This window comes from Mobula hypostoma, chromosome 11, assembly GCF_963921235.1.
Source record: "Mobula hypostoma chromosome 11, sMobHyp1.1, whole genome shotgun sequence".
Taxonomy (NCBI): Eukaryota; Metazoa; Chordata; class Chondrichthyes; order Myliobatiformes; family Myliobatidae; genus Mobula; species Mobula hypostoma.
Window position 1 is genome coordinate 113,310,597 of NC_086107.1, and position 137,505 is coordinate 113,448,101.

At 47.3% G+C, this 137,505-nt stretch overlaps 1 protein-coding gene across 1 annotated transcript; it reads right to left on the minus strand.

Moving 5' to 3' along the window:
- Nucleotides 1-19,950: 19,950 nt before the first annotated feature.
- Nucleotides 19,951-115,224, minus strand: LOC134354130 (transmembrane protease serine 6). Its single transcript, XM_063062930.1, has 18 exons — nucleotides 115,028-115,224; nucleotides 101,122-101,236; nucleotides 92,253-92,395; nucleotides 82,882-82,949; nucleotides 77,986-78,146; nucleotides 74,107-74,148; nucleotides 68,977-69,181; nucleotides 60,464-60,600; nucleotides 57,298-57,410; nucleotides 53,074-53,183; nucleotides 49,674-49,816; nucleotides 47,523-47,621; nucleotides 39,879-39,995; nucleotides 38,800-38,916; nucleotides 34,327-34,492; nucleotides 31,723-31,994; nucleotides 26,367-26,503; nucleotides 19,951-21,494 (listed from the first exon to the last, which is right to left on the minus strand). Exons 1-18 carry the CDS (start codon nucleotides 115,109-115,111, stop codon nucleotides 21,336-21,338), a joined length of 2,388 nt encoding a protein of 795 aa, XP_062919000.1. The 5' UTR covers nucleotides 115,112-115,224; the 3' UTR covers nucleotides 19,951-21,335.
- Nucleotides 115,225-137,505: the final 22,281 nt, after the last annotated feature.

Consider the following 137,505-nt stretch of genomic DNA (forward strand, 5'->3'; position numbering starts at 1 on the left):
TGAGGGATAGCAGTGTACTCCTAACTCCTTAAGAGACGCAGTTGGTAGACAGGGACGGACCAGTGTGTGAAAAATCCAGGATACACAGAAAGGACACCGTACATATTTCATTTGAAACAAGAAAAGGCAAACAGTGAGAGACAGAAAGTACTTTCAGATTCAAGGGTGCAGATTAATCCCTTCAGAACAATCTGAATCCTTGCCTGATATCTTGCCTTTGTCGTCTTTGATAAATGGGGACAAATGCTCTAAACAGTTGGTGTTTTTGGAAACAAAGTTTGCTAACCGCCACTGACATTGGGTAAACTGCAGTGTAAACACCGCTTGAAGGTTAGCAGGGTGGGAGAGGTTGTGTGTGTTCAGTCTACGAGGAGACTGAGAGAATTGCTAGGACGTCACCTCCTGCTCTTCCCTGGGTCTTCATCACCTTTGTTGACAGCAGCTGTGACCTTCAACGGTCTGAATTCCACAGAGCAAGGAATCAGGCCCTTCACCCATCAATTCCATGCAGCCGTTTATACTACACCATGGCAGTGTAGTGATTAGCATGGCACTATCACAGTTCAGCACGTCAGGGTTCAGAGTTCAATCCCAGCATCCTGTATAAGGAGTCTCTGTACGTTCTCCCCTGTGCAATGTGTGAGTTTCCTCCGGGTGCTCTGGTTTCCTCCCATGGACAAAGACGTACCGGTCGATAGGTTAACAGGTTATTGTAAACTATTTGGTGATTAGGTTTAGGGTAATCGGGTCTGTTGGAGTTTGCTGAAGGGCCTATTCCGCACAGTGTCGCTAAATAAAAAAAATAAATATTTTTATGCAACTGTCATGCCCTCCCCTTATCCTACACACAAACGATTCTGTAGAAATCTTGAGAAAGGCACACAAAATGTTGGAGGAACTCAGCAGGTCATGAGGGGAATAAACAGTCAACGTTACGGCACGATGTCCGTTCAGTTTTGATGAATCGTTTTGGCCTGTAACATTGACGGTTTATTCCTCTCAATATCTGCTGTCTGACCTGCTGCATTCCCCCTTCCCCCAGTGTTATGTGCGTGTTCCCGTTTACCTTCCTCTCCTCCAGGGAAAACAGAGCCAGTCTCCTTGGACTCTCCTGATTTCCTCCGCCCCAGGTAACATCATCTGTCCCATCACCAATACCATCCCTTCCTCTGGGGTGGTGACCAGAACTGTACAGAGTACTCCAGCTAAATTTATATGTGTTTAACACTTATAAACAATTTATAAGCGTTTTTGAACTTGACCAGTGTTCTTTAAGTTCAAGTTTAAGTTTATTGTTCTTCAACCGTACACGGCTGAAAGAGACAACATTCCTCCAAACCATGGTGCACAACACAGTACATATAACTCACACACATTAGATTAGATTAGATTAGATTATGAAGACACACAGTCCTCTTTTATTGTCATTTAGTAATGCATGCATTAAGAAATGATACAATATTTCCTCCGGTGTGATATCACAAAACACAGGACAGACCAAGACTGAAAAAAAACCACATAATTATAACATATAGTTACAACAGTGCAACAATACCATAACTTGATGAAGAAGTCCATGAGCACAGTAAAAAGTTCAAAGTCTCTCAAATGTCCCACATCTCACACAGACGGGAGAAGGAAGAAAAACTCTCCCCGCCATACCCGACCATGGTCCGACTCTGAGTCATCCGAAAACTTCGAGCCTCCGAATCAGCTCTCCGACACCGAGTACCGAGCACCATCTCTGTCTGAACGATTCAACCTCAATCTCGGTTGCCAACAGCAGGCAAAGCCGGGGATTTTGAGGCCTTCCCTCCGGAAGATTCCTGACCGCGCAGTAACGACAGCAGCGAACAGACATTTCAGAAATTTCTCCAGATGTTCCTCAGTGTTTTCACATCTGTCTCCATCAAATCAAAATTGTCCACGGCCCCTATTTAACGGATACGATATCATTTTTCACCGGAGGGCTGCGCACGCATGGCGCGCTGATCTCTCTCTCCTCCCACATAAACACATAAAGTAATATTACCACAAATAAATGAACAAATAAGGTGAATGTACGACGCAAGTTAAAAAGGAAACAGTATAACGCGAATGGCGCTGAAGTGTGATGAGACCTGGGTGGAGGCAGGGAATTCAGCAGTCTCACTGCCTGGGGGGAAGAAGCCGGTTTCCATCCTAACAGTCCTTGACCGGATGCTATGGTACCCTCCTGCTCTTGTGTACTGAAGCTCACCATTGCTGATTTTTTGGAAATTTGCTGTATGCTTCTTGGCTTTTGCTTTTCCACTTTAAAACAGTGGCTCAGATATGTGATTGGCTGTAAGGTGTTTTATCGATCCTGCTGAAAGTTCAAAGTTCTAAGTAAATTTTATTATCAAAGTACATATATGTCACCATATACAACCCTGAGATTCATTTTCCTGTGGGCATACTCAGCAAATCTATAGAATAGTAACTATAACAGGATCAATGAAAGATCAACCAGAGTGCAGAAGACAACACACTGTGCAAATGCAAATATAAATAAATAGCAATAAATAACGAGAACATGAGATAATGTGATAAAGAGTCCTTAAAGTGAGATCATTGGTTGTGGGAACATCTCAATGATACGGGGAGAGAGTGTAGTTATCCCCTTTTATTCAAGAGCCTGATGGTTGAGGGGAGTAACTGTTCATGAACCTGGTGGAGTGAGTACTGAGGGTCCTGTACCTTCTATGTGATGGCAACAGTGAGAAGAGAGCGTGACCTGGGTGGTGCGGATCTCTGAGGACGAACGCTGGTTTTCCGTGGCAAGTTTCATATAGATGTGCTCAATGGTGGGGAGGGCTTTACCCCTGATATACTGGGCTGAATCCACTAGCTTTTGTAGGATTTTCCACCCAAAGGCATTGGTGTTTCCATAGTCATAGTCATACTTTATTGATCCTGGGCGAAATTGGTTTTCGTTACAGTTGCACCATAAATAATTAAATAGTAATAAAACCATAAATAGTTAAATAGTAATACGTAGATTATGCCAGGAAGTAAGTCCAGGACCAGCCTATTGGCTCAGGGTGTCTGACCCTCCAAGGGAGGAGTTGTAAAGTTTGATGGCCACAGGCAGGAATGACTTCCTATGACGCTCTGTGCTGCATCTCGGTGGAATGAGTCTCAGTCTATACCAGGCTGTGATGCAGTCAATCAATACACTCGCTACCACACATCTATAGAAGTTTGTCAAAGTTTTAGATGTCACGCTGAATCTCTGTAGACTCCTAAGAAAGTAGATGCACAGTAAAATGAAGAAATAAAATAGAATCAATGAAAAACTACGTACAGAGACTGACAAACAATGTGCAAAAGAAGACGATTCTTGCAAGTACAAAAACAAAAAAATAAATAATACTGAGAACATGAGTTGTAGAGTGGTTGAAACTGAGTCCAGGGCTGGAGGAATCATTTCAATGTTGAGGTGAGTGAAGAGTTGATGAGGGTGGGAAAGGTGCTGTGGAAATGCAAAGCTTTTTGTTGTAAATTTCCCTGAAATGGTCGGAGGTAAGAAGATGATCTATACCCTTTGGGCTGTGAAGCTTTGGAGTTGGGTGACTCTCGGATGAGATTGGTTGATTTGTGATAAAAATGAAAGATTAGCTTTATTTGTCACGTGTACGCTGAGATACTGAATCATACAGTGAAAGGCTTCATTTTGCATCAAGTCAATCAGCCAGGTGTTGAGGCCTGCACAGGCAGGCGCCTCCCAGCCTCGGCCCAGCTAACAGGAGTCACCTGCCACTCATCACCTGCAGCCTATTGAAACCCAACTCTCATCCCCAGTCCGTGTTCACTCATCGAACCAGCCAGTCTCAACCAGCTGCTCTTAGCCTTCAGTTGCCTTGTTGTGTTAAGTATACATTCTCGCTCATTTTGTGGCCTCTCGTGGCGTGTTATTTTGTAGTTTATTATTGAAGTGATCGCTCACTGCTAAATCATCTCCAGCACTCTGCGTTCGAGTCAAGCCACCTCTACATTTCCTGACATGAGGGTTGTGCTGGGCAGTCCGCAAGTGTCACCTTGCTTCTGGCGTCAACATTGCATGCCCAAACCTCACTAGCCCGAACCCATATGTCTTTGGAATATGGGAGGAAGCATTCTCTGCATTCATTGTTCTACCAATTGAACACTTCCTCTTACAAATACTTGATGCTTATTAAGTTTTCTTCCTGAGGAAAGCACACTGCCTGGCATGGAAGCTCCAAAGCACAGGATCAAAAGACATCAGAATGGGGAAGAAATATGGTCCAAGTGACTTTGACTGTGGAATGACTGTTGGTGCCAGATGGGGTGGTTTGTGTATCTCAGGAACTGCTGACCTCTTAGGATTTTCAGGCTCAGTCTCTGGGGTTTACAGAGAAAAACAAAACAAAACAAAATCCAGTGAGCAGCAGTTCTGTGGGTGAAAACACCTTGTTATTGAGAGAGGTCAGAGGAGAATGGCCAAACTGGTTCAAGCTGAGAGGAAGGTGACAGTAACTCAAATAACCACACATTACAACAGTGGTGTGCAGAGAGCATCTCTGAACACACAACACATCGAACCTTGAAGTCAATGGGCTACAGCAGCAGAAGACCACGAACATACACTCAGTGGCCTCTTTGTTTACCTCCACAGGAGGTTCCTCATAAAGAGGCTGCTGAATGTAGATTCCTTCAAGGACATTGAGCCTGTGAGGCTGGTGAGATAAAAACAATCGGAAGACGCAGGAATGTGAGGCGATTCTACCAACCCATAAAACAAGGGGAAGGAATTCACATTCACATTCACATTCCTTCTCCTTGCAAATCATTGCAAAGATAAAGGACATTAAAGATAGAGTTTGGGCCTCAAACTTCATTCTTTTTCATAGGTGTTAGACTGCTTGAAGGATGGGTTTTACCTCCCTAGCCTGATGTCGCAAAATTCCACAAATTCAACGTACGAGGCTTACAGAGAAAGAAACATCAGGAAAGAAACATTTCTCAGATCCTCCCAGTCAATAAAGCAACTTTAAAGGGTAGTCGTCGTTGCAGAGTGTGGAAAACATACCTACGCACGGCAAGATCCCAAACATACCTACGCACAGCAAGATCCCAAAATCCAAATTATGTCACAGGACTCACAAAATGCAGGAGGAACTCAGCAGGTCAGGCAGCATCTGCGGAGGGAAGTGAACAGTGGGCATTTCGGACCGGTACACATCCTGATGAAGGTTCTCGGTCCAAAATATTGATTGCTCATTTCCCTCTCTAGATGCTGCCTGACCCAATGATTTCTTTCAGTATAAGACCACAAGGCATACAGACAGAATTAGGCCACTCAGCCCATTGAGTCTGCTCCACCGTTCCATCATGGCTGATTCATTATCCCTCTCAACCCCAATCTCCTGCTTTCTCCCCGTAACCTCTGATGTCCTGACTCATCAAGAACCTATCAAACACCACTTTAAATATACCCCATGACTTGGCCTCCACAGCCATCTGTGGCAATGAATTCCCACAATCCTCCACCTCAGGCTAAAGAAATTCCTCCTCATCTCTGTTCTAAAGGGTCGTCCTTGTCCTCTGGGGCTGTACCACCAGAATAGCCACCCATTGGAAATATCCTCTCCATTTCCACTCAATCTAGGCTATTCAATATTGGATATTTTATTTATTTATTTATCAATTTAAAGCACAAAATAGGCCCTTCCGGCCTTTCGAGTCGCACCACCCAGCAACCACCGATTTAACACCAGCCTAATCACGGGACAATTTACAATGACCAATTAACCTACCAACCGGTACATCTTTGGACTGTGGGAGGAAACTGGAGCACCTGGAGGAAACCCACACGGAGAACGAACGTTGTGGGGTGAACGTCCAACCCTCTTACCTACAGCAGCGGGAATCGAACCTGGGTCGCCGGTACTGTAGAGCGTTGTGCTAACCAGTACGCTACCACGCTGTATATTTCAGTGAAATCTCCCCTCACTCTTCTAAACCGATTTTGTTTTTTTTTTGTGTGAACGTTGATCAAGATTTGCAGCCACTGCAGAACCCCCCGTGTCGAAATTATGGTTTGGGCCTCGAACTTTATCCTTTTTCACAGGACAAGGAGAAATCCCTTCCCTTCAGCTAAAGGGTAGACGGAGCCTCAACACACCACATTCAGAGGATATCACCCTTGACAGGACGAGGCTCCCTCAGATTGCACTGGAGTTGCCCGCCTGGATTTAGAATCCGAGTCAGTATTTATTTATTGCTTCATTCATTCATTTATCTCACTACTGCATCCATTTATTTACTATTTATTTATTCATTTTCTTATTTACTTACTATTAATTTTCTCACTCACTTACTAAATAAAATACAATGTGGAATTGGCCCTTCCAGCTGGGCCGCCCAACAACCTCAATTTTACCCTAGCCGAATCGCAGGACAATTTACTATAACCAATTACCCTTCCCACCCTGTCACTTGTAAAAATGCCATCCCCTTCTCTCAATTCCTCCGTCTCTGCTGCATCTGCTCTCAGGATGAGGCTTTTCACTCCTGATGTCCTGCCTCTTCACAGAAAGGGGCTTCCCTTTCTCCGCCGTCAATGCTGCCCTCACCCGTGTCTCTTCCATTTCACGTGCATCTGCCCTCACCACATCCGTCCGCCACCCCACCAGGGATAGGGTTCCTCTTGTCCTCACCTACCACCCCACCAGCCTCCGGGTCCAGCACATAATTCTCCATAACTTCTGCCATCTCCAACCGGATCCCACCACCACATCTTTCCCTCCCACCCCCCACTTCCCACTTTCATCTTTCCACAGAGATTGCTTGCTACGCGACTCCCTTCTCCATTCGTCCCTCCCCACCGACTGCCCGCCTGGCACTTACCCTTGCAAGCGGAACAAGTGCTACCCCTGCTCCTACACCTCCTCCCTCACTACCATTTGGGGCCACAAATAGTCCTTCCAGGTGAGGCGACACTTCACCTGTGAGTCTACTGGGGCCATCTACTATGTGGCCCCTTGAATATTGGTGAGACCACTTCACCGAGCATCTACACTCTGTCCGCCTGAAATAACGTGATCTCCCGGTGGACCCTTTGTTCACTTCCATAGAAGCTGCCTGACCTGCTGAGTTCTTCCAGCATTTTGTGTGTGTTTCTCAGGATTTTCAGGACCTGCAGAATCTCTGGTGTTTATATTAAAATTATGCCCCCTTGTATTACCCATTTCTGTCCTGGGAAAAAGTCTCTAGCTGTCCACCCTGTTTAAATGTTTAACCATGTAGCGATGTGCTACACACAGCGCTAGAATAACCACATGGAGTCGGTGAGTTAAAGTTCCAATGAAAGAGATTTATTCAAACTTTGCGGCCCGCCTTAAAGCCTTCCCGTTCCCACCCTCCCTGGGCGGGATTGCTGTGGGGAATGCATATTCCCAGACCCTTTCTGCGCGCGGGATTTTCCCCCCGCTGGTGAAGATGGCCTGGCGCCCTTTTTGGGGCCGGCCCTCTGCCTGCGCGCGCTGTTGTGAGCCGGTTCGTGTGTGCCAGAAAGTGGGTCGCCACATACATTTAATATATAGAAGCATGTACTTACATATACTTATGATAATTCACAGCTTTTATTTTAATGTATGGCATTGTACTGCCACAAAGACAACAAATTCAATACATCCCATGCCCTCCACCTCTTCAATAACTTCCAATTCCCCGGTCCCAACTGCTTCATTTTTACTAAAAAGATGCTTCCTCTCCCCCACCCCTTTGTCTTTCAAATTACTGATCTTTCAACTGAACCTACAAGCATTCTTCAAATCCTTCCACCTCCTTCATTCTTCAGTCCTGACGAAGGGTTCTGGCCCGAAACGTCGACTCATTGTTTCCACGGATGCTGCCCGACCTGCTGAGTTCATCCAGCGTGCTGTGAATGTTACTCCAAATTCATGACATGTGCTGGTGATATTAAACCTCATTCTGATTTTGATTCTAATTATGCTTCTTGCCTTGTACATCTCCATCAAGTTACCTCTCATCCTTCTTCTCTCGAATTCAGCCCTTTACCTCTCCCACCCGCCGTCCACCTCACCTGGTCTTACCAGCTTGTCCTCCTTCCCCTCCCTCACCTTGTCATTCTGGCTTCTTCCCCGTCCCTTTTCAGTCCAGAAGAAGGGTCTCGGCCTGAACTGCTGACTGTTTATTTCCCTCCGACCGGCTCCTGAGTTCCTCCGGCACTATGTGTGTGTTGCTCAAGACACAATCGCCAGAAAACGCATATTACCAGGCTCTAGAGTTATAAAACTCCTGAATGGACCTTCATCACTTGGTCCATATCATCGTGGCCTCGGACTTATCTGTCGACCTGCTCTGTAACTATGATACTGCGGCGTAGCAGAGCGGAAGCCGTTACAGAACTACTGCTGTCTGTAAGGAGTTTGCATGTTCTCCCTGTGGCCGTGTCGTTCCCCCGCGTGCCCCAGTTTCCTCCCACATTCCAAAGACCTGCGGGTTAGGGTCAGCGAGTCATGGACACACTATGTTGGTGTTGAAGGCGTGGTGATACTTGCCTCCAGCAAATCCTTAGACTGCGTTAGCTCATTGGCTGTCTGTTCCGATTTGGCTGCTATTTCAATTAATATCCTAACACACGTTGAATTCATTTTTGTTAAACATTGTACAACTGCGCATTAAATTTTCCAGCAGAGAGCAGACATCAGTACCAGTGAGGCAGATGTCAAATCACTGGGTGTCAATCAGAGAAGAGATTATTCTTTCTGATAAAGAAGAAGAGGGAGTTGTATGAAATGTATAGGAAACAGGGGGTAAATCAGGTGCTTGAGGAGTATAAGAAGTGCAGGAAATAATTAAGAAGGAAATCAGGAGGGCTAAAAGAAGACATGAGGTTGCCTTGGCAGTCAAAGTGAAGGATAATCCAAAGAGCTTTTACAAGTATATTAAGAGCAAAAGGATTGTAAGGGATAAATTTGGTCCTCTTGAAGATCAGAGTGGTCGGCTTTGTGCGGAACCAAAGGAAATGGGGGAGATCTTAAATAGGTGTTTTGCGTCTGTATTTACTAAGGAAACTGGCATGAAATCAATGGAATTGAGGGAATCAAGTAGTGAGACCATGGAAACTGTACAGATTGAAAAGGAGGAGGTGCTTGCTGTCTTGAGAAAAATTAAAGTGGGTAAATCCCCGGGACCTGACAGAGTGTTCCCTTGGACCTTGAAGGAGACTAGTGTTGAAATTGCGGGGGCCCTGGCAGAAATATTTAAAATGTCGCTGTCTACGGGTGAGGTGCCGGAGGATTGGAGTGGCTCATGTTGTTCCGTTGTTTAAAAAAGGATTGAAAAGTAATCCCGGAAATTATAGGCCGGTGAGTTTAACGTCGGTAGTAGGTAAGTTATTGGAGGGAGTACTAAGAGACAGAATCTACAAGCATTTGGATAGACAGGGACTTATTAGGGAGAGTCAACATGGCTTTGTGCATGGTAGGTCATGTTTGACCAATCTATTGGAGTTTTTCGAGGAGGTTACCAGGAAAGTGGATGAAGGGAAGGCAGTGGATATTGTCTACATGGATTTCAGTAAGGCCTTTGACAAGGTCCCGCATGGGAGGTTAGTTAGGAAAATTCAGTTGCTAGGTATACATGGAGAGGTGGTAAATTGGATTAGACATTGGCTCAATGGAAGAAGCCAAAGAGTGGTGGTAGAGAATTGCTTCTCCGAGTGGAGGCCTGTGACTAGTAGTGTGCCACAGGGATCAGTGCTGGGTCCATTGTTATTTGTCATCTATATCAATGATCTGGATGATAATGTGGTAAATTGGATCAGCAAATTTGCTGATGATACAAAGATTGGAGGTGTAGTAGACAGTGAGGAAGGTTTTCAGAGCCTGCAGAGGGACTTGGACCAGCTGGAAAAATGGGCTGAAAAATGGCAGATGGAGTTTAATACTGACAAGTGTGAGGTTTTGCACGTTGGAAGGACAAACCAACGTAGAATATACAGGGTTAATGGTAAGGCACTGAGGAGTGCAGTGGAACAGGGGGATCTGGGAATACAGATACAAAATTCCCTAAAAGTGGCGTCACAAGTAGATAGGGTCGTAAAGAGAGCTTTTGGTACATTGGCCTTTATTAATCAAAGTATTGAGTATAAGAGCTGGAATGTTATGATGAGGTTGTATAAGGCATTGGTGAGGCCGAATCTGGAGTATTGTGTTCAGTTTTGGTCACCAAATTACAGGAAGGATATAAATAAGGTTGAAAGAGTGCAGAGAAGGTTTACAAGGATGTTGCCGGGACTTGAGAAACTCAGTTACAGAGAAAGGTTGAATAGGTTAGGACTTTATTCCCTGGAGCGTAGAAGAATGAGGGGAGATTTGATAGAGGTATATAAAATTATGATAGGTATAGATAGATTGAATGCAAGCAGGCTTTTTCCACTGAGGCAAGGGGAGAAAAAACCAGAGGACATGGGTTAAGGGTGAGGGGGGAAAAGTTTAAAGGGAACATTAGGGGGGGGGCTTCTTCACACAAGAGAATGGTGGGAGTATGGAATGAGCTGCCAGACGAGGTGGTAAATGCGGGTTCTTTTTTAACATTTAAGAATAAATTGGACAGATACATGGATGGGAGATGTATGGAGGGATATGGTCCGTGTGCAGGTCAGTGGGACTAGGCAGAAAATGGTTCGGCACAGCCAAGAAGGGCCAAAAGGCCTGTTTCTGTGCTGTAGTTTCTATGGTTTCTATTGTCGTCTTTTATTGAAGTCAAAGTCCAAGTTGAGTCTATTGTTGAATGTACAAGTACTATGAATGTGTGTGTGTGTTTGTGAGAGTGTGTGTGAGTTTGTACAACAGTGGGTATGAGTGCGTTTGTGAGGGTGTGTGTGAGTTTGTACGTGAGTGTGTGCGAATGTGCTTGTGAGTGTGTGTGTGTTTGTGTGATGAGTGTGATTGTGAGTATGTGTGTGTTTGTGATAATATACGAGTGTGATTGTGAGAGTGAGTAGAAGACACAATGCGTGTGTGAGTATGCCTGTACGTGTAAGAATATCTGAGATGGTGCTAAGATGTGAGTGAGTGTGCAAGTATGTATGACAAAGTGTGAGAGAGAGTGAGCGCACGTACATGTGTGTGAATGTGTATATGACCCTGTGTGAGTGTCTGTATATGACTGTGTGAGTACGTACATGTGTATATGACTGTGTGAGTGTGAATGTGTGTATGACTCTGTGTGAATAGTGTGTTTGTGCCTGTGTTTGTGTCTGAGTTTGCTTTGGGGACTGGACTGTGACACCATCTGGACTGAGGCAGTAAAAAAGCCACCATCACCTGTAAAATGAGTCTCCTGGTATGGGACAGTAAGAACAGAAGTCCCTCGGTGTTGATGGGACGTTGCCTTTCTCTCACCCACATGACACCAGATTACTTGGTACAGATCTGTTACTGGTCAGAACCAGAGGCCGCCACATTGCATTTCTGATTGTGGCCTCTAGTGACCCCTGGTGGTGCCTTTCTGCATTGAAGGCCGAGCCGACAGCACCTTGAACAATGAGAGAGCAGAGTTAAGGCTTATTTGTCAAGGACAAAGAAAACGTCCAGGATGATGAACATTTTCTCCATATTGTATGCAGCAAAACCTCCCAAGGACTTGTCTACATTTTGTATAGTGATGCATATTCTTTGAAAGAGCAATTGAGCCACTCTCCTGTGCTTTTTGTAGCATACAGTTAGCACAATGTTTTATAGTGCCAAGTTTTACCGACTGGGATTCAGTTCCTGCTGGTCTGTAAGGAGTTTGTATGTTCTCCTCATGACCACATGGGTTTCCTCCGGGTGCTCTGGTTTCCTCCCACAGTCCAAAGAGGTACAAGTTAGGGTTAGTAAGTTGTGGACATGCTAGGTTGGTGCTGGAAACATGGTGACACTTGCCCTCAGCATGTCCTCACCCCGTATAGGTCATTGACACCAACGACCCGTTTCTCTGTATGTTTCGACGTTTGAGTGTACATGTGACAAATAAAACTAATCTTCACTTTTTTTCCCACAGACCTAACCCCTCTCATCCCTTCTCTCTTTGTCTCTTTCTCTCTCTCTCTGTGTCTCATTCTGCCTGTTTTTAGCCAGAGGGTGGTGAATCTGTGGAATTCATTACTGCAGATGGGCATGGAGGCCAAGTCATTGGGTTTAATTCTGCTCCAATGTCTTATAGAACCATAGAACCATAGAAACTACAGCACAGAAACAGGCCTTTTGGCCCTTCTTGGCTGTGCCGAACCATTTTCTGCCTAGTTCCACTGACTTGCACACGGACCATATCCCTCCATACACCTCCCATCCATGTATCTGTCCAATTTATTCTTAAATGTTAAAAAAGAACCCGCATTTACCACCTCGTCTGGCAGCTCATTCCATACTCCCACCACTCTCTGTGTGAAGAAGCCCCTGCTAATGTTCCCTTTAAACTTTTCCCCCCTCACCCTTAACCCATGTCCTCTGGTTTTTTTCTCCCCTTGCCTCAGTGGAAAAGGCCTGCTTGCATTCACTCTATCTATACCCATCATAATTTTATATACCTCTATCAAATCTCACCTCATTCTTCTATGCTCCAGAGAATAAAGTCCTAACCTATTCAACCTTTCTCTGTAACTGAGTTTCTCAAGTCCCGGCAACATCCTTGTAAACCTTCTCTGCACTCTTTCAACCTTATTTATATCCTTCCTGTAATTTGGTGACCAAAACTGAACACAATACTCCAGATTCGGCCTCACCAATGCCTTATACAACCTCATCATAACATTCCAGCTCTTATACTCAATACTTTGATTAATAAAGGCCAATGTACCAAAAGCTCTCTTTATGACCCTATCTACTTGTGACGCCACTTTTAGGGAATTTTGTATCTGTATTCCCAGATCCCTCTGTTCCACTGCACTCCTCAGTGCCTTACCATTAACCCTGTATGTTCTACCTTGGTTTGTCCTTCCAACATGTAATACCTCACACTTGTCTGTATTAAACTCCATCTGCCTTATGGTCTAGTGATTCTGAATTAATTATGAGTAAACAGGAATTGCTGAATTGAAAAACAGGTCAGTAAACCTTCCCTGACAAGGTGTGACACAGACACAAGAGAGTCTACAGATGCCGGAAATCCAGAGCAACACACACAAAATGCTGGAGGAACTCAGCAGGCCAGGTGGAGAGGAATAAACAGTCGACGTTTACTGCCTTTCACAGATGCAGCTTGACCTGCTGAGTTCCTCCAAGGTTTTACACAGGGAGGGTCCTGCCTCGGAGTCGGGTGGTAAACCTGCTGCACACAGAGCATTTGGAGGAGGATGAAGCTGCAGCTTGTGGAGGGTTCAGGCGGGTAGCCTGGGGAGGAAGCTTTAGGAAAGGGGGTTGGGACGGTGCTTGTGGACAACCTGTGGGAGGTGGGCAGGTTCAGAGAAGCAATATCAGGAACACCTTCTGGTCCATAGTGATTAGCAATAAGACCATAAGCTGTCATCATCATGCGCTGTGTCGTATGACATCATCATTATGCGCCGTGTGACATGGGAGATCATGGTCTTTCCAAGACCATGATTGTCCTTGGCAAATTTTTCTGCAGAAGTGCTTTGCCATTGTTGCCTTCTGGGCAGTGTCTTTACAAGATGGGTGACCCCAGCCATTATCAATACTCTTCAGAGATTGTCTGCCTGGTATCAGCGATCGCATAACCAGGACTTGTGATATGCACCATCTGTTCATACGACCTGCTCCCATGGCTTCATGAAACCCTGATCCGGTGGGGACGGGCAGGGCTGCGGTTAAGCAGGTGCTACACCTTGCCCAAGGGTGACCTGCAGGCTAGTGGAGGGAAGGAACGCCTTACACCTCCTTTGGTAAAGATGTATCTCTATCAATAACCTATCTCTCAACGTCAGCAAGACGAAAGAATTGGTTGTTGACTTCAGAAGGAGTAGCGGGTCACACGACACAATTTACATCAGTGGTGCGCAAGTTGAAGAGGTCAAGAGCTTTAAGTTCCTCGGGGTCAATATCACAAATGATCTGACTTGGTCCAACCAAGCAGAGTTCACTGCCAAGAAGGCCCACCAGCGCCTTTAATTCCTGAGAAAGCTAAAGAAATTTGGCCTGTCCCCTAAAACCCTCACTAATTTTTATAGATGCACCGTAGAAAGCATTCTTCTGGGGTGCATCACAACCTGGTATGGAAGTTGTCCTGTCCAAGACCGGAAGAAGCTGCAGAAGATCGTGAACACGGCGCAGCACATCACACAAACCAACCTTCCCTCCGTGGGCTCACTTTACACCGCACGCTGTCGGAGCAGTGCTGCCAGGATACTCAAGGACATGACCCATCCAGCCAACAGGCTTTTCGTCCCTCTTCTCTCTGGGAGAAGGTTCAAGAGCTTGAAGACTCGTACAGCCAGATTTGGGAACAGCTTCTTTCCAACTGTGATAAGACTGCTGAACGGATCCTAACCCGGATCTGGGCCGTACCCTCCAAATATCCGGACCTGCCTCTCTGATTTTTTGCACTACCTTACTTCCCATTTTTCTATTTTCTATTTATGATTTATAATTTAAATTGTTAGTATTTACTAATTTTAACTATTTTAATATCTTTAATATTTAATATTTGTAATCCAGGGAGTGTGAAGCGCAGAATCAAATATTGCTGTGATGATTGTATGTTCTGGTACTAATTGTTTGGCAACTATAAAGTATCTCCACCCTGCCAACCGTAAGAAATAGAATGAGAATTAGGCTATTCAGCCCACTGAGTGCGCTCCACCATTCTATCATGGCTGATTTATTAATCCTCTCAATCTCACACTCCTACCTCCTCCTGGTAACCTTTGACGTCCTTATTAATTAAGACCTATCAACCTCTGCTTGAAACTTTCAGTTGGTGCTGCCTTCAGGTGGTCGTGTGGTAGCGCCCTCTGGTGGTTACCCAGTGCTGCTCGGTGGAAGAACAGGCTGGACCAGGACAATATATATATTTTTATCTTTGTGACTGTTTTTCTGAAATCATAACCATATGTGCTATTTGTGCTGTGTGCTGTTGGTAAAGTATTTTGCACCTTGACCCATGTGGAACTGTTTTGTTCGCCTATACTCATGTGGGGTTGAATGATAAGTAAACTTGAAATGAAATACATCCAATTAATCCACATCTGTCTGTGGCAATGAATTCCACAGATTCACCACCTTCTGGCTAAAGAAATTACTCCTCAACTCTGTTTGAAAGGGAAGTCTTTCTACTCTGAGGCTGTGCCCTCTGGTCCTAGACTCTCCCCCCTACAGGAAGCATCCTCTCCACATCCACTCTATCTCGGTCTTTCAATGTCCAATATATATCAATGAAATCCCCCCTCCTTCTTCTGAACAGTGAGTACAAGCCAGAGTCATGAAACACTCCTGAGATGTTAATGTCCACATAGTTGAAATGAATTAGCTGGTGGAATAGAAAGGGAGGCGGGTCATTCACTGTGCCTGGTTAAAGTGTCTTTCGTCCATAGGTATCCTGAGGCCTGACAGTGGCAATGATCTATTCCAGCATTTTCACTTTCTTGTAATCTCTAATCGGGGAATACATCTTAAAGTGAAGAGGCACAGTTAGTGTCTCACTGAACAGGATCAGAAAAAGTTGGGGACAGTTGTAAACTCAGCCAGCTCCATCATGGGCACCAGCTCCCTAACATCCAGGACACCTTAAAAGGCCATGTCTCATAAAAGACGGCATTCATCACTAAGGACCCCCATCACCCAGGACATTCTCTCTTCTGAGGAGGGAAAGGAGGAGGTACAGGAGCCTGAAGACACCCACTCAGTGATTCAGGAACAGCTTCTTCCCCTCTGCCGTCCGATTTCTGACTGGACGTTGAACCCATGATCACTACCTCACTGCTTTTCCTCTCCTTTTGCACTATTTAAAATTTTTTTTTATATACTTATTGTAATTTATAGATTTTATTATTATGTATTGCATTGTGTACCTGCTGCAAAACAACACATTTCACGACATGTGCTGGTGATACGAGACCTGATTGAGTGCCAGCCTTCAGTCTGGGAAAGTTTTCATTGCAGCCGCAGTACTGGCCCAGAATCCTCCAGGGGCCGCCTGTGCACACTCTAACTTTTGATTAAGTTGGCTGTTAGCCTGCAAGGCCAGGTCGTTTCCCCTTCCTCCTGCGTGCGGAATAAAGTCCCTGGTATTTCAAACTGTTATCCTGCTTCATAAGTATTGCTTCCTCTGGAAGCAGTGAAACAGATTAACGGCGCCGCTGAAGGGTTTTGGCCCGAAACATCAACTGTACTCTTCCATAGATGCTGCCTGGCCTGCTGAGTCCCTCCAGCATTTGTGTTGCTTGGATTTCCAGCAACTGCAGATTTTATCTTGTTTGAGATGAACGGTGCGGATTCCTTTTTCTGTTAAAGCTTGCAATGAATCAGAACCATTTAATATCGCGGGCATATGTCGTGAGATATGTTGTTTTGCAGCAGCAGTACAATGCAAAGCTACTGTCTTCCTGCATTCACTGTTGCACCTTATTCTTGAATTGTTAATGTGTCGGAGCGAGTCAGTTTAAGTGCACGCGTCTTCTTCCTCTGTGCTCTTGTTACTGAGGGCAATATCCCACCAGCCTTGTTGAATATGCAGGGTTCCTTTAAAAGATCTCCGAAGTACAAGAGGCCACATTACCTTGCATCTGAATCAGGTTTATTATCCTGGAAGTTTGTCATGAAATGTGTTGTTTTGTGGCAGCAGAACAGTGCAATACATCTGGTAGCGTAGTGGTTAGCACAACGCTTTAGTGTACTGGCGGCCGGGTTTCAATTCCCACCACTGCCTGTAAGGAGTTTGCACGTTCTTCCCGTGACCGCGTAGGGTTTCCACCCTCAGTCCAAAGGCCGACTGGTTGGAGTTTACACGTTCTTCCCGTGACCGCGTAGGGTTTCCACCCTCAGTCCAAAGACCTACTGGTTGGTAGGTGATTGGTCGGTTGCAAATTGTCCCATTATTAGGCTAGGGTTAAACTGGGTGATTGCTGGGTTGTGGGCCTACTCTGTATCTAATAATAAAATGAATACATAGTGCAAAGACAGCAAAATAATGAGTTATAAATACAAGACATTCTACAAATGTTGGAAATCCACACAAACACACACAGGCAGCATCTGTGGAGGGGAATGAACAGTCAATAGTTAGGTTCAAGAAGGCAGCTCGTCACCACCTTCTCAAAGACAACTAGGGATGGGCGATAAATGCTGGCTTAGCTGACAATGCCCACATCCTGTAAATAAATACATTTAAAAACACAAAAAATATACTTTAGGCCAAGATCTTTCTCCCAAAGCAAGGATTCATTTCCACAGATGCTTCCTGAGTTCCTCTGGCATTGTGTTTGTGTGTGTGTGGGTGTTGCTCTGCAGAACAGTGAGGTACTGTAGTGTTGATGACACCCTCTGCCTTCCTGTTAGATCCCACTATCTGCAGCCCTTTGGTAACCACGACGCCACCAGATGTATTGCATTGTACTGCTGCCACAAAACAGCACATTTCATGACAAACACCATCTCCCTCCATCCTTCTCCCACCTGGCTCGATCTGCCCACCAACCCCAACTCCCTACTGGATATGCCTCACCCCTCCCTTGTGTCTCTTTGCATTGGCTGTCTCCCCTCTCTGCTCTCAGGCCTAATCAGGGTCTCAACGCAAAACGTTGGTCAGTCATTCCCTTTCCTCCACAGGTGCTGCCTGACCCGCTCAGTTCCTCAGAGATTTTTGTTTGGCCCGCATGTTTCCTAATTAAAGTTTAATTATCATTCAACCAGACATGAATGTAGCCAAACAAAATGGCGTTCCTTCATGGCCAAGGTGCAAAACGCATTACCAACAGCAAACAGCACACTGCACATAATAAATAGCACGTATGGTTATGATTTTCAGAGAAAAGAAAAAAACTAGCTAACTGAAGTCCCTGAGTGGCATGACTGTAGATTGTTCTGGTCCAGCTTGTTCTTCCACTGAGCAAACACTGGAGGGCAGCATCGACAAGCAAGGCCAACCCCCAACCCCTACAGATTCCAGCACCCCCAGATGAGGCTCCTGGCAGTACTTCATTGCTGGGATCATATCCTGGGGCTTTGAAAGGTGCAGTAGAATTTCAAGTTGTTATCATGTCGCCGAACAGATTGGCAATGTTTCTTTTGGTCAGCCATACTCACCATAGCAATGTTCTATGGGCTGTCCATCTGCAGTTTGTACTAATACTCAGCCTTTGCTGTACCTGTCCTTGTAATGAGCTGTTTGGACTAGAGAGCATTGGGTTCCGAGGTCTCCAGAGCACTTGAATTTGTTCCTTGCTGCTTTAACGTGAGTTGTTATTTTGTTTAATGCAAGTCATTAATTCTGTGCTTTCTGTTTAACCTTGTTGAATTTATTTTGACTGGCAAGGGTTTTCCGCATTCTGTGATTATTTAAGCAGACACCCGATTGGCGCTTATCGCGGGGTCCGACCTTTGAGAAGGTTTCATCTCACCATGTCGCTCGGCCGAACCGCTGATGTTTTGTTGGAACTCTTATAAACAAACCCTTGTCGCCATCTCTACCTGGGCGTCTGTCTTGTGTTCTGTCATTGCCAGCGCACACTGTGAGCATGTCCCATTTAAATAAACCACCATCTGGGAACAACTTCAGTTAAAGTTTAACCAGAAGCGCGCTATGCTTTCAGAACAGCAAACAAGGATGCGGTAGTCATCCAGATAACGTTTGCCTCAGGGAATAGGTGGTTTGGTCTGGCAGGACAATCGAGAAATCTGTGTATTGTAATTGCACCCCGTCATTACCCCTGCGCTGATAGTGTGAGCAGGTCGTGAGATGTCTGGAATATTTGGTTCAGTGTCGTGTTACCTCACTGTATCAGTTTTTAAATTTAATTTTAGTTTAGTTAGAGATACAGCACAGCACCACGTTCTCCCGGCCCAACAAGCCTGCACCACCTAACTACACTCATGTGTCCAAATTAACCTCGGAACCCATACGTCTTTGGAACATGGCCAACCTGGTCCTCTTGATCAGGGCTGGTTATGGTGCCTGTGGCTCTGATGAGAGAAAGGATCTTTCTTTTGTTGAGGGGCTCAGCAAGCAATCATCTCGATGACGGCATTCCTCCGAAAACCTTCCGAGCAAAGCCAACTTCAGGCAAAGCACCCAACTTGCAAAAGTTCGGAAATATCAATGCAAGCAAAACAGATTCAACATCAAAATGTTCTTTTTGTTCATCTTAAACAGAGGGCCAAGAAAATTGCATTTTAACTCACTGTACTCTGTGCCAAAAAAAACTCTCCAACTTCTCTCAGGAAAATATCAGTGTACTCCTTCCTCTACTGACAATCCCTCACCCAGTGTTTCCTCCCTCCACTATTTCTTCTTTCCAGCTTCACCCTGTGCCCCCGTGGTAGCATTAACCACTTTCACAAAGAGTGCTTTCTGTCCCTGTAAACAGTGTAACTACAGAACAAAATTCCAGGGCTGTTTCAAATCATGTCTCTCAGAATAGCTCGAGATGATTCTGAACTTTCTCAGTACCATTTTGTTTTCGAACTTTTAAACCAATGTGGAGCTTTAGAGATCAGTGGAAGGATCTGAAATGCTGGGGCCTGTCCTCCTACGGTCCCCAGCATCAACGACCCTCACCATTATGGTCCCTTCTCACTGCTGCCATCAGGAAGAAGGTACATGAGTCTCACGGCCCACACCACCAAGTTCAGGAACAGTTATCACCCCTCAACCATCAGGCTCTTGAACCAGAGGAGGTAACTTCACTCACCCCATCACTGAACTACTCCCACAACCCACGGACTTACTCTCAAGGACTCTTCATCTTATGTTCTCGATAATTATTATTATAATAATTACTCATTATTATTATTATTATTTCTTTATTTTTGTATTTGCAGAGTTTGTTGTCTGAATCAACGCCCATATTGGTGCAGTCTTTCATTGATTGCATTTTGTTTCCCATATCTACTGTGAATGCCTGCAAGCATACGAATCACAGGGTTGTATATGGTGCGATCTTTGCACTTTAATATTAAATTTGCCTTGAACTTTGATTTAACGGAGATATAAAAGAGAATTGATTTATGACCTTCCAAAGGCAATATCAGATGGGACAAATTTAAAGTCAATTGACAAAAGATGCAGAGGAAAGATGGGAGAAGTTTCAGGCAGTGATCTGGGATAGCTGCTGAAAGGACTGTAGAAGTAGATTTAACAGGGACTTTCAAAGGGAGAGAGGTGGGGGGGTGGGGGTTTGAAACCTTTGGGTGTGTGGGGATAAATAGTGGATATTCCAAACTTCCAGTTTTGGTTCAATGGGAAGAATGGCCTCAGTTTCTACAGTTGGAATGAAAGGTGCCTCGGTGGCGACAGTCTACTTAGGGGTCAATATGCCGTGTCGTTAGAGGCCGCAGTTAAACTCCCTGAACCTCCCCGGGGGAACAGTGCAGGAAGTGCCTTTTACAGCCTCCTGATGTCCCGAAGCCCACTCAAGGCAAGGACACCCTTCTTGAAGAGGAGTAGTGAGCCATGGGGACAAAATGTTTCTGTGCACAGCAAGATCTCATACTGAGCACGCAATCCTGGTGGGGGTGGGGGTGGGGAGGGGGGCAATTTGAAAAATCCAACATTGATTGCAGTTGAATGTTGCTAGTGTGATGTGGGGGGTGTGTAGCAGGTAACAAAACAAAGCTGGGGAGAAACAAATTGGAAATGAGTCAGTCGGGATTGGATCAATGCCCCTAACCTTCCACTCTCCACCCTCCCAGTCTGTTTATGAGCAGGTGACAGAGATGGCGTCCAGTGCCCTGGGTATTGATGGGTCTAGGAAGTGGTGGTAACCAATTCTAACATTATCTTGGTTGGCTTTTGAATCCCTTGGTTCCTAAAATTCTTTACCCAGAACTGCACAAACCTCCCAAAAATACAGATGGAGAAATTTCTACAAAAGGTCCCAACTCCTGCCTTATCGGCCTGATAGAGTATTTACAAAAGTCACACTGGGCATCCCATGCTGATGTCATCAAAAGGTGCAGAGTACTGGCCTTCTTATGCTGACATCATCAAAAAAGGTCAGAAGCCTTGATCATCCTGTGCTGACATAATCAAAAAGGTGCTGAGCTTTGACCTTCTCATGCTGACATCGTCAAAAGCTGCTGAGTGTTGTGGTGCGTTCAAGATGGTCCCTGTGACATCACCACTGATGGTCAGCCTCCCACACCTGGTGCACGAGCGGTCTGCTTTGGTTACGAGGTGACGCTGCGGATCCAGGTGATCAATCTGGTGACGCGCGAGTAAACGCCGTAGTACTCCGGTCGGGCACAGCCATAACCAAAGCTCACAATTCCGGCCAGGAACCATCTGCCGCTCGACTCCGCGCACACCAGCGGTCCTCCAGAGTCGCCCTGTGGACCGAGAAGAGCATCAGGGTTATTGCCTGCCTACTGCTGGCGGGGCGGGGTGGGGTTGTAGGCGGCTGGGGTGGATGGCCTGTACGGAAGAACACAAGAACATAAGAAATGGGAGCAGGAGTCGGCCGTCTGGCCCGTCGAGCCTGCTCCACCATTCAACAAGATCATGGCTGATCTGGCCATGGACTCACCTCAACCTGCTGCCTTTCCCCCATAACCTTTAATTCCCCTACTATGCAAAAATCTGTCCAACCTTCTCTTGAATATATTTACTGAGGTGGCCTCCATTGCTTCATTGGGCAGAGAATTCCAGGTTCGCCACTCTCTGGGAAAAGCAGTTCCTCCTCATCTCTGTCCTAAATCTACTCCCCCAAATCTTGAGGCTATGTCCCCTAGTTCTAACCTACCAGTGGAAACAACTTCCCTGCCTCTATCTGTCCCTTCCATAATTTTATATGTTTCTATAAGATCTCCTTTCATTCTTCTGAATTCTGGCAGGTACAGTCCCAGGTGACTCAATCCCTCCTCATAGTCTGACCCCCCTCATCTCTGGAATCAGCCTGGTGAACCTCCTCTGCACCACCTCCAAAGCCAGTATATCCTTCCTCAAGTAAGGAGACCAGAACTGCACACAGTACTCCAGGTGCGACCTCACCAGTACCCTGTATAGTTGTAGTTGTGCTACTGCCTCTGGTACCTCACCATTCCCTCACCTTTTACCTTTCTATCACCTGGATGCACGAGGCTGGCGTGGCCCCGCAGCCTCATGAGCACTTGGAGAGCTCGCTGCCTTGATTGTGATATGGTGGCGTGGTCTCCGTCCCCTCCTGCACTCACTGACTCCAATCCCCCAACACAGACGCACAAGTCCAATGGAGAACTGAGGGAGCATCGCACCCCGCCCCCCACACCCCCACGCCTCACTGAGGGAGCAGCCTAGGCCCACACACCTGGCCCACTTACTGAGGAAAACTGCATTCTTTTGTCCCTTAAGGACAGTGATGGAGCATTTCACTGTGTACTTTAGCAAAGCCCGTGTCTCCCAGCCGCCCAGACAGCAGAACCTACAACCCGGCGCTCTGCTCGCCTGGGATCTTGCTGTGCACGCATCTGCATTCACGCCGCCCATGTTACAGTGACAGCCCCGCGGATGCAGCTCGCCGACCGCCCGCAGAGCGGGGTGGTCCCCTGAGGCCGTAGTCTCCACAGTAATAGAGGCAGGGTCTGCCCTTCCTGTAGCAGGTGGCCAACCCTGGCTGTACCTCCACATGTGGGCTCAGCCAAGGAGGACAGGACTTTCACCACAGGCCCCATCACCTGGTTGATGCCGTGACTCCAGAAAGGAGCCACAGTCCTCTCTACTCACAGTCCGCCATTCATTAATACACCAGGGCCCCTTGTCGGTCTGACTAAGTCAAAAGAAGCAGCCTTAGGAACTACTCTAGGGCAGGGTTCGCAATCATTTTTATGCCATGGACCCTTACCATTAATCGAGGGTCTGTCGTCCCCAGGTTGAGATTCTCTGCTCTAAAGTCGAACGGTGCCAGAGCACAGAAACAGGCTCTTTGGCCCATTTAGTTCGTGCCTGCCTGGCCTTCTGCCTATTCCCATCTACCTGTACCCACAGGCCTCCATCTCTCATCCATCCACCTACCCAACTTCTCCTAAACATCTGCAAATTTGCTGATCAGTGTCTCTAGAAGCAGGTGCAATGCCCAATTTATACTTCTACGTCAAATGCACACCGTAAGTCCCGCGTACCCTACGCCGCAGGGTGACGTGCACCTCCCCAAAAGTGTAACTCACGCATCGCGGCGAAGCAGACCACAACAACTGCGATTGGTCCGCTTGGTAGCATCGCATTTCTGGTTGCTTTTGTCCGCCATGTCTGTACACTGATGCGAAATGAATGGTTGGAGACAATGAACCAAATTGTCAAATCTACCTGCCTATATCTGAAAATATTTGAAATGCATTTCCTCGTCCATGTCTCTCACAAAGAAACTCAACACAGTGGCATAGAAACCCCACCACCAACTAGTGTTGTGGCGGTGAATTGCAGAGCAACGCAGACACAACAACGCATGCTTGCTACGGCGTAGGGCTACGCATTAGTATAAATCAGGCCTACGGCGTAGCCCGTACGCACAGGCTTAAGAGGGTTGTCGTTGTACCGTCAGAGGTTGGAGGAGTGAAGGGTGGGGGCAGGGCATCAGGCTGCACTGAACCGGTGACAAAAGAAAGACCGTCCACATCACCGAAACGGAAGGAAAATACAATATACAAAAGCCTGCAGAGGACAGAAACCTGAAATCAAGACAGAGATGTTGGAAACACTGATCAGACCGGGCAGCATCTGTGGGAGAGAATCAGAGTCCACATCTCAGTTTGTAGAGACTCGGAAAGATGGGGGGTGGGGGGTAGAAAGTTTTTCGAGCTTGGCCTGTACCTTTGGGTTCAAGGTCTCTGTGTCCTATAGGTCGTCCTATCTGAAGAAGCTTTAGGAAGCCACGGTGAATGGAAAAAGTATAAAACTGTTTGGGGTCTGATGCTCTTGTTTCTATGTGGGTGATGTTAGTTTTTGTGTATGAGAGAGGGCGTTGGGGGCTTGATGCTATTGTTGCTGTTCTTTTTCGCAAGGGAGGGGCGTTAGGGTTTGATGTTATTGTCGCTTTTATTGAGAGGGAGGGGGTTTGGGGTTTGATGTTCCAGTCACTGTTTTCCGTGTGGGCGACCTGTTAGTTTTTGTGTGAGGGAAGCGTTGGGGGGGGGGTGGGGGCGGGTTTGAGGTTTGATGTTCTAGCTGCCATTTTCCATGTGGGTTTGGGGTTTGCGAGTTTTGTTTCTTTTTCTTTTTCATGGGGGAGTTGATGATTTTTCTCTCAACAACCCCCATGGCTTTTCTGTATTTCACGGCTATCTGGAGAAGGCAAATATCAGGGTTGGATTGCACAGGCATACTTTGACAATGAAATGAACCTCTGGACCTTCAATCACCGCCAATTTGCTCTCATCGTCGGTGGCCCAGTGGGCAAAGTGCAGAGAAATCGGAGAGATGTGTTCAGATTCAGGACTGCGAGTTCTGTTCAAGTTCAGTCCTGGTACAGGAGACGAGAATGGGCAGTGGACACAGGTCATAACACTGGAGGCAGGGGTGGAACGGGTGAAGGTGCAGACTGGGGGATTCTGGAGAGGCTGAGAATGGCCAGAGGCTATTTATTTGCGAGGGAGGGGGTTCGGGCACAGAGCAGACCCTCTCACCCAATGATCCTTGTTGCCCTATTTAACCCTCCGAATCACAGGACAATTTACAATGACCAATTAACCTACTGTCTTTGGATTGTGGGAGGAAACCAGAGCACCTGGAGAAAACCCACACACACACGGGGAGAACATACAAAGTTTCTTACAGAGGGCGCCAGAATTGGAGTCTGAACTCCGACGCCCTGAGCTGTAATAGCTACGCTACCGCGGCGACCCATGATTACCGTGGTCATGGAGTTGGGGTTCTGAGCCATTGGCACAGAAGGGAGCAGGGTTGAGTAGCGTTGAGGGTGGGGTGAGATCAAGTTGGACGGGGAGGAGTTCAGAGAGATTATTGTGTCCTGGCGGGAAGAGGAGAGAACCAGCAGCACCTAGCCAAGGAGTCAAACCTCTTGAGAGGCAAACGGGGGGGGGGGATTGTAGGAGGTGGAGATGCAAAGAGGATGGAAATATAAGGGGGTAATAGGGGGCAGTCGGCTGCATCAGGTCAGAGGTCGGGAGGTCGCGGGTCGGCGGTTGCTTCCTACAGAAGGACAAAGTTCGAGTTGTTGCTTTCCACGATGCTGAGAAGAAAATTCCGAAATTCCGAGACCTATGTGATGATTGGTGTGGACGATACTTTATATTGGTCTCTTTCTGTGTTTTCTGTTTTGCTGCTGATCGGCGGGTGCGCGATACGTTACTTCTTTTGGGCAAGGGAGAGGTTGGGGATTTGGGGTCTGATATTCTTGTTCATGTCTGTCCATGTGAGTCATCTGTTAGTTTTTGTTGGGGGGGAAGAGGTTGAGAGTTTAAGGGTTTGATGTTTCAGCTGCTGTATCCATGTCTGGGTGGGAGATCTGTTAGTTTTTGTGTGAGGGAGAGGTTGGGAGGGGGAGTTGATTTAGGGGTTTGATGTTAACTGCCATGTCTGTGTCTGGGTGGGAGATCTGTTAGATCTTGTGTGCAAAGGTTGAATAGGTTAGGACTTTATCCCCTGGAGCGTAGAAGAATGAGGGGAGATTTGATAGAGGTATATAAAATTATGATGGGTATAGATAGAGTGAATGCAAGCAGGCTTTTTCCACTGAGGCAAGGGGAGAAAAGACCCAGAGGACATAGGTTAAGGGTGAAGGGGGAAAAGTTTAAAGGGAACATTGGGGGGGGGCTTCTTCACACAGAGATGGTGGGAGTATGGAATGAGCTGCCAGATGAAGTGGTAAATGCGGGCTCACTTTTAACATTTAAAAACTTGGACAGGTACATGGATGAGAGGTGTATGGAAGGATATGGTCCAGGTGCAGGTCAGTGGGACGAGGCAGAAAAATGGTTTGGCACAGCCAAGAAGGGCCAAAGGGCCTGTTTCTGTGCTGTGATGTTCTATGGTTCTACGAGGGATTGGGAGGGTGGAGTTTGCAAGCATTTTCTTTTTATTTTGTTTTTCTGTATTTCACAGCTACCTGGAGAAGATGAATTTCAGAGTTGTATTCTGCATACATAACTTTGATAATAAAATAGACCTTTGACCTTTTGAACAAGATGGGCTCTAGTCCAAGGCACACAGCCAGTGAGGAACCTTAGTTACATCGTCTTGGCAATTAGGATTCTGGATAAAGATTGTACCTGGCAGGAGTCCTTCTTGCCCTCTGGGTAACCAGCACATATCATCTGGGGCGTGATGGAGTAGGAGTACGCTTCATTACAAACTGACTGATCCACCAGTTTCACGTCCACTTTCTGAAGAACATCTTCTACTGGACCTGAAAGGAAAGAACCACTGGTTTCTCCTGGTTTCTTTGGCTTGTTTCATCCTGTGCAGCCTCCTGTGTCTCTGGGATGTGGCCAGAAACACAGGGCGGCCAGTCTCACTCACACACACACAGGTACAATCGCACGCAGAGTTACCAGGTCATTTCTACATCAACTGAACCTGAATCTACCCCTTTGTTGTTGGGTTTGGAGGCTTGTGTGCCTCAATGACCCGGAGAGCTACGTTCACTGGAGTCAGGGCTTTGTGCTTTGGCTCTTGGTAGGGTCATCCATGCCAAACCGGTCAAAGAGTAGAGGCCAGACTAAGAGTAGTTTACCGGTCCTCCGGGTTCGGGGGTTCAGCTCAGGGGTAACAACCCTGACTGGTAAAACAAGACAGTTATGGAGACAGCAATGAAGAATCCTTCTACATCTGAGTGTGACAGTATTCCTGAGTCTCCACCTGGGACTTGCATGAGTGACAGTAGTAAAAACTGAGAGGAAGCTACAGACACGGTGAAGAAAGCCCTGAACATCATGGGAGTTGGAGGACCTTCATTGCTGCCCTGTACACCAGCAGTGTAATGGCCAGTAAGTCACCACTTCCACTGGCAGCTCATTCCACACTCTCATGCCCCTCTGAGCAAAGAAGTTCCTCCTCATGTTCCCCTTAAATATTTCATCTTTCATCCTAAAACCATCTTAAAACATTCTAGTCTCACCCAACCTCAGAGGAAAAAGCTCCATGTATTTACTCGATCTACGTCCCTCTTAATGTTGCATACCTCTATAACATCTCCCCTCATTCTCTGACGCTCTAGGTAATAGTCCTAATCTATTCAACCTTTCTTTCAAGTCCCAGCAACACCCTTGTCAGTTTTTTCTGTACCCTTTCAAGCCCATTGATATCTTTCCTGTAGGTAGGTGACCAGAACTGTGTACAATACTCCAAATTATGGTGTATCATTGTCTTACACAACTTCAACATAACATCCCAACACCCATACTCTTCATCTCTCCACACTCTCTTAGTCTGGGTTCTTCGCCCTTCCTTTTCAGTCCTGATGAAGGGTCTCTGCCCTGAAATGTCGACTCTTTATTCACTTCCATAGATGCCGCCTGACGTACTGAGTTCGTCCAGCATTTTGTGTGTGTTACCTTTACTCAGCGCCCTGATTAATAAACTCCAACGTGCCAAAAGTTCTCTTTACAACCATGTCTCCTGTGATGCCACGTTGAAAACATTATTTCCTTCTCCGAAACTACTTCCCTTTCTCCCATTGTCCACTCTCCTCTCCAATCAGACTCCTTCTTCTTCAGCCCTTTATCCTTTTTCCACCAATCACCTCCCAGTTTCTCATGTCATCCTCACTTCCCCTACCCTCCTGGCTTCTCCAGTGTGTACACCTCCTCCTCCTCCCCCTCACCTCCTCCTTCCCCTCACCTCATCTCCTCCTCTGGCTTCTTCACCCTTCCTTTGAGGTCCCATTGGAGAGTCTCGGCCCACTCACCCTTCATTCCTCTCCCTAGAGGCTGCCTGACCTGCTGAGCTCCTCCGGCATTTTGTGGGTGTTGCTCCGGATTTCCAGAGGAATTGCAGATCTGTTTCCCAGATCCCTTTGTGGTACTACACATCCGTTGTCAGGGAGAAACGTGAAAACTCCACTGAGGCAGCATCAGAGGTCAGGACTGAACCTGGGTCACTGGTGCTGTGGGGTGTCACCCTTACCAGCACCGCCCCGCCGTGATGCGTCAGCTGGCAGCTCTCTCTCTCTACATATGTTCACTCCTTCTCTCTTTCCCTCTTTCCCCCTCTCTGTCTGGTAATCACACCTATGAGAGCAACACGCACAAAATGCTGGAGGAGCTCAGCAGGTCAGGCAGCACCAGTGGAAATGAATCAACAGTCAACGGTTCAGGCTGGGCTCTTCATCAGGACTGAAAAGAAAGGGGGTAGGTGGCAGAATGAAAAGGTGGGGAGCGGGGAAGAAGACAGGTGAAGTCAGGTGGTTGTGAAAGGCAAAGGGCTGGAGAGGAAGGCATATAATAGGCGAGGAGGAGAAAGGGAAGGAGGATGGGGCACCTGGGGAGGTGATAGGCAGATGAGGAGAAGAAGTAAGAGGCCAGAGTGGGGAATAGAAGAAGAGGGGAGGTGAAGAAAAAATTCGGAAGGAGAAGTCAATGTTCATGCCATCAGGTTGGAGGCTGCCCAGACAGAATATAAGGTGTTGCTCCTCCACCCTGAGAGAGGCTTCATTGTTGGACTGGGAATTGGCCCACAGGAAATTCACAGGGCATGTTTCTGCACTGTATGTTGCATGAAGGCCACTGAGTGTATGTTGGTCTTCTGCTGCCGTAGCCCATCCACTTTAAAATTCGACACGTTGTGTGTTAAAGGGCATCTCTAAGCACATGTCTGTTGTCACCTTCCTGTCATCTTCAACCAGTCTGGCCATTCTCCTCTGATCTCTCTCATTTACAAGGTGTTTCCACCCACAGAGCTGCCACTCACTGGATGTTTTTTGCTTTTTTTGCACCATTCTCTGTAAACCCTATAGAGACTGTTGTGCATGAAAACCCCAGGAGATCAGCAGTTTCTGAGATACTCTGACCACCCTATCTGGCACCAACAATCATTCCACGGTCAAAGCCACTTAAATCACATTTCTTCCCCATTCTGATGTTTGGCCTGAACAACAACTGAACCTCTTGATCATGTCTGCATATTTTTTGAGCATTAAGCCGCTGCCATGTGATTGGCTGATTAGATATTTGCATTAAGAAGGAGTGCAGGTGTACCTAATAAAGTGGCCACTGACTGTACAGTACTGTGCAAAAGTCTTAAGCATGTATATAAATGATATCGTATCTGTTAAATAGGGGCAGTGGATATTTCTGATTTGATGGAGAATAGACGAGAAAGCACAGAGGAACATCTGGAGAAATTTCTGAAACGCCTGTTCGCTGCTGTCGTTACTGTGTGGTTGGGAATCTTTCGGAGGGTAGGCCTCAAAATCCCCGGCCTTGCCTGCTATTGGCGACTGAGAAGGAGGTCGAATCGTTTGGACAGAGATGGCGTTCAGTATTCGGTGTCGGAGAGCTGATCAGAGCTCGAAGTTTTCGGATGACTCAGAGTCGGACTGTGGTCGGGTATGGCAGGGAGAGTTTTTCTTTCTTCTCCCGTCTGCGTCAGATGTGGGACATTTAAGAGACTTTGAACTTTACTGCTCTCATGGACTTCTTCATCAAATTATGGTATTGTTGCACTGTTGTAACTATATATTATAATTATGTGGCTTTGTCAGTTTTTCCAGTCTTGGTCTGTCCTGTGTTTTGTGATATCACACCGGAGGAAATAATGTATAATTTCTTAATGCATGTACTACTAAATGACAATAAAAGAGGACTACGTGTCTTCATAATCTAAATATAGCTAGGAGCTAAGAGTTTTACACAGTCCTGTAGTAATTTTATGTATTGTACTGTACTACTGCCACAAAAAAACAAATTTCCTGACATGTGAGTGATGATAAACCTGATTCTGATATGGATCTCTATTGTGGACAGAGAGTGGGAAGGGGCAGGGAGAGGGGAATCATGGTTGGGAAAAGGGGAAGGGAGAGGGGAGGGAGCGGGAAGCACCAGAGAGACATTTTGTGTTGATCAATAAACCAATTATTTGGAATCAAATGACCTTGCCCGGTGTCTCAGGGCTGGGGGTGTCTGCACCCACGCCACCCCCTGCCCCTGGCTCTCCTCCTCTGCCATCTGTCCCACATCTTCCCCACAGGGCTCTACCCTCACCATTCCCAACATCCTTTGCTCCCGCCAGATTAGCAAACTGGCTCTCCACCCTACGTTGACAAATACAGTAGTGTGCAAAGCTCGTAGACACTCTGGGATTAAGGCATCTGTTAGTCTTGCGAGACCATGGATCTGCGCCTGGAAAGTCTTCACTCTCCAGGGCGCAGGCCTGGGCAAGGTTGTATGGAAGACCAGCAACTGCCCATGCTGCAAGTCTCCCCTCTCCACGACACCGATGTTGTCCAAGGGAAGGGCATTAGGACCCAGACAGCTTGGCACCGGTGTCGTCGCAGAGCAATGTGTGATTAAGTGCCTTGCTCAAGGACACAACACATTCCCTCGGCTGGGGCTCGAACTCATGATCTTCAGGTTGCTAGTCCAATGCCTTAACCACTTGGCCACGTGCCCACACGCTATATCTCTAAGACTTTTGCACTGTACTGTACATAGGGCTTTCAACATTGCAAAATGGCTGAAGGTGTTTGACAGGCAAGTTACCAAACAAAAGGTGGCACCAAGCTATAAAAACAAACGGGTCAAAGTTCGAAAAGAGGTGTGTGTCAACGAGGAGGGAGTAGGGATGGGTAGGGAGGTAGGAAACCTTGAGGGTGGGAGGACTGGAGGAGGAATTCTTGCTGAAGAGATATGCAGACGAGCATTTGAATCATCAAGGCACTGGGCACTGGACCAAGAACCGGTGGATGTGACCATGTGGGCAGATACTTTGTGGTCTTAACGGATGTGCTGTTCCAAAGGGATTCTTCCCTAAACTCACTGGCTTTAGGAGCTTGTTGAGGAAATGTCAGAGATTAGCAACTGGTCAGCAGAATGTCGACTGCTGGCAGATTACACTCAGAGGGACAAAATGACATGACGTTTGGTGGAGTGGGGCCAAGGAAGGACCGGGAGCCATTAAATGACGCTGTAATGGCGTTGCCAGTGGCTGTGTAGCATGGTGTCCGTGCTCGGGTTGGGGGCTAGCCACTCCTGGCAGTGCTGCTCTCCGCTGTTCGACCGGTGGAATGACAGGCTGGATTGCCGGGAGCTGTACCATCAACCTCATGTCGCTCAGGGTCTGGGATTGTACACGAGTTCTCTTGCGTAACAATGTGTGTGCGCTTTTTTTAATCTCTCGCTGATGTGAATGTATGTTGTGCACCTTGGCCCCACAGGAACGCTGACTCATTTGACTGTATCCACGTATAGTCTGAATGATAACTAAACTTGACTTGGTTATGCTCGCCACTTGGCAAACGAGAAGGAAAATGGGGTAAACACGAGTGATAATCATGCCTCATCTCTGCAATCATTTCACATCTCATCTTTCACTCTCTTCCTGTGACACTGGAGACGCCGGCGTGGCCAATTTCAACAGCGTGCCCAGCACGGCCCTGTGCCAGCATGGCACGGGAACCACGTCACTCACCTTTTTCCTCGGTCGCTCCCCAGCCCGTGACCCAGCACAGCTGGCCTGCTTCGAAGACGTGCGTCGTGGCAGGGAGGCAGATCGGGCAGATGGTTGGCGCGAGGGGCACGGGCTGGTCTAACTTGAGGAGGGCCACGTCGTTGCTGGATGTTTCTCCATCATAGTAAGGGTGGACAATGATTCTCTGTACCTTGAAGCTGAGTTCGTTACTGCCCACGGTGCTTAACTTGAACTTGCCAAGATAGACCGTCCAAAACTCTGGTGGTGCATAACTGCAAGGGGAGGTGGAGGAGGAGTCTAGATCATAAAACACTTCAGCACAGTACAGGCCTTTGTTCCAATCACTTAATCTACTCCAAGATCAATCCAACTCTTTCTTCCATGGTCTTCTACCATCTCCTATCAGATTCCCCCTTCTCCAGCCCTTTATCTCTGTCACCAATCAACTTCCCAGCTCTTTACCTCACCCCTGGTTCCACCTATCACCTACCATCTCGTACTTCTTCCTCCCCCTCCTCCCATCTTCTTGCTCTGACTTCTCATCTTTGTTTTCCCAGCCCAGATGAAGGGCCTCAGCCCAAAACATTGATTCTTTACTCTTTTCCATAGATGCTGCCTGGCTGCTGAGTTCCTCCAGCACTTTCTGTGTGTTGTTCGGATTTCTTGTGTCTGCAGATTTTCTCGTTTCGATGTAATCCTTCCCTCCTTCATTGCCCTCCATTTTTCTTCCATCCACGTGCCAATCTAAAAGTTTCTTAAGTGTCCCTAATGTATCTGCCTCTACCACCACCCCTGGCAGTGCGTTCCACGCACTCACCATTCTCTGTGTAACAATACTACCTCTGACCTCCCCCCTATACTTTCCTGCAATCGTCTTATTACTATGGCCTCCTTGTATTAGCTATTTCCACCCTGGAAACCGTCTCTGGTTGTCAACTCTCTCTATGCCTGTTATCATCTTATTCACCTCTATCAAGTCACTTCTCATTCTCCTTCATTCTACAGAGAAAACCTTGAGCTCCATCAACCAATCTTCAAAAGACTTGCAACACACATCAAAGTTGCTGGTGAATGCAGCAGGCCGGGCAGCATCTCTAGGAAGAGGTACAGTCGACGTTTCAGGCCGAGACCCTTCGTCAGGACTAGTAAGGGTCTCGGCCTGAAACGTCGACTGTACCTCTTCCTAGAGATGCTGCCTGGCCTGCTGCGTTCACCAGCAACTTTGATGTGTGTTGCTTGAATTTCCAGCATCTGCAGAATTCCTGTTGTTTGCGTTCAAAAGACCTGTCTTCTAGTTCCGGCAGCATCCTGGTAAATCTCCTCTGCACCCTCTCTAAAGCTTCCACGTCCTTCCAATAATGAGATGACCAGAACTGAACACAATGCTCCAAGTGTGGTCTAACAAGAGTCTTACAGTCACAACATTACCTCATGGCTCTCAAGCTCAATCCCCTGTGATGGCAATCACCATTTGCATTCTTAATCCCTCTATCAACTTGCAAAGCATCTCTGAGGGATTAACGGATGTGGACCAGAAGACCCCCTGTTTCTGCTATGAATCCTTCCATTAACCCAGCACTTTGCCTTCAATCTTGACCTTTCAAATCCAATTGTAATCAGAGCCTGAAGATTCACTGGAATGATTCCGGGAATGAGAGGGTTAACATATGAGGAACGTTTGTCTGCTCTTGGACTGTATTCCTTGGAGTTTAGAAGAATGAGGGGAGACCTCATAGAAACATTTCGAATGTTGAAAGGCATGGACAGAGTGGATGTGGCAAAGTTGTTTCTCATGATGGGGGAGTCTAGTACGAGAGGGCATGACTTCAGGATTGAAGAGCGCCCATTCAGAACATAGATGCGAAGAAAATTTTTTTAGCCAGAGGGTGGTGAATCTATGGAATTTGTTGCCACGGGCGGCAGTGGAGGCCAAGTCATTGGGCGTATTTAAGGCAGAGATTAATAGGTATCTGAGTAGCCAGGGCATCAAAGGTTATGGTGAGAAGGCGGGGGAGTGGGACTAAATGGGAGAATGGATCAGCTCATGATAAAATGGCAGAGCAGACTCGATGGGCCGAATGGCTGACTTCTGCTCCTTTGTCTTATGGTCTTCATAGTGGTTTGATCCTGGACTGGACGCCAGGAGCCTCTGAGGGGGGAGCTGGAGGGTGTTGTAAGGGGGTAACACGAGGTGAGGTTGATAGAAGAGTTTGACGTTGATCAGTTCTGCACATCTATGCTCACATCAGTCTACTGATGCGCAGTAGAGAGTACCCTGACAGGTTGCATCACTGTATGGTATGGAAACTGCACGGCAGTGGACAGGAAGGTCCCACAGCAGGTAATGAAAACTGCCCAGTGTATCACTGGCACCAGCCTACCCCCAGTCAAGGACATATATACAGAAAGGTGCTGGAAAAGGGCCAGCAACGTCATGAAGGGTCCCACACACCCTGCTCACTGACTGTTTGTCCCACTCCCATCAGGGACGATGCTACGTAGCACCCACAGCAAGACCACCAGACGCACAAGCCGTTCCTTTCCCCAAGCAGTAAGGCCGATCAACACCAAATGACATGAAATAGTTTTGAATCTTGGATCTACCTGCCGGGGAAGCAGTGGGCTGCGGACAGCACCCAGTGTTCATTGATCAGCATCCCTCCGCAGACGTGCTGGCCGTAGATCTGCAGGCTCGCTTGCCAAGGCCACTCCCCCTCCGTTGAATTGGTCCCGCCAACAATTCGGCTCTTGCTCATCTGAAGGCCGCATTCTGAAGAACGAGGAAGCCACTTGTTAATTGGGATCAGAATCGGGTTTTTTGTCACTGATGCATGTCGTGAGATTTGTTGTTTTGCTGAAGCAGTACAGTGCAATACAAAGCTTCAATAAGAACCTGTTAACCAAAATCGTGCCAGTAGAGATCAAAACAGCAAGGCAGTGTTCATGGACCATTCAGAAACCAGGGCGTGTCCTCTTCTCATCACTACCATCAGGGAGAGAGTACAGCAGCCTAAAGACACACACTCAGGAACAGCTTCTGCCCCCCTGCCATCAGATTTGAATGGACAATGAACCCATGAACACTACCTCACTAATGTTTTATCCCTTTCTGTCAATACTAATTATTTAATTTCATTTTTATTTACATTGTTAGAGTGATTTTTGGGTTTACGACAGAAACTGACTTTGGTTACTGGTCTTCCCATCTGAAAGTGTATTGTGCATTTAATTTGGAGTGCAGCTCTGAACAACAGTTTGCTAAAAGCTGTGAATCCCGGTCCAGGCAATGCTGATTAAAATTCATTTGGATGTCTGTGGTGTGGCTGTGAAGGTTGTATGTAGTTTCAAAGAAAGCATTGTCCATACATTGTAAGTATGGAATTGTCCTTTGATGTTTGGCACATAAAATATGGAGCCCCATGATGGGTTAGCAGACCTTTCCATCAAAAGTGTCTCCATATGATACCTGCTGTACTTTGTTTCGTTGATTGAAAATACGGCTTTGTATCTACCAGTGAGAAAGCCTACAGGTGCTGGAAATCCAAAACGGCAAACACAACAAAATGCTGGAGGAATGCAGCAGGCAACATCTATGGAAATGAATATAGTGCCTACAAAAAGTATTCGTCCCCTTTGGAAGTTTCCATGTTTTATTGTTTTACAACATTGAATCACAATTGGTTTAATTTGGTGTTTTAGACACTGATCAACAGAAAAATATTCTTTCGCGTCAAAGTGAAAACAGATCTCTACAAAGTGATCTAAATTAATTACAAATATAAAACACAAGATAATTGATTGCATAAATATTCACCCCCTTTAATCATAGCAAATAATCACTAGTGCAGTCAATTGGTTTTAGAAGTCACATAATTGGTTAAATGGAGATCACCATGTGCAGTTAAGGTGTTTCAATTGATTGCAGTAAAAATACACCTATATTTGGAAGGCCCAGCTGCTGGTGAGTCAATATCCTACACCTCGAAGATAAAAGAACACTCCAAACAACACCGCGAAAAGGTTGTTGAAAAACACAAGTCAGGAGATGGATATAAGAAAATGTCCAAGTCACTGAATATCCCTTAGAGTACTGTTAAGTCAATCATCAAGAAATGGAAAGAATATGGCACAGCTGTAAATCTGCCCAGAGCAGGCCATCCTCAAAAACTGAGTGACCGTGCAAGAAGGGGACCGGTGAGGGAGGCCACCAAGAGACCTATGACACCTCTGGAGGAGTTACAAGCTTCAGTGGCTGACATGGGAGAGACTGCACATACAACTGTTGCCCGGGTGCTTCATCACTCGCAGCTTTATGGGGGAGAGTGACAAAGAGAAAGCCACTGTTGAAAAAGAACTCCTGTGAAATCTCAGCTAGAGTCTGCCAGAAGGCATGTGAGAGACTCTGAAGTCAGCTGGAAGAAGATTCCACGATCTGATGAAATCAAAATTGAGTTTTTTTGGCCATCAGATTAAACACTATATCTGGCATAAACCAAAGACCACACATCATCAAAAACATAACATCCCCATTGTGAAGCACGGTGGTGACTGCATCATGCTGTGGGATGCTTCATTGCAGCAGGCCCTGGAAGGCTTGTGAATGCAGCAAAATACAGGGAAATCCTGGAGAAAATCACGATGCAGTCTGCAAGAGAACTGTGACTTGGGAGATTTGTTTTCCAGCAAGACATAAAGCATAGAGCCAAAGCTACACAGGAATGGCTTAAAAACAACAAATTAATGTCCTGGAATGGCCAAGTCAGAGTCCAGACCTCAATCCACTTGAGATTTTTTGGCTGGATTGAAAAGGGTTGTTCACTCACGATCCCCATGCAATCTGACAGAGCTTGAGCAGTTTTGTAAAGAATGGGGAAAAGTTACAACATCCGGATGTGCAAAGCTGATAGAGACCTATCCACACAGACTCAAGGCTGTAATTGCTGCCAAAGGTGCATCTACTAAATACTGACTTGAAGGGGGTGAGTAATTATGAACCTACTATTTTGAGTTTAATAATTGTACTACTTTCAGACCAATTGGTAGAAATTGTTTTCACTCTGACACAAAAGAGACTTTTCTGTTGATCAGTGTCAAAAAATGCAAAATTAAATTCGCTGCGATTCAATGTTATAAAACAATAAAACATGAAAACTTCCGGGAGTGGGGGGAGGGGTAGTGAAGACTTTTTATAGGCACCATGGGTAGTCGATGTTTCAGTCGCTGGTCACTCTCCGCAGCCCACTGCTTCCCCAGCGGGTAGATCCAGGATTCAAGGCTCATGATGAAAGGTCTCGGCCCCAAATACTGGCCATTTAGTCCCTCTCCGTAGTTGCTGAGATCCCTTCGCCACCCTGTGTGCGCTACTATGGACCTCCAGCATCTGCTGAGTCGCTCGTGTTGGTGAAATCTTTGGTTAGATTCAAAAGGGCATAATTTTCCAGTGAAACAATATGTATTCAGGATGTTCCAACCTTACTGCAGATAAGCAAGTGCAGCAATCAATCAAATGTGTTCCCAAATTATATTTTCTATTTAAAGTCAGTATAGTCAAATTAGAAACAGGAGAATGCTGGAAATCCAGAGCACCACACACAGAAGGCTGGAGCAACTCAGCGGGTCAGACAGCATCTATGGAAATGAATAAACAGCTGACATTCCAGGCTAGGACTGGAAGACATCAAAATAATAATGTTGTTGGGGGGGAGAGGGGAAGGAGGCCCGATAGAAGGTGAAAGGTGAAGTCAAGTGGGCGGGAAAGGTCAAGGGCTGGAGATAAGGAATCTGATAGGAGAGGAACGTGGAAGGAGGAGGGAATGCATGGGGAGGTAATAGGCAGATGAGAAGAGGTAAAAGGCCAGAGTGCAGAATACAGGAAGCGGGGCGGAATTAGTTTACTTTAGGTTTAGAAGATGATGAGGGACGTTGATCGTGTGGGTAGCCAGAGGCTTTTCCCCAGGGCTGAAATGGCTAACACGAAGGGGCATAGTGTTAAGGTGCTTGGAAACAGGTACTGAGGGGATGTCAGGGGTATGTTTTTCAGAGGGTGGTGGGTGCGTGGAATATAGGGTTTTTTAAGAACCTCTAAGATAAGAAAATGGAGCTTAGAAAAATAGTGGGCTGTGCGCTAGGGAAATTCTAGGCAGTTTCTAGAGTAGGTCACATGGTTGGCACAACATTGTGGGCCGAAGGGCCTGTAATGTGCTGTAGATATATATGTTCTATGTTCTATGGATGGAGAAATCAATATTCATGCCATCAGGTTGGAGGCTACCGAGACGGAATATAAGGTGTTGCTCCTCCACCCTGAGGGTGGCCTCATCTTGGCACAAGAGGAGGCCGTGGATCGACATGTCGGAATGGGAATTAAAATGTTCGGCCACTGGGAAGTCCCTCTTGTGGCGGACGGTGCGGAGGTGCTCGATGAAGCGCCCCCCCCCCCGCAAATTTACGTGGGTCTTATCAATGTAGAAGAGGCCGGATTGGGAGCACTGAACACAATGGACGACCCCAGCAGATCCACAGGTGAAGTCTTGCCTCACCTGGAAGGGCTGCCTGGGGGTCTGAATGGAAGTGAGGGGGGAGGTGAATGGGCAGGTATAACTCTTCGGTTGCTTGCGGAGATAATTGCTGGGAGAAAAATTAGTGGGGGAAGGACTTACTGTAATTTATAGTTTTTATCATTACAAATTGCAATGTACGGCCGCCACAAAACAATAAATTTCACGACATATGCCAGTGATACTAAATCTGATTCTGATTCAGAAATCGGAAGGCAGAGGGGAAAAAGCTGTTACTGAATTGTTGACTGAGTGTCTTCAGGCTCCTGTACCTCCTCCCTGATGGTAGCAATGAAAAGAGGGCACGTCCTGGGTGATGTATCACCCCTCGCTGACACCCCCACCCACCCTGCCCAGACCTCAGAGGAACGGAGGGAAAAGGGAAACCTTGGACATGTCTGTTGCTGGCTTCATGGACCTAACCGGTATGGCTTTAGTTCGTGGGCTGTTTCCCTGCATCCGGTCTCTCTGTCTGTTTGTTCCCACGGCCGGTGGAGATTACTCACAGCACGGTCCTTACCACAGTTCCTCTCGTCACTGCCATCCTCACAGTCCCTCTCATAGTCACATTGAGGGTTTGCCTTCTTCACACAGGAGCCATCGTCGCACTTGTAGGTGAACAGGCTACATGGTACGGCTACAGGTGGAGCAGTCAATGACAATTTGTTAGATAGCACTCTCTCACACACACTCACACACTCACACACACACACACCTCTCACACACACACATTCACTCACACGCTCATACACACACACTCACACACACACACTCACACACACACACACACACACTCACACACACACACACACACACACACACACACACACACACACACACACACATTATATATACAGACATCCCACCCTGCAAAAACTCATTTCGGGGAGGTAGCAGCATCAATTTCCGGGAGAGGTGGGATGTCTGCAATAGAGTAGCTCCTGAGCAGTTAGCCAGCTAGTTTAAATAACGTTAGCTATGCTAATGAACGAATGACACCTGTTAAACTCACCTCAACACGTCTTTTACAGTCTTAACCCACCATGGGCAATAGAAAAGTCACTGTTGCAAACAGTGCAGCGAGCAACACTGTCATTATTTTTGACCCCTATTAGGCAGGGGTACACTTTAGTGTAGTCTGGGGTAACGTACATTTCATATTTTCTTTTTCTGAAACACTCTCGCTCTTGCTCTTGCTCTCACTCGCGCTTGCTTTCTTGCGCTTGCTCTCTCGCTCTTTCTCGTGCATTCTCTCACGCTCGCTCTCAAAAAATTCAATTGCCGGGACATTGTATATAATTTGCGGGCATCAGGGAACCACTATTAATATGCAGGAGACTCCCGGAACTTCCGGGAGAGGTGGGATGTCTGTGTGTGTGTGTATGTATGTATATGTATATATATATATATATATATATATACAGACACACACACACACAGGCACAGAAACACACACACACACACACACACACACACACACACACACAGAGCATGTGCAAAAGAATATTTCAGCATAAAGTGAGCAAACAGTTTGAGTGAGAAAGATTCCTTGGAGAGAGATGTCAAAATGGACGGTACAGAACGGCGCCCCTGGCCTACCCTCATTACAACTCTCCTCGTCACTCCCTCCATCACAGTCCTTCACGTGGTTGCAGACCTTGTGAAGCGACAGGCAGGAGCTGCTCCCCCCGGTGCACAGATGCTGCGCAGGACAAACTAGGGAAAGACAGAGAGAGAGAGAAGCTGGATGAGCCATCGAACAACGAGCGTGAGAGGGAGGGGAGTGAAAGAGAGGAAGTGAGGCGGAGGGAGTGTGAGGAGGCAAGCTTGCGAGGTGGAAGGAATGGCAGAAGAATCACATTAAGGGAAGGTTTTACAACCTCAAAAAAATCCAACAGAATTTTCAAATATTATTTTCCCTGATAAAAATCAGTCATTGTTACCATTTTCTATGTAAACACTCAATGGCCACTTTATTAGGTACACCGATACACCTGCTTATTAATGCAAATATCTAATCAGCCAATCATGTGGCAGGAACTCAATGCATAAAAGCATGCAGACACGGTCAAGAGGTTCAGTTGCTCTTTAGAGTAAACATCAGAACGGGGAAGAAATGTGATCCAAGTGACTTTGACTGTGGAATGATTGTTGGTGATTTGAGTATCTCAGAAGTTGCTGATCGCCTGGGATTTTCATGCACAGGAATGCATGGGTTTCCTCTGGGTGCTCCGGTTTCCAACCACAGTTCAAAGTTGGTTTGCACCTATTAGTAGGTTAATCGGTGATTGTAAATTCCTGGGTTAAATCGGTGAGTTGCTGGGTGGGGGGGTCTTTGGGCTGGAAAGGTTGGCACCACACTGTATCTCTACATGTGTATACAAGCAGTTCTGTGGGTGAAAATACCTGGTTAATGAGAAATGTCAGAGGAGACTGGTTCAAGCTGACGGGAGTAGCAGACACCAACAAAATCAACAAACTCATTCATAAGGCCAGTGATGTTGTGGGGATGGAACTGGACTCTCTCACAGTGGTGTCTGAAAAGAGGATGCTGTCCAAGTTGCATGCCATCTTGGACAATGTCTCCCATCCACTACATAATGTACTGGGTGGGCACAGGAGTACATTCAGCCAGAGACTCATTCCACTGAGATGCAGCACAGAGCGTCATAGGAAGTCATTCCTGCCTGTGGCCATCAAACTTTACAACTCCTCCCTTGGAGGGTCAGACACCCTGAGCCAATAGGCTGGTCCTGGACTTATTTCCTGGCATAATTTACATATTATTATTTAATTATTTATGGTTTTACATTGCTATATTTATACTCTATTCTTGGTTAGTGCAACTGTAACGAAACCCAATTTCTCTCGGGATTAATAAAGTATGACTATGACTATGAGGGCGACAGTAACTCAAATAACCACACGTTACAACAGTGGTGTGCAGAAGAGCATCTCTGAATGCACAACGCATCGAACCTTGAAGTGGATGGGCTACAGCAGCAGAAGACCATGAACATACACTCAGTGCCCACTTTATTGAAGGAGGTACTGAATAAAGTGTCCACTGAATGTACATCCAACATTTTCCTTGATTGATTTGAACCTGAACAGTCTATAACTGTATTTTCTCTTCTCCCTTTCTTCCTCAGTGAGGTTTTGATTGCTATGTTCCAAGCTTACCTTTCTGAATCTACAGAATTTTTAGATTACCATCAGTACAGTCGCTGTGTCCAAGATCAGAGATTAGTTTCATTTGTCACACCTACATCGAAACATGCAATGAAATGCATCATTTGCGTCGCATCAAATCAGTGAGGGTTGTGCTGGGGGCAGCCTGCAAGTGTCGTCGCACTTCCAGCTTCAACATGGCGTGCCCACACCTCACTGACCCTAACCTGTACGTCCCTGGAATGTGGGAAAAAGGCAGAGCACCCAGAGGAAACCCACGTGGTCACAGAGAGAACGTGCACACGCCGTTCCTACTATAGGAGGAGTTTATAGAGCACGGTAATATAGTGGTTAGTGCAACAGCTCAGGCTATCGGAGTTCAGAGTTTAACTCCCGTGCCGCCTGTGTCTTCCCTGTGGATGCGTGGGTTTCCTCACAATTCAAGGAAGTACTAATTGGTAGGTTAATTGGTCATTGTAAATTGTTGGGTTAAATCGGTGTGTTGCTGGGCAGGGCGTCTCGGTGGGCTGGCAGGGCCTGTTCCACATTGCATCTCTAAATAAAAGGTCAAGGTTGTCAAGTGTAGTGGGCATCCGCATCGGACAGTGAGGCAAACGGTCCCGGGTTTGAATCCACATCAAAGTTGCTGGTGAATGCAGCAGGCCAGGCAGCATCTATAGGAAGAGGCGCAGTCGACGTTTCAGGCCGAGACCCTTGCTGCCTGGCCTGCTACGTTCACCAGCAACTATGATGTGTGTTGCTTGAATTTCCAGCATCTGCAGAATTCCTGTTGTTGTCCGGGTTTGAATCCGGCCGCTTTCAGGCAGGAACAGGATACTGATAGTGGATGATCAGCCATGATCACAGTGAATGGCGGTGCTGGCTCGAAGGGCCGAATGGCCTACTCCTGCACCTATTGTCTATTGTCTTTCCATCTGTGAGCATCGAGCTAGTGACTCAGCCTCGTTTTTAAAAAAATGTTAAATGCTAGAGAAATGGCAAAAAGTGCCGCACGATCACACACGTTTGATGGGGAGAGGTGGGGTCTGAAGGAGAAGGGAGACGCTCTGAACTGGGGAATACAGACTACAAGGATCACACACGAAGTGGTGGAGGAACTCAGCAGGTCAGGCAGCATCCATGGAGCTGACGTCTTGGGTCCAAGCCCTTTCCCCCGGGATCAATAAAGTATGACTATGACTATCAGGACTGGAGAAGATGCCAAAATAGAAGGTGGGGTGAGGAGAAGGAAGACGTAGCAGGTGATAGGTTAAGTCAGATGGGTAGGGTAGGGGTTAATGAAGTAAGAAGCTGGAAGGTGATAGGTGGAAAAGATAAAGGGCTGAAGAAGAAGGAATCTGATAGGAGAGGAGAGTGGACCATGGGAGAAAGGGAAGGAGGGTAGAGGCAGTGAGAGAGGGAGCATTCAACATGGGAAGATGAGGTCACCACAGACACAATCCTGTAAGTATCACTGTCTTCACCAATAGAGGGTTATTACCATTCACTCCAATAATTTTAAAACTAGAAACATGATTGATTTATTTTACTCTTTCATAAGCACATACTTAAAACCGCTGTCAATATTTATGCTGAGAACTGAATGCAAACAGGAAAGGTGCTAACTTATAAAAACAGGAGATTATACAGATGCTGGAAATCCAGAGCAGCACACTTAGAATGCTGGAGAAACCCGGCAGGTCTGGCAGCATCTGTGGAGAGGAATAAACGGTCGATATTTCGGGTTGAGACCTTTCATCAGGACTGGAAAGGAAGGTGGAAGAAGGTAGGGGGAGGGGAAAGGAATTTATTGGGGGGGCAGGTGATGGGGCAAGCGGTTGTTGACCATTGCTGATCAGGACTGACCCAGCCGGTTCTTTGGTATCAGAATTGGATTATTATTGTCCCAGCTACCGAGATACAGGGAAAACTAAGTTTTGCAAAAGTTGCTCCATATTCAGATCATTTCAAACCATAAGTACTTTGAGGAAGTACATTGTGTGCATACATCTATTGACGCTTCCGGACACATCTTCAGTGATGTTTCTGGAATCATCGGGTGTTTCGGGTCTTTCAACATCATACAACCTCCTCCAGGTGACCCAGCCGGGGCTGATCAGACCCCAGCTTGTGTCCAGATGGCTAGCTACTTATGACTCCATGGCTCCCCTCTGTTGAGCCACAGCCATCTTGAGGCCCGCTCTGCCACATCGGTGGTACTGCGGATGGCTCTCCTCTTCCTCTCTCCCTTGATGCCCAAAATGCTGAAGGCTCTAACTAAAGAACGGGCTACAAATCCCCTACAACCAGCCTCCACTGGGAGACACCTCGCTCTCCATCCAGCCTGCTGACAGTTGCTGACCAGTCCTGTGTACTTGGAGAGCTTCCTTTCAAAGGCCTCTTCCAAGCTATCTTCCCATGGGACTGTCAGCTCCAGCAGCACCACTTGCTTAGTCGACTCAGACACTAGGACAATGTCTGGTCGCAGGATGGTGGCTGCGATATGGTTGGGGAACTTCAGCTGCCCTTCGAGGTCCACCAACAGCTGCCAGTCCCTTGCAGAGGTCAGAATGCCTGCAGATGTTCTTTTGGCAGGTATTGGCTGCTCCCCAGCTCTGACAAAGGCAATGGTCTGTTTCCTTGTTTCCCTTAAACATTTTAACTTTCACCCTTAACCCATGACCTTTAATTCTAGTCTCACACAATCTCAGTGGAAAAAGCCTGCTTGCATTTATCCTACCTATACCACTCATAATTTTGTATTCGTCTGTCAGATCTCCTTCTTTCTCTTGTGCTCCAGGGCATAATGTCCTAAACTATTCAGCCTTTCCCTGTAACTCAGGCTATCATATCCTAGAAACGTCCTTGTACATTTTCTCTGTGGTCATTCAAGCTTATTGACATCTTTCCTGTAGGTAGGTGACCAGAAATGCACACAATCCTCCAAATTAGGCCTCACCACTTCAACACAACATCTCAACTCCTGTTCTTAATTCTTCGAATTATGAAGTTCAATGTGCTAAGACCACATCTAACTATGATACCACTTTCAAAGAATTACGGATTTCTATCGCCAGATCCCTCTGTTCTACCACAATCCTCAGGGCTCTACTGTTCACTGTTTAAAACCTACTCTGGTTGGTTATCCCAAAGTGCAACACCTCACATTTGTCTGTATTAAATTCCATCCGCCATTTTTCCAGCTGGTCCAGTTCCCATTACAAGTTTGAAAGCCCTCCTTGCTGTTCACTACATCCCCAATCTTGGTGTCATCCACAAATCTGCTGATCCAGTTAAGCACAATATCATCCAGATCATTGATACAAATGACAAGTAACAAAGGACCCAGCTCCGATCCCTGTGGTACCCGACTAGTCACGGGCCTCCAGTCAGAGAGGCAACCATCTACTTCCACTCTCTGTCTTCTCTTGCAAAGCCAGTGTCTAATCCAATTTACAACTTCATCCTGAATGCCAAAAGGCTGAACCCTCTTGACCAGCCTCCCATGTGGGACCTTGTCAAAGGCCTTGCTAATGTCCATGGAGACAACATGCACTGCCTTGCCTTCATCAACTTTCCTGATAATTTCCTCGAAAAACTATAAGATTGGTTAGATATGACCTACCACGCACGAAGCCATGCTGACTACCCTTAATGAGTCCCTGACTATCTAAATATTTATGTATCCAGTCCCTTTGACTTGGTAGCCTGAGTTATAGAGAAAGGCTGAATAGTTTAGGATGTTAATCTTTCTTTTCAAATCTTTTTATTGTATATAGGAAAAATAACATGAGTACATCGAAGTAACAACACTTACAATGCCTCAAAAAAACCCATCATCTTAAAGATTGAAAACAAAATTTTGTGATAACAAAAAAAACCTACTGAGCAGAAAAGTGAGAGAAAAAAAAGAACCCATTAGGTGTACAACCCCGGAGCCATGCATCATACAAAAAGCTTCTAAAAATAAACATCAAACCGCCAGAAAGAAAAGAAAATATACTAAAAAAATTTACAATTAGATCGTGGAAAAATTATATCAATTAACTCAAATGATAATAACGAGAAAATGAGCCCCATCTTTTCTCAAAATCAAATAAAGGTTCAAAGGTTTGACTTCTAATTTTCTCCAAACTAAGACATAGCATCACTTGAGAGAACCATTGTGACAAAGTGGGAGCTGATGTATCCTTCCACTTCAACAAAATGGCCCTCTTAGCTATCAATGTAACAAATGCAATAACATGTTGGTCAGACACAGAAATACCATGAATATTCTGAGGAACTATTCCAAAAAGCACAGTTAATTTATTAGGTTGTAAATTAATTTTAAGTGCTTTGGAAATTGTTGAGAAAACCGACTTCCAGAACTGTTCCAATATAGAACAAGACCAAAACATATGCGTCAGTATAGCTACCTCAGTTTTACATCTATCACAATGACTATCAACATTAGGAAAGATTTTAGAAAATCTCTCCTTTGTCAAATGATAACGATGTACAATTTTAAATTGACTCAATGAATGGCTAGCACAAATTGAAGAAGAGTTAACTAACTTCAATATCCGCAAGAGAAAGAGAAAGAGTTTAGGATGTTATGCCCTGGAGCACAAGAGAAAGAGGGAGATCTGACAGAAGTATACAAAATTATGAGTGCTGTAGATAGGATAAATTCAAAATCCAGTTATTTTGTAAATAACACTATTCTTTGCATTTCTGGTCAGATGCTAACTGCATTTCATTGGCTTTGTATCTGTACTCGGCACAATGACAATAAAGTTGAATCTAATCTAATTACAGTAACTTTCACACAACTGATATGAAGCTCATGTGTCTATAGTTTCCCAGCTCATTCTTAGAGCCTCTCAAACAACGGAACAACATTAGCTATCCTCCATTCCTCCAGCACCTCACCTGTTGCTAAGGACATGTTCAACATCTCTGCTAGGGCTCCTGCAATTTCTGTTCCCCCTCCCACGGGGTCCGAGGGAACACCTGGTCAGGCCCAGGGGATTTATCCACTCTAATTTGTCTCGAGGCAGCAAACACCTCCTCCTTTGTGACCTGTATATAAACAGGAATTAATGTACTCACACTTGAGGGACAACTTACTGCCGCCAGGTAACCCACCTTTGGGATGTGGGAGCACCAAGGGGAACCTACACTGTCACAGGGACCAGCACACACAGAATGCTGGGGGAACTCTGCAGGTCAGGCAGCATCTATGGAGGGAAATGAACAGTCAGCGTTTTGTGCCGAGACCCTCCAACAGCGGTCCATTACCCTCCATAGGTACTGCCTGGCCTGCTGAGTTCTTTAGAGTGTATTGGTCAAGATTTCCAGCATCCGTAGGATTTTTCTGTGTCTCGGTCACAGGGGGAGTGTGCAAACTCCACGCAGACAGCACCCGACATCGGGACTGAATGCTGTGCAGCTGGAGAAGATTCCAGAGATAGGGGTGGTGGATGTAGGGTGAACGCATTGAGGAGATTTAAACAGGAGAACAGTATTTACAAAATTAGAGCAACATGTCTTTCCATGGCCTCCTCTTCTGACACCATTAGACCACTCTCAGGGAGGAGCAATGTCTAGGTAGCCTCCAACCCAATGAATATCAATTTCTCCTTCTGGTGATCTTCTTCTTCCTTTTCCTTTTCCCTTTCCTCTTCCCCAGTCTGGCCATTACCTCTTCCTATCACCTCTCCACAGTACTCCTTCTCTTCCCTGTCTCCCATGGTCCACTCTCCTCTCCTATCAGATTCTTCCTTCTCCAGCCCTCTACCTTATCCATCCCCTTGGCTTCACCTGTCACCTTCCAGCTAGCCTCCTTCCCCTCCCCCACCTTTTCATCCCGGCTTCTTCCCCCTTCCTTTCCAGTCTTGATGAAGGGTCTCAGCCCGAAACGTCCATCGTTTATTCATTTCCACAGCTGCTGCCTGACCTGCTGAATTCCTCCAGTGCGTTACTCTGGATTTCCAGCACCTGCAGAATCTCGTGTTTAACATTGGACCTTGTCCGACAGCTGACCTCCCCCAACTCCCTCTGGGAAAGGTGCAAGGTGTTTTGTTTTACCACAGTTGTTCTCGTCCGCATTATTGCTGCAGTCTTTCAGGCCGTCGCACTCTGGGACGCACAGACCAGACACCGTGCAAAAGACACCATCAGGACAGGCTGCAACACAGACAGAGGAACAGTCAATGCAAAGCTGTAGTTTTGCAGATCCACTGTGAATGCCCACAAGAAAATGAATCTCAGGGTTGTGTATGGTGAGATATTTGTACAAATTTACTTTGAACCCTGTGGTATAAATGGGCACTTTTCCCATGGGGCTCTATTATCTGGCCTGATGCCTGTAACTAGATGAGTCACCCATAGGTGCTATCACATCCTACCAAATCCTGCCACAGCAGGTGTGGAATTTTACGTTTAATGAAAAGTGTTTGACAAAACCTGGCAATGATGATGGAAGATGAGAAAATGTGCAGAGACCTGTGATGAGGAAACCTGGAAATGGTGTGTGGTAATGGTGTTTGAAGTCATATTTTGCTCTCTAATATCGACTCGCCACATCTGAGCAATTGGTCATTCTAGACCAAGAATCTGATTCTGAAAGTCTCTGGGATGACTCTATAAAACCCTGGTTAGACCACGCTTGGAATATTGCGTTCAGTTCTGGTAGGAAGGATGCAGAAGCTTCAGAGAGGTTGCAGAGGAGATTCCCCAGGGGTACTGCCTGGATTAGAGGGCATTTCTTGTGAAAATGGGCTGAGCGGGATAGGGCTTTTTTCTTTGTTGTGAAGGAGGATGAGAGGAGACTTGATAGAGGTGTACAAATGGATAAGAGGCACAGAAAGAGTGGATGGCCAGAGAATATTTCTCAGGGTGGAAGTGGTCAATACGAGGGGGCATAATTTTAAGGTGATTGGAGGAAAGCACAGGAAGGACCAATAAGGTTGTTATAGCCAGGGGTTGTTATGGGGACCAGTTCCCGCTACTTATTAAATGCTTCCAATGGCGTGCACCTCAAATAGCCTCTGACAACCGAGTCCAGCTCCTGGCCTTCATGTGTGGCTTAGTTACTAAGCCTGGTGGAACTATTTCTACTGACAGGAGAAGGGCAAAGGTGGGTTAATGGTGCTTTAAAGCCAATCATTTTGGGCAGATGGGGCTTGTCAGCCATGGTTGGCAGCTCATCCAGAAGGAAAACTCTAATCTCAACCCTCCGCTGCCTTGCGGCTACACCCACTCATGGGGAGGGCTTTGGGAGTAAACCCCAAGGGAGAAGGCCGCAGCTGGAGTCCCTAAGACAGTCCTACATCGAGCTCAATGCTGACTGGCAACTCCTGCGACACTGCTGGTACCAAACTGTATCGGTCCCTGCCGTTCCTTTGGATTCATCGGATACACGGAGAGGGGGAGCTTGTTACATGGTCAACAGCTTGCTCTCCATGTCGTACTGCCCAGGCTTGTGTATTCAGACAGCTAGGATCAACCCTGACTGACAGAGGCCTCAACATCAACATCAAATAGGAGGGATGACAGAGTTGAGTTCTTCACACAGAGAGTGGTGGGTGCGTGGAACGCCCTGCCTGAGGTGGTGGTAGAGGCAGATACATTAGGGACATTTAAGAAACTCATAGATAGGCACATGGATGATAGAAAAATGGAGGGATATGCGGGGGTGGGAGGGAGGTTTAGATTGATCTTGCAGTAGGTTAGAAGTTTGGCATAGCATTGTGGGCAGAGTATCTGTACTGTAATATTCTATGTTTTTTCTTTCATCTGAGAGTCCCTTAAATGTCCCTAATGTACCTTCCTCCATCACCATCCCTGACATGCGCTCTGCACCCTCTGTGTATAATAAAAAGCTACCTCTGGCAACCCCTCTCTATACTCCTCTCCAATCACCTTAAAGTCACACCCCCTCAAATTAGTCAGGGATGCCCCACCCCAGGGGAGGAGCCTCAGGCTGCCCAGCTCTTCCCCCCAGGGGAGGAGCCTGGGGCCGCCCCGCCCCCCCAGGGGAGGAGCCTGGGGCTTCCCCACCCCCAGGGAGGAGCCTCGGGCTGCCCCGCCCCCAGGGGAGGAGCCTGGGGCTGCCCCACCCCCAGGGAGGAGCCTCAGGCTGCCCCGCCCCAGGGAAAAGGAAGCTGGAGATGGATGGAACCAGCATCTCAGCGAGGCCCGACCGCTGCACCAGGCCCCCACCCCAAACACACGTACGGTTGGATTGGTTGAAGAGGCTGTACTGGAACTGGATGCCCGGCCCCGTCAGCGTCACCTCGGAGCTGAAGGTCACTTTTGTGGTCAGTGCCACGGCGAAGATTCTCTCCGCGTACGGTTGCAGCAGTCTCTGTCCGCACAGCCTGGGGGGAAGAGGACGTGGCGTTAGACATGCTTCAGGTGACGGGGTAGGTGGGTGAGGGAAGTGGGAATGATGTGAGAGGTAGGGAGGTGATTCTACAACCTACAGTCTCCCTTTCAAGGACTCTTTGAAGATTATTTTGCAAAATGCCTCTGTTTTCTGTCAAAATCTGAATGAGCATCAGAATCAGGTTTTTGGTATTTATTGCATATGCCTGCAAAATCTTCCCGCTGCCGCCTGTAACGATTCTGTATGTTCTCCCCGTGACTGCGTGGGTTTCCTCCTGGAGCTCCGGTTTCCTCCCACAGTCCAAACCGGTTGGTAGGTTGATTGGTCATTGTAAATTTGCCTGTGATTAGGCTGAGGTTATATCGGGAATTGCTGGGCTCGTGGCTCAAAGGGCCAGAAGGCCTATTCCACACGGTGTCACAATCAATCAATAAATAAATAAACAATTGTGGACATACGGTAGTCCGTGAATTTTGTTCTGTGGCAGCAGTACGGTACAATACATGAAATTGACTAAATTACAAAATACATATTTCAAAAATGAAATAATTAGTGCTAAAATAGTCACTGACCAACACAGTCCAACAAAATGCTGGAGGAACTCAGCAGGCCAGGCAGCATCTATGGTAATGAGTAAACAGTCGACGTTTCGAGCCGAGACCCTTCATCGGGTTGAGCCCTTTTGTCTGAGAAGGAAGGGGGGAAAAATACCAGAAGAAAAAGGTGGGGGCGGGAGAAGGAGGCTGGCTGGCAGGTGGTGGGTGAAGCCTGGTGGGTGGGAAAGGTCAAGGGCTGGAGAGGAAGGAATCTGATAGGAGAGGAGAGTGGACAATATGAGAGACGGAAGGAGTAGGGGCACAAGCTGAGAGGGCAGCCCAAAAGAGTCGACAAAACAGCACGCCCACAACTTACCTGTATGTGCTCGGAATGCAGGAGGAAAGCGCAGCACCCGAGGGAATCCCACATAGATACGGGAGGACATACAAACTCCTTACAGTCAGTGACACCAGACTGGTGATCGCTGGCACCGTAAAGCGTTGTGTTAACCACCGCGCCCTGTTCTCAGCGTTACATCTCTCTTATTTGGACAATTTATCTTCTGTTGCACATAGTTTTTTTTAATGTATAGTTTTTTGTGTGATTTCTATTGTATTTCTTTACTTTCCTGTGAATGCTCGCCAAGAAAATGAACCTCAAAGTAGTGTGTGGTAACATGCATGTACTTTCATAATAAATTTACTTTTGAATTTGAACTTCGATAAGTGAAAGAGATAAGTTGTTGACGAATAAGGAATCTGATAGCAGAGGTCTGTTGGTCGAGGTTGACCATGGATGTTACATCCCAGCTGTCTACGTGATACACAAGCCAGGACAGTACAATATGGAGAGCAAGCTGTTGCCCAGACAGCAGGCTCCGGCTCTCCATGTAGCCGATAAATCCAACGGAACTGCAGAAACCAATACAGTTTGGCATCAATGTCATTGCAGAACTCAATGCAGGACTGCCTTAGGGACTCTAGCCCTGGGTTTACTCCTGAAGCCTTCCCCATGAGTGGGTATGGCTGCAAGGCAGCAGAGGTTTGAGATCAGAGTTTTCTTGTCCTAGACGAGCTGCCAACTAGGGCTGACGAGCCCAATCTGCTCAAAGTGACAGTTTTAAGGCACCAGTAACCTGCCTTTGCCCCTTCTCCTCTCAGTGGAAATGGCTCCGCTGGGCTTAGTAGCTAAACCACATGTGAAGGTCAGGAGCTGGACTTGGTTGTCAGAAGCTATTTGAGACACACACCACTGGGAGCATTTAAAAAAAAAATTATTGAGATACAGTGTGGAATAGGCTCTTCGAGCTGTGCTAGCAACCCCCGATTTAACCCTGGCCTAATCACTGGATATTTTTTACAATGACCAATTAACCTACCAACCGGTGTGAATTTGGACTGTGGGAGGAAACCAGAGCACCCAGAGGAAACCCATGCGGTCACGGTGAGAAGATGCAAACTTCTTACAGACAGTGGCAGGAACTCAATAGGTTGTGGGAGCTTATCGCCACTACAACCCCCGGCTGTAACAACCTTAAGGAGCGGACCAGAGGAAGGAGCGATACACATAAAACGCTGGAGGAACTCAGCAGGCCAGGCAGCGTCTAGGAAAAGAGTACAGTCATGTGTGCTGCCTGGCCTGCTGCGTTCCTCCAGCATTTTGTGTGTGTTGCTCGCATTTCCAGCATCTGCAGATTTTCTCTTGTTTGTGACCAGAGGACGGAGCTGGGCAAGTCATGAGGGCAAGGGGGAGGAAGAGAAGGAACTAATTTGAGGCTGATACCCTCCATGAGTGCCCTAAAAACCTCCTCTTAGTTTTCTTTTGGTTTAAATACCACCTGGAAGTTCCTTTGTGGAAGAGCTGAGAGAAATTCTGCTCCGGAATTCAGGATGGGGCCCACAGCACCTGCTGGAGGGTTGCTTGTGTAGGGAACGAGGCAGTTCAGTTGGACACAAGGGCTGTTCCGCAGCTGGGAAGAGGGAACTCTGAGCATTGCTCGGTCTGTGGTCAGCCTGATTCCCTCCCCAGCACACCAGGCTGGAAGCGATGCTCCCGTGTGGTACCAGGGGAGTGCAGCATCACCACGAGAAGTTCAGCCCTTCTCTGGTGGACTTCAAAGCACCCGCAAAGCAGCAGTGAACGGACCCAGCCCGTGGGATCTTGCTGCACACAAACTGGCTTCTACAACACAACCACAATCGCAGGTACTCAACAGAACTCGGGGACATCACGAGGTGCTGGAAGGTGCTTTAATAGAGGATAAAGATTAGTTTTATTTGTCACACGTACCTTGAAACACACAGTTAAACGTGTCGTTTGTGTTAACGACCAACACAGTCCAAGGACGTGCTGGAGGCAGCCTGCAAGTGTTGCCGTGCTTCCTGTCCCGTAACTCAAGAGCCCTGACTGGTACGTGTTTGGAATGTGGGAGGAAACTGGAGCGCCCGGAGGAGACCCACACACTCACAGGGACAAAACATGTAAACCCCTTACAGTTTGTGGCAGGGACTGAATCTGGGATGGTGACCCCGGGGTCTGCAAAGCGTTACACTAACCACAATGCTACCGTGTCGCCCCGTTTTCTGTAAATGCCAGTAATATTTGTCAACTGCACATCACCAGGAGTGACCGGGGAAGAAGGCTTCCAGGTGGAAGGAGTCGGGAGGAGGAAAAGAACAAAAAAAAGACAAGTGAAGAAGAGGTTGAACTTACTTTCGGTTTTGCACCATCCACTGGCCTTGGGAGCAGGGATCTCTGAACAAGGGTGTGTTCAGTTCGTAGCCGTCAAACCACAAAGTGATTCCATAGTCAAGGGATGGGACCTGCGAGGTGAGACAGGACACTGAGAGAAGATGAATCAGGTCCCTGGCCCTTCACTGTGACAACTGAGTAAAGTTCATCAAAGTAGATTTATTATCAGAGTACATATATATGTCACAATCCAAAGGTTGATACGTCAGCTGGACAGATGAAGTACCCCAGGGTTCTGAAAGAGGCGGCTGAAGAGATCGTGGGAGCATTAGTAATGATCTTTCATGAATCTCTAGATTCTGGCATGGCTCGAGAGGACTATAGAATTGCAAATGTCATTCCGCTCTTCAAGAAGGGAGAGAGGCATGAAGAAAGGAAATTATAGGCCAGCTAGTCTGACCTCAGTAGTTGGGAAGATGTTGGAATTGATTCATTTTGGGATACTTGGAGACACATGATAAAACAGGCCTCAGTCAGCCTGGTTTTTCTCAAAGGAAAATCTTGCCTGAGAGATCTGCTGGAATTACTTGAAGAAATAACAAGCAGGATAGACAAAGGAGAATTGGTTGATGTTGTGTACTTGGATTTTCAGAAGGCTTTTGGCAAGGTAGCTGCTAAACAAGCTACGAACCCATGGTATTACAGGAAAGATTCGAGCATGGATAAAATAGTGGCTGATTGGCGGAAGGCAAAGAGTGGGAATAAAGGGAGCACTTATTTACTTATTGACATACAGCATGGAATCATGCCATGCCACCCAGTACCCCACGATTTAATCCTACCCAATCACAGAACAATTTCCAAAGACCAATTAACCTACCAACCAGTATGTCTTCAGACCGTTGGAGGAAACTGTGGCGCCCGGAGGAGACCCACGCAGAACGTACAAACTCCTTACAGGCAGTGACAGGATTTGAACCTGGGTCGCTGGTACTGTAAAGCGCTGTGCCAACCACTACACTACCACGCCTGCTGGTGTCTAGTGGCGTTCCTCAGGGGTCTGTGTTAGGGTCACTTCTTTTTATAATACATGTCAATGATTTGGATGATGGAATTGATTACTTTGTTGCAAAGTTTTCAGGTGATATGAAAATTGGTGGGGGGGCAGGTAGTTTTGAGGAAGTAGGAAGACCAGAGAAGGACTTAAACAGATTAGGAGAATGGGCAAAGAAGTGGCAGATGGAATACAGTGTCAGGAAGTGTATGGTCATGCACTTTGGTAGAAGAAATTAAAGGCTAGACTATTTTCTAAATGGAGAGAAAATTCAAAAATTTAAGGTGCAAAGGGACTTGGGAGTCCTAATGCAGGATTTCCAAAAGGTTAATTTGTAGGTTGAGTCAGTGGTGAGAAAGGTGAATGTTAGCATTCATTTCAAGAGGACGAGAATGTAAAAGCAAGGATGTAACGTTGAGGCTTTACAAAGTATTGATGAGGCCTCACGGAGTATTGTGAGCATTTTTGGGCTCTTTATCTAAGGAAGGATGTGCTGACATTGGACAGGGTTCAAAGGAGGTTCACAAAAAGCTTGTGATACAAGGAGAGGTTGATGGCACTGGGCCTCTGCTCACTGGAATTCAGAAGAGTAAGGTGTGACCTCATTGAAACCTATCGTATCTTGAAAGGCCTCGATAGAGTGGATGTGGAGAGGATGTTCCCTGTGGTGGGGGAGTCTAGGACCAGAGGGCACAAGGTGGGCATCCTTTAAGAACGGAGAGGAGGAGTAATTTCTTTAGCCAGAGTGGCATAAATCTATGGAATTTGTTGTCATAGGCGGCTGTGGAGGCCAAATGGTTGGGTATATCTAAGACAAAGGTTGATAAATTCTTGATTGATCAGGGCATGAAGAGATACAGGGAGAGGGCAGGAGATTGAGGCTGAGAGGGAAATGGATCAGCCATAATGAAATGGCGGAGCAGACTCAATGGGCCGAATGGCCTAATTCTGCCCCTGTATCTTACAGTCTTATGATCTATATCCACCCATGAGATTTATTTTCTTCATTTTCTTGTGGGCAATCACAGCAAATACAAGAAACACAATAGAATCAATAAAAGATCATACCCAGCAGGACGGACAAACAACCGAGGTGCAAAAGACAACAAATATTGCAAGTACAAAAGACAAAACAAATAATAATAATAAATAAACAATAAATATCAAGAACGAGATGAAGAGTCCTTGCATGTGAGTCCACTGGTTGTGGGAACAGTTCAGTGATGGGACGAGTGAAGTTATCCCCTCTGGTTCAAGAGCCTGATGGTTGAGGGGGAATAACTGATCCTGAAACCTGGTGGTGTGGGTCCTGAGGCTCCTGTACCTTCCTTTTGTTAGCAGCACCAAGAAGAGAGGATGACCTACGTGGTGGGGGTCCCGAATGGCAAAGCTCCGTGTAGATGTGCTCAGTGGTGGGGAGGGCTTTACCTGTGATTGACTGGGCCAGATCCACTACTTTATGTAGGATTTTCCATTCAAGGGCATTGGTGTTTCCATATCAGGCTGTGATGCAGTAAGTCAATATACAACAGGCGTCAGAGAACATTTCAGGAGTGCAGGAATTTGGTTATGTGTTTCATTGGAACGGGGCTGCATGAGGACATACCCGATCAAAACTTCTCCATGGACGGCTTCCAGACCGCTCCGGCTGACCGGAAGTGCACTGAGAGCGGTGAGCATAAAGGAGTTGGGTGCTTACTGTTCTGGTTAACAACAGATGGTGCAATCTGGGTCATATTACGATCGAGGAACATGTTTGCAGACTGGATATTGAATTTTTTACTGTTGGACTTCGGCCACATTCCACCGAGATACGACACTGGGCGGCACAGGAGGTCATTCCCGCCTGTGGCCATCGAATGTGCAGCTCCTCCCGTGGAGGGTCAGACACCCTGAGCCAATAGACTGGTCTTGGACTTATTTTCCATCTGGCATAGTTTGCATTTTGTTGTTTGATTGTTTGTGGTTTTTGTATTGCTATATTTACGCTCTATTCTTGGTTGGTGCGGCTGTAACGAAACCCAATTTCCCTCGGGATTAATAAAGTATATCTAGCTATCTATCTATCTATACTCTCCACTACACATTTCTAAAGCATAACATCTAAAACTTTGACGTGCCAAATCTTGTGTGAACTCCGAAGGAATTAGAGGCACTGCCATGCATTCTTTGTAATTGCACTTACGCGCTGGCCCCAGGAGGACAGGTTCTCCAAAATAATAACATCAAGGAATTTGAAATTTCTGATCCTCCAATGAGGACTGGCTCATGGACCTCTGGTTTCCTCATCTTGAAATCAATAATCATCTTTTTGGCCTTGCTGACATTGAGTGAGGGGTTGTTGTTATGGCACTACCCGGCTGGATTTTTAATCTCCCCCCTCAATGCTGATTCGCCACCACTTTTAATTGGGCCTACGTCAGTGGTGTAATCAGCAAACTGGAATATGGCGTTGGAGCTGTGCTTACCCACACAGTCCTAAGTGTAGACCGAGTAGAGCAGGGGGCTAAGCACCCAGCCTTGTGCTGACGGAGATTGTGGAGGAGATGTTGCTGCCAATCCCAATTTACTGGGGCCTGCAGGTGAGGAAACTGAGGATCCAATTGTACAAGGAGGTATTGAGGCCAAGGCCTTGAAGCCTATTGATTAGTTTTGAGGGGATGATAGTACTGAATGCCGAGCTGTAGTCAATAAAGATGCATCTTTGCTGCCCAGATGTTCCAGGGTCGAACGAAGACCCAGTGAGACGGCATCTGCCGTGGACCTGTTGCTCCGGTAGGTAAATTGGAATGGCTTCAAGTTGCTTCTCATGCAGGAATTGATCTGTTTCTTTGTCAAAAGGCTTCATTACTGTGGATGTAAGTGCTGCAGTAATTACCCTCAACCATCAGGCTCTTGAACAAACTTTACTCAACTTCACTTATCCCATCACTGAACCTATGGACTATCTTTCTTTCTTTATTATCATCATTTCTTTAGTTTTGTATTTGCACAGTCTGTTGTCTCTGGCACATTGGTTGATCACCCAAGGTGCTGCAGTCTTTCATTGACTCTGTTATAGTTATTATTCCATGATGGATTTACTGGGTATGCTCACAAGAAAACGATCCTCAGGGTTGTACAAGAGGACACATGTGTACTTTGATGACAGATTTACTTTGAACTTTAGTGTGGGTGTGCAGATCACTTACAGTGAAGTACCAGGTACAGTGGGCATTGGGTGGGTAATAGCTCGGAAAGTACGGCGTGCTGCAGTTGCCTTGAATGCCCCATTCTTCTCTCAAGGTGATGTTAGCAAAGCATTCTGAAACAAAAAAGACAAAGCCATGAGGATTTAATTTACACATTTAAATTGGCCACCCAGCTACAGGAAGAATGGAATTAAGCTGGAGGAGATACAGGAAGGATGTTGCCCAGACTGGGGTTATGGGGAGAGACTGAATAGGCTGGACATAAACACAAGACATTCTGAAGATGCTGGAAACCCAGAGCAACACACGAAATGCTGGAGAAACTCAGCAGGTCAGGCAGCATCTATAGAGAGGAATAAACAGTCGACAGTTCAGGCCTCAGCCATTCATCAGGACTTTTATTCCATGAAGTTTAAGAGCCTGAGAGCCCACACTCAATGATTTCGAAACAGCTTCTTCCCCTCCACCATCAGATTTCTGAACGGACAGTGAACCCATGAACACTATCTCACTACTTCTGTTCTCTTTTTGCACAACTTCAGGGACCAATGGGCTCACTTTCAAGACTCTTCATCTCATGTTCTCGATGTTTAGTGCTTATTTATTTGTTATTATTATTATTATTTCTTTTTGTATTTGTATAGAATGTTGTCTTTTGTACATTGGCTGTTTGTCCTGTTGGGGGTGGTCTTTCATTGATTCCATGGTGCTTCTTGCATTCATTGTGAATGCCCGCAAGAAAATGAACTTCAGGGTTGTACATGCTGACATATAGTGGCTATAAAAAGCATTTGCCCCCCCCCCCCCGGGAAGTTTTCAGGTTTTATTGTTTTATAACAATGAATCACAGTGGATTTAATTTGGCTTTTTTTTACACTGATCAGCAGAAAGACTCTTTCATGCCAAAGTGAAAGCAGATCTCTACAAAATGATCTAAATTAATTACAAATATAGAACACAAAATAATTGATTGCATAAGTATTCACTCCTTTAATATCACACACCAAATCATCACTGGTGCAGCCAATTGGTTTTAGAAAGTCACATAATTAGTTAAATGGAGTCAAGGTGTTTCAACTGATTGTAGTAAAAATACACCTGTATCTGGAAGGCCCAACTGCTGGTGAATCAGTATCCTGGCGAAAACTACATCATGAAGAACACTCCAAGCAACTCCACACAAAGGTCAAGTCAGGAGATGGATACAAGAACATTTCCAGGTCACTGAATATCCCTTGGAGTACAGTTAAGTCAATCATCAAGAAATGGAAAGAATATGGCACAGCTGTAGATCTGCCCAGAGCAGGCCGTCCTCAAAAACTGAGTGACCGTGCAGGAAGGGGACTAGTGAGGGAGGCCACCAAGAGACCTATGACGACTCTGGAGGAGTTACAAGCTTCAGTGGCTGAGATGGGAGAGACTGCGTATACAACTGTTGCCCGGGTGCTTCACCAGTCACAGCTTTATGGGGGAGAGGCCAAGAGAAAGCCTCTGTTCAAAAAAATCTCACATGAAAGCTCAGCTAGAGTTTGCCAGGTGGCATGAGGGATACTCTGAAGTCAGCTGGAATAAGGTTCTGTGGACTGATGAAACCAAAATTGAGCTTTTTGGCCATTAAACTAAATGCTATGTTTGGCATAAGCCAAACACCGCACATCATCGAAAACACACCATCCCTATTGTGAAGCATGGTGGGGATTACATCATGCTGTGGGGATGCTTCACTGCAGCAGGCCCTGGAAGGCTTGTGAAGGTCAAGGGTAAAATGAATGCAGCAAAATACAGGGAAATCCTGGAGGAAAACCTGATGCAGTCTGCACGAGAACTGCGACTTGGGAGAAGATTTGTTTTCCAGCAAGACACAAAGCATAAAGCCAAAACTACACAGGAATGGCTTAAAAACAACAAAGTTAATGAACTGGAATGGCCAAGTCAGCGTCCAGACTACATCCAACTGAGGATTTGTGGCTGGACTTGAAAAGGGCTGTTCACTCACGATCCCCATGCAATCTGACAGAGCTTGAGCAGTTTTGTAAAGAAGAATGGGAAAAATTGCAGTGTCTAGATGTGCAAAGCTGATAAAGACCTATCCAACCAGACTCAAGGCTGTAATTGCTGCCAAAGGTGCATCTACTAAATACTGATTTCAAGGGGTAGAATACTTAATGTAATAATTATTTTGTGTTTTTTATATTTGGATTTAACCTAGATCACTTTGTGGAGATCTGTTTGCAACTGTCACGAGTCTTTTTCTGTTGAACTGTGTCAAAAAAAACCAAATTAATTCCACTGTGATTCAATGTTGTAAAACAATAAAACATGAAAACTTCCAGTGGGGGTGGGGGGTGGGGGAGGTATACTTCTTACAGGCACTGTATATGTACCTTGATAATAAATTTACTTTGAACTTATTTCATTATTTGTGTGAGTGAGTGTGTGTATTATAATTTATAGTGTATTTTATGTATATTGCAATGTATTGCTGCCACAAAACAATAAACTTCATGACATATGCCATTGATATTATTGATAAATATTATCAATGTTATCACTGTTATTGATAACAGTGATAAGTGGCTTCGTTATAGACTAGATAAGTTGAAGGGCCTGTTTCTGTGCTGTACTCCGTGACTCCATTAAACATGATTCTGAATTCTGGTTAATAATTCTGAATGATGAGGACGACAAGTTTATAAAATCATGAGGGGCAGAGACAAAGTAGCTAGTCAGTCTTCCTCGCAAGGATGGAAAGGTTAAACATTAGAGGGCACAGTTTTGAGGTGAGCGGGGAAAATGTTAAAGGACATCTGCGAGGCAGGTAAGCGAATGGAACGAGCTGTTATAGGAAGTGGTAGAGGCAGGAAAAATTACATTGAAAAAAATATTTGGATAGGTAATAGATAGGAAAGGGTTAGATGGGTACGGACCAATGGAAGACATAGATGGGCCAAAGGGCCGGTTTCCACGTTGTATCATCTTATAAAGTAAAGAACAGAGTTAAGTTTCTCTGAGGCTCGACAATGAGCGTTACTGACTGGAGGAGACTGTTCAGCAGGATTGGAGTGAAAGCTTCATCGACTGTACCGCTGCCTCTCCTCGGTGAGATCAGGGTGAGAGAGAGTGCGAGTGTGTTTATGCAGGCAGACGGCAGGCATTGGTTTCTCACCTGGCATTGGCAGAGCCTGTGCTGAGAATCTGAAGGTCTGAGAGCTGCTGTAACGTCCCTCCTTCCAGACAATGGACATGACGTTACTGGAAGAGAGGATTTCGACTGCCGGTTCGTGCCAGTTGCATTTGTACAGGCTGGATGGAGAAAGGACAGAACCGTTTGAAAGTGGAAGAAGCAAGAAACCATCGGGAGGCCCCTCAGACCCACACAACCGTTCCGCAACTCAGTTAGTTCGAGACTTCTGGATCTCCACTCCACCTACGTCTCCTAGGAATCATCCATCTCCGTCTCCAGTGCTCGCAGTCTGATCAGCCTGTGGAGGTTGGAGGGAGTTCCTCACTGACTCCGTGAGGAGGTCCCCGGTGCTGCTGTGAAGGTCCCAGCTTTAGTTTGGATGTGAAGGCCCCCTCCTGTACACTATGGAGAATTCAGTGGTTCAAAGCTTCACTTATTATCAAAGGCTATAACTCTGAAATTGTTCTTCTCCATAATTCTTCCTCTCAACCCCCCATGAGGCATCTCAATCACATCACTTACTTTCAGTCATACTGAACAAACTGGTCTGAGTGAACTCTCCCCTTAATTTAACTCTTTCAGCAGGATCTGATTGACATAATCAGAGTCACAGGCCCTTCAGCCCAACTGTCCCCTGCTGACCAAGCCTAGTTAAGCTAGTCCCATTTTGCCTATATCCGACACTGAACTAGTATAGTGTAATAGTGTCACGCTAACTGTTACGTTACCATGGCGCCCCTAGTACCCTTTAAATATTTCCCTGGTTTCAGATTCTTAGGACTTTACATACCGCTATAATCCTCCGACATTCTAGGAGAAAATGTCCCAGCTTATCCTTTCTCTCCTTGCATCTCAAGCCCTCCTGTCCTAACAACACACACAAAATGCTGGAGGAACTCGGCGTCTATGGAGGGGACTAAACAGTCGACATTTCCAGCTGAGACCCTTCATCAGGACCGGAGGGAAAGGGGGCAGAAGCCTGAATAAGAGATGGGAGGGGGAGGGGAGGCGTACAGGCTGGCAGGTGACAGGTGAGATCAGGTGAGGGGGGAGGTAGGTGGGCAGGGAGGGGGGATTGAAGTATGAAGCTGGGACGTGATGGGTGGAAGTAATAATGGTGGTGTATGGCATTGGGCTAAGGACAGCTCCACCACCATATTTGCTTGCTGATGACACGGCTGTCCTTTATCGGATCAAAGGGGATGATGAATTGACATATCGGCTGGAGCTTTAAAATCTGGCTGAATGATGCCACAATAACAACCTCTTATTTAACGTCAGCAAAGCTAAGATGACTATTGACTTCAAGAGGAAGAAACCGTAGGTTCATGAGCTAGTCCTCATGGTTGATTAGAGGTGAAGAGGGTCTTTAACTTTAAATTCCTTAAACTTAAATCAGTATTTAAGTGCTATTACAAAGAAGGAAGGCATGGCAGAATAGAAGAAATTTTATTCCTTAGCAGATGGCACAGATTCAGCATTCCATCTAAAACTCTGACAGACTTCTATAGATCCACAGTGGAGAGTATCCTGACTGGTTGCACCATGGCCTGGAATGGAAACATCCAATGCCCAGGAATGGAAAAGTCTACTGAAAGTGATGGATAAGGTCCAGTCCATCACAGGAAAAATCTTCCTCACCCATTGAGCAAGTCTACAAGGAGCACTGCTACAGGAAAGCAGAATCCACCATCTAGGCCATGCTCTCTTCTTGCTGCTGCTCAGGGAAGGAGGGACGGGAGCCTCAGGTTCCACACCACCCGGTTCAGGAACAGTTATTACTCCTCAACCATCAGGCTCCTGAACCAGCGTGGACAACTCCACTCACCTCAACAATGAACTGACTCCACAGCGAATGGACTCACTTTTAAGGACTTTACAACTCATGATCTCAGTACTATTTATTTATTTATTTTTAATAACTTTGGTTTCTTTTTGGTATTTGCTCGGCTTGTTTTCTTTTGCCCATCGGGGTTTGTCAGTCTTTGCATAGTCTTTCATTGATTCTATTGTATTTCTTTGTTCTACTCTGCACACTTGCAAAAATTTAATCTTAGGGTAGTATCTGGTGACATACACGTAGCTTGATAATAAAGTTACTTTGAAGGATTGAAGAAGGAGGAATCTGATAGGCGAGGACATTATTCCCCTTCGTGACTTGCTGAGTTCCTCCAGCTTTTTGTGTGCGTTGCTCAAGATTTTCAGTCCTATTCTGAGGAAAGACATCCTTGCCATAGAAGGAGTACAAAGAAGGTTCACCAGATTGATTCCTGGGATGGCAGGACTTTCATATGAAGAAAGACTGGATGAACTGGGCTTGTACTCGTTGGAATTTAGAAGATTGAGGGGGAATCTGATTGAAACGTATAAAATCCTAAAGGGATTGGACAGGCTAGATGCAGGAAGATTGTGGGGATTAATCAAACCTTCTGTGATTTTTACTCTTCCTTATATCAATCAGAGTCTCCTCGAGATTCTAAATATATGAATGATTTTTTTAGATAATTTAGACTTCCCTGAGATTTCACAGGATATGTCTTCTATGTTAGATACTCCCATTACCACGGATGAGATTAAGAATGTTATTTTCTCTATGAATTTGGGGAAAGTTCCTGGCCCTGATGGGTTTACTGTAGAATTTTATAAATGTTTTGCTCCTTCATTAATCCCTTGGTTCTGTAGGGTTTTTGAGGCTTCATTAAAACTTGGTAAACTTCCTGAATCTTTCAATAGAGCGTCAATCTCTCCAATATTAAAGAAGGATAAAGATCCTGCTCAATGTGCATCTTATAGACCAATATCTTTATTAAATGTTGATTCTAAAGTTTTTTCTAAGTTATTAGCAAATAGATTAGAAAAAGTACTTCCTTCTATTATTTCGGAAGACCAAACGGGTTTTATTAAAGGTCGTTACTCTTTTTATAATATTCGCACTGTTAAATATTGTTTATACTCCCTCACAAAATGTTCCTGAGTGTGTTATCTCTTTAGATGCTGAGAAAGCTTTTGATAGAGTAGAATGGCCTTATTTATTTAAGGTGCTTGAAATGTTTAATTTTAGCTCGAAATTTATATCCTGGATTAAACTGTTATATTATTCTCCTGTGGCCTCGGTCCGTACTAACTCTTTAAGTTCACCTTTTTTCCCTCTTTTTTGAGGTACTCGACAAGGTTGTCCTCTTAGTCCCTTATTATTTGATATTGCATTAGAACCTCTTGCAATTGCCATTCGAGAATCTCCAAATATTACTGGGATAACTCGGGGCTTAAAGTCCCATAAAATATCACACTATGCTGATGATTTACTTTTATATATTCCTAATCCCCAAAAATCCATCCCGGCTGTTTTAGAGCTATTAGCACAATTTGGTCTTTTTTCAGGTTATAAATTAAATCTTAGTAAGAGTGAACTCTTTCCGATTAATAAACAACTTCCTTTATATTATAAATTTCCATTTAAATTGATTAATAATTATTTTTCATATCTTGGGATTAAAATTACTTGTAAATACAAAGATTTATTTAAGACTAACTTTTTACCATTAATAGACCATATTATACAACTTTCATCTAAATGGTTTCCTTTATATTTAACTTTGATTGGTCGTATTAATGCAGTTAAGATTTTTTTTGGCCAAAATTTTTATATATATTTCAGGCATTACCAATCTTTGTTCCAAAATCTTTTTTTGACAAAGTCGACTCTAAAATTTCTTCATTTATTTGGCAGAATAAAAACCCGAGACTGGGTAAAATACATTTACAGAAAGCTAAGAGAGATGGAGGCTTAGCATTACCTAACTTTAGATTTTATTATTGGGCAATTAATATTCGACATATGAAATTCTGGTTACTTGACCAGGATATACTATCCATTCCTAAATGGGTAGCATTGGAATTACAATCTGCTCAGGGTTTTACACTTGGCTCTATTTTAGGTTCCTCTCTTCCTTTTGATTTGAAACGCCTTAAACAGGTGTCTAACCCGATAGTTAAATATACCTTACGTATTTGGTTTCAATTCAGAAAATTTTTTGATCTTAATCAATTTGGGTTAGCGATTCCTGTTTTAGGTAACATATTTTTTCCTCCCTCTTTTACGGATCGTGCTTTTCAAATTTGGAAGACTAAGGGTATTTCACGGTTTTTGGATTTATTTTTAGATGGTTCCCTTATGTCTTTTGAACAATTATCTAATAAATATAACTTATCAAGAATACATTTTTTTAGATATCTACAAGTTAGAAATTTCCTAAGTACTATACTTTCTTCCTTTCCAATGCTTCCTCCTACATACATTTTAGATACTATAATCAACCTTAATCCATGTCAGAAAGGTGCATCGGCTATGATTTATAATATTATTATGAAACTTAGGAAAGCTCCATTTGATAAGATTAGGGTAGATTGGGAACAGGAATTGGGGTTTACCATTTCTGTGGATGACTGGGGGCAGATTTTACAATTAGTCAATACTTCCTCTATCTGTGCTAAACATTCCCTAATTCAATTTAAAGTTGTTCATAGAGCACATATGTCCAAAGATAAGTTAGCGCGCTTTTATTCTCATATTAATCCTTTTTGTGATAGATGTCCGGGGCAAATAGCCTCTTTAACTCATATGTTTTGGTCTTGTCCTACTCTGGAAACTTTTTGGAGAGACATTTTTAATATTATCTGAAAGGTGTTGAATATAGATATCTCTCCTCACCCTATTACTGCTATCTTTGGACTACCTAAAATTTCCAGTAATCTTTCCCCTTCAGCCCGTAGAATGATTGCATTTCTTACTTTAATGGCGAAAAGATGTATCTTACAACATTGGAAAGAGCTCAATGCTCCAACCACCTTTTTTGGTTTTCTCAGACGATATTATGCTTGAATTTGGAGAAAATTAGAAGCAATCTTTATGACTCCTCATTTAAATTTGAACAGACTTGGAGATCTTTTATTCAATATTTTCATTTAATGTAATATATACCCTTCTTGTTTTTTTTACTGTTTTTAATGGAGGTCGGGATTGAGGACGTGATTTTAAGTTGAACTCTGTTTGGTTTCAAGTTAGCCCATTGCTTTGCTTTGCTTTTAGTTAGTTGCACGGTGGGTTTTTTTTGGGGTTTTTTTTTCCTTTTCTCTATTGATATATACATAAAAATTAGTATACTATTATGTTACCTTGGTACGTTATGCTTAAATTACATTGTTTGTAGTATTTTTTTTGTATTAATATCTTCTGTAATTTTATTATATTCTAACAGTGTATTAGTGTCTATATGGCTTACCTTTTTGTATACTTATTCAATAAAAAGATTTAAAAAGAAAGAAAAAGAAAGAAAGATTGTTCCCGAAGTTGGGGAAGTCCAGAACGAGGGGTCACAGTTTGAGGATAAAGGGGAAGCCTTTTAGGACCGAGATTAGGAAAAACTTCTTCACACAGAGAGTGGTGAATCTGTGGAATTCTCTGCCACAGGAAACAGTTGAGGCCAGTTCATTGGCTATATTTAAGAGGGAGTTAGATATAGCCCTTGTGGCTATGGGGGTCAGGGGGTATGGAGGGAAGGCTGGGGCGGGGTTCTGAGTTGGATGATCAGCCACGATCATAATAAATGGCGGTGCAGGCTCGAAGGGCCGAATGGCCTACTCCTGCACCTATTTTCTATGTTTCTATAACATCCTTGTGAATCTTTTCTGGACCCTTTCCAGCTTAATGACATTCTTCCTATTGCTCGGTGACCAGAGCTGCATACAATAGTCCGTGTGTGGTCTCCTGTGCAGTTGTAACAGGATGTCCCAGCTCCTGTACTTTGTGCCCTGGCTAATGAAGGTAAGCATGCCAAATGCCTTCTTCACTACTGAATCTAGCTACACCAGCACTTTCAATGGACTACGAACATAATCCTTAGCCTCTCTGTTGCACAATATGCCCCAAGTCCTGCCACTTACATTTAATTCCTGCGCCAGCTTTTTAATCCCACACTTTGCACATGGCCGCCCTAGTTTGGGCTTGAAAGATGAGCTTTATTTGTCACAGATGCATCGAAACATACTGTGCAATGGGTCGCTTTGCGTCAACGACCAAGACAGTCGGAGGATAAGTGTCGGCACGCTTCCGATGCCAGTGTAACATGCTGCAACTCCTTAACCCCAACTGGGAGGGAACTGGAGTGCTCAGCGGAAACCCAGTCACAGGGCAAACGTACAAACTTCTTACAGGCAGTGGAAGGAATTGAATCATGGTCAGTGATTGCTGGTGGAGAAAGGTGAGTTTGCTAACTGCCACTTCTTCAGTCCCACGAATCGCTGCCTTTGGGAACACAGGATAGAATTTCAGGATATCCAGGTAATGTCTCAGAGTTCCCCTGGAGACCCACTCCACAATTACAGACTGAAAATAAAAATGAGAAATGATAACTGCCAATGGGACATTAGCTGTCTAGACTTTGTTTGACACTCCTCTCTCCTATTCCAACCATACTCCTTCCGAACGCTCGGCTCCCCACTCCCTCTGCTCCGATCCTAACCTCACCATCAAACTCGCAGATAAGGGAGGTGCTGTAGTAGTCTGTTGTACTGAGCTCTACCTTGCGCCAACTCACAGACACCTCCTCTTACTTAACCCTTGAACAGGACCCCACTAAGAAACACCAGGACATTGTCTCCCACACCAACCTTATTGACTGTGGGGATCTCCCATCTACCACCACCAACCTCATAGCTCCCCACACCTCTCAGATCTACTCCTCAGCTTTTTCTCTCCAGTCCTGCCGAAGGGTCTCGGCCTGAAACATCAACTGCACTTTTTTTTCTACAGATGCTGCCTGGCCTGCTGAGTTCCTCCAGCATTTTGTGTGTGTTGCTTTGGATTTCCAGCATCTGCAGATTGTCTCTTGCTTGAGAAATGATAAGCCCGGGGAATGGGTGACTGGTTTGATCTCTGGAAGTCAGTGACACGGAATTGGATCCTGCAAAATTTCATGGAATACAAATCAATAGCACAGGTTACTAGCCTGGATCATTCCCATCCTTCAGGGATCAAAATCACAGGGAACAAATTCAAAGCTCAAAGTAAATTTATTATCTATGTACATATCTGTCACCATATACAACCCTGGGATTCATTTTCCTGTGGATATTCACAATAAATACAAGAAACACAATAGAATCAATGAAAGACCATACCCAACAGGAAAATCATTTTTAAAGACTCTTCATCTTATGCTCTTGATATTTATTGCTTATTTATTTATTATTTATTATTTTGTATTTGTACAGTTTGTTGTCTTCTGCACTCTGGTTGAATCCTAATTGGGCAGTCTTTCATTGATTCTGTTATAGTTACTCTTCTATAGATTTATTGAGTATGCCCGCAAAAAATGAATCTCAGGGTTGTATATGGTGACATATACAGTATATACTTTGATAATAAAATTTACTTTGAACAGACCAAGAATGTGCAAAAGACAGCAAACTTTTTGCAAATACAAAAATAAAAACTAACAATAATAATAATAATAATAATAATAAATAAATGAGCACTAAATCTTGAGAACATGAGGTAAAGATTCCTTAGAAGTGTGTCGACAGGCTGCGGGAGCAGTTCAGTGACGGGCAGGTGAAATTGAACGAAGCTATCCCTTCTGATTCAAGAACTATTGGAAATCGGAGGTGGAAAGAAACCTGGGAGTCCTTGCGCAGGATTCCTTAAAGGTTAACTTGCAGGTTGAGTCAGTGGTGAGGAAGGCAAATGTGATGTTGGCATTCATTTCAAGAGGACTAGAATATAAAAGCAATCATGTAATGCTGAGGCTTTATAAGGCACTGGTCAGACTACACTTGGAATATTGTGAGCAGCTTCACACCCCATATCTAAAAAAATGTGTTAGCATTGGAAAAGGTCCAGAGGAGGCTCACAAGAATGATCCTAGGAATGAAACATATGAGGAGAGCTGATGGCTCTGGGCCTGTACTTGCTGGAGTTTCAAAGAATGAGGGTGGATCCATTGAATATTGAAAGGCCTAGATAGAGTGGACGTGGAGAAGCTGTTTCCGAAAGTGGGAGAGTCTAGGACCAGAGGGCATGGCCTCAGAATAGAAGATGTCGAAGTGGAATTTCCTTGGAGAGAAGATGATGAAACTGTGGAAATCATTGCTGTAGATGGCTGTGGAGGCCAAGTCATTGGGAAGTTGATAGGTTGCAAGGTTGTCAAACGTTACGGGGAAAAGACAGGAGAATGGAGTTGAGAGGGGAAGTAAATCAGCTGTGATTGAATGGCAGAGCAAACTCGTTGAGCTGAATGGCCTGATTCAGCTCCTATGCCCCGGTCTTTATTCACTCTCACCTATACATGACGTCTGACCCACCAAATGTACTCCTGGTTACGGGGAAAGGGGGTGTGGTGGGGAGGAAGGCGTACTCAGATGACGAGCAGTAATTGACAGTGTTTCCTGTGCCAGCCACACCCCATGACCGGAGAGATAACTGAACAGCGACTCACGAGGTGAGGAGGTTCATTTGGCTGACCGTGATCTCGTTGTACACCAAGATGCGGTCCCGGCAATAGTCCTTCACCCATTCCAGCCTCAGCTTCAGGAGGTGCCCGGCAGGACCTTGCAGGTGCCAGAAGCAGCTCTTGTACTTGCTGTCAGGACCGCTCAGCCTGACGCTGTTTGTGGTGCCGATGAAGTAATAACTGTGGCATTCTGCAGCCAAGGAAAGGAAGGACAGGTGTGAGTCCGGAGAGAAGAAAAGGCAACTTTTAAAGCCAAAGGTTTCAAAGTTTCAAGTACATTTTATTATCCAAGTGCATATGTGTCACCATGTACAACCCTGAGATTTATTTTCCTGTGGGCATTCACAGTAAATCTATAGAATAGTAATTATAACTTCAATGAAAGATCAAACAGAGTGCAGGAGACAACAAACTGTGCAAATTCAAATATAAATAAATATCAAGGACATGAAATAAAGAGTCCTTAAAGTGAGATCATTGGTTACAGGAACATCTCAATGGATGGGCAAGTGAGTGTAGTTATCCCCTTTTGTTCAAGAGCCTGATGGTTGGGGAGTAGTAACCTCCATTGAATCTGGTAGTGCGAGCCCTTAGACTCCTGTATGTTCTACCTGACAGCAGCCGAGAGAAGAGAGCACGGCCTGGGTGGTGAGGGATCTCTGGTGAAAGATGCTGCTTTCCTACGACAGTGTTTCATGTAGATGTGCTCAACGGCTGGGAGGACTTTACCCGTGATGTTCTGGGCCAAGTCCACTACCTCTTGTAGGATTTTCCATTCAAAGGCTTTGCTGATATTAACCAGTCACATGGGTGTAGTTGACTGACGTGGGCTCAAAGGGCTGGAAAGGTCTGTTCCTGCGATGTAATCTCTAAATAAATAAACTGCCTATTGCGGTCATCGAGCAATCCAGTGGATATAATAACGATAGAAAACATACAGCCACCCTGAAATCTCTACCCCCAAACATGTGCCCTGGTGCTCAGGATCTGACCCCGTCTCTAGCTCCCTCTCTGCACATCTAACTGACTCACATTCTGAACCAATGAATAAGCCAGGTGCTGGACAGCCATGATTTCTGACCAATCAGGTGCTAGATTGTTGGAGTCATACTGTACTTGGCAAGGTATCTTCCTACCCTCAATGGGATGGGAAGTGATGCCAAATTTCTGATCCATGGAAAATGGAGACCATAGGTGTCTCTCTGTCATGGAGAACTTTTTTTGTGATCAAAGTTAAACTTAAAAGATTTATTTAGAACACGAGACATAGGCATAGCAGCAGCATTGAGTCTACTCGGCCATTCTATCATGGCTTATTTATTTTCCCTCTCAACCCCATTCTTGGCATGTGAACTGTTTGTCTTTCAGCCATCCGAGGCAGTGAGATGTTTTCACAGTCCACCTATTGACTCGTTAACAGGAGGACTGGAGCTGGGTACATCTGAACCTTTGTGGAAAGAGGAAAGAATAGAAATAAAAGTACAAAACCAGAAACCTCAAATCGCAGTGGGTTCTGGTTAATTGGGACAATTAACCAGATTGGAACCTCTACATTTTGGTCCAATTAAATGGCTGCCTCAATTAGCCAAAGTTTCATGCAAATAGGTAAAAAGGCATAAAAAAGACAAACTGAGTAACAAGTTATGTATTTAAATGTAATACAGAATACATTAGAACACTACCAATAGTTCTACAGCACTATAAAACTGTGTATTAGTTCCTAATAGTTATCAACTGAGGACTTGATCCAGTGTATGCAATGAACAAAATCAGTGCCGATATCTAGTGTAGTTAATAGACTGCCTTTGTACAACACTATTGATGGTTGCACACTCCAAATCTTCATTTTCATTGTAATATTGAAGATGATTTTTGATACATTCTGTAAGGGGGTTTTGTCTTTTATGTTACTGTGTAGGCCAATTAAAATAGCTTCTTTGTTATGTTATACTTGGGAATGCTTCTTTGTTATGTTAAACGCTGAGAAAGTTCTTGCGCTGGCAGTTTGTTTTGGATTATCTACTGATAAGAGGACAAATCAACCAATTGGGTTAGTTGTTATGCCTGTGGGGTGTCTGTAAGAGATTGTATGCGCGGGGTTTTGGGGGGAGAAGGTGGGAGGGAGAGACAGAGGATGGACCAGGTGCTGTGATGTCCACTAATGGGGTTGGACCCCGAGCAGGGCGTTCGGCGAAGAGATGAGACGGAAACAGACTCGTGTGGAGCATCTGGTCGACCACCGTTGTTAGTCCCAGGCGGCCGGTTGAGGTGGTCCGAGGGGTCGCAGGGTGAAGAAGAAGGGTCCTAAGCTCCAACTGTTTGTGCACGAAGAGATTGAACTTTGCTAAGTGTGGCGCTGTTTATTTTCCTTTTGCATTTTATTCTCTATTAATTATATAGTTCCAGTAATATCTATAAACTGTAAATCATTTATTCGCATCTGGTGTATTGTCTGTTATTTGGGTGGGTTGGGGTACATCACACAGCATCCACACAAACTAATTACCCAGTTTGGTGGGCCGAGGGCTGTTTCCCTAGATGACAGTGAGCCGAGCGACCCTGAGGGTGGCCAGGGGGGCTACACTTCGAATTCTCCATATTTCCTAACTTGTTGAAGAAATGAAATCATTTCATTTTCCCTCCTGGCAGTTTCCAGCATCTCCAAGCCTGAATGCTTGAAACCACAGTGAGTAAAACAGTTCTGAATTGTCTCACTGCTTATTTCTCACCAACCATCAGTGACAAAAATCACTGCTTTTTGAACACAAACACACACACATCTGACACTATTTAAAAACTGTTTACCCGAAGCATGGTGTAGCATCTAACGACCACACAAGCGGAGGTGACTGACACTAGTTAGAACCTGTTTGGCAATAGTCTGCTGCCCCAATTAAGCAGTATGGTGTCTAAATAAACAATTTTCTCAATTAGTTTTTGTTCTTTAAGACTTGTAAATGCTACCTGATTAACCGACGGCCCAATTAACCGGAATCGACTGCAAATTAGCATTTTGAAATGAACAATGTACACGTCTAAGTGATGTTAAGTTTGTAATACACTATGCTACTGCTGGGGTATGTATGCTTGTGACAACAATAAACTTACCTATACATAGAACGTTACAACATAGTGCAGGCCCTTCAGCTTGTGATGCTGTGCTGACCTTTTAACCGACTTTACGATCAGTCGAACCCTTCCCTCCGACATAATCCTCCATTTTTCTATCATCCATGTGCCTATCTAAAAGTTTCTTAAACGCCCCTAATGTATCTGCCTCTAACACCACCCAAGGCAGGATGCTCTATGCACCCATCACTCACTGTGTAAAGAACTTACTCCTGAAATTCCTCCCCATACTTTCCTCCACCCACCTTAAAATTATGCCCCCTTGTATTAGCCATCTGTGCCCTGGGGAAAAAAGTCTCTGGATATCTACTCCATCAATCCTCTTGTACATCTCTATAAAGTCACCTTTCACCCTCCTTCACTACAAAGAGAAAAGACCGAGCTCGCTCAGCCTATCCTCATAAGACACGCTCTCTAGTCCAGGCAGCATCCTGGTAAATCTCCTCTGCACCCTCTCCAAACTTCCCATTATCTTTGTATTAGCCATTGCTGTCCTAGCTGCCCACTCAAACTATGCGTCCTCAAACTTCAACTAATAAATACAATAGTCATACTTTATTGATCTCAGGGGAAATTGGTTTTCGTTACAGTTGCACCATAAATAATTAAATAGTAATATGTAAATTATGCCAGGAAATAAGTCCAGGACCAGCCTATTGGCTCAGGGTGTCTGACCCTCCAAGGGAGGAGTTGTAAAGTTTGATGGCCACAGGCAGGAATGACTTCCTATGACGCTCTGTGCTGCATCTTGGTGGAATGAGTTTCTGGCTGAATGTACTCCTGTGCCCAACCAGTACATTATGTAGTGGATGGGAGACATTGTCCAAGATGGCATGCAACTTGGACAGCATCCTCTTTTCAGACACCACCGTCAGAGAGTCCAGTTCCATCCCCACAACATCACTGGCCTTACGAATAATAGATATAGTGATTAGATCAAGGCAAAACAGAATGGTGCATAGACTGTAGTGTAATATAATGTAGAGCAAAATGGAATGCTTAAGTGACAATAATGGAATAAATGCCCATTATCAAGGACCCCACCACCCAGGCCGTGCTCTCTTCATGCTGCTGCCACACCACAACAGAAGGTATCCCACACCACCAGGTTCAGGAAGTTATCACCCCTCAGTCATCAGGCTCTTGAACCAAAGGGGATAACTTCACTCAACTTCACTCACCCCATCACCCAAATGTTCCTACAGCAAATGGATTCAGTTTCAAGGGCTCTTCAGCTCATGTCCTCGATATTTATTGCTTATTTGTTTATTTTTTCTCTTTATTTAGTATTTGCACAGTTTGTTTTCCTTTACACACTGGTTGTTTGTTTGTCCTGTTGGGTGTGGTCTTTCAGTGATTCTATTGTGTTTCTTGTACTTACTGTGAATACCCGCAAGAAATTTTATGTATTGCACTGTACTGCTGCCACAAAAAAAATTCATGACATATGTGAGCGATCATAAACCTGATTCTGATATGGGTCCGTATTGTGGACTGAGAGTGGGGAGGAGGCAGGGAGAGGGGAATCCTGGTTGGGAAAAGGGGAAGGGAGCAGGAAGCACCAGAGAGACATTCTGTAATGATCAATAAACCAATTGTTTGGAATCAAATGAGCTTGCCTGGTGTCTCTGGGCTGGGTGTGTCTGTACCCTTACCACCTCCTGCCCCGCAACTCCTTCTCTGCCACCTGTCCCCATACCCCTCCCATGGCGCCCCACCCTCACCATTCCCAACATCCTTTGCTCCCGCCAGATTTACAAACCTACTCTCCGCTCCACATTGGCAAACACAGAACTGTGCGATAGCCTTGGGCACTCTAGCTATATAAATGTGCCTAAGACCTTGCACAGCACTGTATACGGTGACATATATGTACTTTGATAATAAATTTATTTTGAACTTTGAACAGAGAGAAGAATCTGAGAATGTTTCACGCCACCAGGACAGGGATGAGAAAGCTGTGGTTCTGCTCACCACAGCCCTTACCTGCTGCTGATATCAAGGTCTCAAGTTCATATTTCGATAGATCTGTCAAAGTAAAAAGAAATGCAATGTCACTGGGGTTTTATTTAATTTTTAATTTATTCAGAGATACAGCGTGGAATAGGCCCTTCCGGCCCTTTGAGTCACACCGCCCAGCTACCCCCGACTTAACCCTAGCCTAATCACGGGGTGATTTACAGTGAGCAATTAACCACCAAGCAATACGTTAACACCTCACACTTGTCGGCTTTAAACTCCCACTGCCACTTTTCAGCTCATTTTTCCAGCTGGTCCAGATCCCTCTGCAAGCCAAAATAGTCTTCCTCCCTGCCCACTACAGCCCCAGGGTGCGGCCTGGACTGCAGAACATGCGCGGGAGGGCTGTGCAAGGAAGAGCTTTTCTCTTTGGAGGGAAAGCGGATAAGAGGTAGAAGGTTATGAAAGGCATTGATAGATTTGACAGACAGTCCTTTTTTTCTAGAGTGGTAATGGCTAATACCAGAGGATACTCATTTAAGGCGGGGTTCCCAGCCTGGGTCCACAGACCCCTTGCTTAATGGTATTGGTCCATGGCATAAAAAACGTTGGGAACCTCTGTTTTAAAGTGAGTGGACAAAAGTTTTGGGGAGATATCAGAGGTTGATTTTTTTTTAAACAAAGAGTGATAGCTGTCTGGAACAGGCTGCCGAGGGTGGTGGTACAGGCAGATGTGTTAGGGGCGTTTAACAGATCCTTAGATAGGCAGATGTAAGAAAAATGGAGGGTTTTGAAGGAGGGAAGGGTTAGATCGATCGCTAAATGATAGGCTAAACATAGTGGGCCGAAGGGCCTGTACTGTGCTGTAATGCTCTATGTCCTATAATTCACCCTACCCTGTTCCACCCTGTATGGTTATTATTTTTTATTGAGATACAGTGTGGAACAGGCCCTTCGAGTCACGCCGCCCAGCAACTTAACCCCAGCCTAATCACGGGACAATTTACAACGATCAATTAACCTACCAACTAGTACGTCTTTGGACTGTGGGAAGAAACTGGAGCAGCCACACTTTCCATGGGGAAATGTACAAATTCCTTACAGGCGGTGATGAGAATTGAACCCGGTCACCTGTACTGTAAAGCGTTGTGCTAACCACTACGTAACCATGGTGCCCTCCGACCCTCTATTCCCTGCCTGCATGCGTGTCTGCCTAAACGCCCCGAACATTGCTTTCATATCCATTTCCACCAGCTCTCTTGGCAAAGAAAGGTTCTGACTTTCTACCTTATCTACCCCCCCCCGAATGTTTTTATAAACCCTAACAGCCTCCGACCTTCAAGAGAAGACAACCCTAATCTGTGCGGCTTCCTTGTATATCTCATACCCTCTAATCCAAGCAGCATCCTGGTGACATAGACAAAATGCTAGAGGAACTCCAGGAAAATGCTAGAGGAACTCCAGCATTTTGTGTGTATTGCTTGGATTTCCAGCATCTGCAGATTTTCTCTCATTTGTGATTGCATCCTGGTGAACCTCTTTTGCACACTTTCTAAAGCGCCCACACCCTCCCTGTAATGGGGGGGGGGGTGCGATCAGAACCACACTCAATATCCCAATGGTAGCTTAGCTACAAATGTCTTAGAACTAAAACACGAGGCCATACATTTATGGCGAGAGGGTGTCCTGTTAGGGCATGGTTTATCCCGCTTGTCGAAAGTCACTTTATCATGATCGATTAGTTTAGAAACTGCAGCTGCTTTTCTCATTGGTTAGCTGCCTGGTGTCCAATTTCAAATATCCCAGGTATAAAATAACACGTGGAAGTGGCTTGCTCTCTCTTCCTTTGTTTAAGGCAAGCAGTGCACATGGCCATTGGGAAGGTATGCTCTGTGCGCACTTCTAGCTAAGTAGGTTTGTTGAATATTCAACTTTGTAATTCCATAACTTGGAGAGCATGAATGTTTGGTCGAGTTTTTACTGTTTGTAAATAGATAACTAATATACTTATTCACAGTGTTTTATGTCACACTTGCCTGGCTCGCGAACCTGATTTAATGGTACCGGGGGGGGGGAAGTTTAAGGGAAATGGGAGGGTGTGCAAGCTTTTTATTAGGGCTCAGCATTAGCAGCTCCACAGTGAAGAGAGAGTGGAAAACATCAAGTTCCTTGGGGTGCAGATCTCGGACAATCTCACCTGGTCCAGGAACACCACTGGGATTGTGAAACGGGCCCAGCAGAGATTGCACTTTCTGAGGAAGCTTAAACAAGCATCACTCCCCACTAACATCTTAACTACATTCTACAGAGGCATGGTTGAGAGTGTGCTGACCTTTTGCATCACAACCTGGTACTCCAGCTGCAGTGCTGTCGACAAAAAAGCCTTGCAGAGGGTGGTTAGGGGAGCAGAGAAGGATATTGGGGTCTCCCTACCTTCTGTCCAAGACCTCTTTCAGAGTTGATGCCTCCAGAAAACACAGTACATCATTAAAGACCCCTCACACCCTCTCCATGAACTGTTTGTTCTTCTGCTATCAGGCAAACATTACAGGAGCATCAAAACTAAAACCACAAGGCTACTAAACAGCTTCCTCCCACAGGCAGTCAGACTGCTAAATAGCTGCTCTACCTGACTCTGCTTGGACACTTTTAACTTGCACTGGACACTTACAACTTGATTTTAACTGACATGTGGTTGTTGTGTTTTACTATTTATTGTTATGTTTATTATTTAGTGTTGCGTTTGTTATACTATGATTGCACTGCTCCTGAGAAACGCTGTCTCATTCTGCCCTGCAGAGCTGATGTACAGTGAGAATGACAATAAAGTTTTTTGAATCTTTGAATGGTAGATGCCTGGAATGGACTGCGAGGGGTAGTGGAGGGAACAGATGCAGTAGTGGCACTCAGTGGAAGAACAAAGAGGACCAGGGCACTTGGGCTATTATTATTAAAGCAACACACACAAAATGCTGGAGGAACTTAGCAGGCCAGGCAGCATCCATGGAAAAGAGTACAGTCGACGTTTTGGCTGAGTCCCTTGTTTGTGATTAGATTATTATTAATATCAGTTTTTCTCTTTTCACTGTTTATTTTTCTGAAATCATCACCATATGTTTATTTGTGCTGTGTGCTGGTGGTCATGTGTTTTGCACCTCAGCCCTGTTAGGCTATATTCATGTAGGGTTGAATGACAATTAATGTTTCAATTTGAACTTCAAACTTCTTTAAAAGTCCATCTGGAAGATAAGTGGAGGTGCAGGGAATGAAGGGGTACGGATCACGTACAGCCAGAAGAGATTTAGTCTAATCTTTCATCGCGCTCAGCACAGACGTCGTAGGTGCAGGGTCTATTTAGAGACACAGAGTGGTAACAGGCCCTTCCAGCCCAACGAGCCTGGGCTGCCCAATTACACCCATTTGACCAATAAACCTACTAACCGGCACGTCTTTGGAATATGGATGGAAACGGCAGAGTCACGGGGAGAATGTACAAACTCCTTACAGGCAGCAGTGGGAATTGAACCGGGGTCACTGGCGTGGCAATAGCATTACATTAACCACTGTGGGTCTGCTCCTGTGCTGCACTGCTTCATGTTCTGGAATAATCAGCAGCAGTCACGGTACTACTGGTGTCCGAGGGACGGACTTGCAAAAGGTAAAACTGGCTTAGCCATTTACTTCCATTAAAAAAAGTCTTCCACAGCCGGCGTTAATCAAGTGCCGTGTATTGGCTGCAGGTTATACAATCTGTACTTCTGTCAGTGGATCTACTTGTGTGGGGGTTGGGTATATCAACAGGCAGGCAACACTCAATGTAAGACCAGACAAATTTCTCTTCCCCACCACCCCCCCACCCCCCAGCCCCAACAACTAATACTCAGGAGAACGCTCAGAGGAACTCACTGCTTATCTTAGTTGACTCCAGCTGGATCTGGTAATCTGTTGATTCTTGAGATTCAAAAAGGTTATTGATCGACGCCTTTACCAAGTCACTGTTGATTTCGTTTTCCTTGGTAGTTTTTACTTGAAAGGCCACCCAGAAATATGTCAGTAGGCTGCCCTTCCTGGTGGAGGATGAGAGCTTCAAGTTCACATTCAAGTATCATTCAACCATAAATGCCTACAGCCAAACAAAAAGCGTTTCTCTGGGGCCAAGGAGCAAAGTACATTACCAACAGCACACAGCACAATTTCAATAAACCATACAGTCACACAAAAAGACATACATAGACCAAGTCCCCAAGTTGTCCTGGTCCAGATTGTTCTCCCATTGGCGAACACTAGAGGGCCAGCCCCAATTTAGTACAGAATCGAGCTTAATGTGGATAGTGATATTAAAGATTAAAGGTTTCCTTTCCACATCCCATTGGCAATTCTCTGTCCATGACTGCAAGGAACCACAAATAATCATAAACAGAAGAGATTCTGCAGATGCTGGAAATCCAGAGCACCAAACACAGAATGCCGGAGGAACACAGCAGGTCAAGCAGCGTCGACTGAAGTGAATAAACAGTCGATAATTTAGGCCGAGACCCTTCATCAGGAATGGAAAAGGAAGCGGGGGAGATGCCAGAATAAAAAGTTGGGGTTGGAGAAGATGATGGATGAAGCTAGGTGAGTGGGAAGGGTAAAGGGCTAGAGAAGAAGGAATCTAATAGGAGAGGAGAGTAGACCACGGGAGAAAGGGAAGAAGGAGGGGCACCAGGGGGAGGTGATAAGCAGGAGAGAAGAGGTAAAAGGTCCAAGCGGGGAATAGAAGAAGAGGGTAAAAAAAATTACCAGAAGGAGAAATCAATGTTCATGCCATCACCTTGGAAGCTACCTAGAGAGAATATGAGGTGTTGCTCCTCCACCCTGAGAGTGGCCTTATCGTGAGGCCACAGACTAACATGTCAGACCAGGAACAGTTGGGAATTAAAATGGTTGGCCAACAGGAATTCCTGCTCTTGGTGGAGGGAGCAGAGGTGCTCAACAACGGGGTCCCCCAATTTACACTGAGTCTCATCAACATAGAGGAGGTCACATTGGGAGCACCAGTCACAAAAGACGAGCCTAATAGATTAGCAGGTGAAGTGTTGCCTTACCTGGAAGGACTACTTGTGGCCTTGAATGGAGGTGAGGGAGGAGGTGAATGGGCAGGTGCGGCACTTAGGCTGCCTGCAGGGTAAGTGCCTGGAGGGAGATTAGTGGGGAAGGATGAAGGGAGAAGGGAACTGTGGAGGGAACAATCCTTGCAGAAACTGGGGTTGGGGGGTAGGGGAGAAAAAGATATGCTTGGTGGTAGGATCCCTTTGGAAATGGCGGACATTGTGGAGAATAACGTGTTGGATGTGGAGGCAAAATTGATGAAATTGACAAGCTCAACATGGGTGCAAGAAGCAGCTGTCAATGTGGCGCAGGAAGAGTCGGGGAGCATTTCTATGGAAAGCTTGGAACATGGATTGTTCTACGTAGCCGAGGAAAAGGAAAGCATAGCTGGGGTCCATGCGTGTGCCTATGGCTACCCCTCGGGTCTGAAGAGAGGAGCTGAGGGTGAGGGCGAGGACCAGTCTGACAGATAGAGGAAGAAAGTGGTGGAGGGGAATGGTTGGGTCTTTTATTGACGAAGAAGTAGAGAGCTTTAAGGCCTTCTTCATGGGTAATTAGAAGTGTATAGGAACCGATTCTTGAATCTCATATTCCGTCTTGGTAGCCTTCAACCTGGAAATCCACTTCTCCTTCCCTCCTTCTTCCCTCTTTTTCTATTCCCTCTTACCTCTTCTCCTCACCTGCCTATCCCCTCCCCCTGGGTCTACTCCTTCTTCCCTTTCTCCTATGGTCCACTCTCCTCTCCTATCAGTTTCCTTTTCCTTCCAGTCCTTTACCTTTCCCACCCACCTGTCTTCACCTATCATCTTCTAGCTAGCCACCCTTCCCTCTCCCCCCACCACCTTTTAATTATGGCATCTTCCTCCTTCCTTTCCAGTCCCGAAGAAGGGTCTCAGCCCGAAACGTCGACTGTTTATTCATTTTTATAGATGCTGCCTGACCTGCAGAGTTCCTCCAGCATTTTGTGTGTGTGCTGCTCTGGATTTCCAGCGTCTGCAGAATCTCCCGTGTTTATATTTGATGCATGTCACTGTATGCTTTGATGCGTATGTGACAAATAAAGCAAATCGCATCGAAATCTGGAAGGACATCATTAAGGACGCAGAAGAGATATACAAGGACGTTACTGAAACCGGAGGGTTTGAATAATAAGGAAAGGCTGAGTAGGCTGGGACCATTTTTCCCCAGGATGAGGGTGGGTGAGGGGTGACCCAATGGAGGCTTGTAAAATCAGGAGAAAGGCAAGGAGGAGCAGATCCAGGGGGAGGGGTAGGCAGGTAAGGGAGGCCAAGCTTAGAGGGCGCAGGAACAGAAGGAAAGAAGCAGCACAAGTCAAAGTCAAATGTACGCATCACCATATACCATCTTCAGATTCATTTTCCTCCAGGTATTTACAGGGAAATAAAGAAATGCAATAACATTTATTAAAAAAACGATACCTAAATAAAGACTGGCAAACAACCAATGTGAGAAAAATCTATGCAAATAAAAATTAAATAATACTGAGAACAGGAGTGGTGGAGTCCCTCGAAAGTGAGTCCATAGGCTGTGGAATCAGTTCATTGTTGGGGTGAGTGAAGTTATCCACGCTGGTTCAGGAGCCTGATGGTTGACGGGTAATAATTGTCCCTGAGCCTGGTGGTGTGGGACGCAAGGCATTTGTACCACCACCACCACCCCCCCCCCCCACCGCCTAGTGAGAAGACAGCATGGTCTGGATGGCGGGGGGGGCAGTCTTTGATAATGGATGCTGCTTTCTTGTATTGAGGGATAGAGTTTAAGAGTCGCGATGCAGTGATGCAGCTCTATAAAACTCTGGTTAGGCCACACTTGGAGTACTGTGTCCAGTTCTGGTCGCCTCACTATAGAAGGATGTGGAAGCATTGGAAAGGGTACAGAGGAGATTTACCAGGATGCTGCCTGGTGTAGAGAGTATGCATTATGATCAGAGATTAAGGAAGCTAGGGCTTTACTCTTTGGAGAGAAGGAGGATGAGAGGAGATATGATAGAGGTGTACAAGATAATAGTGGATAACCAGCGCCTCTTCCCCAGGGCATCACTGCTCAATACAAGAGGACATGGCTTTAAGGTAAGGGGTGGGAAGTTCAAGGGGGATATTAGAGGAAGGTTTTTTACTCAGAGAGTGGTTGGTGCGTGGAATGCACTGCCTGTGTCAGTGGTGGAGGCAGATACACTAGTGAAGTTTAAGAGACTACTAGACAGGTATATGGAGGAATTTAAGGTGGGGGCTTAATGGGAGGCAGGGTTTGAGGGTTGTCACAACATTGTGGGCCGAAGGGCCTGTACTGTGATGTACTATTCTATGTTCTATGTACGTAGATGTGGTGGGGAGGGCTTTGACTGTGATGGACTGGGCTGCCTCCACCACTCTCTGTAGAAGTGAAATCTCACCCAGTCCCTGTAAGATTGTAGGAAGATACCCCCGTTGACATACTCCAACACCACTGTGTGACTCCTCTGCAGAATCCCAGCCTGAAAGCTGTGGGACTGACCTATCCCCTTTCCCGTGGGATATCCCTGACAACCAGACTGAGAGAGGTCCTGGGAGTTCACATCACAGATGACCTCACCTGGTCCCCCAAGAGCACCTCCTTGAATAAGAAGGCCCAGCAACACCTCCGCTTCCTGAGGTGATTGAGGTGAGTGAGGCTTCCCCCACTCTACCCAGCTTGACTTAATTTTACAGGAGTGTCCTGACAAGCTGCCTCTCCATCTGGTATGGGGGCAGCCGAGCAACGGACTGGAAGCCCCTACAAAGGACTGACAGAACAGCTGAGAGCATCATAGGGGTCTCCCTATCATCCATCTGGGAGGTTTATCAGGAGCGCTGGATACACAAGGGCCCTTAGTATTATCGAGGATCCCAACCATCCATCCAGCATCCTCTTTGACTTTCTACCCTCAGGCAGGAGACTCCGATGCATAAAGACAAGAATGGTCAGGATGGGAAACAGCTTCTTCCCTCAGGCCATTTCGTCTTCTGAACTCCCTGCTGCATTGTACTTGAAGTCTCACTGGTTAATCAGTCATTACCCTACAATATCTAATTCATACACTTTATTTATTTCCTTACTTTCCTAGATTAATGTGTGTTATATGTGTGTTATGTGTACTGCTGTGCTCTACACCCCTGTCCGGAAAAACATTGTCTTGTTTGACAGTGAACATGTACAGTACATAGTTAAATGACAATAAACTTAAGTTAAGGTTGGATTTAGGGCCCACACCCCAGGCTCAGGAACAGTTATTACCCCTCAGCCATCAGGCTCCTGAACCAGTGTGGATAACTTCACTCACCCCAACTCTGAACTGATTCCACAACCTACAGACTTACTTTCGAGAAGTCTACAATTTTGATTCTCAATGTGATTATTTATCTGTTTGATGAGTTACTAATTTATTATATTTATATTTGCACAGTTTGTCTTCTTTTGGATCGTGTGTTTGTTAGTCTTTGTGTAGTTTTTCACTGATTCAATTGTATTTCTTTGCTTTACCATGAATGCCCACATGAAAATGTATCTTACCTTAGTAGATGGTGACATATACAGACTTTGATAATAAATTTACTTTGAACTTTGAGCTACTGAGCCACTCCGTTGAGTTGGGGGAGGAAGGGTGCTCTTTTGGTTCAAGGCAGGAACTCTCCCCCCACCCACTGGAAAGACAGAAAGACAGAGCATTCTCACCCAAAAGTGTAGACTACTGATTTATTGTAGTACGATCCAATGTCTGAAGACAACAATGCTTCCTTGATCTAAAGAAAAAAAAGATTTGCATTAATTTAACCATCCTTTTTTATTACTGTGTGTTTCCATACGAGGGGGCTGAATAATTGGGGGGGGTGCAGATATTGAAGGGTTGGAGAAGGAATGGAGGGGCATATTTTCCCTCATGGAGGAATTCAATTTGTGCTGCTATCCAAAAGGTCACAGAGTCATAGAAAAGTACAGCACAGAAACCAACCCTTTGCCCCATTTAGTCCATGCCGAACCATTTAAACTGCAATCGATCTGCACTATGTCCATCGCCCTCCGTACCCCTACCATCCATATACCTATCAGAACTTCTCTTAAACATTGAAACCAAGCTTGGATGCATCACCTGTGCCCGCAGCTCATTTCACACTCTCACAGCCCTCTGAGTGAAGAGGTTTCCCCTCATGTTCCCCTTAAACCTCTCACCTTTCACCCTTAACCTCGTTTTAGTCCCATCCAACCTCAGTGGAAAAAGCCTGCTTGCATTTACCCTATCTATATCTCACATAATTTTGTATATCTCTATCAAATTTCCTTTGAAACTTCTCTGTTCCAAGGGATGAAGTCCTAATCTATTCAATCTTCAATCATAAAATTCTGTTGCATTTTGTTTTATTTTCCTACAAGAGGATGAATTGCAAGCTCAGGTCCTGTAGACCTGGCAACAGCCTTGTAAATTTTCTCTGTACTCTTTCAACCTTATTAACATCTTTCCTGTAGGTAGGTGACCAAAACTGCACACAATACTTCAAGTTAGACCTCATCAATGTCCTACACAACTTCAACATAACATCCCATCTCCTGTACTCAATACTTTGATTTATGAAGGCAACGAGCTAAAAAGCTTTCTTTACGACCGATCTACCTGTGATGTCACGTGAATTATGAATGTGTATTCCATGGTCCCTTTGTTCTGGCACACACCTCAGTGCCCTACTGTTCACTGTGGAAGACCTACCCTGTTTGATTGTACTCCCAGTGACCGTGTGTGTTTCCTCTGGGTGCTCCAGTTTCCTCCCATAGTCCAGACGTATGGGCTTGGGTTACTAAGTTGTGGGCATGCCATGCTGGAGGGTTAGAAGGATTACATACAAGTACAAGGAATTAGGTGTCTTTAGCTAATTAGTTTAGCGCGAGGTTGTTGACCGAAGGGGCTGTTCCTGTTCTACTGTATGTTCTATGTTTTACATTCCATGTTCTATTCATTGAGTTGGAGAGAATACATTTAGGCTGATTTAATATTGGAGAATGTATACAGTAAACAACCTGACATTCGTACTCTTCACAGACGTCCATGAAACAAGAAACCCTGGAGAATAAAGGATAGAACGTTGAAGGATTCTGAAGGAAGTAGCTGGAGAGATTGCAGCGGCATTAACGATGATCTTTCAAGAACCGATAGCATTGTACCGGGTGACTGGAAAATTGCAAGTGTTACTCCGCTATTTAAGGACGGTGGGAGGCAGCAGAAAGGAAACTATAGACCTGTTAGCCTGACATCAGTGGTTGGGATGTTGTTGGAATCACAGGAGCAACAGCAAAAACATCATTACCCCCCCCCACCCGTGACAGCAAAAGCATCATTAACCCCCTCCCCCAACCACCCGTGCCAGTAGAAGCACTGAACTGCCACGTCCTTACCAAGCAAGTAACAGCACAGGCCCCCAGGGAGATTTTGATCCAGAGCATCAAAATGACAGCCCATAAACCAGCACTTTGGTATCTCAGACAGGTTCTCTCCGGGGGGGGAGGGGGGGAGAGGAGGGGACGGGGGGGAGAGGAGGGGAGAGGAGGGGAAAGGAGGGGAGAGGAGGGGAGGGGGGGAGAGGAGGGGAGAGGAGGGAAGAAGATTTGAGTATCTCAGAAACTACTGATCTCCTGGGAATTTCATGCACAACAGTCACTGGAGTCTGCAGAGAATGGTGTGAGAAACAAAAAACATCCAGCGAGCCGCAGTTCTGAGGGCAGAGATGCCTCGTTCATGAGAGAGGTCAGAGGAAAATGGTCAAGCTGACAGGAAGGCAACAATAACTCAAAAAAAAACCACACGTTACAACAGTGGTGTGCTAGAGCGTCTTGGAATGCACAACACGTCAAACCTTGAACTGGATGGGCTACAGCAGCAGAAAGACATGAACATACGCTCAGAGGTCACTTTGTTATGTGCAGGAGGTACGTGATAGAGTTGCCACAGTGTGTAGGCTAAAAGGAAATGTGGGCAAAGGGGTTGGTGTGATTGCTCAGAGTGCTGGAATGGACTTAATGGGAAGAATGTCATTCTGTTGTAAAGGGTCCAGAGGAAGTTCATGAGGATGATTCTGGGAATGAAAGGGCTATGGTATGAGGAGCATTTGGTAGCACTGGGCATGTACCTGCTGGAATTTAGAAGAACGAGGGGTGACCTCATTGAAATCTATAGAGTATTGAAAGACTTAGATAGAGCAGATGTGGAGAGGACATTTCCTACAGTGGGAGAGCACAGCCTCAGGATTGAGGGACGTCCCTTTAGAACGGAGGCGATGAGGAATTTCTTTAGTCAGAGGGTGGTGAATCTGTGGAATTCATGGTCACAAATGAGGCCGAGTCATTGGGTTTATTTGAAGTGGAGGTTGATAGGTTCTCAATTGGTCAGGTTGTCAAATGTTACAGGGAGAAGGCAGGCGAATGGGGTGGAGTGGGATACTAAACCAGCCATGATGAAATGGCAGGGCAGACTCAATGGCTGACAAATGGCCGAATTCTGCTCCTGTCTCTTATGGTTATGCAGATGTTATTTTTATCAAGAGGGAGGATCTCCCAGAGATAAGGAGGAATTTCTTTCGCCAGCGGGTGGTGAATCTGTGGAATTCATTGCCACAGACAGCTGTGGAGGCCAAGTCATTGAGTACATTTAAAACAGTGGTTGATAGATTCTTGATTAGTCAGGGAGAAGGCAGGAGAATGGGGTTAAGAGGGAAAATGGATCAGCTATGAATGGTCTAATTGTGTTCCTATGTCTCATGGTCTTAAAAAAAATGACATGAATGTCTCAAAGTACTTTGCAGGTAGGCAGTAGAGACAAGTGGCGGCAGATGCAAGAATCTCAAGCAACAAATGATCTGCTGGAGGAACTCAGTGGGTCAAGTGGTGTCTGGAATTATTGACACTTCAGGTCAAAACTGGCCTCAGGACTGGGTTGGGTTGTCTGAGTGCTGAGGCGGGGTTTCGAACCAAAATGTCGACAGTTCCCTTTGCCCTGTGGATGCTGCCCTGGTAGATGTACGCCATGGTGGTGTGGCGGTTAGTGTGACGCTGTTTTACTGATTTAGCGACACAGCGTGCAGTCAGCCCTTCCGGCCGTACTGCCCCAGCAACCCCCGCCAAACCTGATTAACCCTAACCTACTCACGGGACAATGCACCTACCCAGTAGTCTTTGGCCTGTTGGAGGAACCTGGAGGAACTGGCAAAAATCCACACAGTCCATGGGGAGGACCTACAGGAACACCTTAGAGAACAGCACTGGAATTGAACTCTGAAACGCCCCATCGCGGTAACTGCTACACTACCGCGGCACTAATACAGCTTGGAGTGTCAGAATCTTGAGTTCATCCCAATGTTATCTGTGAGGAGTCTGTCCTTCCTCCCTGTGATGTGCATGGGTTTTCTCTGGGTCCTCGGTTTTGTCCTAAGTCTAAAGATTTACCGATTAGGAGGTTGTTGTAAATTGTCCTGTGATTAGGCCAAGGTTAAATCAGGGGTTGATGGGTGCTGCAGATCGAAATGCCATAATGCTGTGTTGTATCACTAAATAAGTAAATTGTTTGTTGTCGTAGATACTCAAATTCACTAGCCATGTTGGTACCTTTATAATGTCTCCAAAGGCAGGGGGCAAGAATTTAAGTTCAGCTACTTTTGCAAGGACACGCCATGTACACTCACGCTACTGTTGACTAGAAAGAACGACAATGAGTGATTAGGAATGGAGGCGGCCATTTTGTGAGACTGTCCTTGCAGCCGCCATTTTGTGAACTGTTTGATGCACTGATTCTTGCTCTGGGATAAGTTAATCAGATCAATTGAGCAACCCACACGAAATGCTGGAGGAACTCAGCGGGTCAGGCAGCATTCACGGATACGAATAAACAGTCGACATTTCAGGCCGAGACTCTTCTACAGGAATGTAGACACAAGGAGTTTCAGCTAATGACCTGCTAAACCCGAGACCATTCTCAGACAAGAATTATTATGTAAGGTGCAAGCTTGCAAGAGGGGCGATCTGTAATCTCATAGACTCAGTGTCCCGGTCACCTGGTTTGAACCAATCAGAGTTGAAAAGAACAAAAGTACGAGGGGAGGCTGGGGGCATAGGGCATAGGCCATAGAACAAGGCTGGTTGTAGCCCCGGACCAGAGCCAGTAAGAAGGTGACCCAGGTCGATCAAGTGACCTCAGGCTAATGAGAGGGAAATGTAATATTTGAATGATGCAAAGTGTTTTTTTTTAAATAAGGAACTTCAAATGCGAGGGAGTGACAACTCTCCAAAGTCCAAACATTGCGGATGTGGAGGACCCCATGGACACTTGGAGGTTTGATTGGGACCACGAAGAATGCCTGACCAGCGTAGACTCCGTTTCAGGTAACATCTTTTCTCTTCATTGACTGTTCGTAGGAGGTCAATGAGTCCTGGTGGGTGTGCACACAGTTACTTACATTGTGAACCCACAAGTCTTTTAGTTGAGACAATAAAGGGCCTCTCTGATTCCCTCAGGGCCTCTCTGATCATAGATACTAAGGGAATTGGAGACTAACAGAGTTAGATAGTTAGTTAGTTGGATACTAACAGAGTTGGAGTCCTGGGTAGGATGCGGGGTGCACACAGTTAGTTTGTGAACCCATGTGCTTTTCAGTTGAGATAGTGGAGGTATTTGACGAATAAACTCTTCTCAGGTTTCCAGCTGGTTACAGTTATCGATCATAACTGACGTTTTGATGACCAACTCTGCCATCTTTATCAGGCATGTCCAGTCTGGTGGTATTTATAGCCTGCAGTCCTTCCCTCCTGATTGGTTAGTCCTCATCCAATCATGTTCTTGCTCTTGCACCTTGTTTACATTCAAATTCCAGTTCTTACTTAGACTTGGACCTTTGTCTTTGTTAAAATTCTTTTCCTCTGGTTTTACTTCAATGACTTCCTTCACCAGGCAGTCCCAGCACCCATTGGTGCTGCACAGTAATTTTGTGCCATCGAGGTCAACCCTATGGCCATTGTGAATACAATGTTCTGCTACCGCAGATTTCTCTAGGTAACCCAAAAAGATACACCTCCTGTGGTCCTTGATGCGGGTTTCCACAGTGTGTCCCATCTGACCGATATACACTGCTCTGAATTCACAGGGAATCTTGTAAATGCCAGCCATCCTGAGTCCCAGGTCATCTTTGACCTGCATAAGCTGTGATTTGAGCTTCCTTACGGATTTGTGGATGGTATTAATCTGGTATTTCTTCAGAAACCATGGAAATATAGGGAAGACAGGCAGTAGGGCTCCCCTCATTGTTAAGTTTCCTGTTTTTTCCATCAGCCTTTTTGTGCGTAACAGTCTTATTTCCCCAGGAAGATTCTCCTGGTCTGAAAAAGTTTTTGCATGGATAAGCAAAGTCGAAAGAGCTGCTCTGCATTGGGAGACATGATGGTGACTGATATTGTTGAGGTACAAGTCCGTGTGAGTGTGTTTCTGACTGACACCATGTCCGAGGCTACTATCCAGTTTCTGTTGTATTAGAATGTCCAGGAATGGGAGGCAACCATTCTTCTCCATCAGCATCGTAAATCGAATGCTTGGATGTATACTGTTCAGATGGTCGTGAACCGTTGAAGTGCCTGGAGTCCATGAGGCCACACTGCGAAGGTGTCTTCGACAGACATCCCACCTCTCCCGGAAGTTATGGGAGTCTCCCACATATTGATAGCGGCTCCCTGATGCTCACAAATTATATACCATATCCTGGAAATCAATTTTTTTGAGAGCGAGCGAGAGAGAGAGCAAGAGAGTGCCACAGCGGAGTGTTCCAAAAAAAGAAAATATAAAACGTACGTCACCCCAGACTACACTAAAATGTACCCCTGCCTAATAGGGGTCAAAAATAATGACAGTGTTGCTCGCTGCACTGTTTGCAACAGTGACTTTTCTATTGCCCATGGTGGGTTAAGACTGTAAAAGACATGTTGAGGTGAGTTTAACAGTCATTCATTCGTTAGCATAGCTAACGTTATTTAAACTAGCTGGCTAGCTGCTCAGGAGCTACTCTATTGCAGACATCCCAACTCTCCCGGAAGTTCCGGGAGTCTCCCGCGAATTGATGGTGCTACCTCCCTGAAATGAGTTTTTGCAGGGTGGGATGCATCTGAAGCAGGATTTGGGGTGTAAGGGCGATGAACTCAGAGCCCTCTCCACAAAGTCCTCCGTGGAGAAATTATCAATAATGGGTGACAAGGGCGTTCCCATGGCCTCTTGTTCATAGTAGTTCCCCTTACTGAGGAAGTTCATCGATGTAAGGATGTATTCAAAAAGGTCAGTGGTGGCCTTACGAAACCTTGACCGCAGGAGGGCCAAGCTGTCCTTAATGGGAACTCTCATGAACAGGGACACCACGTTGAAACTGACCACTATGTCCTCTGGGTTCAGCTGGATGTTGGTGAATTGTTTTAATGAAGACAGTTGAATTCGTGATGTGATGCTCAGAGTCCCTAACAAAGTCGTTAAATGCTTAGCAAGGTAGTAAGTTGGAGAATCTATTCCACTGACAAGGGGACTCGGGGGGGGGGAGTCCCTCCTTGTGTGTCTTAGGGAATCCGTAAAGTCTTGGTGGTACTGGTGCCTGAGGCTGTCCAGCCTTGCATATGTCTGCTGGCAGTCCAGATTTCTCCAGTAAAGCGGAGGTCAACGTCAGAATCAAATCTGTGAGATCCTGCTGTAGAACTTCATAGGTGGGATCATCCAGAACCTGTTGGACTTTCCTGTGGAATTCCTCCGAGGACATCAAGAGCGTTGCATTTGCTTTGTCCGCTGGTAAAATCGTGATGGCTGGATTTCGCTGTAGTGCCTGGAAGGCCAGCTGCTCTCCTTTCATGAAGGTAATACAGATTCTCTCTGTGCCTCCCTGATCATTATTACTAAGGGGTACATCCATGTAATGCTACACATACGAGTGCACAGTCACACATCCCCAATGGGCTTAATGATTACTTAGTGAGGAATGTCCTAACCGCCTCTTTCCCTGCGCAAGGGAAGAGCGAAATGTGATTCCTCCTTGGTAATACTTTTTTTTTAAATTTTATTTTTATTTGGATAAGGAGTTCACAATTATCATGTACTTTTTTCACACATATAACCTTTTCCATTTTTTTATATGTATAAAACTACAATTATTTATACATTCTTAAGTACACATTGAGATGATATAAAAGCAAAATAAACATTTAAATAGATAATTATGTACTGTGGTAAATCTAACCTATTAGGCTAAGTAATACTAAGCTAAAATGGCAGTCTGCAAGACAGAATGGTGTTAGCTTAGAGTGGGACTGTTTTGAGAAAGTAAAAGCAGTACAAGACTACAGCCATGATAGTGGACACCACACCTGAGGAAGGTGAGACCATGCTGCAGGTGCAGGTACCAAATGCATGGGAAAGTACGAGTGTAAAGGGGCTTGAAGGGTAGAACAACGGGCAATTCCTTTGCATGAGGGAGGGAAGGAGGGGGATAGAAAAAGGGGAGAATCCTCTCTCAGGACTAGTGGTAGCACTAGGAGGTGGAGAAGATAGGGATAAGTATGTCGAGATGGTGAGAGTACGTTGGGGGGGAGGGGAAGAGAGAGAGGGAAGGAAGGGGGGATAGGGGGGGTGAGAGGGAGGAGGTGGTGAGAGGTGGAGGTGGTGAGGGGGAGATGGTGAGGGGGAGGTGGTGAGAGGGGGTGAGGGAGGGGGAGAGGAGGAAGAAGGGGTGAGGGGGGTGAGGAGGGGGGCTAGAGGGAGGAAGGGGGTGAGAGGGGAGAGGGGTGTGAGGGAGAGAAGGGGGTGTGTGGGAGAGAGGGGGGTGTGAGGGAGAGAGGGGGGTGTGAGGGAGAGAAGGGGTGAGGGAGAAAGGGGTGTGTGGGAGAGAGGGGGGTGAGGGAGAGAGGGGGTGAGGGAGAGAGGGGTGAGGGAGAGAGGGGGGTGAGGGAGAGAGGGGGTGAGGGAGAGAGGGGGAGGGAGAGAGGGGGTGAGGGAGAGAGCGGGGTGAGGGAAAGAGGGGGGTGAGGGAGAGAGGGGGGTGTGAGGGAGAGAGGGGGGTGTGAGGGAGAGAAGGGGTTGTGTGGGAGAGAGGGGGGTGTGAGGGAGAGAGGGGTGTGAGGGAGAGAGGGGGGTGAGGGAGAGAGGGGTGAGGGAGAGAGGGGGGTGAGGGAGAGAGGGGGGTGTGAGGGAGAGAGGGGGTGAGGGAGAGAGGGGGGTGTGAGGGAGAGAGGGGGTGAGGGAGAGAGGGGGTGAGGGAGAGAGGGGTGAGGGAGAGAGCGGGGTGAGGGAAAGAGGGGGGTGAGGGAGAGAGGGGGGTGTGAGGGAGAGAGGGGGTGAGGGAGAGAGGGGGTGAGGGAGAGAGGGGGTGAGGGAGAGAGGGGTGAGGGAGAGAGGGGGGTGTGAGGGAGAGAGGGGGCGAGGGAGAGAGGGGTGAGGGAGAGAGGGGGGTGTGAGGGAGAGAGGGGGCGAGGGAGAGAGGGGTGAGGGAGAGAGGGGGGTGTGAGGGAGAGAGGGGGCGAGGGAGAGAGGGGTGAGGGAGAGAGGGGGGTGTGAGGGAGAGAGGGGGCGAGGGAGAGAGGGGTGAGGGAGAGAGGGGGTGTGAGGGAGAGAGGGGGCGAGGGAGAGAGGGGGGTGAGGGAGAGAGGGGGGTGAGGGAGAGAGGGGGTGTGAGATAGAGTGTGGTAAAGAGAGTTATAGAGCAAGTGACAGAGAGGTAGAGTGAGTGACAGAGAGATGTAGAGAGGTAGAGAGATGTATGAAATGTTCCCTTCACCATTCTGCAGATCAGCTTATCCTGAGCTGCTGCTTCATAATCCATTTGTTTTCATTGTTGTACTGCATGCTCCAATAAGGAGATTTCTTGTGGTTTAACATGTGTACTGTGACTCCTTTGTTTACAAATACATATGCAAGTGTCCCTTGCTGAACCAGGAAAGAACACGGAACAAACTTTACAGTATTTTCATTATACTCTGTGCCAACAACTGCACAGCGCCCTGTAAGGCAGAGAAGGTGATTTGTCCGACAAAGGGGGCTAGTTAATGCTCACCTGCTCATTGACATCCGCAGCTTTGCTTTCAAACTCTGGACTCTCGTTCTGTCCATACTCGCTGATGAATTCTTGATTGATCACCCGCAAACTTCCCACATAGTAGAGTCCGACCTTTTCACTGTTGTCTTTGGACTGGTTAGCTGAGGAGGAGATGAGAGAAATTTGGGTAGGCCGCTGTTGGACTGGGTCCATTGTCCCTGACCTGCTCAGGGCTGCCAATGATGTCAATGGACTTTGTCCCATGCCTGTCTCACTGACAAATGACAATAAATCTGATTCTGAATGTGGGGAGAAAGAAAAGGCGTCACAACCACAGACTCTGCTGTGGCGTCTACGCACCCGCACACGTGGACTAAGGAGCAGGTTCTGCAATTGCGTTCGTGAGCATGCACATTCCAGCTAAATACTGTCTCGTTATGCCGGTATTTAACTCCCTTCTTTTCGTTCTAGTCTCGTCGAGACTTGACCAACAGCACAGCAACGTTTACGCTCCTCATCGTTGAAAGAAGACTACCATTTTAACTGGTGCTGTCAAGGAGTGGTATCCGTTCAGTATTTAGTTGTGGCTTCCGGCCACAGTGTTGGTGTTTTGAGAGTTTTAGTTAACGTGTTGAGTTCTGTTCATATGGGCTATGTAAGCATTTAGTTGGGAATGTTTGCTTTCCCTGTTATGGGGACATGCATGAGGGGAGTTGAAGGGATGTTGGGTAAGAAAATAGCAGCCTTGTGTACTAAATGTGAACGGAGAAAGTAAATTTGTTAAAACCAAAAAAAATCGTCTGTTGTTTGAACATTAACAAATAGCCCCGTTGGCCTAGCGTTTATTGTTTTCATTTTCCTTTAAATTCTGCAAAGTTCTCATTAAGGCCAGTGAACTGTTGGCCCACTCCAGTGTCAGTGTGTCTCTCTCTCTTCCTCTCCCTCCACTTGGGCCATATCTGAACAAAAGGGATTAGTGCAGGATTATTGTGAGTAGGTGTTTGAGAATTAGTCAGGACTCAGTGGCGGAAGGGCCTCTTTCCAAGGTGTATGAAACTCATTTAAAATTCCCCTGTGGCTGTACTCATAGAAACATTGGGTCCACAATATTTTGCTGACTGTTCAACCAACTCTAAGGTCAATCTAAACTCCGCCATGGACGGTCCCAAGCCTGGCTGCGGAAGGAGGCGGGTTGGGCATGGGGGCTGGTGACCCCACCCGCAGAAGTCCAGAGGTACGGAAACGCCAAAGACCTCATCCTTGGGAGACGGAGGACCTTCACCTAGATGGGCTTCACCTGGACTTGAAAGACTGGCCCGGGACAGACGACCCTGGCGAGCTGCCGTTGGTGGCCTATGCTCCAGTCAGAGTGATAGGCTGAAGAAGTAGATCAATCTAATCCTTCTTCCTGCATAGCCCTCCATTTTTCTGCCATTCATGAGTGTACCTCAGAGTTCCTTAATCGTTCCTAAAGTCCCTGCCTCTGCCACCACTCTAGACAGGGTGATCCACACACCTACCACTCTCTGTGTAAGAATTTACCTATGGCATTTCCCCCTCCTATACTCTCCTCTAATCACCTTAAAATTATGCCCCTGATGGTAGCCATTTCCTCCCTGGGAAGAAAGCATCTGGCTCAATCCGTTCCTCTTGTCGGAAGGTTTGTGAATGAAAAGTACGCTCAGTAATGCCTTTGCCTTCAGCGTCAGTGGTGCAGAGAGATTTCCCCTCGCCCTGAGGCCTCCTACGTCTCCATGGCCTACTGCCGATGGTCTTGCCCATCACACAGGGATCCCGCTTACCTTCTGCGGGATGTGGGAAGGTCTCTGGGGCTCACGGTTGCCGCGGCAACACAGCTCCAACCTGACGTTGGCAGGGCCTATTTCAGGCTCAGTGAATCACACCTGGCCCTCTGCTCCCCAAGGAGGCACAGAACCCTCAGCTGTGCAGCCTATCCTGGTAAACAAAGGCATCAAAAACAAGTGCCCCAGTACAAGCAGCAACGAGAACGTGGGTGACTGGCAGCTCAACACGAAAATATTTCCCGCGATCTTCACGCGACATGGAATGAATTCGCTTTACAGTTCAAGGGATTACCCTTCAGATGGTGTCTGTACTCCGTAAAAACACAAGATATAGGCACAGAATTAGGCCATTTGGCCCATCAAATCTACTTTGCCATTTCATGATGGCTGATCTATTTCCCCCCTCCGCCCCAAATTCCTGCCTTCTTCCCATATCCTTTCACACCCTGACTCATCAAAAATCTATCAACCTCTGCCTTAAATATACCCAATGACATGGCCTCCACAGATTTCCACAACGAATTCTACAGATTCACCACTGTTTAGCTCAAGAAATTCCTCCTCATCTCCATTCTAAAAGGACGCCCCTTTATTCTGAGGCTGTGCTCTCTGGTCTTAGACTCCTCCACATCCACTCTACTGAGGCTCTTCACAATTCGATAGGTTTCAATGAGGTCACCCCTCATTCTTCTCAATTCCAGTGAGTAAAGAGTTTGTATGATCTCCCCATGGATACATGGGTTTCATCCGAGTGCTCTGGTCTCCGCCAACATTCAAAAGACGTAGGGTTAGGGTTAGGCTGCACGGATGCTGCATTGACACTGACAGCATGGTGCCCCCTCCCCGTACATCCTCGGACTGTGTTGGTTGTTGATGCAAAACGATGCATCTTTCGCTGCATGCCTTGATGTACATTTGACAAGTAGAGCTAATATTTTAAAAATCACTTCTCTTTTATCTGCTGGAGGAAGTCAGCAGATCGAGCAGCATCTGTGGGGAAGAGGGGCTGTCGGTGTTTGGTGATGAAAGCCTGCGTTTGGAATGAATCTTGCATCGCAGAACATACAGCGGGACAGCAAACTGCAGGTCCCTTGGCCCACTATGTTGAGACAACCTTTGAACCAAATTCAATCTAACCCTTCCCTACTCCACAGCCCTCGATTCTTCTAGCACCCACGAGCCTAATAAATACCCCTAATGTATCTACCACTACCACCACCCCGGTAGTGTGTTCCACGCACCCACAATCCTCTATGTAAAAAAATCTACCTCTAACATTCCCACTATACTTTCCTTCAATCAGCTTAAGATTATTCCCCATCGTATTATCTATTTCTATCCTGGTCTCTGACTTGGCCTTTAATCATTGTGTACACCTCTATCAAGTTTCCTCTCATCCTCCGACTCTCCAAAGAGCAAAGCCCCAGCTCACTCAACCTATCCTCATGCGACATGCTCTGTAGTCCAGGCAGCATCTTAGTGAATCCCCCCTACACCCTCTCTAAAGCTTCCACATCCTTCCTATAATAAGGTGACCAGGACTGAACACAATATTCTAGGTGTGGTCTAACCAGTGATTTTCTGCACTGAAACTTTGATTCACAGTTTCTTGGAACATCTGTACATATGGCACAATGTTCTGAGATAAATTGAGACTTGAACGCAGCATGACCTTTCAGCAAAGTGGCGGCCATTTTGTGTTGGCACTTGAGACCCCCCAACAGCAGGGCAACGGTGACCATCCATTGTGAAGCGGCCTGAGGGATTAACGTCGGGAAGTCCACCTGCCGTGGCATTAACAAACTGTCCTTAGACCGGTTCCTGCACAGACTGAGATCAACTACTGACCCGTGGCTCAGTTACTGCTACTTTCCTTGCCTGCCCATTGCCTCAGAATCAAAATCGGTTTAATATCCCTGGCATATGTTGTGAAATTTGTTAACTTAGCAGCAGCAGTACAATGAAATACATGATAAATAAACATAGAGAAAAAACTGAGTTACATTAAGTATATGTCTATTAAATAGTTAAAATAAGTAGTGCAAAAAAAAACAAATTAGAAAGTAGTGAGGTGGGTTCAAAGTCCATTTAGAAATCATTTGGCAGAGGGGAAGAAGCTGTTCCTGGATCACTGAGTGTGTGCCTTCAGGCTCCTCTCCTCCTTCCTGATGGTAACAGCGAGAAGAGGGCATGCCCTGGGTGCTGGGAGTCCTTAATGATGGACACCATCAGGTTCAGCCTTATTCCCTGAGCTGGCCTGTGCTATTTGCTGGTGGGACAAAGTTGCAGCCTTGCGTGTACCCCAGCCTCTTTGGAACGGTTGTACCCAACTCCCCTCCTGTGCAAGATCGTCCCTTCCTGCTCTGCCCGGACCTCTCTGTCTGTGGTTTCCTGTACTGTTGTAACAGGCTCGTGGAGCGACACTTCTGGCATCCATTTGCAAAGTAGCGACAACACCCAAGAGATAACGACAGTGGAGTACAGCACAGGAACAGGCCCTTCGGTCCACCATGTTTGTCCTAACCCTGATATCAATTTAAGCTGCACAAGGTAGAAGAGTACAAGATGATAAGAGACATAAATTGAGTGGGTAGCCGGAGACCTTTTCTTGGGTGGCAATGGCTAATATGAGAGGGCATAATTTTAAGGTGATTGGAGGAAAGTATAGGAGCGATGTCAGACGTAATTTTTTTTTAAACAGAGAGTGGTTGGTGCATGGAACACACTGCCAGGGTTGGGGTGTGGTGGTAGAGACAGACACATTAGGGACAATTAAGAAACTGATGTTGTGGTGTTCACTGAGATTGGCAATTGGCTTGCAGACATCTCATCACCAGTTGAGGTGACATCTTCAGTGCGCAGTTGGTGGTGTTTCTCTCTGGGAGTGCTTGTGTTTATGTAGATCCCTGTTTGCTTGCCTCGCTCCTGATTGGCTACCCCTTCAGTTGACCTTCGAATTCTACTGGCTTGCGTTTCTTTGGCTCTTAGGGGTCCATAGATGGCGTCTATATCAATATGCTTGCTTACAGAGTTATCAGAAGAGAACCACACTTCTAAGAAGTCCTGTGCCTGCCTCGTGTTTGCCTGTGCCAGAATCTCCACAGTGTCCCAGTGTCCTTCCCGGTCTTCATGTACCCAGTTCAGTGACAGTGGATCATGTCTCTGTACTGCCAGTTTGTGCTCCCGTAAACAGTCTGAGAGTTTATGACCTGCCTGGCCTATGTAGCTCTAGATGCAGTCTCCACAGGTGATCCTGTACATCACATTGCTTGGATCAAATGCCTTAATCCGAGCTACCAATACTTACTACTGTTTAAGAAATTCTTAGATAGGACACGTGGATGGAGGGCTGTGTAGGAGGGAAGGATTAGATTGATCCTGGAGTAGGTTAAACAGTCAGCACGACATTGTGGGCCGAGGGGCCTGTACTGTGCTGTAACGATCTATCTGCCTGCCAGCACGTGGTCTAGTTCCCTCCATTCCCCACCTGTTCCTGTGTCTAAATTCCTCTTAACCCTGGTGTCCTATCTGCTTTCGCCACTGCTGGCTCTGCATTCCAGCCACCTACTACCCTCGGTGTGAAAAGCTTAGACATTTAAATCCCCTTCTAAACTTTCTTCTTATTCCCTCAAAGAGGTGCCTCCAGTATTTGACATTTCTGTCCTGAGGAAATGACTGACTCTATACATTCAGTCGGACGGGCCTCTCAGCAGAGTAATTAATCCACTTGTCCAACCTCTCCTCATCTCCACCACGGATGGTGCCAAGCCGGGCAGCGAGAGGCGGAGCGCTGGGCACGGGGCTAGCAAGCCCACCCCATACAAACACAGAGCTACGGAAAAGCCAACACCTCTCCAAGGCGTCAGCGGTCGCATAACCAGGACTGGCAATATGCACCAGCTGCTCATACGACCATCCACCATCTGCTCCCATGGTTTCATGTGACCCTGATTGGGGGCTGAAGAGGTTCTACACCTTGTCTGAGGGTGACCTGCAGGCTAATGGAGGGAAAGAACACTTTACACCTCCTTTAGCAGAAATGCATCTCCACCCCACCACCCCAATGTTGACATATACTACTTGACAATACATTTACTTTGAACTTTCAACGATGTATACAAACTAATCTTATGTATATACGACCACGCTCAAACATTGCATTTTACAGGATTGCTTTAATATTTACAGTATTGTTTTTATTTTGCTCTTCATTGTGTTTTTTTATGCTTTCTGTATTCTGCATCGGATCCAGAGTAGATGCTCGTGTTTTGAAGAATGACGGGGAGCGATCTTGAATCTTGTACACACCACAGCTTCTATTCGCACTGCAGTTTAAGGTCCCTGTTCCCTGGGATTGTGCTTTTTAAAAGGCCAGAAGATGCAGGAGCAGAATTTGGCCATTTGGCCCATCGAGTCTGCTCTGCCATTCCATCATGACGGATTTATTAACCCTCTCAACCCCAGTCTCCTGCCTTCTCCCCGTATCCCTTCATGCCCTGACTAATCAAGAACCTATTAATCTCTGCATTAAATGTACCAGGTGACCTGGCCTCCATAGCTGCCTGTGGCAACAAATTCCACAGATTCACCACCATCAAAGGCTCTTCATCTGACAAGCCGTTCAGTCATGGAATCATTTTTGTGAACCTCCTTTGAACCCTCTCCAGCACATCCTTTCTAAGGTAAGGGGCCCAAAACTCCTCATATTACTCCAAGTGAGGCCTCACCAATGCCTTATAAAGCCTCAACATTATATCCTTGCTTTTGATCCAGTCCTCCTGAAATGAATGCCAACATTGCATTTGCCTTCCTCACCATCAACTCAATCTGCAAACTAATCTTCAGGGTGTTCCGCACAAGGAATCCCAAGTCCCTTTGCACCTCAGATTTTTGAATTTTCTCTCCATTGAGAAAATAATCCACACTTGTATCATTTAATGCCAGAGAGGAAAGTAATTGCCAGCAGGCGGAAGAATGTGGTTAAGCTAATCTACATGCATAGCACTGTTCTGGAGATGTGTGAATAAATCTAACGATGATGCGGAGAACAGTGAGATTCACAGGAAAATGTTGTTTCCTGCTTGGCATTGCTGCCTGCCGCACCTCCAACATGGTCTCGTGGACGCAGCACGTTCAGAGGAAGGGAGAGGAGAGATCCCGAGGGTGCTGTTGGTGGTGGGTGCGGGGGTGGTTAGCTTGAGACCAACACGAGAGTCTCCTCATCCTGTCTGCACAAATCCAAATGTGCTGGCTGCAGTCAGGGCTTTATGCTTTGGCTCTTGGTGGGGTCACCCATGCCAAACAGGTCAAAGGGTAGAGGCCAGACTAAGAGTGGTCCACAGGTCCTCCTGGTTTGGGGGTTCAGAATCAGAATCAGGTTTATTATCACCGGCATGTGCCTTGAAATTTGTTAACTTAGCAGCGGCAGTTCAATGCAATACATAATCTAGAATAATAATGATAATAATAAATAAATTACAGTGTACGTTTGGCTCAGAACTAACAACCCTGACTGGTCAAACAAAACTGTTACGGAGACAGCAATGAAGAATCCTTCTATATCTGAGTGTGACGGTATTCCTGAGTCTCCAGCCGGGACTTGCATGAGTGACAGTAGTGAAAACCGAGAGGAAGCCACCGGCATGATGAAGGAAGCTGTGAACGCTGCTGGAGATGAAGGACCTCCATTGCAGCCCGAAACGCCAGTGGCGTAACGGGCAGTAACACATGCAAGTGTGACTGCATCTGCGGGTACTGTGACGAGAATACACATAAAATTAAGATGTTTGCTGGCCTGGGTTAGCATCAGTGACATCAGCAAGTGGTCTGCCACCTGTCCTCAGGGGAAGGAGAGATAAGGAACAATGGAGCAGCGTCTGGAGATGTGTAGAGAGCTGTCTGGAGCGGCTCCCCCTTTGAACCCTGAACTGTTTGAAGTGATGGACAGGCGATACCCCAGCAGGGGGATAAAAAGGGACAGGTTCGCTAAGGCAGGACACACACGACACCCGAGGTAACAAGACCCTGGAAGCGGTGCGCCTCTCACGAGTCGGTGGGAAGTATCGGACAACGCACAGGGTGGAAAGGTACGATCAGCGGGAACCCGGTGTGCGTCCACCCTCGCTTGGGTGCCGGGTTCACTGCAGAGGATCGACCGCATCTGGAGGAGGGGTCACAGTCGGTGACCTCAGGTGACATCACCAAGGACCTGCCCAAAAGCTGCTTGTGAGCAATTATCGCCGGTCTGTGAGTGGAAGCCGTTTCTGAATGATCAGTCATTCCCGTTCTCTCTCTCTCTCCCCCACGTTGTCCATCACCATGGCAATGATTACTGCAAACTGAACTACTAAGTTGGATTGAACTTTGTGTCACTTTGAAATTGGTCATTTATCCCTAGACAACGATAGAGCTTGATGGATGCTGTTATCTTAATTCTGTGCACATGTGTGTTTATCATTGCTGAACTGTTGCATTTATTATCCTTTCGATTACTGTGTTGCTTGTTTCTTTAATAAAACTTTCTTAGTTCTAGTAATCCAGACTCCAACTGAGTGATCCATTTCTGCTGGTTTGGCAACCCAGTTACGGGGTACGTAACAGTACCTATGAGTGAGCATGTTTATGCAAGCGTGTGCGCTTGTGCGCGTGCGGAACTGTGTCTGCATCTGTGTGTGCACGTGCGTACTACCCTTCCCTGTGTGCACAGCAATGCGCGTGTGCGGTCCATCCCCGTGCCTGCCTACTCCATGGGGTGTTAACGTACTTGAGCGCGAGCGTGCATGGCCAGTGGCAGTGTGTGCACGCCGGGGGTGCTTCGGGGGATTCTCTCCCTCACCACCACCACCAGGCGTTTATATCTCATTGCAGGGTGCCTGTGCAGGTGCTGGGGGAGAGGTGGGCTCGGGAAGTCTTGGGAGAACTGATAGACAGCATGGAACCACCAAATTACTCATTGAACATCTCCCCTCACAACAATTCCCAAGACATCTGTTGGCAGTTAGCGAGGTCAATTTGTACAGCAGACTGCGGCTAGATCACCTGCACAGGAAGTAGATCATTTGCACGGGAAGTAGGTCACTTACTCAGGAAGTACCAGGCAGCAACGGCAGCTCCGGCAACCATCAGTGCTCCCACCAGAACAGAAATAATCGCTATTATCCTGCAGTTCGCATGCGTAGACTTTGTGATAATTGCCCCCTAGAGGAAGATAGAATGCATTGTCATCCAGGTACTCAGGTATATACAATCGCCGGATGTGCAGGGACACATTCTGTGAAAAATGGACACCGGCTACACACCGACACCGGGTGGAGTCTGGAGGAAGGGTCATATTTGCTGCCCTGACCTGGTTGGTCTCCTGATGTGGTTAAATATACCCCTCACCCCCACCCCTCTGTCTGAGAGTAATTGTGGTATTAAGTGCCAGTGTGGCAGCCACATCCCCATCCCGAAATGAAAGCAAAGTAATACTTTACTTTGTTTTGTTACATTCCCTCCATCTGGACTCACAGTCATGGTGAGGAGGGGTATCTCCGAGGCTGCGTTGGACACTCCAGGAATACAGCAAGGAACAACTCCTTCCGGCCCTTCAAGCCTGGTTGTCAGAAACCCACCGATTTAACCCCAACCTAATCACAGGACAATTGACAATGGCCAATCAACCTACCAGCTGGTAGGTCTTCGGACTCTGGGAGGAAACCGGAGCACCCGGAGGAAACCCTTGCACACACGGGAAGGAACGTACAAACTTTCTCATAGAGGATGTCAAAAGTGAACTCCAATATTAAATGACAACGATTTGGATGACAGAACTGATGGCTTTGTGGCCAAGTTTGCGAATGATCCAGAGATAGGGTGGAGGGGTAGGTAGTGTTGAGGAATCAGGGAGTCAGCAGATTACAGAGATTAGGAGAATGGGCAAAGAAGTGGCAGATGGAATATAGTGTGGGGAAGTGTACGGCCATGCACTTTGGTAGAAGGAAAAAGACGTAGACTATTTTCTAAATGGGGAGAAAATTCAAAGATCAGAGCTGCAAAGGGATTTGGGAGTTCTTGTGCAGGATTCCTGAAAGGTTAACTTGCAGGTTGAGTCGGTGGTGAGGAAGGCAAATGCAATGTTCCCATTCATTTTGAGAGGACTAGAATACAAAAGCAAGGATGTCTGAATACTTGTGGAACACCACTCATCACCAGCATCCAAGCAGGAAAGGCTCCCTTTATTCTAAATCTTTGCCTCCTGCCAGTCAGATAATTTTCTATCCATGTTTGTATCTTTCCCGTAATACGATGGGCTCTTATCTTGTTAGGCAGCCTCATGTGCGGGATCTTGTCAAGGCCTTTTGGAGGAATAGATTTTGGATGGAGATGAGGAGAAACTGCTTTTCCCCAGAGAGTAGTGAAAGTGACCCTGTGGAATTCTCTGCCCAGCGAAGCAGTCGAGGGTGCTTCAGACACAGTTAAGTAGATTTTTGCATAGCAGAGCTAGTCAGGTTCTGGGGAAAACGCAGGTAGATGGTTCTGAGTCCACAGCCACATAAGCCATGATCTTCTTGAACGACGGAGCCTGCTTCTATTTCTTGTTCAAATGACCAGACATAAGAACAGCTTCTGCCCGACTCCTATCAGAAAACTGGATTGATCACCTTTCCCACTCCCTTTGTAATGGTGCTGCCACATTCCCTGACCCCAAATTTTATCCTCCTTCCCCTCCCCCACCTTTTTATTCTGGCGTCTTCCCCCTTCCTTTCCAGTCCTCATGAAAGGTGTCGGCCCAAGATGTCAACTGCTTATTCATTTCTATAGATGCTGCCTGACCTGCTGATTTCCTCCAGAATATCGTGTGTGTGTGTGTGTGTGTGTGTGTGTGTGTGTGTGTGTGTGTGTGTTGTGTATGTGTTGTGTGTGTTGTGTATTGCTCTGGATTTTCAGTATCTGTGGACTTCCTCGTGTTTATGTTCTACCTCTTCTGTAATTGCCACTCTAACATTTCATTTTGCACTACCCCAGACTGCGTTACGCTCAATGATCCTCCAAGTTCTTTTTACATGAAAACTGCACGGGCAAACCATTGCTCTGAGCAGCAAATTCAGATGCAGCCTGAAAGCTGTGCAGCACTTGAAATGTTTAAGTGTTAAAAAAATTCCATCTGCGAGGCAACAAAGGCTATGTGCACAGGGCATTTCAGTCACTGTCTGGCCACGCAGCTTATAGGGAACAGTGACGATAGTCTTTGTACCTCTGTGTTGTTTTGCAATCATTATTGTGTTTAATGTTTTGATCTGTGAGCTTCACTCAAGCATAGAATTGCACCCAAGTGTTTATGACAATCTATTGACTTGTGATTGACAATTAGAAAATTTTTGGGCAGATGAGGTTTGTCTGTCATGATGGCAACTCATCTAGAAGGAAAACTTCCATCTCCTTTCAGCTAAACCCACTCATGGGGAAGGCTTCGGGAGTAAACCCAGAGGAAAAATCCAGAGCTGGAGTCCCTAAGGTAGTCCCGCACTGAGTTCAATGCTGACTGGCAACTCCTGGTACCAAACTGTATCGGTCTCTACCGTTCGTTTGGATTCATCAGCTGCATGGAGAGGGGTGGCCTGCTACATGTACAACAGCTTGCTCTCCATTTCGTACTGCCCTGGCCTGCATTTCGACTTCAACAGCTAAGACGCAACATCCATGGTCAACCCCGTGACCAACCGGGGGGCCTTAATCAGGAATTTTAAATCTACATTTTCACCGGGCAAATCCGACATCAATTAGCCTAACGGAGGTGTTCATCGACCTTTTGGGAATGCACGTTCTCAAGTCATCCAGAGAGCAGGGAGGACTGGAGCTTGCACTGTGCCAAGGAATGGCAAAATACAAGATCCAGTCTATGTGAGTGTGTGTTTGAAGACACCCAACATTTTAGGAATATTTTCTCCCATCAACCAGATTTCCAAATGGATAATGAACCCATAAACATTACCTCACAGTCTTTTTTGCACTACTTATGGTGTATTTCTGTATTGCACTGTAGTGCTGCTGTAAAATAACAGATCTCATGACACTGGGTTGGCACGGTAGTGTAGCGGTTGGCACAATGCTTTACAGTGGCAGTGACTTGGGTTGAACTCCCGCGGCTGCCTGTAAGGTGTTTGTGTGTTCTCCCCATGAACCGTGAGGTTTTTTTCTCCAGGTTCTCCGATTTCCTCCCACAGTCTAAAGATGTAGCAGCTAGCAGGCTGACTGGTCACTATAAATTGTCCGGTGATTAGCTAGGATTTAATCGGTGGTTGCCGGGCGGCCTGGCTCAAAGGGCTGGAAGAGTCTATTCTACACTGTGTCTCGATAAATAAATCTGTCTGTCTAGGTACCATATCCAATGTGGATGTCGGTGACCATGGTTTTCCATATGGATCTATCCTTCGTTCTTTGGATGACTACCATTTCCTCAATGTGTAACCACCTGGCCAGGCTTTTGATGTACATAAGCCGAGATCTTCCTTTAGTCTTGCTCCCCTCAATCTTTCCAGAGAGTATGAGTTTTTCTAGTTCATCTGTCTGCATGATGTGTCCTAGGAATCTGAGTTGTCTTTCTCTTATTGTTGGTATGAGTGATCGAACTGCTTGGGCTCTTCTGAAAACTTCTTCATTTGATGTGTGTGTGGTCCATGATATTTTTAACATTCTCCTGTAGAACCATAATTCAGCTGCTTCTAGTCTCTTTTCCATTGCTGAGGAAATGGTCCAGCATTCACTTCCATAAGCCAGGATAGAATAAATGTAGCACTGCAGTATTCTGTTTTTAGTGTATGTGCTCATCTCTCTGTCTGTTAATATGGTCTTCATTTTTTGGAGAGCTTCTTTCACTATTGCTATTCTGTATTTGATATCTGTGTCGCACCTGCCGTTACTTGTTATTAGACTGCCAAGATATTTGAATTTGTTGACTTGTTTGATGTTTGTATAAACAAATAAGCAATAAATAAAATATTTCAGTGATAATAAACTTGATTGTGATTCTAAGTAGGGTTGTTGACCCTATGAGAAGTTGTGTCATAGATACAGCACAGAAACAGGCCATTCGGGCCATCTGCTCCATGCGACTCAGGTGCCCATCCAAATTAGTCCCACTTGTCAGTATTTGGCCCATAAACTTCTAAACCTTTCCTATCCATGTACACTCGGTGGCCTCTTTATAAGGTTCACCTGTACACTTGCTCCTTACTGTGAATATCTCAACAGCCAATCACGTGGCAGCAACTCAATGCGTAGAAGCATGCCAACATGGCCAAGAGGTTCTGTTGTTGTTCAGACCAAACATCAGAATGGAGAAGAAATATGATCAAAGCGACTTTGACAGTGGAATGTTTGTTGGTGCCAGACGGGGTGGTTTGAGTATCTCAGAAACTGCTGATCTTCTGGAATTTTCACACACAACAGCCCATCTAGAGTTTACAGAGAACGGTATGAATGAAAACCCAAAGAAAATACAGTGAGCAGCAGTTCTGTAGGTGAAAATGCCTTGTTAATGAGACAGTGGGTGGTGAAGTTGAGACACATCTCTACAAAAGGGGATGTAGGGTGCTCTTTCCCTCCGCTGGCCTGCAGGTCACCTTTGGGCAAGGTGAGCATCTGCTTAGCCCCCTGATCAGGGTGATATGAAGTCATGGGAGCAGGTGGTGGATGGATGTTTGAGCTGCTGGTGCATATCACAAGTCCTGGTTATGCGACCACTGACACCAGGCAAACAACCTCTAACGAGTATTGATAATGGCTGGGGTCACCCGTCTTGTAATGATACTGCCCTGAAGAAGGCAACGGCAAACCACTTCTGAAGAAAGATTTACCAAGAATCATGGTCATGGATAGAGAAAAGAATAATAACAGTGTGAAGGGGGTCTTCCCCACAGGAAGATTATACATAGATGGAAGACCATGATAACGAACTCCCTAAAAAGGCATCCGTTAGTCTTGTGAGACCATGGATCTGTGCCTGGAAAATCTTCACTTTCCAGGGCGCAGGCCTGGGAAAGGTTGTATGGAAGACCAGCAGTTGCCCATGCTACAAGTCTCCTCTCTCCACGACACCAATGTTGTCCAAGGGAAGGGCATTAGGACCCATACAGATACAGAACTCCCTACTGTATCTCATTTAAAGTGTCACCAGATAATTTGTTCTTTACTATACAATAGTTAATTTATGGACTGTGCTTTGTTTATCTATGCATAATTCACTTGTAGATTTCATATTTACTTGTCAAAGTTATTGTTAAATCTATGCCCTCTAGTTCTTGATTCTGCAGCCCTGGGTAAACGGCTGAGTGCACTCACTGTGATGACAATACAAATGGCTTTTGCAACACACATTAAAGTTGCTGGTGAACGCAGCAGGCCAGGCAGCATCTCTAGGAAGAGGTACAGTCGACGTTTCGGGCTGAGACCCTTCGTCAGGACTAACTGAAGGAAGAGTGAGTAAGGGATTTGAAAGTGGGAGGGGGAGAGGGAGATCCAAAATGATAGGAGAAGACAGGAGGGGGAGGGATGGAGCCAAGAGCTGGACAGGTGATAGGCAAAAGGGATTTGAGAGGATCATGGGACAGGAGGCCCAGGGAGAAGGAAAAGGGGGAGGGGAGGAACCCAGAGGACGGGCAAGGGGTATAGTCAGAGGGACAGAGGGAGAAAAAGGAGAGAGAGAGAAAGAATGTGTGTATATAAATAAATAACGGATGGGGTATGAGGGGAGGTGGGGCATTAGCGGAAGTTAGAGAAGTCAATGTTTATGCCATCAGGTTGGAGGCTACCCAGATGGAATATAAGGTGTTGTTCCTCCAACCTGAATGTGGCTTCATCTTTACAGCAGAGGAGGCTGTGGATAGACATGTCAGAATGGGAATGGGATGTGGAATTAAAATGTGTGGCCACTGGGAGATCCTGCTTTCTCTGGCGGACAGAGCGTAGGTGTTCAGCAAAACGATCTCCCAATCTGTGTCAGGTCTCGCCAATATATAGAAGGCCACATCGGGAGCACCGGACACAGTATATCACCCCAGCCGACTCACAGGTGAAGTGTCGCCTCACCTGGAAGGACTGTTTGGGGCCCTGAATGGTGGTAAGGGAGGAAGTGTAAGGGCATGTGTAGCACTTGTTCCGCTTACAAGAACAAGTGCCAGGAGGGAGATCAGTGGGGAGGGATGGGGGGGACGAATGGACAAGGGAGTCGCGTAGGGAGTGATCCCTGCAGAAAGCAGAAATGGATGGATTTTGCAATCGTTTTGAGAGAGGAAAGGCTATGTATAATTCAGGGAGACACAAGAGAAACTTCAGATGTTGGAATCGGAAGTGAAAGAACCCACTGACGCTCAGTGGGTTGAAGAGCATCTGTGGAGTCAGAGGGACATTTGACACTTTGGGCTGGGACCCTGCTTCACCTTATCAGCAACAATAAAGAGTTGGAGGGCAGAGAGAAAGTGGAGCGGCTGGGGGACTGAATAAGAAGGCACATCAGCACCTTCACTCCCTGAGGAGATAGAAGCAATCAAGGCCCCCCACATCTTAAATGCATTTTATGAGGCAAAGGGCAAATTATGAGGCTATAAGGCTAGAACTGGTGGGTGTGAATTGGGATGATGTTTTTGCAGGGAAATGTACTCTGGACATGTGGTCGATGTTTAGAGATCTCTTGCAGGATGTTAAGGATAAATTTGTTCCGGTGAGGAAGATAAAGAATGGTAGGGTGAAGGAACCATGGGTGACAAGTGAGGTGGAAAATCTAGTCAGATGGAAGAAAGCAGCATACATGAGGTTTAGGAAGCAAGGATCAGATGGGTCTATTGAGGAATATAGGGTAGCAAGAAAGGAGCTTAAGAAGGGGCTGAGAAGAGCAAGAAGGGGGCATGAGAAGGCCTTGGTGAGTAGGGTAAAAGAATCCCCAACGCATTCTTCAATTATTGAAGAACAAAAGGATGACAGGAGTGAAGGTAGGACCGATTAGAGATAAAGGTGGGAAGATGTGCCTGGAGGCTGTGGAAGTGAGCAAGGTCCTCAGCGAATACTTTTCTTTGGTATTCACCAATGAGCAGGAACTTGATGATGGTGAGGACAATATGAGTGAGGTTGATGTTCTGGAGCATGTAGATATTAAGGGAGAGGAGGTGTTGGAGTTGTTAAAATACATTAGGACGGATAAGATCCCGGGGCCTGACGGAATATTCCCCAGGCTGCTCCATGAGGCAAGGGAAGAGATCACTGAGCCTCTGGCTAGGATCTTTTTTTTTTGTAATTTATTTTTTATTAAATTTCATCATCAAACATTTCCATAAGATGTATTTCAGATACTGTACATATATATTACATAATCATATTTGTCACAAATCGATCTTTATGTCCTCGTTGTCCCCGGGAATGGTACCGGAGGATTGGAGGGAGGCGAATGTTGTTCGCTTGTTCAGAAAAGGTAGTAGGGATAGTCCGGGTAAATATAGACCAGTGAGCCTTATGTCTGTGGTGGGAAAGCTGTTGAAAAAGATTCTTAGAGATGGGATCCATGGGCATTTAGAGAATCATGGTCTGATCAGGGACAGGCTTTGTGAAGTGCAGATTGTGTCTAACAAGCCTGATAGAGTTCTTTGAGGAGGTGACCAGGCATATAGATGAGGGTAGTGCAGTGGATGTGATCTAAATAGATTTTAGTAAGGCATTTGACAAGGTTCCACACGGTAGGCTTATTCAGAAAGTCGGAAGGCATGGGATCCAAGGATGTTTGGCCAGGTGGATTCAGAATTGGCTTGCCTGCAGAAGGCAGAGGGTCGTAGTACATTCAGATTGGAGGGTTGTGACTAGTGGTGTCCCACAAGGATCTGTTCTGGGACCTCTACTCTTCGTGATTTTTATTAACGACCTGGATGTTGGGGTAGAAGGGTGGGTTGGCAAGTTTGCAGATGACACAAAGGTTGGTGGTGTAGATAGTGTAGAGGATTGTCGAAGATTTCAGAGAGACATTGATTGGATGCAGAAGTGGACTGAGAAGTGGCAGATGGAGTTCAACCCGGAGAAGTGTGAGGTGGTACACTTTGGAAGGACAAACTCCAAGGCAGAGTACAAAGTAAATGGCAGGATACTTGGTAGTGTGGAGGAACAGAGGGATCTTGGGGTACATGTCCACAGATCCCTGAAAGTTGCCTCACAGGTGGATAGGGTAGTTAAGAAAGCTTATGGGGTGTTAGCTTTCATAAGTCGAGCGATAGAGTTTAAGAGTTGTGATGTAATGATGCAGCTCTATAAAACTCTGGTTAGGCCACACTTGGAGTACTGTGTCCAGTTCTGGTCGCCTCACTATAGGAAGGATGTGGAAACATTGGAAAGGGTACAGAGGAGATTTACCAGGATGCTGCCTGGTTTAGAGAGTATGCATTATGATCAGAGATTAAGGGAGCTAGGGCTTTACTCTTTGGAGAGAAGGAGGATGAGAGGAGACATGATAGAGGTGTACAAGATAATAAGAGGAATAGATAGAGTGGATAGCCAGCACCTCTTCCCCAGGGCACCACTGCTCAATACAAGAGGACATGGCTTTAAAGTAAGGGGTGGGAAGTTCAAGGGGATATTAGAGGAAGGTTTTTTACTCAGAGAGTGGTTGGTGTGTGGAATGCACTGCCTGAGTCAGTGGTGGAGGCAGATACACTAGTGAAGTTTAAGAGACTACTAGACAGGTATATGGAGGAATTTAAGGTGGGGGGGCGGTTATATGGGAGGCAGGGTTTGAGGGTCAGCACATTGTGGGCCGAAGGGCCTGTACTGTGCTGTACTGTTCTGTGTTCTATGTTCTATGTTACAGGAGCACCAGTGAGAACGACCTGACAAGCTGCTTCTCCATCTGGTCTGGGAGCAGCAGAGCATCGGACCGGAATTCCCTACAAAGGACTGTGAGAACAGCCAAGAGGATCATAGGGGTCTCTCTACCATCCACTGGGGTTATTTATCAGGAGCACTGCATATGCAGTGCCTTTACTATTACCAAGGATCCCACCCATCCATCCAGCATCCTCTTTGACTTTCTACCATCAGGCAGGAGACTCCGATGCGTAAAGACAAGAACGGCCAGGATGGGAAACAGTTTCTTCCCTCAGGCCATTAGGCTTCTGAACTCCCCACCGCATCGTATTCGAAGTGTCTCCGGGTAATTTGTTCTGTACCCTACAATATTTAATGTATGCACTTTACTTTGTTTATCTATGTGTAATTCATTTGTAGATTTAATTCTTACTTTCCTAAGTTATTTTGTGTTGTATGTGTGTCATGTGTACTACTGCACTGTACTCCCTGGTCTGGAGAAATGTCGTCTCCTTTGGTGGTACACATGTATATAGTTAAATGACAACAAACTTGATGTGACAAATATGCAGAGTGGCCAGATTATCAGCTAAATTAGCTACTGAGTGTCTGTCCGTGGTCTTCTGCTGCTGAACCCTGCACACTTCAGAGATGCTCTTCTGCCCATCACTGTTCTAACGTGTGGTTATTTGAGTTACTGTCGTCTTCCTGTCAGCTTGAACCAGTCTGGCCATTCTCCTCAGACCTCTCTCATTAACAAGGGGTTTTCACCCACAGAACTGCTGCTCACTGAATTTTTTTTGTTTCTTCGTACCATTTTCTGTAAATTCCAGAGGCTGTTGTGCATGAAAATCCCAGGAGATCAGAGGATTCTGAGATACCCAAACACCTTGTCTGGCACCAACAATCATTCCACGGTCAAAGTCACTTAGATCACGTTTCTTCCCCATTCTGATGTTTGGTCTGAACAACAACCGAACCTCTGGACTGTGTCCTTTGATGCCACACGAGCTGGGAGAAAGAGCTTGTTTCTGTGCTGCGTGTGACCCCGTGATCCAAACAACCTCGTGCTTACATGAAGTTCGTTTTTCTTTAAACTATTAAAACAAAACTCGAACTAAAATCCCCCAGTTGCCATGGTGAGGTTTGAACTTAGCAATCCGAATCAATAGTCCACAATTCTGGCTCCTCGTTCAGTAACATAACCTTTATGATACTGAACACAGGTGCCAATCTTAGCGATATAATCACAAGAGATACTGAATAGGGTTACAGATCACTACAGCACAGAAGCAGGCCTCTCGGCCCATCTAGTCCATGTTCTGCCCATCGACCTGCACCTGGCCCACAGCCCTCCATACTCCCCCCATCATTGTGAACATAGAATAGTAAACATAGGAACAGGCCCTTCGGCCCACACTTGAGGGCCTTGATAGGTCAGGGTTGACTATCGATATTGTGTCCCAGCCCTCTACATAATACACAAGCCAGGCCAGTACGATACGGAGAGCAAGATGTTGCCCCGTGGCCGATACAGTTTGGCACCGTCGGTGTCGCAGGAGCTGCCACTCACTCAGTGTCAAGCTCAACGTGGGACCGCCTTAGGGACTCCAGCTCTGGAATTTTTCTTCAGCGTTTGCTCCTGAAGCCTTCCCCGTGAGTGAGAATGGCCACAAGGCAGCGGAGGTTCGAGGGCAGAGCTTTCAGCCCACGATGCTGGGTCAAATCAATTAAATTAGTAATCAAATGGCCAACTAAACTAATCCTTTCTACCCACACAATGTCAATATCCTTCCATTTCCCACACATTCATGTGTCTATCTAAACATCTTTTAAGAGTATCTAATATATCTGCTTCTACCATACCCAAATTTTCTTAAAATGCCCACTTCCACGGGCAGCTCGTTCCACACTCTCACCACCCCCTGAGTGAAGAAGTTCCCCTTCAGGTTCCCTTTAAGCATTTCACCTTTCACTTGTAACCTCCAGTTCTAGTCTCACCCAACCTTAAAGGAAAAAACATGCTCGCACTTTCCCTATCCAAACCCATCATAACTATTAAATCTCTCCTCACTCTCCTACGCTCCAGGGAATGAAGTCCAAACCTGTTCAAACTTTCCTGATAGCTCAGGTGCTCGAGGCCTGACAACATCCTCGTAAGTCACGGTAGCATAGTGGTCAGCACAACTCTGTGCAGTACCAGCAATCCCTGTTCAATTCCTGCCACTGCCTGTGAGGAATCTGCATGTTCCCCCAGAGCTGGGCATGTGGCTAAGTGGTTAAGGCGTTCTTCTAGTTACCTCAAGGTCGCTGGTTCGAGCCTCAGCTGTGGCAGCGTGTTTGTGCCCTTGAGCAAGGCACTTAACCACACATTGCTCTAGTCTGTGCAAGGAGTGGCGCCCCACACAGACTTCCAATCTGCGCCCTGTAAGGCATGAAAACGCTCGACGCAGGCCTCCCATGGTCTGAGTCAACGTTCCCCTCCCCCAGTGATCGTGTGGGTCTCCTCCAGGTGTTCGGGTTCAAATGAATACCAGTTGGTAGGTTAATTGGTCATTGTAAATTGTCCGTGATTAGGCTAGGATTAAATTGGGGGAGTACTGGGTGGCACGGCTTGATAAATTAATTAATTATTTTTCTCTGCGCTCTTTCAATCTTATTGACATCCTTCCTGTAGGTAGATGACTAGAAATGCACGCAGTACTCTAAATTAGGCTGCAGATGCTGGTAATCCAGCGCAACACATACACAAAATGCTGGAGGAACTCAGCAGGTCAGGCAGCATCTATGGAAAGGAATGTTTCAGACTGAGACCCTTCACCAGGACTGAAACCTTGACTGTTTATTCTCCTCTACAGATGCTCTCTGACCTGCTGAAATCTGACGGCGAAAAGGAAGAAGCTGTTTCTAAAACACTGAGTGCGTGTCTTCAGGCTCCTGTACCTCCTCCTTGATGAGAAGAGGCCACCTCCTGGTTAATGGAGGTAAACGCTCTCAAGACCAGCAAAACAGACTGACAGGTGATCTCACAGGGGTGTATAAAGTCAGGAGGAGTGTAGATGAGGTGAACACACTCAGTCTTTATCCCGGGGGCTAGGGCATCAAGAACTAGAGGACACAGCTTTAAAGTGGGGGGAGGGAGGGGAAAGATTTCAAAAGGACCTGAGGGGCAACTTTTTCGACATAGGTGGTGGGTGTACGGTTTGAGCTGCCAGACAAAGTGGTTGAAGCAGGTACAACTACGACATTTAAAAGATACACTATCCTGGTTGGGAAACATGAAACTTTCTCCCTGTGGCACCTCACTCACAGAGGGAATCATCCTGAGTGGATGCGATGGCAGAGAAACAACTCGCATTTATATCACATCTTGTCAGAATCAGAAATCACGTTTACTTTCACCGACCAAAATTTGTTGTTTTGTGGACAGGCATAAAAAAATGACTATTTGTACAATAAGTACATAATGCAAAAGAGGAATAGTGAGGTAGTGTTCATGGGTTCAATGTCCATTCAGAAATCGGATGGCAGAGGGGAAGAAGCTGTTCCTGAATCGTTGAATGTGTGTCTTCAGGCTCCTGTACCTCCTCCCTGATGGTAGCAATGAGAACTGGGCACAAACGGGTGGTGGGGGTCCTCGAGGATGGATGCCACCTTCTTGAGGCATCGCTCCTTGAAGATGTCCTGGATACTACGGAGGCTGGTGCCCATGATGGTGCTGACTGATCTTACAGCTCTCTGCAGCTTATTTCGATCTGGTGCAGGAGCCCCCCTATACTGGATGGTGATGCAGCCAGCTAGAATGCTCTCCACGGGATAGCTGTACAAATTTGCAAATGTCTTTGGTGACAATACCAAATGTCCTCAAACTCCTAATGAAGTACAGCCTTCTTTGGAGTGGCATCGACACGTTGGGGCCAGGTTAGATCCTCAGAGATATTGACACCCTGGAACTTGAAATTGCTCCCTCTCTCCACTTCTGATCCCTCTATGAGGACTGGTGTGTGTTCCCTCATCTTGCCCTTTCTGAAGTACACAATCAGTTCCTTCATCTTACTGACACCAAGTGCAAGGTTGTTGTTCCGACACCACTCAACTAGCTGGTATATCTTGCTCCTGTACGGCCTCCTGTCACCATCCGAGATTCTGCCAACAATAGTTGTATTGGCGGCAAATTTACAGATCGCCCTTTTCCACTGATTAATCTTTTTAGGATGCCCTTACCAATTTAGACACTGCAAGGACAGATTCTTCCCCCTGCTGATGTAAGACAACTCTGTGGCCCCTAGTTCAATAAGTTGGACTCTTCACCTCACAATTTCCCTCGTTATGCCTTTGCACCTTATTATTTGCCTATCGTGCATTTTTTTTCAGAAACTTTATTCCGCATTCTGTTATTGTCTTTCCTTTTTTCCAATCAATGCCCCCATTGGATTGAAGAGATTTTTTTTAAGGATGGCGTGCAAAAAAAAGTTTTATCTTCCACTGTTCCTCGGTAGGTTTGACACTAATAAACCAATGTACTAATTTTATTTTATGTATTTATTAAGATACAGTGCAGAATAGGCCCTACCGGCCCCTCGATCTGTGCTGCCCAGCGACCCCCCAGTTTAATCACGGGACAATTAACCGGTCGGAGGGAACTGGAGTGAGGAGAACGTGCGAACTCTTTACAGGCAGAGGCGGGAATCGAACCGAGGTCGCCTGCGTTAAGCGCAGTGGTTAGCAGAAGGAAAAAGTCTGCCGATGCTGGAAATCCCAAAGCGACGCGTACAAAATGCCGGAGGAACTCAGCAAGTCAGGCAGTATCTGTGGAAATGAAGAGACAGTCGGCGTTTCGGGCCCAGACTCTTCGTCAGGGCTGACGGTTCTCGGCCCAAAACTCTCTGTTAATTTCCACAGTTGCCGCCTGACCGGCTGAGTTCCTCCAGCGTTTTGGGTGTGTTGCTTCAGAACCTTTCCTAGTTTACCTATTGATTAGGTTACAGACAGGGAATTTTAGTAACCAGCAGATAAACTGTTAGTGATGTTGCTTGGAGGTTTACCATAGGTGTCTCTCCTGCTTTCCAGGGACCCAACCAGGGTCTCAACCCCTCCATCTCCTGCCAAATCTGACCCAGAGACGGAGGAGCCCCAAAAACTCCGGCGGCTGACTGCGGTCTCACTTACCTTGTTGGCGCTGAGATCCAACTGGCCTCTCGGCTCCGCGCAGATTGTGGAAACTGGGAACTTGCCGGGGTCTTGGGCACTCATTGTTGGATCTCCCTTCCGCTACTGCCAGATCTACAGTGCGGGCCACTGGCTCTCCCACTCTGCTCACCCTGTCCCGCCGCCGGGGTTTATTTGAGGTGAGGCGGTATACCTTGTTAATCAGCACCGGGCGATTAGCAGAGCTCTGGGGGGGGGGGGGCGGAGACCGGGGCAAAGGTCCGCAAGCTGCTAGCCCCGACCCCGACGGGTTGCCAGCTGTTCGGAACAAGCAGAAAATATCCTTAAAAAGAGAAACCTCAGCGCACAGCTGACTGCCAAGCCATGCCAAGCCGCGCCAAGCCAGGACAAAAAGCCCAGCTGTGTTTGTATCCCTCTGGGTCCTCCTGGGTGTGACGAGTACAGCTTTGCATTATATTTACTAAACAGGTATCTTTGTTTTGTTTTTAGAAAAACTGCCCCTATATTCATTTCAAGTATATAAAAGCAGAGACTGGAAATTTGAAAATAAAACACTTCAAGTACTCCATAAGACTATGAGACGCTGGAGCAGAATTAACTCATTCAGCTCACCGTCTCTGGAACACAATTACCATCAGACAACTAGAGAAGGCCGAAACAGGAGGAACCCTGAGTGGATTATGAAACCATTTCACCAAGTACCTTCACTCCACCCGCCCTAAAAAGCGGGTTTGACCAGTGGCCACCCATTTCAATTCTACTTCCCATTCCCATTCCGACATGTCAGTCCCTGGCTTCCTCTACTGCTGCGATGAGGCCACACTCAGGTTGGAGGAGCAACACTTTGTATCCCGTCTGGGTAGCCTCCAATCTGATGGCATGAACATTGATTCCTGGAATTTCCAGTAATTGCCTCCTCCCCTCCTCTCCCTCACCATTCCCCATTTCTGTTTCCCTCTCTCATCTTATCTCTTTACCTACCCATCACCTCCCTCTTTCCTTTCTTCCATGGTCTTCTACCCTCTCCTGTCAGATTCCCCCTCCTCCAGCCCTTTATCTCCCTCACCAATCAACTTCCCAGCTCTTTACTTCACCCTCTCTCCCTCTCCCGGTTCCACCTATCACCTACCACCTTGTACTTCTTCCTCCCCTCCCCCCTACATTCTTTACTCTGACCTCCCCACTTCGTCTCCAGTCTTGGCCGGAAACGTTGACTGCTTACTCTTTTCCATAGTTGCTGCTTGGCCTGCTGAGTTCCTCCAGCATTTTCTGTGTGTTGCTTTAGAAAATGTCCCCATTATACCTACTCCCTGGCTCCAGCCAATCAGCGATCTTCTAGCTATGCTAGTATCTTTCCCATAATACCATGGGCTCTTACCTTGTTTAGTAGCCTCATGTATGGCACCTTGTCAAAGGCCTTCTGAAAATCCAAGTAAATGACATCCACTGACTCTCCTTTGACTATCCTGCCTATTACTTCCTCAAAGAACTCCAATAGATTTGTCAGGTGAGATTTCCCCTTAAGGGAACCGTGCTGACTTTGGCCTGTTTATTGATTGATTGACTGATTGGTACAGGTCAGAACGGGCCCTTCCAGCCCACCGAACCACAGCTCTCAGCATCACTGATTCAACCCTCGCCGAATTTCGAGTGACCAATGACCTACTAACTGGTATGTTTTTGGACTGCAGGAGGAAACTGGAGCACCCTGAGGAAACCCACATGCTCACGGGGAGGACGTACGGACTCCTTAACAGAGGACGTCAGAATTGAACCCTGAACTTCGACGGTTCGAGCTGTAATGGCGTTGCGCTAACCGCTATGCTCCCGTGGCGCCCTATGCCTTGAACTCAATAGGCCAGGCAGCATCTGTGCAGAGAGAAAACGGGCATTATCGTTATCAAGCATCCCCTGACACAGGGAAAGCAAAATGTGTACTTTGTGCCCATTTTGCAGAGCAGCCCTATTCCTTCAGCTGAGTGACCCCAGCCTCTCTGAGACCTCCTCGGCCAGGGTCACTCATGGGTGTCGCATGATTCACAAGCCAGGGCAGTACAGTATGGAGAGCAAGCTGTTGCCCAGACAGCAGGCTCCTCCTCTCCACACAGCTGATGAACCCAAAGGAATGGCAGAGACCAATACGGTTTGGTGCCAGCAGAATCACAGGAGTTGCCAGTCAGTATTGAACTCAATGCAGGACTGTCTTAGGGGCTCCAGCTCTGGACTTTTCCCTCTGGGTTTACTCCCAAAGCCCTCCCCACGAGTGGGTCTAGCCGCAAGGCAGCGGAGGTTTGAGATCAGAGTTTCCCTTCTCCTAGATGGGCTGTCAACCACGGCTGATGAGCCCCATCTGCCCGAAGTGACTGGTTTTAAGGCGCCAGTCACCTGCCTATGGCCTTTCTGTCAGTAGAAATGGTTCCGTTTAGTAGCTAAGCCACATGTGAAGACCAGGAGCTGGACTTGGTTATCAGAGGCTATTTGAGGCACACACCATTGCGAGCAGTTAATAGGTAGTGGGAGCTCATACCCAGCAACACCTGACAACCTTAAGGAAACAGAGCCTCGAGTTACTGTAATATTCAATTCCTCTCTGACCTCTCTGTCTTTGGTCTCCCACACTGCTCCACCATAAACATCAGCAACAATGTCTCATCCTGCTGTGGGCGATGTCCACCCAGGTCAGTCTCTGTCCACCCATCTCAGTCACTGTGAGCCCGCGTCAGTCACCGAGAGCCCACCCCAGTCTCTATTCACCCATGTCAGTCACCGCGAGCCCTGTGAACCCACATCAGTCACTGAGAGCCCTACTTTGAGTATTGAGTACAGTTCTCATTGCCCAGCTACTGGAAGGATGTCATTAAGTTGGAAATGGCTTTGAAGAGCTTCATAAGGATTTACCAGAGTGCGTGTTCCTGAGATAGAGAGAGGCTGAATAGGTCAGGGATTTTTCTTCTGAAGTGTGGGAGGCTAAGGGTGAAATTATAGAAAATCATATGGGGCATAGATAAGGAGAATAGACATAATCTTTTTCCCAGGGTGGGAGAGTCTAACACGGAAGGGTTCAAGCGGGCAACGTGTTCACACAGGTGTGGTGGGTATGTGAAATGAGCTGCCGGAGGAAGTGGTTGAGGCTGATACTTCAACAATGTTTAAAAGACACTTGGACAGGTAGATAGACAGGAAAGATTGCAGGGGACATGGGCCATATGCAGGCAAAGTAGGTGAGCGACCTGGTCAGCATGGATGTGTTGGGCTGATGGGCCTCCATCCGGGTGGTATAACCCTTTGGATCTGTGACATCAGTGTGCCCAACTCAGGACGATACTGTTTAAGCTCAGTTCTCGGTCAGGTGGGCTGCCTTGTAAGCTGCATTCTCCACCTCTCCTTCTCTCTGCACAGAGGTTCCTGAAGCCTTGGCTGGGCCCTCAAGGCTGTGATCCACTCATGGTTGCCTTTCTCCCCCCAGCCACCTGTTTCCTTGACAACCACAATCTACCCTGCCACCACAACCTACCCTGCCACCACAACCTACCCTGACACCACAACCTACCCTGCCACCACAACCTACCCTGACAATCACAACCTACCCTGACACCACAACCTACCCTGCCACCACAACCTACCCTGACACCACAACCTACCCTGACAATCACAACCTACCCTGCCACCACAACCTACCCTGACAATCACAACCTACCCTGACACCACAACCTACCCTGCCACCACAACCTACCCTGACACCACAACCTACCCTGCCACCACAACCTACCCTGACAATCACAACCTACCCTGACACCACAACCTACCCTGCCACCACAACCTACCCTGACAATCACAACCTACCCTGACACCACAACCTACCCTGCCACCACAACCTACCCTGACACCACAACCTACCCTGCCACCACAACCTACCCTGACAACCACAAGCTACCCTGACACCACAACCGACCCTGACAACCACAACCTACCCTGCCAAACACAACCTACCCTGACACCACAACCTACCCTGACACCACAACCTACCCTGCCACCAGAACCTACCCTCCTGCCACAACCTACCCTGAAGCCACAACCTACCCTGACACCACAACCTACCCTGCCAAACACAACCTACCCTGACAATCACAACCTACCCTGCCGCCACAACCTACCCTGACGCCAAAACCTACCCTGATGACACAACCTACCCTGACACCACAACCTACCCTGACGCCACAACCTACCCTGCTGCCACAACATACCCTGACACCACAACCTACCCTGCTGCCACAACATACCCTGACACCACAACCTACCCTGCCACCACAACCTACCCTGACACCACAACCTACCCTGCCACCAGAACCTACCCTCCTGCCACAACCTACCCTGACACCACAACCTACCCTGACACCACAACCTACCCTGCCGCCACAACCTACCCTGACGCCAAAACCTACCCTGACGACACAACCTACCCTGACACCACAACCTACCCTGACACCACAACCTACCCTGACGCCACAACCTACCCTGCTGCCACAACATACCCTGACACCACAACCTTCCCTGCTGCCACAACATACCCTGACACCACAACCTACCCTGCTGTCACAACCTACCCTGACACCACAACCGACCCTGACAACCACAACCTACCCTGCCAAACACAACCTACCCTGACAATCACAACCTACCCTGCCAACCACAACCTACCCTCCTGCCACAACCTACCCTGAAGCCACAACCTAGCCAGACAACCACAACCTACCCTGACACCACAACCTACCCTGCCGCCACAACCTACCCTGACGCCAAAACCTACCCTGACGACACAACCTACCCTGCCACCACAACCTACCCTGACACCACAACCTACCCTGACGCCACAACCTACCCTGCCAACCACAACCTACCCTTCCACCACAACCTACCCTGACACCACAACCTACCCTTACACCACAACCTACCCTGACACCACAACCTACCCTGCTGTCACAACCTACCCTGACACCACAACCTACCCTTACACCACAACCGACCCTGACAACCACAACCTACCCTGCCAAACACAACCTACCCTGACAATCACAACCTACCCTGACACCACAACCTACCCTGCCACCACAACCTACCCTGCCAACCACAACCTACCCTGACAATCACAACCTACCCTGCCAACCACAACCTACCCTCCTGCCACAACCTACCCTGAAGCCACAACCTAGCTAGACAACCACAACCTACCCTGACACCACAACCTACCCTGCCGCCACAACCTACCCTGACGCCAAAACCTACCCTGACGACACAACCTACCCTGTCGTCACCACCTACCCTGATGCCACAACCTACCCTGATGCCAGAACCTAGCCTGACACCACAACCTACCCTGATGCCACAACCTACCCTGCTGCCACAACCTACCCTGACAACCACAACCTACTGTGACATCACAACCTATCTTGACACCACAACCTACCCTGCCACCACCACCTACCCTGCCAACCACAACCTACCCTCCTGCCACAACCTACCCTGACGCCACAACCTAGCCAGACAAACACAACCTACCCTGACACCACAACCTACCCTGCCGCCACAACCTACCCTGACACCACATCCTACCCTGACACCACAACCTACCCTGACACCACATCCTACCCTGACACCACAACCTACCCTGCCGCCACAACCTACCCTGACGCCAAAACCTACCCTGCTGCCACAACCTACCCTGACGCCACAACCTACCCTGACACCACAACCTACCCTGTCGTCACCACCTACCCTGATGCCACAACCTACCCTGATGCCAGAACCTAGCCTGACACCACAACCTACCCTGATGCCACAACCTACCCTGCTGCCACAACCTACCCTGACAACCACAACCTACCGTGACATCACAACCTATCTTGACACCACAACCTACCCTGCCACCACCACCTACCCTGCCAACCACAACCTACCCTCCTGCCACAACCTACCCTGACGCCACAACCTAGCCAGACAAACACAACCTACCCTGACACCACAACCTACCCTGCCGCCACAACCTACCCTGACGCCAAAACCTACCCTGCTGCCACAACCTACCCTGACGCCACAACCTACCCTGACACCACAACCTACCCTGTCGTCACCACCTACCCTGATGCCACAACCTACCCTGATGCCAGAACCTAGCCTGCTGCCACAACCTACCCTGACGCCACAACCTACCCTGACACCACAACCTGCCCTGCCGCCACAGCCTACCCTGACAACCACAACCTACCCTGCCCGCACAACCTACCCTGACGCCACAACCTACCCTGACAACCACAACCTACCCTGCCAATCACAACCTACCCTGCCACCACATCCTACCCTGACACCACAACCTACCCTGCCACCACAACCTACCCTGACGCCACAACCTACCCTGACACCACATCCTACCCTGACAACCACAACCTACCCTGACAACCACAACCTACCGTGCCACCCACAACCTACCCTGACACCACAACCTACCCTGACACCACAACCTACCCTGACGCCACAACCTACCCTGCCAACCACAGCCTACCTTGATGCCACAACCTACCCTGACACCACAACCTACCGTGACACCACAACCTACCCTGACACCACATCCTACCCTGCTTCACTCACTTCAACACTGAATTGATCCCTAAATCTATGGACTTTACAACTCACGTTCTCGATATTATTTATTTACTTACTTTTGTACTTACACAATTTGTCTTCTTTTGCACATTGGTTTTCTATCTGTCCTTGTGTGTAGGTTTTCATTGATTCCATTGTATTTCTCTGGTCTACTGTGAATGCCCGCAAGAAAATGAATCTCATGATAGTAAATGGTGACATATACATACTTCGATAATAAATTTACTTTGAACTTATTGCGAAGTGATATGGGGCAAGTGGCTGAAATGTCAGTGGAGGGTGTGGTGGACGATACAGGAACTTTGAGATCAGTGACCTTAATTCTCTTAGCTTGAAAATAGCTATGGTTAATTCTACTAGATTTATAGTAATTATTAATTTTAAAAGAGATAGGACTGATCCATAAGACAAAGGAGCAAAAGTCAGCCTTTCGGCCCATCGAGTCTGTTCCACCATTTTATCATGAGCTGATCCATTCTCTCATTTAGTCCCTCTCCCCCCCTTCTCACCATAACCTTTGATGCCCTGGCTACTCAGATACATATCAATCTCTGCCTTCAATACACCCAATGACTTGGCATCTGCAGCCGCCCATGGCAACAAATTCCATAGATTCACCACCCTCTGGCTAAAAAAATTTCTTCGCATCTCTGTTCTGAATGGGCGCCCTTCAATCCTTAAGTCATGCCCTCTCGTACTAGACTCCCCCATCATGGGAAACAACTTTGCCACATCCACTCTGTCCATACCTTTCAACATTAATCCACAAGTTAAAGTCCTAAATTGGGGCAAATCTACTTTTGATGGAAGTTGCAAAGTTTGATGGGTAGAGGGATGTCCGATACACAACATCAGAGAACCATGATGTTGTGGCCATTACAAAGACTTGGCAGAGAGAGGGACCAGAATGGATGCTTAGTGTCCCAGGGTTTCGATGTTTTAGAACAGATATAGAAAGGAGGTAAAAGGGAGCATGGGGATGGAGAGAATTCTTAGGGATTAGGTTGATGAGCATTTGGAAAACATGGCCTAATTACGAGAACCAGCATGGTCTTGTGTGGGACAGGTTCCGTGTCTTAGTAACTGGGTTGAGTTTTTTGACAAGGTGACAAGGGTGATTGATAGGTAGAGCTGAAGTAGAGAATGATTGATAAGATCAAGTTTTTTTGACAAGTGATGAGGGCAATTGGTAAGGTAGAGCTGCGGATGTTGTCTACATGGATTTTAGTAAGGCATTTGACAAGGTCCCTCATGTGAGGCGCATCCAGAAAATTAAGATGCATGGGATCACTGGTGAATTTGTATTCAGAACTGGCTTGCCCATACAAGACAAGGTAGTGATCAGAGGGACTTATTGTAGCTGAAGGTCTGTCATTAGTGGTGTTCCAAAGGATCTGCGCTGGGACATCTGATGTTTGTGATATATATAAAGGACCTGGATGAAAATGTCGATGGGTGGGTAAGGAAGTTTGTAGCTGATGTGAAGATTGATGGTTTTGTGAGTAGCGTAGAAGATTGGCAAAGAATACAATGGGAAACAGATCAGTAGCAGATATGGGCAGAGAAATGGCAGATGGAGTTTAACCCTGTCTTGGTAGGTCAAACGTAAAGAGACAGTGCTCTTTTAAGGGTAGTACAGTTCTGAATACAAACGGCCAATTCACCATTGATCCCATGCATCTTAATCTTCTGGATGAGCCTCGCATGAGGGACCTCGTCAAATGCCTTACTAAAATCCATGTAGACAACATCCGCAGATCTACCTTACCAATCGCTCTCGTCATCTTGTCAAAAAAACTTGACCTTCCACAGTGTTGATGAGCAGAGGGATCTATAGTCCAAATTCATAGTTCTCTGAAAGTGGCTACACAGGTTGATAGGGTGGTTAAGAAGGCTTATGGCATGCTTGCTTTTATTAGTTGAGGCACTGATTCAAAAGTCATGTTGCAGGTTTATAAAACTCTAGTCTAACATTTCAGGAGTGCAGTGCTATGTGTTTTACTGAAACAAGGCTGCACGAGGACATACCTGATCAAACTTTTCCATGGACGGCTTCCAGACTGTTTGGGCTGACCGGAAGTGCACTGAGAGCGGTAAGCCTAAAGGAATTGGGAGCTTGCTGTTCTGGTTAACAACGGATGGTGCAATCCTGGTCATATTACGATCAAGGAACGTGTTTGTAGACCGGATATAGAACTTTTTGCTGTTGGACTCCGGCCATATTCCACCGAGATACAACACTGGGCGTCACGGGAGGTCGTTCCTGCCTGTGGCCATCGAACGTGCAGCTCCTCCCGTGGAGGGTCAGACACCCTGAGCCAATAGGCTGGTCCTGGACTTATTTCCATCTGGCATAGTTTGCATATTGTTGTTTGATTGTTTGTGGCTTTTGTATTGCTATATTTATGCTCTATTCTTGGTTGGTGCGGCTGTAACGAAACCCAATTTCCGTCAAGATCAATAAAGTATATCTATCTATCTATCTATCTATAGTCAAGCCACATACCGTTCTGGTAGGAAGGATGTTGAGGCTTCCTTCGAGGTTGACATTGCCTGGATTAGAAGGCACGTGCTATAATGAGAGGTTGAACAATCTTGGGTTGTTTTCGCTGGAGCAGGCTGCGGGGAGATCTGATAGAGGTTTATAAGATTATGGGAAGCATAGATAGAGTGGACGGGCGGTATCTTTTTCCCCAGAGTTGAAATCTCTAATACCAGAAGGCATGCACTGAAGAATAGAGGGAGTAATTTCAAAGGAGATGTGAGGGTCAAGTTCTTTATAGAGAGGATGCTTGGAACGTGCTGCCTGGGGTGGTGGTAGAGGCAAATACATTAGAGACTTTTAAGAGACATTTGGATAGGCATATGAATGGGAGGAAAATGGAAGGATATGGACTTTATGTAGGCAGAGGGGATTAGTTTCATTGGCCATTTGATTAATTGGTTCGATATTGTGGGCAGTACTGTTCTATGTTTTAAGAGCTTCTCCAGATGCTGGAAATGCAGAGCAACACAGACAAACTGCTGGTGGAACTCAACTGTTCAGGTAGCCTCTTCAGCGGGGAATAAACTGTTGATGTTTTGAGAAGAGACTCTTCATTAGGACTGGCCATCACCTCACAGGCTCTGCCTATCACCTCCTTCACCTCCCTCCATATTCCCTTTCTCTCATGGTCCACTCTCCTCTCCGATCAGATTCCCCATTCTCCAGTCCTTTCTAAGCAGGCTCATGGGATTAGCGTGGGTGGGCATTGTAGTCAGCATGGATGAAGTGAGTCCAGTGGCCCGTTTCTTCGCCGTGATTCACTCCCTCAACCAAGGTCACTCATTTTTCCCCAGAGGAAATTTTCCCCAGGAGCTGTTCTTCCCCCAGGCTGGGGTACACGTGGCTCCAGGCACACCCCATGTGCGGGTGCTCGTCACTGCTACCTCTCTTCAGGGGCAAGGAAGGACTGAGACAGAATCAGGTTTATTATCACTGCACAGCTTGTTGTAAGACCATAAGACCATAAGATATAGGAGCAGAAGTAGCCATTTGGCTCATCGAGTCTGTTCCGCCATTCAATCATGGGCTGATCCAATTCTTCCAGTCATCTCCACTCCCCTGCCTTCACCCCATACCCTTTGATCCCTGGCTAATCAGGAACCTGTCTATTTCTGCCTTAAATACACCCAATGACTTGGCCTCCACAGCTGTCTTTGGCAATGAATTCCAGAGTTTAACCACCCTCTGTCCAACTCATCCTGGAGGTTAATCTTTAGGTTATCTTGCACAAGAACTCTCAAGTCCCTTTGCATCTCTGCATTTTGAATTCTCTCCCCATCTAAATAATAGTCTGCCCGTTTATTTCTTCCACCAAAGTGCATGACCACACACTTTCCAACCTTGTATCTCATTTGTCACTTCTTTGCCCATTCCACTGAACTATCTAAGTCTCTCTGCAGGCTCTCTGTTTCCTCAACACTACCCACTCCTCCACCTATCTTTGTATCATCAGCAAATTTAACCACAAATCCATTAATTCCATAGTCCGTATCATTGACGTACATCGTAAAAAGCAGCGATCCCAACACCGACCCCTGTCCACTGACAACCGGCAGCCAGCCAGAATAGGATCCTTTTATTCCAACTCTCTGTTTTCTGCTGACCAGCCAATGCTCCACCCATTCTGTTAACTCCCCTGTAATTCCATAGGCTCTTATCTTGCTAAGCAGCCTTGTCAAAGGCCTTCTGAAAATCCAAGCACACCACGTCTACTGCATCTCCTTTGTCTACCCTGCTCGTAATTTCCTCAAAGAATTGCAGTTGGTTTGTCAGGCAGGATTTTCCTTTCAGGAAACCATGCTGGCTTTGCCTATCTTGTCATGTGTCTCCAGGTATTCCGTAATCTCATCCCTAGCAGTCGATTCCAACAACATCCCAACCACTGAGGTCAGCCTAACAGGTCTATAGTTTCTGCTGCCTCCCACCCTTCTTAAATAGTGGAGTAATTGTCTTCTGCACTCTGGTTGATCTTTCATTAATCCTGTTATAGATACTATTCTATAGATTTGCTGAGTATGCCCACAGGAAAATGAATCTCAGGGTTGTATATGGTGACATATGTACTCTGATAATCAAAGTTACTTTGAACCTTGTGATGGGCAGGTGGAAAAGGAGAAAGAACTCTTGTGTTGGGGACTGGGAGGGGTGCGGAGGCAGGGAGACATGGGAGGATTAGGAGGAGAGAGAAAGGGGAAAGAGGAGAAGCAGGAGAATTCAATATTCATGCCGTTAAGTTGTAAAGCATGCAGGCAGAACATGAAGTACCATTCCTTTAGTTTGTGTCTGGCCTCACCCTAAGAGTGGAAGAAGCCAGGTTCAGACAGGTCTGTGTAGGAATGTGAAAGGAGATTAAAATGGCTTCTAACCAAGAGATCTAGACAGTCACAGCAGAAGGAGAACATGTCCTTGGCAGGGTGTTCAGCCAGTGCTTGGTCTCACCGATGTAGCTGAGGCCACATCGAGAGCGCCGGATACAGGAGATGAGGTTGGAGATGATGCGTGCAAACCCGGAGGGGCTGTTCAGGGCAGTGGATGCCGGTGAGGAATGAGGGACCGGGGACGTGAGCTACACCGGCTATAGTCGCGGGGGAAAGTGCCTGGGGAGGGGGACGAATGGGTGAACCAGCGAGGTATTGGGAGTGGTCCCTGTGGAAAGCAGAAAGGGTTGGTTGGGGAAGATGGGGCTGGTGGCAGGGTCAAATAGAAGCTGATGGAAGTGTCATAGAAAGACACATGGGTTGCCGGGTTGAGAGGAAGGTTGAGGGAGATCTCTCCCTGTTCTGCCAGGGTGGGGTGGGGCGAAGAGCGGGAAACAGAGGACATGTGGGTGACGTCTCCATCAACCTCAGCGATGGGGAAGTCCCAGCCAAGATGGAGTTTCTGTTCTCAAGATGAGGCCTCCTGCTCCAGGACATTTGAGGTGTCCTCCTTTTCTCACAGAAGGGGACTTTCCCCTCACTGAGGTTGACGGAGCCCTTACCCTCCCCCAGCCTTCTTCTCTCTCCCCCGATCTACCCAATTCCTCCTACTTGTACCCCAGCCCCCATCACTCTGTTCCCCCGCCTCCTCCACTCACTCCACTTGCCCAAAACCCTTGCCCCCCCCTCACCTCCCACTGTTCTCACCACCACTCTTATTTGAGTCCATGGTTCATCTTCCTCTCCTTTTGGGTCCCACCATCTATAGCCCTTTGTTGCCTACCCCCCCCCATCACCTCCCATCCTCTGTTGTTATTCCTACTCTTCCCTCCTCTATCTGCCTATCACCCCTCCTCTACTGGCTCCACCAATCACCTGCCAAGTTCTTGCTCCATCCCTTCTCATCTCATCTCATCTGCCCTCTACTCTCACTGCCCAGGTGAAGGGTCTTGATCCGAAATGTAAGGGAAATGGCCCAGTCAGGAGTCAAACTCAGGCTGCTGGGTTGCACGTCCAGCACTCTGCCGCTACGGACTACGAGTCAACTCGATTGCAGAAGCCCTGATGCAGACAGGGGTCAATGCGCAGATTCAAAAGGCAAGCTTCCCTTTCTTTTTAGCAAAGATAGGCAAAAGCAGGCACCCAGTCCAACTGAGAAACACAGCATAAATGTAGTAATCCAAGATCTTAATACACAAATAAAATCCAGAAATAGCAGGCAATAAGCAGACATCAGAAAACAATGTAAGGACTCGAAAAGACTAAATAAACCTCTCTCTCTCTCTCTCTCTCTCTCTCTCCCCCCCCCTCTCTCTCCCTCCTTCTCTCTCTCTCTCTCTCTCTCCCTCCCTCCCTCTCTCTCTCTCTCCCTCCCTCTCTCTTTCTCCCTCTCCCTCCCTCTCTCTCCTCTCTCTCCCTCCCTCCCTCACTCTCTCTCTCTCTCTCTCCCTCTCTCCCTCTCTCCCTCCTTCTCTCTCTCTCTCTCTCTCCCTCTCTCCCTCCCTCTCTCTCTCTGTCTCTCTCTCTCTCTCAAAATAAATGCTAAGGGAACTATGTCTGCCCCTGCTGACCAACCCCGGAATAGACTAGAGTCTGAGCAGAAAACGCGAAGTGTTTATTTCCGTCTGCAGATGCCTCTGGCTCACTGACTTCCTCCAACAGTTCATGAAGATTATTCAGTTACAGAATAAACTCATCATTAGAAAGTCCAGCATTGATCACTCTTCCCTACCAGGCAGAGCAACTTTCCTGGTCAGTTCAGAGGGCATTTGGAATTGTCCTTTGATCCAAGGGTCACGTGTAGGCCAGTCCGGGGAGGAATGGCTCAACTCATTCCCCCGATAATATTTATTTATTATGATAGTTATTATTAATAATAACTTATTTATTGAGCATTTTTCATCCAGACAATATAGTTCAAAGTGCTTTACACCGGACCATGTGCAAACATGAAAACAAAAGACAAAAGGAGATAAAAACGTAAACACGAGGAAATCTGCAGATGCTAGAAATTCAAGCAACACACATCAAAGTTGCTGGTGAACGCAGCAGACCAGGCAGCATCTCCAGGAAGAGGTACAGTCGGCGCTTCGGGCCGAGGCCTTTCGTCAGGACAAAAGAAGATGTTAGTTAAAAGCAACGTTAAATAAATAGATTTTGTGCTGGCATTTAAAAGTGGCAGCTGAGTTTGCATCCCTTATAGTTTTAGATATTGAATTCCAAGTTTAGGAGCATAGATCAAAAAAAGGTGACCTGCCAATTAACCTTGGAGGGAAATATTACATATTCCAGTTTTGAATGAGCATTTTATTTAATTGACTAATTTCAAATCCCAAACAGTTGTGGTGGGATTTGAGTTTGGGGGTCAAGGTCTAATCCTATGGATGTCAGTCCCTCCCCTTCATACCTTTAACTCGCATGGTATATCACTTCTCCAATACTGTCCCTCCCACAGTGTGACACTCCACATCCGGTACGGTGGGGCGGGGGGAATGAGGGATGAGAAGGTCTCGGCGAGGTTGCTCCTGAGTTTGGCTAACGCAGCTATCTGTGGGTATTGGAAGCGGCCGGTGGAGGGTTCTGCCCAGCTGGACAGTCTGCCAATGTTCTGGGCTAATGTCCGTGCTCAGGTGACCGCGGAGAGTGAACGAGCAGGGTCCGTGGGCACCAGATAGGTGTTCCAGGATAGTTGGCACCAGAGAGAATAAATGCCAGTTTGAACAGGGATGAATCATTTTAATTTAATGTAGTTTGAGTTAGTACTTCAGACAGTCACTGTTAATCGTTATGTGCTGTAGTATTGCAGAATGTAATAAAAAAATAGTACTACCACTCTCTCAGTACCGATCTTCTCCAGTGTGACCCTCCTTCAGTACTGACCCCCCACAGTGTGACCTCCCTCACTACCACCCCTCCCACAGTGTGACCCTCCCTCGGTACCAACCCCCCCCACAGTGTGACCCTCCCTCGATACCACCCTCCCAGTGTGACCCTCCCTCAGACCGCCCCTCCCGCAGTGCAACCCTCCCTCGGTACCACCCCTCCCACAGTGTGACCCTCCCTCAGTACCACCCCTCCCACAGTGTGACCCTCCCTCAGTGTGACCCTCCCTCAGTACCACCCCTCCCACAGTGTGACCCTCCCTCAGTACCATCCCTCCCACAGTGTGACCCTCCCTCAATACCACCCCTCCCACAGTGTGACCCTCCCTCAGTACCATCCCTCCCATAGTGTGACCCTCCCTCAGTACCACCCCTCCCACAGTGTGACCCTCCCTCAGTACCATCCCTCCCACAGTGTGACCCTCCCTCGGTACCACCCCTCCCACAGTGTGACCCTCCCTCAGTACCACCCCTCCCACAGTGGGACCTCCCTCGGTACCACCCCTCCCACAGTGTGACCCTCCCTCGATACCACCCTCCCAGTGTGACCCTCCCTCAGACCGCCCCTCCCGCAGTGCGACCCTCCCTCGGTACCACCCCTCCCACAGTGTGACCCTCCTTCAGTACTGACCCCCCCACAGTGTGACCTCCCTCAGTACCACCATCCCACAGTGTGACCTCCCTCAGTACCAACACCCCCACAGTGTGATCCTCCCTCAGTACCAACCCCCCCACAGTGTGACCCTCCCTCGATACCACCCTCCCAGTGTGACCCTCCCTCAGTACCGCCCCTCCCGCAGTGCGACCCTCCCTCGGTACCACCCCTCCCACAGTGTGACCCTCCCTCAGTACCACCCCTCCCACAGTGTGACCCTCCCTCAGTATGACTCCTCCCACAGTGTGACCCTCCCTCAGTACCTCCCCTCCCACAGTGTGACCCTCCCTCAGTACCACCCCTCCAACAGTGCGACCCTCCCTCAGTACTGACCCCCCAACAGTGTGACCCTCCCTCAGTATCACTCCTCCCACAGTGTGACACTCCCTCAGTACCATCCCTCCCACAGTGCGACCCTCCCTCAGTACTGACTCCCCAACAGTGTGACACTCCCTCAGTACCACCCCTCCCACAGTGTGACCCTTCCTCAGAACCACCCCTCCCACAGTGTGACCCTCACTCAGTACTGACCCCCCCACAGTGTGACACTCCCTCAGTACCACCCCTCCCACAGTGTGACACTCCCTCAGTACCACCCCTCCCACAGTGTGACCCTCACTCAGTACTGACCCCCCCCCCACAGTGTGACACTCCCTCAGTACTACCCCTCCCACAGTGTGACCCTCCCTCAGTACCACCCCCGTACAGTGTGACCCTCCCTCAGTATGACCCCTCGCACAATGTGACCCTCACTCAGTACCACCACTCCCACAGTGTGACCTTCCCACAGTGCGACCCTCCCTCAGCACCACCCCTCCCACAGTGTGACCCTCCCTCAGTACCACCCCTCCCACAGTGTGACTCTCCCTCAGTACCACCCCACCCCACAGTGTGACTCTCCCTCAGTACCACCCCTCCCACAGTGTGACCCTCCCTCGGTACCAACCCCCCCACAGTGTGACCCTCCCTCAGTACCACCCCAGCCAGTGTGACTCTCCCTCAGTACCACCCCTCCAACAGTGTGACCCTCCCTCAGTACCATCCCTCCCATAGTGTGACCCTCCCTCAGTACCACCCCTCCCACAGTGTGACCCTCCCTCAGTACCATCCCTCCCATAGTGTGACCCTCCCTCAGTACCACCCCTCCCACAGTGTGACCCTCCCTCAGTACCATCCCTCCCACAGTGTGACCCTCCCTCAATACCACCCTCCCAGTGTGACCCTCCCTCAGTACCGCCCCTCCCGCAGTGCGACCCTCCCTCGGTACCACCCCTCCCACAGTGTGACCCTCCCTCAGTACCACCCCTCCCACAGTGTGACCCTCCCTCAGTATGACTCCAACCACAGTGTGACCCTCCCTCAGTACCTCCCCTCCCTTAGTGTGACCCTCCCTCAGTACCACACCTCCAACAGTGCGACCCTCCCTCAGTACTGACCCCCCAACAGTGTGACCCTCCCTCAGTATCACTCCTCCCACAGTGTGACACTCCCTCAGTACCACCCCTCCCACAGTGCGACCCTCCCTCAGTACTGACTCCCCAACAGTGTGACACTCCCTCAGTACCACCCCTCCCACAGTGTGATCCTTCCTCAGAACCACCCCTCCCACAGTGTGACCCTCACTCAGTACTGACCCCCCCACAGTGTGACACTCCCTCAGTACCACCCCTCCCACAGTGTGACCCTCCCTCAGTACCACCCCTCCCACAGTGTGACCCTCACTCAGTACTGACCCCCCCCCCAAAGTGTGACACTCCCTCAGTACTACCCCTCCCACAGTGTGACCCTCCCTCAGTACCACCCCCGTACAGTGTGACCCTCCCTCAGTATGACCCCTCGCACAATGTGACCCTCACTCAGTACCACCACTCCCACAGTGTGACCTTCCCACAGTGCGACCCTCCCTCAGCACCACCCCTCCCACAGTGTGACCCTCCCTCAGTACCACCCCTCCCACAGTGTGACTCTCCCTCAGTACCACCCCCCCCCACAGTGTGACTCTCCCTCAGTACCACCCCTCCCTCAGTGTGACCCTCCCTCGGTACCAACACCCCCACAGTGTGACCCTCCCTCAGTACCACCCCTGCCAGTGTGACTCTCCCTCAGTACCACCCCTCCAACAGTGTGACCCTCCCTCAGTACCATCCCTCCCATAGTGTGACCCTCCCTCAGTACCACCCCTCCCACAGTGTGACCCTCCCTCAGTACCATCCCTCCCATAGTGTGACCCTCCCTCAGTACCACCCCTCCCACAGTGTGACCCTCCCTCAGTACCATCCCTCCCACAGTGTGACCCTCCCTCAATACCACCCTCCCAGTGTGACCCTCCCTCAGTACCGCCCCTCCCGCAGTGCGACCCTCCCTCGGTACCACCCCTCCCACAGTGTGACCCTCCCTCAGTACCACCCCTCCCACAGTGTGACCCTCCCTCAGTATGACTCCTCCCACAGTGTGACCCTCCCTCAGTACCTCCCCTCCCTTAGTGTGACCCTCCCTCAGTACCACCCCTCCAACAGTGCGACCCTCCCTCAGTACTGACCCCCCAACAGTGTGACCCTCCCTCAGTATCACTCCTCCCACAGTGTGACACTCCCTCAGTACCACCCCTCCCACAGTGCGACCCTCCCTCAGTACTGACTCCCCAACAGTGTGACACTCCCTCAGTACCACCCCTCCCACAGTGTGATCCTTCCTCAGAACCACCCCTCCCACAGTGTGACCCTCACTCAGTACTGACCCCCTCACAGTGTGACACTCCCTCAGTACTACCCCTCCCACAGTGTGACCCTCCCTCAGTACCACCCCCCCACAGTGTGACCCTCCCTCAGTATGACCCCTCGCACAATGTGACCCTCACTCAGTACCACCCCTCCCACAGTGTGACCCTCCCACAGTGCGACCCTCCCTCAGCACCACCCCTCCCACAGTGTGACCCTCCCTCAGTACCACCCCTCCCACAGTGTGACCCTCCCTCAGCACCACCCCTTCCACAGTGTGACCCTCCCGCAGTACCACCCCTCCCACAGTGTGACTCTCCCTCAGTACCACCCCCCCCACAGTGTGACTCTCCCTCAGTACCACCCCCCCACAGTGTGACCCTCACTCAGTACTACCCCTCCCACAGTGTGACCCTCCCTCAGTACCACCCCTCCCACAGTGTGACCCTCCCACAGTGCGACCCTCCCACAGTGTAACCCTCCCTCAGCACCATCCCTCCCATAGTGTGACCCTCCCTCAGTACCACCCCTCCCACAGTGTGACCCTCCCTCAGTACCATCCCTCCCACAGTGCGACCCTCCCTCAGTACTGACCCCCCAACAGTGTGACCCTCCCTCAGTATCACTCCTCCCACAGTGTGACACTCCCTCAGTACCACCCCTCCCACAGTGCGACCCTCCCTCAGTACTGACTCCCCAACAGTGTGACACTCCCTCAGTACCACCCCTCCCACAGTGTGACCCTTCCTCAGAACCACCCCTCCCACAGTGTGACCCTCACTCAGTACTGACCCCCCCACAGTGTGACACTCCCTCAGTACTACCCCTCCCACAGTGTGACCCTCCCTGAGTACCACCCCTCCCATAGTGTGACCCTCCCTCAGTACCACCCCCCCACAGTGTGACCCTCCCTCAGTACCATCCCTCCCACAGTGCGACCCTCCCTCAGTACTGACCCCCCAACAGTGTGACCCTCCCTCAGTATCACTCCTCCCACAGTGTGACACTCCCTCAGTACCACCCCTCCCACAGTGCGACCCTCCCTCAGTACTGACTCCCCAACAGTGTGACACTCCCTCAGTACCACCCCTCCCACAGTGTGACCCTTCCTCAGAACCACCCCTCCCAGAGTGTGACCCTCACTCAGTACTGACCCCCCCACAGTGTGACACTCCCTCAGTACTACCCCTCCCACAGTGTGACCCTCCCTCAGTACCACCCCCCTACAGTGTGACCCTCCCTCAGTATGACCCCTCGCACAATGTGACCCTCACTCAGTACCACCCCTCCCACAGTGTGACCCTCCCTCAGTACCACCCCTCCCACAGTGTGACTCTCCCTCAGTACCACCCCCCTACAGTGTGACCCTCCCTCAGTATGACCCCTCGCACAATGTGACCCTCACTCAGCACCACCCCTCCCACAGTGTGACCCTCCCTCAGTACCACCCCTCCCACAGTGTGACTCTCCCTCAGTACCACCCCTCCCACAGTGTGACCCTCCCTCAGCACCACCCCTCCCACAGTGTGACCCTCCCTCAGTACCACCCCTCCCACAGTGTGACCCTCCCTCAGTACCACCCCTGCCAGTGTGACTCTCCCTCAGTACCACCCCTCCAACAGTGCGACCCTCCCTCAGTACTGACCCCCCAACAGTGTGACCCTCCCTCAGTATCACTCCTCCCACAGTGTGACACTCCCTCAGTACCACCCCTCCCACAGTGCGACCCTCCCTCAGTACTGACTCCCCAACAGTGTGACACTCCCTCAGTACCACCCCTCCCACAGTGTGACCCTTCCTCAGAACCACCCCTCCCACAGTGTGACCCTCACTCAGTACTGACCCCCCCACAGTGTGACACTCCCTCAGTACTACCCCTCCCACAGTGTGACCCTCCCTCAGTATGACCCCTCGCACAATGTGACCCTCACTCAGTACCACCCCTCCCACAGTGTGACCCTCCCACAGTGCGACCCTCCCTCAGCACCACCCCTTCCACAGTGTGACCCTCCCTCAGTACCACCCTCCCACAGTGTGACCCTCCCTCAGTACCACCCCTCCAACAGTGCGACCCTCCCTCAGTACTGACCCCCCAACAGTGTGACCCTCCCTCAGTATCACTCCTCCCACAGTGTGACACTCCCTCAGTACCACCCCTCCCACAGTGCGACCCTCCCTCAGTACTGACTCCCCAACAGTGTGACACTCCCTCAGTACCACCCCTCCCACAGTGTGATCCTTCCTCAGAACCACCCCTCCCACAGTGTGACCCTCACTCAGTACTGACCCCCCCACAGTGTGACACTCCCTCAGTACTACCCCTCCCACAGTGTGACCCTCCCTCAGTACCACCCCCCCACAGTGTGACCCTCCCTCAGTATGACCCCTCGCACAATGTGACCCTCACTCAGTACCACCCCTCCCACAGTGTGACCCTCCCACAGTGCGACCCTCCCTCAGCACCACCCCTCCCACAGTGTGACCCTCCCTCAGTACCACCCCTCCCACAGTGTGACCCTCCCTCAGCACCACCCCTTCCACAGTGTGACCCTCCCGCAGTACCACCCCTCCCACAGTGTGACTCTCCCTCAGTACCACCCCCCCACAGTGTGACTCTCCCTCAGTACCACCCCCCCACAGTGTGACCCTCACTCAGTACTACCCCTCCCACAGTGTGACCCTCCCTCAGTACCACCCCTCCCACAGTGTGACCCTCCCACAGTGCGACCCTCCCACAGTGTAACCCTCCCTCAGCACCACCCCTCCCACAGTGTGACCCTCCCTCAGTACCACCCCTGCCAGTGTGACTCTCCCTCAGTACCACCCCCCCCACAGTGTGACTCTCCCTCAGTACCACCCCCCCACAGTGTGACCCTCACTCAGTACTACCCCTCCCACAGTGTGACCCTCCCTCAGTACCACCCCTCCCACAGTGTGACCCTCCCACAGTGCGACCCTCCCACAGTGTGACCCTCCCTCAGCACCACCCCTCCCACAGTGTGACCCTCCCTCAGTACCACCCCTGCCAGTGTGACTCTCCCTCAGTACCACCCCTCCCACAAGTGTGACCCTCCCTCAGTACCACCCCTCCCATAGTGTGACCCTCCCTCAGTACCACCCCCCCACAGTGTGACCCTCCCTCAGTACCATCCCTCCCACAGTGTGACCCTCCCTCAGTACCATCCCTCCCACAGTGCGACCCTCCCTCAGTACTGACCCCCCAACAGTGTGACCCTCCCTCAGTATCACTCCTCCCACAGTGTGACACTCCCTCAGTACCACCCCTCCCACAGTGCGACCCTCCCTCAGTACTGACTCCCCAACAGTGTGACACTCCCTCAGTACCACCCCTCCCACAGTGTGACCCTTCCTCAGAACCACCCCTCCCACAGTGTGACCCTCACTCAGTACTGACCCCCCCACAGTGTGACACTCCCTCAGTACTACCCCTCCCACAGTGTGACCCTCCCTCAGTACCACCCCTCCCATAGTGTGACCCTCCCTCAGTACCACCCCCCCACAGTGTGACCCTCCCTCAGTACCATCCCTCCCACAGTGCGACCCTCCCTCAGTACTGACCCCCCAACAGTGTGACCCTCCCTCAGTATCACTCCTCCCACAGTGTGACACTCCCTCAGTACCACCCCTCCCACAGTGCGACCCTCCCTCAGTACTGACTCCCCAACAGTGTGACACTCCCTCAGTACCACCCCTCCCACAGTGTGACCCTTCCTCAGAACCACCCCTCCCAGAGTGTGACCCTCACTCAGTACTGACCCCCCCACAGTGTGACACTCCCTCAGTACTACCTCTCCCACAGTGTGACCCTCCCTCAGTACCACCCCCCTACAGTGTGACCCTCCCTCAGTATGACCCCTCACACAATGTGACCCTCACTCAGTACCACCCCTCCCACAGTGTGACCCTCCCTCAGTACCACCCCTCCCACAGTGTGACTCTCCCTCAGTACCACCCCCCTACAGTGTGACCCTCCCTCAGTATGACCCCTTGCACAATGTGACCCTCACTCAGCACCACCCCTCCCACAGTGTGACCCTCCCTCAGTACCACCCCTCCCACAGTGTGACCCTCCCTCAGCACCACCCCTCCCACAGTGTGACCCTCCCTCAGTACCACCCCTCCCACAGTGTGACCCTCCCTCAGTACCACCCCTGCCAGTGTGACTCTCCCTCAGTACCACCCCTCCCACAGTGTGACTCTCCCTCAGTACCACCCCTCCCATAGTGTGACCCTCCCTCAGTACCACCCCCCCACAGTGTGACCCTCCCTCAGTACCATCCCTCCCATAGTGTGACCCTCCCTCAGTACCACCCCTCCAACAGTGTGACCCTCCCTCAGTACCATCCCTCCCACAGTGCGACCCTCCCTCAGTACTGACCCCCCAACAGTGTGACCCTCCCTCAGTATCACTCCTCCCACAGTGTGACACTCCCTCAGTACCACCCCTCCCACAGTGCGACCCTCCCTCAGTACTGACTCCCCAACAGTGTGACACTCCCTCAGTACCACCCCTCCCACAGTGTGACCCTTCCTCAGAACCACCCCTCCCACAGTGTGACCCTCACTCAGTACTGACCCCCCCAC

Bases quoted from the DNA above. Each gene is read 5' to 3' on its own strand.
- LOC134354130 (XM_063062930.1), bottom strand. From the start codon at position 115,111: ATGAGTGCCCAAGACCCCGGCAAGTTCCCAGTTTCCACAATCTGCGCG. The intron at 82,950-92,252 runs GTGAGCATTAAC...TTTTTTCTTTAG, and splicing joins CTGCGGATGTCAATGAGCAG to ATCAAGGAAGCATTGTTGTC. The intron at 69,182-74,106 runs GTAAGGGCTGTG...CCTTGGCTGCAG, and splicing joins GACCTTGATATCAGCAGCAG to AATGCCACAGTTATTACTTC.